Below are 127391 nucleotides of genomic sequence, written 5' to 3'. Positions count from 1 at the left end.
CAGACCCTGTCCCCCAGGTGTGACCATCTACCCTCCCCACAGACCCTGTCCCCAGGTGTAACCATCTTCCCCTCCCCACAGACCGTGTCCCCAGGTGTGACCATCTACCCTCCCCACAGACCCTGTCCCCCAGGTGTGACCATCTACCCTCCCCACAGACCCTGTCCCCCAGGTGTAACCATCTACCCCTCCCCACAGACCCTGTCCCCAGGTGTGACCATCTACCCTCCCCACAGACCCTGTTCCTCAGATGTGACCATCTACCCTCCCCACAGACCCTGTTCCTCAGGTGTGACCATCTACCCTCCCCACAGACCCTGTCCCCCAGGTGTGACCATCTACCCCTCCCCACAGACCCTGTCCCCAGGTGTGACCATCTACCCCTCCCCACAGACCCTGTCCCCAGGTGTGACCATCTACCCCTCCCCACAGACCCTGTCCCCAGGTGTGACCATCTACCCTCCCCACACACCCTGTCCCCAGGTGTGACCATCTACCCTCCCCACAGACCCTGTCCCCAGGTGTGACCATCTACCCCTCCCCACAGACCCTGTCCCCAGGTGTGACCATCTACCCTCCCCACACACCCTGTCCCCAGGTGTGACCATCTACCCTCCCCACAAACCCTGTCCCCAGGTGTGACCATCTACCCTCCCCACACACCCTGTCCCCAGGTGTGACCATCTACCCTCCCCACAGACCCTGTCCCCAGGTGTGACCATCTACCCCTCCCCACAGACCCTGTCCCCAGGTGTGACCATCTACCCCTCCCCACAGACCCTGTCCCCAGGTGTGACCATCTACCCTCCCCACAGACCCTGTCCCTCAGGTGTAACCATCTACCCCTCCCCACAGACCCTGTCCCCAGGTGTGACCATCTACCCTCCCCACAGACCCTGTCCCCAGGTGTGACCATCTACCCCTCCCCACAGACCCTGTCCCTCAGGTGTGACCATCTACCCTCCCCACAGACCCTGTCCCCAGGTGTGACCATCTACCCTCCCCACAGACCCTGTCCCCAGGTGTAACCATCTTCCCCTCCCCACAGACCGTGTCCCCAGGTGTGACCATCTACCCTCCCCACAGACCCTGTCCCCCAGGTGTGACCATCTACCCTCCCCACAGACCCTGTCCCCCAGGTGTAACCATCTACCCCTCCCCACAGACCCTGTCCCCAGGTGTGACCATCTACCCTCCCCACAGACCCTGTTCCTCAGGTGTGACCATCTACCCTCCCCACAGACCCTGTTCCTCAGGTGTGACCATCTACCCTCCCCACACACCCTGTCCCCCAGGTGTGACCATCTACCCCTCCCCACAGACCCTGTCCCCAGGTGTGACCATCTACCCCTCCCCACAGACCCTGTCCCCAGGTGTGACCATCTACCCCTCCCCACAGACCCTGTCCCCAGGTGTGACCATCTACCCTCCCCACACACCCTGTCCCCAGGTGTGACCATCTACCCTCCCCACAGACCCTGTCCCCAGGTGTGACCATCTACCCCTCCCCACAGACCCTGTCCCCAGGTGTGACCATCTACCCTCCCCACACACCCTGTCCCCAGGTGTGACCATCTACCCTCCCCACAGACCCTGTCCCCAGGTGTGACCATCTACCCTCCCCACACACCCTGTCCCCAGGTGTGACCATCTACCCTCCCCACAGACCCTGTCCCCAGGTGTGACCATCTACCCCTCCCCACAGACCCTGTCCCCAGGTGTGACCATCTACCCCTCCCCACAGACCCTGTCCCCAGGTGTGACCATCTACCCTCCCCACAGACCCTGTCCCTCAGGTGTAACCATCTACCCCTCCCCACAGACCCTGTCCCCAGGTGTGACCATCTACCCTCCCCACAGACCCTGTCCCCAGGTGTGACCATCTACCCCTCCCCACAGACCCTGTCCCTCAGGTGTGACCATCTACCCTCCCCACAGACCCTGTCCCCAGGTGTGACCATCTACCCCTCCCCACAGACCCTGTCCCCAGGTGTGACCATCTACCCCTCCCCACAGACCCTGTCCCCAGGTGTGACCATCTACCCTCCCCACAGACCCTGTCCCCAGGTGTGACCATCTACCCCTCCCCACAGACCCTGTCCCTCAGGTGTGACCATCTACCCTCCCCACAGACCCTGTCCCCAGGTGTGACCCTCTTGAGCCTCTTCCTGCTACTACTTCCTTATTGTGTTCTCCCAGGACCCACTGCGATAGTCACAGGGTTAGGGGAGCAATCAGGAGGAGGGATCAGGGATTCAAGAGCGAGTAGATTCTTCAGACAAAGCTCCAGGGGTGGTCATGGGGAAGGGAGGCAGGAAAGACCACACCAGATGTTTGTCTGCAGTCAAATGGGCAGAGAGATGACTGGAGAGTGAGTTAAGATTACCCTCTTTGGCTTCATGTCAGTCCATATGAAAAATGGCAGCTGGTTTATTGTAGCACATGAGCAGTGTCCTTTGTTAACTTCTGTCCTTTGGGTATAGCCCTTTTCCTTTACAAAGTGGAATAGAAAACCTGAGAAAAGGTTTGCCTTTCCTGCATGAACCCCCCCGCCCCATGTGGCAGGTCCTTGTGGAGCCCTATGTCCACCTTTCAGCCAGTTTGCTCCAGACAGTGGTTTGAAATAACATCCATTGGCTGCAGGGCCATACCCAGTTCTGGCTGAAGGAATGTCACCAAAGTCACGCTTAAAACTGATGCCAAGACTTGAGTAGAATTTGTCGTGTGAAAGGGAACCCATTCCGTGTTATCAGAAAATCTTTCAGAGGAAAACTGACCTAATTGTTCCAATTCTCAGTGTTAAGAAAAAATGGCTGTTTTGAATGAGAGGGGCCATCACCAAACTGATCTGGAACCTTTAAAAAATTTATTTTTTATCTCCTCTTAGATGCAAATGCCTATGGAATGGAATAGGCCAAATTAGAACCAGTGGGTCACCAGCCTCCTGTTATCTAAAGGAAAAAAAAGAGATTCGAAGTACAAATAGTTTCTGCTTTTTCTTCCTTCTCAGCTTTAAAAACTGATCGCCGGCCCCACCCTTTCTTGCATCATTTCACATAGGGGATCCTTTTCTGCAAGGGTTTAATTCCCACCTACCCCTCACCTCCGTGGGCTTGTCTTAGGTAAGATGGTTTAGTGTTAGACAACTTTTAGGCACATACAGTAGACTTAATACCAGGTGAATTATTCAATAACAAAATTTTGCATGAGAAAGCTTTGTCGTGGACTGAGTCCAAAATGGCTTTTTCTCAAGACCTGTCCATCCTAAAATAGGCAAGCCTTATCTCGGACCCAGAAGATAGAGTGATAGAGCGAGGCTCCAGGCGATGCCGGTGGCAGTAATGGGGTAAGTATGTGTGTGGGGGGGTGGCATGGAGAGCAGCCGCTGTTCTATATTAGTTCTCTAACCCTATGTAACAAAGTACCCCCAAACTCAGTGCCTTCACAGAACAAACACGGATTCTCTTGCACAGCTCCCGTAGGCCGGGACCCCACGAGGGGCTCAGCTGGTCTGGCTGGAGGGCTCTCAGAGGCTACCGGCATCTCAAGGCTTGACTGGGGCCGGAGGACCTGCTCCCAAGCTCGCTCACATGTTTGCCAGTGCCAGGGGCCTCAGCTCCTTGCTAGCTGGTGGTCAGAGGACACCACTACTTGCCACGTGGTGTAGCAGTCCCTCCATAGACCTTTTGAATATCCTCATAACATAGCTTCCCCCGCAGCAAGTGATCCAAGAAAGTGCCCACCCCAAAGCAGAAGCCTGCCTTTTCATAACGTAATCTCAGAAGCGGCAGCCCGTCACTTTTGTGGTATTCTGCTCATAAGCGGGTCCAGGCCACATGTGAGGGGAGAAAAATTAAGCTCTACCTCTCGAAGGGAGGCAGATCGAAGAACTTGAGCACATATTTCCCAGACAACATGTTCGATACAAGTTACCTTCGCCTAGAATTCTTGGGTTTTTGCAGAAGTCAGCAAATTTGCTTCTGTAAAAAGACAGTAAATATTTTAGGCATTGTGGGTCAGACTGTCTCTGTTGCAACTACTTAACAGAGCCATTGTAGTGCAAAACAGCCAGGGGCAGTGGAGTTGGTCCTTGAACAAGGTGGGGGTTAGGGGCTGAGACCCCTGCACAGCCAAAAATCTGCATATAACTTATATAACTTTTGACTTCCCCCAAACTTTCCTACTTAACTACAGAAGCAAATGAGTGTGGCTTTGCTCCAGTCAGTTTAATTTACAAAACTAGGCGTGGGTTAGATTGGGCCCATCTGCCGTCATTGGCTGACATCTGGCCTACAGTGCTGAGAGGTATTGGAAGTCTAGCATACTTAGTTTTGTCTCCTTGCCATCAGAATCCTATTTCAAAAGAAATCCTTCGGCCTGGACTAGCCATCTGATCTGACACCATCGTGCCTCTGCAGCTTGGAATCCAGGGCTGAGATAAGAGGGAGACGGAAGTGCTAATCTGAGATCCGGGTGGAGAGAACTCCTGGACTTGGACCTCCAGTCTGTCTCCTGGGAAACAGGAATAGGGGTATAAAAAGGGGGAGTGCTGACTCAGTACATCCCGGGACAACAGTGTTCATTCCGTGCAACCATGGGAGCTGAGATGAGGCAATGAGTCTGAGGAGAGACTTTAGATCAGGGGTCGGGAACCTATGGCTCGTGAGCCAGATGTGCCTCTTTTGATGGCTGCATCTGGCTCGCAGACAAATCTTTAATTAAAAAATTAATAACGTTAAAAATATAAAACATTCTCGTGTATTACAATCCATTCATTTCCTACCGTTGATGTTCATGGTTGTGGGTGGCTAGAGCCAATCACAGCTGTCCTCCGGGACACCACCAAATTTTTATTGGATAATGTGTAACATACACGGGTCATTGTATGGCTCTCACAGAATTATATTTTAAAATATGTGGTGTTCATGGCTCTCAGCCAAAAAGGTTCCCGACCCCTGCTTTAGATGGCCGGAACTGCGGGGCGGGACTACGGCATTCAGATTTTGACTCAAGATGAGAATGAAGATTTCCATCCTCACAAAGCTCCTGCAGCTCCAAAGAGTCTGAAGTTCACCAAGGAGCATCCAGGGGGAAAAAGTTTGAGTACCAAAGATGGAGTATAAGGCAGGAGCTGCCTGTACAGCACAGGAGGGGCCATGTGGGGGGACTGTGGAACCTCAGACCTGGAAGGGGGGGGATGAAGGAACGGGAATAAGCACTTATTTGGCAATATAAACTTTCAGTGGCGATTTCTAGCTAGCATAAGATTAAACAGACATAAGTTCTGAGGGCTAGTTTCCCCCCTCATTTCTTCAGACTTGATTTTGCAAATACTGATATACTGACTTGTTTCTCAGGGCTGTTTATATTAAGCTTATTATTATCTATGCTTGATTGAGTCAAACATAGATAAGGCTGAAAATCCTTTTCCTTTGAATTCACTTGGAATGGATTTTTTTTTTAATTCAGTGAGAGGAGAGGAGGCAGAGACTTCCTCATGCCCCCAGAAAGGGATACACCTGGCAAGCCCACTAGGGGGCAATGTTCTGCCCATCTGGGGAGTTGCTCCAGTGCTTAGCAACTGAGCTCTTCTTTAACATCTGAAGGGGAGGCCGTGGAGCCATCCTCAGTGCCTGGGGCCAACTGGCTCCAAGCCATGGCTGCAGGAGGGGGAAGGAGAGAGAGAGAGAGAGAGAGAGAGAGAGAGAGAGAGAGAGAAGTGAGAAGGGGAGGGGCAGAGAAGCAGATGGACACTTCTCCTGTGCGCCCTGACTGGGAATCGAACCCAGGACATCCACACATCAGGCTGATACTCTAACCACTGAGCAAAATGGCCAGGGCCTGCAATGGAATTTTTAAGTTGTAAAAGGTACATAATTTCCTGCCTAAATTAAATATCATCCTCAAAAAGATAGTTGATACACTTTACCATTAAAATGTTATATTTTATATATATTTTTTTCGGCCCAAAACAAAACACAGATACTGAATAGTCATTTTTAAATTCTAGTTAAAGGCGAAATTTTCCCTCGTTGATGAGATGAGCTTGGGCAATGAACACTCCGCTGGTAAATTATTTCTGAGGGCTCTGTGCTCTCGGACACCACACGATCTACCATGGCCCTATTCGGCAGCTGGGCAGAACACCAGCACATCACTGTTCTCTGAGGCTTTTCTCCCTCTGTTTCTGAATTTAAATATAAATAAAAAGAGTAAAATATATATATATTATATATATATATCTTTTGCTGTAGCTTTCATTGCAAGAAATATGCAACTTTCTTTGAGGGGGTTTTACCAAACTTAACAAAAATCATGCTTCCACAAATAGTCCTTAGGCAAAAACGATGATGGGGGAACAATGTGTTCTCTATTTAAGGTGCTCATAGCTGGGAGTATTACAAAGACTTGGAACTTTAGACATCTAGCTTCTTACCTTGTGATGGAAAGTGTGTAAATTAAATGTCAGGAGGAAACCAGGCTGTGGAAACCCGATCCAGTTCGAGTCCTGAGAGCCCTGGAGACGCAGGTCGGGAACTCGGCGCGCCCTGAATGCTGCCATTGCCCCGAACTGAATTCATCTCTGTCAGGCGAGATGCTAGCCACCCAGTCTTTCCACAAACACGTGTCAACTATTCCACTTTTACTAATAACTTTATTTAAATAAGACACAGGAACTTCTATACTGAAAAAATACAAAACAAAAGCCACACATTTCCTTGTGTAAAGCCATATCGATGGTAACTCGAATACTGTTCAGCGCAGTGGCTAGAATTAAAACAGTACAACTATATACAAAATTTAAACAGTTTCTGACAAATTTCTACAGCTGGATGGATGTAGGATACATTTGAGCTCAACTTCTGGGAAATTTACATGGCAAAGCATAAGCTTTAACACATTTGGTTCAAAACTTTAATATATGCTAAGAACAAATGTACAACACAATATTCAGTTTCTCATGAGAAAATAAAAGCACATTATCACTATAAATATCGTACATCAGATTTCATCACCAAAAAAGCATATTCAGTCCATCTCTCAGAAACTGATATGGATACTATTGCATCTTATTTGGACAAAAGCAGAGCATAAGATCAACGCATTATGTAATGCTAAACCAGATATCAGAAGTTAATGGAGCTCATATTTATCTTACAGAGCTAATAATTTTCTCCCTTTAACCATAATCTACAAAATATAGTATTTTCATCAAGGCCTGAGATTATTCGGGTTAAAGGTGTCTGCTGCTGAAGAGATTGTTTTAAAAGGTTCCCCTGTGAAAATGGCAAAAGTAAACTGAGTCCATTCCCATGACAGCCTCCTACAATATAACACTGACTAATTTAAAGGAGCCAGAATGCACCTTCAGGAGAGAATATTACCGCAAACTTTGGTGGAAAGAAGAGAATTGGGATTATGACAAAATAATACACAGAATACACACACACACACATACACGCACACACACACAAACATAACATATATGCCATCTAAAAAACAAATATCAATGGTGTTGCTTTTACCTTTATCACCTCCTCCTTCTTCAACCTCCTTAGAAAAAAGAAACCCAGGAATGACTGCAGGGAACTGAAATGTTCCCGGAGCCGCAGGCACCTCGTTCCCCTAATTTGTAAGAAGACTATGCCACGCACTTCAGTGCAGGTGGAAACAACTCTATTTTATGGAACTGAAAGCAATGGAATAAAAATACAAAAAAACTTCCCTTTGCTCTTGGATCCTCTCTTTGTGTGTCAGAAAATAGTGTCTGGAAGTCGGGCTCTTCCACAGACCAATCAGGGGTATCGAGGGCCCTCTTCAACTTCGTTGAGAAGTTAGGTCAAGTCTGCAAGGTCAAGGCTACTCACTCGGGTTTTTGTTGTACTTTGCATGACTGAAACATTAACAGGACTATTCATGATACTTGTGGGGGGCTTAAATGAGACAGCTTCAAACTACTGCTTTTGTGAGTCACCAAAGAACCTGCTTGCCGACGGTGCATTAATTCTGAGATCTACAATATGCCCTTTCTACATGAATGTAACTCATGCACCCAAACTGCTTGAGGAAAACAATAACCAAAAGTGTGTCATTTAGAAACTTTCATATTAGAGAATTTCCAAAAGGGAAACTAAACATGAATATGCTGTTAGATAAAACAGGAGCATTTCATGACCTTGACGGCCAATAGAAACAAAAAAATCTCAACCATCCTTGTGAAACTTCATTTGTTTTGAATTTAAACCTCGGCATCTTTATCCTTAAATTCCATCACACACAATGTGGAATGTTTGCGCACAGCCTCGTACTGGACACTTTATATGTGACATTGAACAGTCATGAACTGAGCAACACCTGAACTTAAAAAAAAAAGCCACATTTACACGTTGAGACAGTGAATGCAACAGCTGCTTTACTAGTAACCACATGACAAAAATGATGTCAGACACCACAGATCTGCTGGTTCTTCTCATGTTCACCCATGTCCAGGATTATCGTTCTCCTAGGGTTGAATGCACTTCTTATTCTAAGAATGTGGAATGTAATGAGGAAAAGGAAATGCATAAACTAAGGAAAGGCAAAGAGTGATGTTCGCTCTTTAGCTTTTTAGCTGTGAAATATTTAATATCCCAATATGATATACATTCCAAGTTACCTGAGTTTAGACTTCAACTGAAGTACCTGAAGCTAGGCCAGAGGGTGGGCACTGTGCGACTGCCGTGGCTGTCTGTGTATTGTGTTCTTTGCATTGTATGTATTACAGAAGTTAGAAACGAACACCTGGATCCATTGTAAACATAATCCTGAAGTACAGTATTTTCCATAGGACAAAACACAGCAAGACATTTTCTATTTAGACAGGCAACGTTTTGATACAGAGCTTATTTATACTGAAGAATTTGGAACAAAACACAGGACACAGTACTTACTAATCTGTCAAACATACTATGAAATGCATAGTCTCCACTTAGAATGCTCAATGACACACGCGTTTTGCAAGCATTACTGCTTTCCACAAGAACTGCCGACAGGAGTTCCATCCCTGCCAAGATCCGTGTTAAGAGATACTTTGCGACGCTGCTGAGTACTTTGTTGTGGGTGGTGGCGCTCAGAAAGTTGTGTCACTCCGTGCAGATAGACGTCTGAGATCTAGTTCCTAATCCATGGAAGGTCAGGCAGAGGCCAGCTCCCCCTCGCTTTAGATGATCACGTAGTTCTGAGCAGAGATGTGCTCCTCCTCCTGCAGGTCCTGCAGGGGCTGTGGTGGCTGCTGGGATGGCTGTGGGACAGCGGCCTCGCCGGGGCCCGCCATGCTGGTGTCCTCGGAGAGGGAGGCCAAGGAGACCCGCGAGGAGAGGTGCTCCACGGTCAGGGTGGCCAGGGCCGCGCTCTGGCCGGAGCTGGGCGAGTTCTTGAGCATCAGGTCGGAGGCAGGTAAGAGAGGGCCTAGGAGTTTCACAGGACAGAAAGCTGATCCGGTGGGGATGAAATTAACCTTGTTTTTGTCAGGACATGAAAAGAGAGGGGCTGAGATAGGCTGACGAGACCTAAAACCATAAAACAGAAGGAGGTTTACAATCACGAACCAGGTGAGCACTTTCTGCATTAATGGGAGTTCTCTCAAAGAGCTGCAATGGGCATGGCGGGGAATGAGTTCAGGGACACAGAGGGTAAACATCTTCCATAGCACAGTCAGCCGGCAGACTACGCATGTGCACAGCACTGAAGTGATGTCTGAGACAAAAGCGTTCTCAAGAGGACCGGGCGGACAAACTTTCTCAGGGGTCATTAGTTTGCTTTCAAGCATTTAGGAATGTGGAAACACCTCCTACATTATCGCTGAAGATTGTGCAAAGTAAGAATGACCTTTTCTGTTAAGAAGAAGTATCCCAGGAGAGGGATTACCCCATCGTGTACTTGGTTTTAAGCATTTCCTCCTCTTTCTGCATCTCTATACATACTTCTACTAACACGGATCAGAAAACAAAGAGTTCCAGTCGTTCCTCGAAGAGCCAGTCAGTCCAGAGCCCCTCCTCCCTCCCGTGCCCAGGAACTGGCCCTCAGCTCCCACGGGACCCTCTCCGTCCCCTTCAGTCTCTGTCCCTCACAGGCAAGAGCACAGCAGCCTCCGTCAGGCGCCCGCACTGGGGCAGAGGGATGAGTGAGCCCGAGAGCCACACAGGGTTTTTCGGTTTGCTTTGGTTTTTGAGCCATTCTGTCAAGTATTTACAGTATGAACCTCTTCACTTCAAATTCTAAATTTATACATATTGAAATTTTAGAAAGAAAAATCTGTTAATAAAGTCTGAATTCAGTGACTCTTCATGCCAGACGTATCTGCAGGGCAGGAGACTGGCTTCCCCCTGGCGTGGGGATAACTGTCATTAGGCTAGCTACACTGGGGTATTAGCTTTGCTACGAAACGTCTGTGTTCGCCACCTGCATAACAGAGCCTTTGAAGGGAAAATCCTTAATGAATAAAAATAGATCTTTTAGCTAGTAAGGATGAATTTCCAAGTTTCTTTCGTATTAGCTTACATATTGCCAGCAGACAGGCTCCAAGTCTCCTTTAATAAGCCCTCTTTTGCCTATTCAGTTCTCTTTCCGTAACTCTGAAACACAGGATCAGCTGGACGGAGTAGTTGATTCACCCGTAATCAACCGGGCTCGGTAACACGCCTTACGGCGCTGCAGGTCCCAGCTGACAGAAAAGACATTACTTACGCCATTTCCTCAAAGACCTTCACCCGCTCACATCCCTCTGGGGGCTCCCGTTTGAACATGTAGCTGTTGTTTGGTTTGGGAGATGAAGCGTACTTGGGTAACGGTGAGCTACTCCCACTGTCTGTAAATTTAAAGCAGTTATATTAACTAGTGGTTGAAAGCTCTTTTGAATTAAATTTGATTTCCAAACAAGCAGCCTTTTGCACAATTTAGCCACTATTGCCCCTTTGCTTCCACCACAGAGCTTCCTTTATTGCAAAGCTATTTCTAACACCCCTGTGTAGTACATTTCTTATCAATAAAAGCTTCAATGCAATAGTAACCTGCCACACCACAGAACACAAAAGGATGATATTTGGGTCCAGAAAAAACTGCATTCTGAAGAGCTGTAGTCCTGAAAACAAATACATTATTATGTATTTCAAAATGTAAATGAATGGTGTAATATGTATAAGTCATACAGAAGAAAGACAAGAGTACAATACAGGGTTTTCTGTGCCTTCTCACTGTCCACCAATGTAATTGGAAATTTCAGTATGTGGAATAATCTTCACTAGCTCCAGGCAGAAATGTTACTTTTACAAAACATCATGAATAATATGTATGCAGGGAAAAAAACAGGTTTATAACACAACGTCTTTTTCCCTCAGCCCACCATGAAAAACTAATTTTGCCTTGAAAATGTCTGTATAAAAGCACTTTTTATTTTCTTTCTTTTTTTTTTAAGCACAATTTTTATTTTTGCTACTGGAAGCATGAGAATCTAAAAGCATCTTTACGTAACATGTTTTCTTCATATTTTTGACCAAAAAGAAAATGGTCTATTCATGAAAAGCCATAAAACCTATATGTAATTTCTCCCTTTCCTACCTGGCAAATGATTTTGGAAATTCAAATCCACTGAAATGTGTGATTATCTCTGTGAGATGCCAAGCTGTAAAGTCAGTAACATACTTGTATAAATACAAGAGTCCTATTTAAAAAAATTCTGACTTAATGCAACCAATTCCCACTACTAAAATACCAAGCACATGATCTATTAAAATGTATTATTTTCATACATACTTTGAAAGATGGCATTTGCACCATAATTACATTTGTCACAATTTTGATAAGTTGCTTTAGTTTAGGACAGAGAACACAGTCTAACATTCAGAATCAGGTTAACAGGGATGTTTTCATTATTATTGATGAAGTATATAGTACATGCTTAGAAAGCAGGCCCTTCAGGCACACTCAGAGTGTATCTGGTGAATGATTCAAAGAGCTTCTATGTTAGTCCTGGGAACAAAGACATGTACTTATATATTTGAATATGGCTGTATCTCTGGCTGGGAAATCATTGCCTGAAAAATAACAAAGCCACACTATTGAGAAACCTAGAAAGCCACAAAGTTTCTCCATTACTACTGTTATGCTTGTTGCTGCAAATTATACATAGGCTCTTGGAAATAATTAAGTCTTTGAATTAAGTTGACTTTCTTCATATATCACGCAGATTTGAGCTTGTCTTAGATTCAACACTTTTGCTATATTGCTTAAACAACTCTCCTAGGGAGGAAGGAGGAGAAATACAGATTTCTCTCTAAGGTAGATGCAGAGCACTGGTGAGAATGAGCCCTTGAACTCAGCATAATACCAAAAATACAGCTTGACCTTGCTCTGCTATACAAACAGCAACAAGCCATGAAGAGGAAATACATAAAAATGTAGATAGGGCATGTGATACCCATGGAGATCAGTGCTGGTAACCACACAGCCCTCCGGGTGTGCAGGAGGGCCCTAAAACCAGGGTCCCCAGGCCTTTAACAAGCCTTCCTGCCATCAGCAGCGGGGTGATCATGTCAGTAGCAATAAAGGATTCACCCTATTATCATGCAAGAAAAATCATCTTAGCCAGTTACAAACTTCTGTGTTCTATTTCTTTTGACATCATTAGACCTACCCATGTGATTGCTCTCATAATTTAACTGATCGATTTCAAGGGACTTTCCCAGAATTGAAAGTTAGATGTGACTTGAATTGGATTACCTCCCCATTACCAATCTTAAATAAATTAAATGGCTTTTCTTCTTGAAACTTTTCAGATTTCCAAGTTCTAAAATTTCTAAAACACACACACACACACATTTATTTATTTACGTTTAATGTTTGGTGGTCTGAAAAAACAAAGCTTGGAAGAACAGAATTTGGAGCCATAAACAGGTTTTTAAGATCTGAAGCTCTTTCCTCAGGTAAGTTTACAATCGGACAGAGTGCAAAGAAACAGAACGCAGACCCCACGCCTGTGGTTTTAGCTCCGTCACTAGCGGTGCAGTCTTACACACAGCTGCCTCTCCGAGTTTCTAGGTAACTGAGAATGGCCACTTCTAACTCTAAACTTCTATAATTTTTTAATGGTTCTAACACACAAATAAGGAACACTGTACTAACCCTTTTTTGCTTTACAAAATGGCATGCTTCAACACAGCCCATGTGAACAATCTACTCTGCTCATTACAGACTGGGATTTCTAACTTGCTCATTCAGAACTCATTACTGAATTTAAGAACCCATTTCAGTAAGAGAACATTATAAATATGAGGCAAGCAGCCCTGCTCAAAAGGTTCAAGATGAAAAGTCTTGTGGTGATCTTAATTTAATCCCTTTTGTTCACAAGCATAAATTTTCTCATCCATTCTGTTATCCCACAGTAGGAAATAACTAGACATGTAGATGACAATTTATTGTTACTCTATGTTCTTATAACATAGTCAATGTCAATAAAGTTAAATGCAATGAATATGATTATTTATATAGCTGTCTGTATTCATAAGATTCTCATCTATACTTACGACAGGATAACCCAAGTCTGAAAATCAAGAGTATGAGAACATTTTATTGGTTATTTTATTTTAATAGATTATACTTATGAATGTGTGCCATATTTGCCAAATAAAATACAAGTACTTGTCAAGTATTTTTAAACACATGATAATGAATTAAAGCTTGGAATTCCGCGTAGAAACAATATTCATTATTAAACGACGTGTACCTTTATAAGAGTTCCTGAATTTCTCCTTACAAATGGCTTTCATTATTTCTGATATGTAAGTCGTATGACTCACAATTCCAGTGTAAAAACATAATATACATTAGTTGACTCATTTATGTGGCTAGGTATTATAAAATCTTTGCCATGATTCTATTGTAGCCGTTAAGTCTTTAGATGTGCTTTATCTCCTACTATCAGATTCCTTTGCTAAAGTAAGTCAGATTACGATAATTCTAAAACTAGCAATATAATTACAGAGCCGTGGTTCTTAACTCTGGTTTCACATTATACTCATCAGATGTTTTAAAAACACCAGTAAATGCCAATGTCCAGACCTCATCTCTGAGAGATTCGGACTGATTGGTCTGGGGCTCTGCCCAGGCATGTGTGCTCCGTTCTTTTTAAATAAAGCTCCCAAATACTTTTAAAGTATAGCCAAATTTGAGAACCAATCACAAAAAAAGTTAAAACACAGGTTTTAGGCCACCTGACTACCTAACCACCCAACTGCATGATCTCTGTTTCCTGGTTTGTAAACTGGAAGTAACTACCGAGATCAGCTATGAAAATGTGGGTAAAAGGGTGAGAACAGTGCCCGAAACATAGGAAGGTCTCCAAAAATATTGCTCTAATAGTAGATGCATCATTCCTAATTTGCAAGTTAAACAAGGTAAACTGTTCAGACAATTCAGTGTCTATTTCACTCTCTCTTGGCAGAGACACGTCACTTTTAGTAGATCTGCACACTCGAACTTTACTTAGGTGCGCAGAGATAAGAGTTGGAGTCTGGTGGGAAAGCAGAGTAATGCTTGGAGGACCTGACTCTCCAGTGTATGTCTGCTTCTCATGCACGATGCCAGTTCACAACGGCACCCTTCCACCTACAGCGATCATCCCCAAATGAAAATCACTGCCTACAGCATGCAGATTCTACAGATTCCTCTACAAAAGAAATATTTTTATAATAAATGCAACAATATCCAGTAGAATGCGATTCTTATTATACCTGTAGCAGCTAGAATAGTAGGCTAGAAGAGTGAGCAGAGTTAACCAACACTATTCTCAATGATATTCAAAGAGCATAATTAAAAGTTAGCCAATAGAGTTAGATTAGAAATATGGTTGACTAAATAGGATCTAAACAGAATTACTACTCTACTATTAAAATTATTTCTTTTCTTTCAGGAAATAAAATCATCATCTGCAGTGTGGTTTGATGGCCTAATGAAATCAAGAGAAACACACAATTGTACAGCATTCCTTGGCAACAAACTTCTGGAACCAGTTGGCATTACCAAGCTATTGAAAATCCTACATTTTTAGTTAACTCCAAGACCAAATTGTGAACAGGCAAAGAGGACATTTGGTTTTTACAAGTAGTCTCTAAGGTTTCTATAAAATTTCAAAGTCCACCCTTTATGAGAAGGTGATAGAATTTTAATAAAATAAGACATCATATATAGCTAAGATTTCCACTAAACCAGCATTCCACAAAGGGTAGGAAGGGAAAGAGCGTAACCTTTGCTACTTATGTTTTGCTTCTTCCACAACATGACCCTACTTTTGTATATGTGCTGCCGGAGCGAGCACCCAAAACATACTCCCGACTGTGGAAAAACACCATGCTCATTCCTGTCTCCAGATGTGACTGTGCTAACTACTCATTCTGAATCTGACACGTACGTGAACAACTCAGTCTGACATGGCAGTTCAAACTGAAAGTAAATCATTTTATTGAAGAAAGTCCTCAACCCAATATATAGACTAAAATCATGACTATTACAAATGTAAATCACAATGGTAAAACTAAACTGAAAATAAATTTCAGGTTACACAGAATATTTTATATCTTGAAGCAATGTAAGTAGGGATCTCAGGAAAATCATTCTGATACCATCTTTTATAATCTTGAACTTTTTAAATGAAAAACTTTCCAGGGGCATCAGCTTTCAAAAAGCTGAAAAACACTGTTCATAATAAACTGTTCCTAAAGTGTCCTACTGAGGGGACAAAAACCCCCAATACTTCTAATAGAAGTTTCAGTATAATTTTAAATGCTCACTTAAATATTTACTGAGCACTTAACCATATGCAAATTAGAAGGCAAAGCAAAATGCTATAAAGGTGAAACTCAGTATTTCCTCTTTTTATTTCAATTCTTGCTATTATAACATCTTCAGGCAGAAAACTACACGGAACCTTAAGCTTATCAGTCCATTCACCTAAAAGCCTGTTGCTTCTCTGATATTCACTGCCTTATTAGCCATATTAGTGGTGGTAACCATTGTCCACAACTTCCAAGCTAGAACTTTGCCTTTCTCTCCCCCCATACGTTTCCCTTGCCGTGCATATCTGATCAGCCAACACGGCTGTTGATTCGTCTTCCCCTCTGTCCAATTCCTCTGCCCTTGCCACCCTCCTGTGTCTGCCCTGCACCTGGGCTTTCTTGCTGAGTGCACAAAACAAGCTGCTGACAAGCAGCAAGAAGATATTAGAACATAAATATATATATATTTATATATATATATATATTTACTTTCTATCTTTAAAAATAAGAAAGGAAGCTGTACTGGCAATATTTAGTTTGGCGGTTGAATTACACATATACTTAGTTTAGAAATATACAAATTTATATTAGGGATACAGATGAAGAATTCCCAGAAAAGGCGGCTAATAAATCAAGTTTGGAGACCACAGGACTAGACGGCTAAAACATCATCTTATCTTGTTCTCCTGCTGTCTCTCTCCAATTCTGCAGTTCCACCCGAGTTATGGTCCCACAAGATAAAGCTGGTCATGTCCCTTAGCTGACAAAAGATCTTTGCTTGGCTCTTCATTTCCCTTAGCAAGGCCTCGGGGGCCTTTTATAAAACAGCGGCCTCTCCCCGTCACCAGTCACACTGCCTTCTACTCCCCACCATCCACCTCGTGCTCCGGCACACGGCTCCGTGCTGTCCTCCACACACCAGGCCCTTCCACAGCCGAGTGCCTGTTCCACAGCCGAGTACCTGCATGAAGGCGAGTCCCCTGCAAAGGCAGCAAGCAGTAGTGCGAAGCAGAAGGTCTCTGTCAGCATCTGGACTGCAGAGACTTCGGGAAAGTTACTTCATTTCTCTAAGCCTCAGATTCCCCGTTCTTACAATAAGGACAACATCCCTACTAGTAGGACTACGGTAAGATTACAGGAGATAACAAAGGTAAACTCAACTGAGTACATTTAATCATCAAAACAATGCTATGAGGCAGGTATCATTATGATCCCTAATTTACAGGTGAGGAAACTGATACACAGAGAGGTTGAGTAACTTGCCCAAGGGCACACAGTTAGTAGATGGCAGAGCAGGGGTTCAACCAGGCTGCACCAGGGTCAGAGTTCATTATAATATCTGCCAAAGTTTTGATCGATCTCGACTCTAGTGTCCTCATTAGAGATATGACGTGACTAGAAGATCAAGGTCCTTCCAATCTAACAGTCTATGCTTATAATTAAAGTCTTACAGTTCGGGTAACAGCTTTATTGGGGCTGCCTTCTGTTAGACTTACAAAGAGAGACAGTGAAAGAAGTGGCCTCCACGTCTTATTTATTTTTAAAGGAAAACAAAAGATAATGGGACAAACAATTCAACGGGCCCCATTTTCTTTTAGCCTGGTTGATACCCTACTTTCTCTCCAGTCACAAAGTAGAAGACGCAATGAGTTTTAGCAACGTTACTTCCTCTCCCCTAACTTCAACAAATAACTTGCAACCTCACGTGTGTATTCTTTCTGACCAAGACCTATCACTGAATTAGCTTAATCTTAGTTTTGTTTTTTGTATGTGTGTGTGTGTTTTTGGTACGAAGGGGACGAAGAGAGATTATCACACTCTTCCTGAACATTCAAAAGCCAGACACATAAAATTTAACAACTTTTAAAAAAAGGACACCGGCCCTGGCCAGTTGGCTCAGCGGTAGAGTGTCGGCCTGGCGTGCGGGGGACCCGGGTTCGATTCCCGGCCAGGGCACACAGGAGAAGCGCCCATTTGCTTTTCCACTCCCTCCTCCTTCCTCTCTGTCTCTCTCTTCCCCTCCCGCAGCCGAGGCTCCATGGGAGCAAAGATGGCCCGGGCACTGGGGATGGCTCCTTGGCCTCTGCCCCAGGTGCTAGAGTGGCTCTGGTCACGGCAGAGCGACGCCCCTGGTGGGCGTGCCGGGTGGATCCCGGTCGGGCGCATGCGGGAGTCTGTCTGACTGTCTCTCCCTGTTCCCAGCTTCAGAAAAATACAAAAAAAAAAAAAAAAAAAAAAAGGACACCAATATTTTCCACACAGCTATAAAACTATATCCTTAAAAATGGCCATACCATGAAGAAAGGTCTTAAAGGTTACTACCCAAAAGCTCTCTGCTAAGCACCACTCCATGCCGGCCACTCCTCTCCCGGCTAAGGATAGAGCAACAAGCATAAGAAATGACCTGCTCTTGCTAGAGCTTCCATTCTGCTGAATACATGACAGGAGATCAGTGAAGGATACATGCAGGCATGATCACAAATTGTGGGTTGCTTCTATTGTAGACTCTGTTGTAACTGCTAGAACTGAGGGGTATAATTATTAATTAGATTGAAATTATAAACAGTAACTCATCCAGAGAGTTAGCACAGCTATGAACATTTTCTAAAAGTGGGGAAAAGAGCATTAATTTACTGGATGTTTCTTATGTGCTGTCAGAATAGAAATATATGTAGTTTTAGATGTTATCTCGAAGAAGAAAAATAGGAAAGATGACCTTAGAGACATAATTCTAAAACAGGTCAGTTGTTTTAAAACAGCAGCTAATATTTTTTTTTACAGTGAATTTATTGGGTGGCATTGGTTAATAACGTTATATATGTTTTAAGTATAAATCCTGTATATATCATCTGTATATAGTGTTGTGGCTCGCCACCCAAAGTCTAGTGTCCTTCTGTCACCATATCTGACCCCCTTTCTACCCTCTTTACGTCTCCCCCACCCTCTTCCTCTCTGGTAACCACCATACTGTTGTTTGTGTCTACTGAGTTTGTTTTGTTGCTTTAGAACAGACCTGTCTTAACCTTTGGGATGAGTCCTTTGTTAGAATTACACCTCTACACTCTTTGTAATTTCACCACCAAGAAGTCCTTCTAGGATGATAAGCATCCTGGAACCACATGGGAAGAATCAAGTCACAGAGAAACAGACTCAGGCTCAAAAGCAGTGAGTTGCAAGGTACGGTGGCTAAAAGAAGTATATCCAACATATCTCTTTTCACTATAGAAACCACAAAAAGAGAAGTTTTACAAAATCTTGGCTGGTCGGGCTATCCAGAAAATAAGAGGGTTAAGGTATGGTAAAGGTAAGAGTCAAAAAAGGTTAAGAAATAGAGCCCTAGTGATAAATCAAATAGAGTTAAAATGTATGTAGAAAGGAATTAGATCTCAAAAAAATCAAAGTCTGCCTAGGGTTAGCCCAAGACCCTGAAAAGACAAGAAATTTTTGTTTATCTCTTGCATCTAAGTTGGGTCCTAAGACCCAAAGTTTAGAGATATTAATATTTATGAGTTAAATCACAGTATAAGTTAAACAGGCTTTTATGCATTGGTTTTTGGGAAACTCCATCCACATAATCTACGTTGCTTCTGTGGGAAAATACAGAACCCACGTTGTTTCTGTGGGAAAATACAGTCTAAGTTCCCAGAAACCGATTTATGGACTCTTGGAACACAAGTCTCCGTAGCTGGACTGAGAAGAGTGGTTGAGTTGACTTCATGATTAGAATAATCGGTGTTTCCACTCTATCTTGCAAAATTGCAGAATTTTATAACAACTGCCTAAGTGAATTGTGCCAAAGATCAACTCTAAGTGGCAGGCTGAAGTCTAGATTTTGTGGCTTTCCCAGCTCCAATTTGGCTGCTAAAAGAACTAATATTTTGACGCTGCCATCTGTATTATATAAATGACTTTTTTTCTCCCTTGCACTTTGGGCATGATAATGTGGAAGAATTTAGCCTACTCATATATCCTGAGGCTGTCAAGATGAGAGCTCTTCTTCTGGATCGCTGAAGTCTCCACACAGACCATAGTGCAGGATCTGTGGCTGTTACTAGGCTAGTCAGCCTGGCAACTCTAACTTGTGACCAGGACGGATGCCTTCAGTCTTTCGGTCACTGAGAAAACCTGGCAAAAACAAAAACAAAAACACACAAAAAACTAAAACCTGAAAGCAGTCTCTTAATGGCTGGACAAAGTGTTTTTGTCCAAATGTGCAACTGCAATAGCCAAAGAAAAAATCCAATAGGCTAATTAATTAAAATGAATCAAAATTATTTTAGAGGTCTCAAATTATACATGATTCACAGATGTTAGGAACAGGCAGAAATAATGTGAGCACTCAGGAAAAAGATAAGTGTTTAACAGATGAGTACCAGAAGAACAATCAGCCACCAGTCGCCCTCTCATTAGAGCATCTACTCACAATGGCTCCCCCTCCCCTTCGGTGTACGCCTGTCCAGGCGCCCCAGGGTGTCTGAACCGGATGCTCTAGCACAGAACACGTTTCTCTAAAGCAGGGGTAGTCAACCTTTTTATACCTACCACCCACTTTTGTATCTCTGTTAGTAGTAAAATTTTCTAACCGCCCACCAGTTCTACAGTAATGGTGATTTATAAAGTAGGGAAGTAACTTTACTTTATAAAATTTATAAAGCAGAGTTACAGCAAGTTAAAGCATATAATAATAATTACTTACCAAGTACTTTATGTCTGATTTTTGCTGTTTGGCAGAATAAATCTTTATAAAACAACTTACTATAGTTAAATCTACCTTTTTATTTATACTTTGGTTGCTCCGCTACCGCCCACCATGAAAGCAGGAACGCCCACTAGTGGGCGGTAGGGACCAGGTTGACTACCACTGCTCTAAAGAAACTGAAGAACGTGCAGGTACTCCAAATCAATCCTACTTGACTACAAAATTATAGTATCAATTCTGTTTTCATAGTTAATGAGCAAACCTGTTAGAAATGTACAGCTTTCAGTTTTTTCTCTACTGGAAATATATGGAAACAAAAAATAATTTGTTTCATTGTGAAAAAATGCCAATTATAAGATAGAATTAGTGTCTTTAAAAACTCCCCAGAATTTAGACTGTACATAGAGAAGTAATGAGTCAGAGATTATATCCCATAATTTGGTTGTTTTTTTTTGTATTTTTCTGAAGCTGGAAACAGGGAGGCAGTCAGACAGACTCCCGCATACGCCCTACCGGGATCTACCCGGCATGCCCACCAGGGGGCAATTCTCTGCCCATCAGGGGCGTCACTCTGCCGACCAGAGCCACTCTAGCGCCTGGGGCAGAGGCCACGGAGCCATCCCCAGCGCCCGGGCCATCCTTTGCTCCAATGGAGCCTCAGCTGCGGGAGAGGAAGAGAGAGACAGAGAGGAAGGAGAGGGGGAGGGGTGGAGAAGCAAATGGGCGCTTCTCCTGTGTGCCCTGGCCGGGAATCGAACCCGGGACTTCGCATGCCAGGCCGTCGCTCTACCACTGAGCCAACCAGCAAGGGCCTCCCATAATTTGAATGATGTAACATTTCAGAACCATAAAACTGACAAGTCCCACATTTGTCCTTTAGGAATCAGAACATACTTGTGTAAATGTGTATTATTTACTTACGTTCCTATTTCTCCCTATTAGGCTAGAAATTCCTTATAAACAGATATTACATATTATCTATTTTTATTTCTCCATCTCTCTAAAAGAATACCTGACATATAGAAAATGCTCAACAAATGTTCCTTAAATAAAGTCGTAAGTATTAATGCAGCTGAAATACATAAACCACCACTCCTGACCCTAAAATACATATATATATATTGTGTGTGTGTGTGTATACATACACATCTACATACATATATAAATGTATTTTCTCTTCACAAAGATGGTAGCTGATTTGAGAACTAGAAACATCATATTTTAATAAAAGGTCACACATTTTTCCAGGGAAGAGTATCATCAACTTGATTTTAACAACAAAGTAATGCTTCAAAGCTCACTATGGTAGATACATTAAAAAACTCATGTCACAAGCTCTGAAATCCCAAACTGAGGTAGTCTTGTAGAATACAGAACAATGTCTTAAGTGATTCTAAGACTTCCATAATTTCTAAAAAGATTCTAAAAAAATCACTGTAGCCACACCCAACATCATATATTGAGTGTTGGTAACTGAGTACCAAGGTTGTGCTATAATTTCTCATCTAACCCCAAAAGGATATGTTATCATCCAATTTTACTAAGAAATACATTTTTAACTATTAAGAAGAAACTATTGGCCTTAGAGATAGTCTGAATCAATGTTTTCATTATATATATATATATATACATATAATACACACACATACACACACACACACACCCCAAGAACAGAAGAAAGAAAATAGATTTGTTATTCAGGTGAATATCTAGTAAGGAAGGGGATGGAGGAAAATATACAAAAACAGTCTAACAAAAAGGTCTAACTTGTCTAAGAAATGGTCAGAATTCAGATTAATCTTCTATCCCAAAAAGATACCTGCACTTTCATGTTTATTGTGGCATAGTCACAACAGCCAAGACATGGACACAACTCAAGTGTCCCATGACAGATGAACGGATAAGAGAAAATGTGGTGAAGACACACAGTGGCGAACTGTTCAGCCAGGAAGAGAAAACCTGACGTTGGCAACAACACGGATGGACCTGGAGGACAGCACGCTAACTGCCTGACTCGAGTTACAGGTGGAAACCTGAAAACATCGAACTCATATAAACAGAGAGTCGGACGATGACTGCAGGGGATGAGGAAATGGGGGATATTGGTGGAAAGGTACAAACTTTCGGTTATAAGATGAATAAGTTCTAGGGATGTAATGGACAGCATGGGGACTATACAATATTGTACTGTATATGTTGCTATGACAGTAGAGCTTGAATCTTCTCACTATAATAACAAAATGGTAATTATATAAGGTGATGGATGTGTTAACCTTACTGTGGTAAATAAACATTTTGTACTAGATACATGTATCAAATCATCACAATGCACACCTTAAGCTTACACGTTTTATGTCAAATCTAAATAAAAATGGAAAAAAATTCAGATTATTAGATATGTGACAGAAATTAGGAGAGACAGGAAGGCTTTGACTAAATTGTAGAGCAGTGATTTTCAACCTTTCTTACTTCATGGCACATATAAACCAATCACTAAAATTCTGTATCATACAAAAAAATATATTTTTTGCTCATCTGACAAAAAACATAGGTATAGGTATAATTAGGATTCATTCACACCAATGGCTATCGTTGTGTTGGATGCTGTCATTTTTTTATTTAACAATCTAAGGGAAAGGACGTCAGTGTTCCTAACTAAACATTGCATGTTTTAAAAATTCGTGTGGCACACCAGTTGAAAACCGCCATTGTAGAAAAAAAATTGCATTTTTCCTGAAGGCACTGGGGAAATAACAAGCAATAATAATGATAGTTATTTTTACAGCAACAGCTACCATTCATTGAATCCCTGAGAATTAATGCAAGTTTTATGCCTAAAACTTTTCGAGACTCAAATCCATTCCCATATCAAAGCCAGCGAGACTATTCCCTCAGTGTCACGGCGTCTCCGGCACACAGCCTTGCAGGGCAGGGACGTGAACATACCTCCTCACGGCAATGCAGGTTATAAGTCCTCAGGAAAGCAGACAATAAAGGACATACTTTGAAGTATATACTGTTTTAAACTTAGAATCTAAGTGAGCACTCTCTGAACTGAGAAGCCAGATTCGTCCTCCTCACGAACCCAGTCCCCCAGAGACCCTGAAGGCAACCTCCAGCCAGCTCACCAACCTGGACTCGGTCGGTCGTCTTCTCAACACGCCTCCTTTGCGGCCCAGTGTCTCTCCATTACCCAGTGTTCAACCTCAACAAACACACACCTCCAGAATTCATCGCTTTGCCCTACTATCACTATTATCTTTCCTTTTCATTTTAACCAACTATAAATCCTAATGAGCAGCAAAAGTGGTCAACCTGAAACGCACTTATCTTTTCTACCGGTGTAACAAAGAGTATGGGTTTTGGAAAAATCAAACAGACCTACTTGCCATTTATCACCTGGGTAGCCTAAAACAAGTTAATTTTTATTTAACATTCCCATTTCCTTTCAAAACAAATACTGCTCCTGGAAGCAAGCCGTCTTCCTGTGCTTTCCTGCAGCACCCCCACAGTGAAAACGCTGTGATGGGGTGACCACAGCGGTACGCGAGTTCCCCAGTCTTTCTACAAACTGGACACTTTCCCCTCGAGGCCGAGAGTTGCCTTCAATACAACCACAATGGACTAAGGGAGTTCACAAGCTTTCCACAGAGAAAGGGTAGAAAGAAACGGGAGTACCACGGAGATCCACCCACAGAAAAGCGAGCAGAGGATCAAGTCCAAAGCAAGTTCCATTTAACTCCTGAGCAGAGTCGGGCATACTGACGAGTGAGAGGAGCCAGACACAAAAGAAATCACACTACACCATTCCATGTCTATGAAACCCAGCAACAGAAACACTCGATCACGGGGATGGAAGTGAGGGCAGTGGTGACTTCCAGGCGGAAAGGGCAGGACCCCGTCTGGGAAGGGGCCGGCGAGCCTTGGGTGCTAAAGGTGTTTATGTCTTCATCTAGGCCGTGGTTTCACCTGTGCACACACATGTAAGAATTCACTGGGCTGAGCTTAAGATCTGGTCACTTTAAACGTAAGAATACCTCAAAATGGGCAGCCTCGGTCACCTGCCACGTCCCGGTCTGGGGGCCAGAAACCGTGAGAAGAGAGTGAGCAGAGTGGGAGCCAAGTGCCAGCTGCCAGGGGCCCGTGGGGAGACAGTCTGGGCCCGACAAGCAAGAGAAGAACCCCAGAGGTTCTGTCCTCCTACTGGTGGCATCAATAATTCGTGTATACACAATGATATAATTCCTCATGTCCTGTAGCTACTTATTAAACATTTATATACTCGGTTAAAAATATTCTCATTCTTCCAACACTATTGTTAGAAATTATTTCCTTCCAAAGCAATCTGATTATGAAATCGACCCAGAGGCATGAGAAGTATAAACTCCACCATCACCATCCCTAACCGGGCAATACCAAGGAAAAGCCTGTGTGTCACATGATATGAAGCTGTACACGCTCCATTTTGCAGCTCTCATTAGCTCTTAGATCACGTGCTGTGCTTCTCTGACACATTTATGGAAGATGTTTGTAAGAGTCACAAAGAAGGGGGTACGTGAAACCAATGAACAAACAAACCTAGGTTAACCAATCCTTCACAATCCCAGCATTCAACAAAGAAAAAAAATGATGTAATGGTCTCAGACAAAGAAAGCATAATGAGCAGGCCCCAAGGCAAGCCCCCTATCTAGGCGGATGACTTCATTCTCACCTTTATCACGATCGTAGAGTAAATCTTCTGTTGAGCAAGGGCTACCGTCCTGGGACTCCGGGGGACAGAAGGGGGACACACAGGGTGAATGGCTGCTGCAGCTGCTGCTGCGCTCCTGGACAGAGGGGGTCTGCGTGTCGATGCTGCGTGTGCTGCTGCTCCGGTAGTGGGCGGGGAGGGGCGCTCGTCGGCCGTCTGGGATATCCAAAGGCTGAGAGAGGAACCGCCATCAAACAGGTGAATGACAGCGCATGCTCTCGGTTCACAGAGAACACACACGGCATTTCCTCTGATGTCAGAGTCCATTACTACCATCAGCATAACTGATTCTTCTGAGAATAAAGATACCAATGTTGGGTCTTCATTTCTGCATGTTACAGTTATTAAATGAAAATTTTCTTTCAAGTCCCGAAGTAGTTAGGTTTAAAAGTACTAAGGACAAATTGTGTTTACAATGCCCCAGCTCTCTGGACGCACTGTAGGTTAGCACCTCCCCCAGTGTTGCTCCCGGGAAGAGGCCTCTTTCAGCACTGTGCCCCTAATGCCAGGTACCGGGCCTGGCACAAAGCAGACATTCAACAGGTACATGCTGAATGAATTCACCGAGCTGCTCAAGAAATCACTTTCGCTTGCTAGTAAGAAAAGTAAAATATAATATTCACAGGTATAAATCTATCTGTTTGTTCATTCTTTTTTATTTTTATTTTGGAGGTCAAGAAGAACAAAAGCATGTTTTCTATTTCCTTGCAAATCACCCAAAATTTCTTTAAAAAGAGGTATTTTTTCCATCAGTATTCAATGAAGGATATTAATACAACTCAGAACAATTCTACTAATTTGGTTTCCAACTGAGAAGGACTATTCATAATTTTGCTTGGTTCCAATGCATTGTTCTGAGTGGCAAAAATAGAACTGGAACTACAATCACAGAATCATATCTTTTGGACCCAATAAGACCTTAAAGTTCATTAGTCTGTCTTCACAAATAATAAACTTAGTCTCAAGCTCCTGGTGACAAGGCTAATGAAGTGGTCCCAGAGATCCTGCCTCAGTAATCTTTCCATTCCCCTTCCACTATAAAGAACTTACTCCATTTTCCTTGCCTGTGTGCTAAAAAAGGTCGACAAATAAAATTCTGCACATTGATTTAAATTTTTTTTTGTTATTATATAGGCAAGATTGTAATGCTAAGAAAATGAACCAATATACTCAATTTATTTTTACTATTTATCACTCTTACACTGAGCTTCATTTCTAAGTTTTTAGAAGAAATACTGTTAGAGACAAAAAGGACTAAGATAAAATTGCACAAGACTCAAATATCATTTTCTATAACAAAAATCAACTTAAGTGACTTTGCTGAAATGAAACTTTCATTTATCCATGCAATGCTACTTAGCTAAAGCTGCACCGTCTTCACAGCCTGACAATGACAATCCTACTGAAGAGATTATGTAAATATCAGTTCACTTTGTAAGTAAATTAAAAAAGTAAAACTTCTAATTTAGGAGAAAATATTCCTAAACATTAATTTATTTGGACAAAGGCTAAGACTTTAATTTTGTTTACAATTTTTTCTTTTATTTAACTAAATTTAGATTTTAATTATGACTCTGTCCTAGAATAAACAAAGAATAAATCACTGGTGCAGTTTTTTAGTTTGTTTTTTAGACAAGATTGTATGATGCTTAGTATAAGATGTGTGAGGTTCTCAGGGCAATCCATAAAGAAAGATCATTTTGGAAAATGTATTTGAGCTCTCATGACAGTTATTTCTTAAAACTTAGATATTTCAGTTCAGAAACATGTTCTTATACATGTTAAGACACAGGCTAACTTAAAAACTTAAAAACATTATGCTAGGTGAAAAAAGCCATTTAGAAAAGGACACGTATTACATGATTTCACTAACGTGAAATGTCTAGAACAGGCAAACCCACAGACAGAGAAGGTAGGTTTGTGGGTGCGTAGGGCTGGGGCCCCCGGAGGGAAGTGAGGGGTGACTGCTACAGGGTCCACGGCTGCTTCTTGGGGTGAAGACAGTGCTGCAACATCCATTGTGCTGACAGTTGCACACCTCCGTGAATATGCTATAACCACTATACACTTGAACTGTGAACTGTACAGTATGGGAGTTACATCTACTATAGCTGTTATCATAAAAGGATTTTTGAGACAGTTCACAATATTAAAGGGAAAAAAAAAGATTGCAACATTCCATGTAACCTTACCTTGGACACTTCCTCCTTCCCACTACTTTCTTTAATGAATACCTTTTCTAACTCAGGACTTATTCCTTCTACATTGCAGGGCACACGTGAAACTGACGATTTTGGCACTGATATGTTTGACAGTGGCATTGGGACTGATCTTGATCCAGTTGCCTACAAAACAGAAGATAAGGTGGGACCAAATTACCTGTGGTCAAAAGAAACCAAAACTAAAGAACAGGGCAAATCTGAAAATAGGAACTCAATGAGCAGAGTTATTTTGACTTTTCAGAGGCAATATAGATTCAGATACAGTACACGTACAGAAATTTAGGTTCTAAAATAAGGCAAGTAAAATCACAGAGTCAAAACAATCCTTTAATTAGCAATAATCATGCCCCAGAGAAACAAACCTCACTGGCTACGATACTGCCATGGCACAGAGCTCCAAATAATCTTTTATGCAAGTGTATATAGGGATAACTGAACAATGTGTACGCTCGTAAAGCAGAACGGCAGACAGAATCTCCTGCACCGTTGGATTCTGCCTGTTCTGTTTCCACTGGAAAAGCATAGCTGGCACCATGGAAGGGTATCAGGTGACTCTACTGTGCAGCTGTGTGTGTTTCCTGACAGACAATTGCCTGCGAGTACTTTTCATTTCCATTTTGTCAGTCATTTAGAAAACCTTTTGGGTTACTAAGTAATGTGGCAACAATGCTATATTAAGTTCAATGACATGCACTTTACTTTTAGGTTGTTTTCAAAAATCCTTTGGAGGAATTCTCAAAAATTAACCACTTCTCATAGTTGTGAGTGTGCCCAAAACTGTTAAGCCTTCAACTTATACAACAGAAAGAAAATAAGAAAAATAAAAATGAATGAGGTAAAAATAATTTCTCTAAATCTATGTACTCTGATTGACCAATGTCACCTTGTTAAATTTAATTGTCTAAATTAATTAATTAATTAAAACAACATATGATCTCTGTCTTATTCTGAGTGGTTCAGGTTGATATATATGATTCATAATGATATATAAAATTCATAATAATTTCCTTAGCTGGTAGCTGATTAAGAGCCTCTACTTTAGTTGCTGTAATTTTATAGTACATTTTGGTATTTGTAGGGAGAGTCTTTTCAAATATTCTTTTCTATTAATTGGCATTATTTTTCCATATGACCTCTGAAAACTTTTCAAGTAATAAAATAATTCCTTTTAAATTTCCAGTCAGCACTGCCGATCACTGACTGACACATGGATATCTCCCACACTCGGTGCTGTGCTCCTGCCATCTGTGAACTGCTGCCCACTAATGTCCTTTGTCTCTTATTGACACACAGCTTGTTTCATCAAGTTGTAACTTGGTCATACATTTGCTGTTTACTTTAGTATCATATATATTTCTTTTAGTACTCTGGTGGTTTTTCATATCTAAATACCCTATTATGATTTATTTTTATATATAGTATGAGTTAGTTTTTTTCCTCCTACGTAGTAATCAGACTTTCCCAACATTTCTTTAAGGAAATAAAATAATTTCCTTAGCTGGTAGCTGATTAAGAGCCTCTACTTTAGTTGCTGTAATTTTATAGTACATTTTGGTATTTGTAGGGAGAGTCTTTTCAAATATTCTTTTCTATTAATTGGCATTATTTTTCCATATGACCTCTGAAAACTTTTCAAGTAATAAAATAATTCCTTTTAAATTTCCATTGGAACTCAATTTGGACACTAATTTTGGGGACATTACTATTTAAAAAACATTGAGTTTCCCCATGCATGAATGTGTTAAGATTTCCCATTTATGTCTCTATTTTATATTTCATATTCTCAATCAAGTCTCATAGTTGGCATTTCTTTCAGGTTTAATTCTAGGAATTTTATATTTTTCATTATTTATACTAACATGCTATTGCCAGTTGTGACATAAGAAATATATATTTGGTTTCTGTCCCAGTTCCTGACACAAAATTCCTAAAATTCTTGTCCTGAGAAACAAGGGTGCTAGTTACATATTTTGTTCCAACATTTGCTTTCGACCCCTGGATCCTGACAGAGCTCCTAAATCCCTTGGAATCTTCTGGGTGATAGGAGCAGGAGTCTTGGGTTCTAATGAGGCTACTCTGGGTGGGCTCCTGAATGCTTCCGGACGGGAGCTAGGCACCAGGAAGACGAGCCGTGATCAGAAGCCTGGCACTCTCAGCACTGCTACCCCCCACCTTGTCCTCTGGGGAGAGCAGAGGGGCTAGAGATTGAGTTAACAGTGGATCACGTGTACGTGATGAAACCTCCATAAGAATCCCTAAACTACAGGTTAGAGACCTTCCAGGCTGGTGAACACACATCCGTGTCCAAGTGCCAGAAGGGTGGCACACCCCAACCTCATGGGGGCGTGAGTTCCTGCCCTCGGGACTCTTCCAGACCTTGCCCTATGTTCCTGTTCACCTGGTGGTTCATCTGTATCCTTTATTAGACCATTCAAAAAGGAACAATAAATGTGTTTCCTTCAGTTCTGTTGCCATTACAGCAAATCACTGAACTGAAGAAGGGGTTGTGGGAATCACTTCTTTCTAGGCAGGTGGTACAGATGACAACCTGGGCCTGGCACTGGCAGCCGCAGGCAGGGGCAGTCTGTGGGCCGAGCCCTTAACTGTGGGTCTGTGCAGCCAGTCAGAACCAAACTGTAGAACGCTCACTTGGTATTTGGAGAGCTGGAGAATTGGCTGGTGTAGAAAAAAAACCTCACTTGTTTGGTGTCAGGAACATCAGAAGGAGAGGGTACAGTAGTTTACATTTACTAGAAAAACAGAAGACTACTGATTTTTATATGTTTATATTTTAAGTAATCATCTCATTAAGTCCTGTTTTTCTATTATGAAAAATTATAATCACAAACATAATTAAACAGAATAGCATAGTGAATCCTCAGGTGCACATCATGCAGCCTCAGAAATGATCAACAATTGCCAATCTTGTTTTATCTAAACCGATTTTTTTCTCCTCTTGGAGTATTTTAAAGAACACTCTAGATTTCCTATTTCACCTCCACACAGTTCATATGTACATATAACCACAATGCCCAAAAGTTCTGTGCAAATTGGGAACAAGCAAAGGTCTTTACGTTAAGTCAACAAGTCAACAGATCTATAAATGCATTGTGGTCTTACAGAAAAGATGGTTGAAACAAAGTATGAAAAATATAATAATTCTATAAGGTTAAGAAGAAAAAAACAGACATATGTGACATTTAACTTGAAATGTTTCCGGCTTGCTTGCCAAATACATGTTTGTTTCACAGCTCTGATGAAGTATAACTGGTGTACAATAAAATCCTCCTGTTTAAGCATGCAGTTCAGTAAGCTTTGTGAACATACACAGTTATCCAGTTATGAGGATAATCACACTTTAGAACCTCCTATCACTCTGTAAAATTCCCCAGGGCCTCTCTACCGTCAATTCCTACCCCTAATACTTTCTGTCTCTGTAATTTTGACTTTCCAAGATTTTAATATAACAAATCATACAGTATGCAGTCTTTCCTGCTCTTTTTTCACTTAGCATGTTTTTGAGAGTCAATCATGTATCAGTTCTTTCCTTTCACTAATAAATAGTATTACATTGTATAGATGCATGAAATGCTGTTTATCCATTCACTAATACATGGATATTTGTTTCTGCTTTTTGACTCTTATGAATAATGCCCTCATGAACATTGATGTACAATAGTCATAGAGTGAACATATGTGTTTATTTCTTGTGGACAGGTATCAAAGAGTAGAATAGCTGTATGGTCAATATAGGCTGAACTTTTTTTTTTTTGTATTTTTCTGAAGTGAGAAGCAGGGAGGCAGAGAGACAGACTCCTGCATGCTCCCGACTGGGATCTACCCGGCATGCCCACTAGGGGGCGATGCTCTGCCCATCTGGGGCGTTGCTCGGCTGCAAACTGAGCCATTCTAGCGCCTGAGGTGGAGGTCATGTAGTCATCCTCAGCGCCCGGGCCAACTTTGCTCCAATGGAGCCATGGCTGCAGGAGGGGAAGAGAGAGACAGAGATAGAAAGGAGAAGGGGGAGGACGGAGAAACAGATGAGCGCTTCTCCTGTGTGCCCTGGCCAGGAATCGAACCTGGGACTTCCTCATGCCGGACTGACATTCTACCACTGAGGCAACCCGCCAGGGCCTAGGTTGAACTTTTGAAGCAGATGCCACACTGTTATTCCAAGTGGCCGTACCATTTTGTGTTCCCTCCAGCAAAGTGTGGCTGTTCTACTTGTTTCACATCCTCATCAATACTTGGTATTGTCAGTGTCTTCCATTTTAGCTATCCTATCATTAGTTTTTATAGTTTAGTTCATTTACTTTGGTTTTCTAAATATACGATATCATATGCAAATAGTGATAACAATTCTTTCTTTTTCTCAACTGCTCTGTCTAGAGTGTCTAAGTTACTAGCAAATAATATCAATAATTATGAACATCTATGACTTGATTCTTATAACAGAAAATCTTCCAATATTTTACTAGTAGGATCTTACTATATGTGCAGTTAGTCATATTAGAACATATCCTTATTTTTGAGTAAGTTTCATCACATACGAGTACTGAGTTTTTCTCAAGAATGTTTGCAGTATCTATTTTTGACCTTCTGATACAATGGGATAACCTAATACATTTCCTAGTGTTGAATCATCCTTACATTTATGAAACAACTCCTAATTGGGTTTGTTTTGATATATGACTTGGGTTTCTTCTGCCATACTACTATATTTTATTTACTAAAGTTTACATAAATATTTGCAAGTTAATTTGGTCTAGACCAGCCTTTCCCAAATACTGTTCCATGGAGTATGTTAGTATATGTTTCTAGGGGGGAAAACTCCCCAACAAAACTGTATTCCTCAATTTCTTCATGTATAAAATAGGGGTAAAATCTATAAAGAGATACAGAGATAGATGGGTTCCGTTAATGTACTATTTGGAAGAGTAAATGAGATAATGCCCATAGTTGCTTATAAATGAACGAGCTTGGATTTCAGCCCAGGCCAGTATCAATCATCCTTGAGACCACTCCACTCCACTATAACAGTTATTAAAAGAAGACCAGGCACATGGCTAAAAAAAGAACACCTTCTTATGCAATTTAGCAAACAGTAGTAATTCAGCAGGGCTAGCAATTTACATTTTTAATTTTTTGAATCCTAAAATGATAGACCCTCCTTTTCTAATGAGCCCTTTAAAAGCAATTATGCAAATCTGGACAAGAAGTTAGCCTACCTGAGTGTGACTGATGGCTATATGGTTGCCATGGAGAGGTGACTGCCGATCCTTCTCCTTGCTGTGCCGACTGCTCTGTTTACTACGTTGCAGTTGCTGCCTCAGTTTGGCGATCTGCTTTGGAGAGACAGAGGAGAAGCAAAAAGACAACAAAAGTGATTACCAATTTTTAAGCTCTTATTTCTTTAATTTTTGGATATAATACATGAATTTTTTTCTCAAAGATTTCAAAGAGGTATTTCACTAGAATGAAATAGTTTCATGATTAAAACTATTAAAAATAAGAAATACATATATGCTAAAAATGCTTCACTTGTACAATTTAAATGTTATCGGTAAATATAATGACTAAATTTCCCCAGATTATTTAACAACACCAGAAATATGTTCCTCTTAAAAACCTTATTAAGGTGAAAAACTAGTATTTCACATGCGTATTGATTGAAGTCAAACCCAATCTCTTAATATAGGGACAATATTAGTTTCTAAGTTCTGGCTGATATAAACAAAACCAATCTGGTTTGTTAATTACTAAGTACTTTAAAATTTTTAATTCCATAGTGGTTAGAAAAATCAAAGCATTTAGTATTAGTAATTTATTAGTACTTAGTATTCTACTGTATATTACTTTTTAGTTATATAACTATTATTCTCCAACTTTACTGAGATATAATTGACATAAACATTCTGTAAGTTACAGATATACATGTTGATTTGCTACATTTATATATTGCAAAATGATACCACATAGCATTAGCTAACAACTCCATCCCATCACATAATAGCCATTTTTTTTTGTAGTAATAACAGTTGCGATTTACACTCTTAGCAACTTCCAGGTATGCAAAACAGTGTTATTAACTATAATAAAAATGCTGTACATTAGATCCTCAGAACTTATTCATCTTATAACTGGAAGTATTTACCCTTAGACCAACCCCATTTCCTCTACCCTCCAGCCTCTGGTAATCACCACTCTACTTCTGTTTCTATGAGTTCGGCTTCTGTAGGTCCCACATACAATTAATGATACACAGCATCACTGTTTCTCTATCAAACTTATTTAACTTGCACAATGCCCTCATGCTTCATCCATGTTGCAAATGGCGGGATTTCTTTCATTCTCGTGGCTGAATAATATTCCATTGTTTATATACCACATCTTCTTTAGCCATTCATTCATTCATTGACAAAGACATGGCTATTATCACATAACTTTTAAAAACAAATATAACTTAGGGTTTATTCTCCTAAATAAAATGGTAACACTCCCAGGCTTAAAAGAAAAGTCATGTATTACAACATGGCTTGGAGTTCATTAAACTGCTAATATATTTTAGGTGAAGTATAATCTCCTTAAAATGCACTAGACCAGGAATAAAATATTTTGGAGCATTTTAAAGAGTATCATTAGCAATTTGAGGGAAGTTATTTAATATTAGTATTATCTATAGAAAAGATTTTTACCAATTAACAGCTATTCCTTAAAAAACCACTTTTATGTTACTCACCAGGCCAGATGTAAATACAAAGTAAAGACTATAAAAGATACTGATTTCCTCAAAGGGATAAAGAAAAAAATACAATGTATTTTAATATTAGCTAAATACTTACCTAGCATAACCATGGCAATAAAATCAGAACAGACAGTTGTTATTAAAGCTCAAGGGGAAAAGTATATAGGCTGCTGGGAAAATTTATTTTTATCTGTGGCAAACAGAAAAGAAATGGCATGGAAAGAAATAAAGCACCCAAACAAAAGAATGACTTATACCCTTTCTTTTATATGAAGATCTGTTTATTCCTTTAGTTTTTTGAAGCTCTTTGTAGCTTATCAATCTCTCATGCAATATCCTTGCAAAGATACACAAATAAGATTATGTTATTTGTGTTCTCTGTACTGTTATAATAACTTTCTTCTAAAGAACATTAATTTTCATGAGGAAAGGAATCAAAATTAGTAGGTAATTATTAAGATATTCTCTATGATAAAAAATAAATAGAATTTCAAACTGTGTAAGTCATTTAAATAGGACAGAGATATAAAATTAAGTGTTTTCTGAGTATTAATGATGTTGAGTGGTATTTTGAAACCAGCAAGGCTTGTATAGAAGAGGCCATAGTGCTTAGAGATTAATCAAGGCAACTTGTACTTTTTCCTTAAAAAGAAAAATCTTTAAAAATAAACAAACAAAAATAAAAACCTTTGAAAAATAAAAATAAGCCAGAAAACTTTTTGTTCTAAACAGCTTTAACAAACCCCTGAAAACAAAAGTTCTCACTATACATAAAAAAAAAATCTATGTAAGGTGATGATGTGTTAACTAACCTTCCTGTGGTAAGGATTTTGTAATATATACAAAAGTCAAATGATAACACTGTATACCTTAAACTTACACAATATTTTTATCAATTATATCTTAATAAAGCTTGAAGAAAAAAATCGAGAGAGGAGCTCTCTCTAAACATGGAAGGGATCCCAAACACATGAGCTTCAACATTTTAAAAAGTTAGGGAATAAGTGATCCTGGATCACAAAGAAGAAATAGCAATTGTAGAGAGAAGGATTAGCATCAACACTCACAAAGAAATGACCAAATCATCTGTGGAATCAGATCAAGAAAAATGAGGAACTGGCCCCATTTACTATATTCTGAGAACTAGGAACATATTTTATTGTAAATTTTTGAAAATTGGTACCATTTCCTTGTTTTTTTGCTATTTTTGTCTTGTTAGTTTCCCCCCATTATTGTTAACATTTAAAAACAAAATAAAGGCCCTGGCCGGTTGGCTCAGTGGTAGAGCGTCAGCCTGGCGTGCAGAAGTCCCAGGTTCGATTCCCGGCCAGGGCACACAGGAGAAGCGCCCATCTGCTTCTCCACCCCTCCCCTTCTCCTTCCTCTCTGTCTCTCTCTTCCCCTCCCGCAGCCAAGGCTCCACTGGAGCAAAAGATGGCCCGGGCGCTGGGGATGGCTCCTTGGCCTCCGCCCCAGGCGCTAGAGTGGCTCTGGTCGCAGCAGAGCGATGCCCCGGAGGGGCAGAGCATCGCCCCTTGGTGGGCAGAGCATCGCCCCTGGTGGGCGTGCCGGGTGGATCCAGGTCGGGCGCATGCGGGAGTCTGTCTGTCTCTCCCCATTTCCAGCTTCAGAAAAAAAAATAAAATAAAAAAATAAAACAGCTTCAAAAAACTGGTTGAGTATTTTTGCCTCAGGAACTAAAAGGAGGGAGATGTTTCTCAAAATGAATTCTATTCCACAGTATGCCAGGGAAATAAGGAATCTCAACTTAAAAGGTAGCAGTAGGAAGGGAAGCAGGGTCCTGGGGGTTTGGAAGAAACGGAAAAAAATGAAAAGAAAAATAGCTTAATACCAGGAAAAAGGCATATTGTCATTTGCTTTTTAAAAATTTATTGTATTTACATAGTTTCTAGTGTCCCCCCGAATCATTCCCCCTCCCCCGTGTTCCCTTCAACATCCCCCGCCCCCTCCCCCAAATGTCCTCTGCCCTTCCCTCCAGGATTTGCTGTCCTGCTCTCTATAACGCTGTGTAATGTGTATATAATTTCACAATCTCTTTCCCTTCTCTGATCCCATCCTATCATCCCCTTTCCCTCTGTTCCCTTTGATCCCACCTCTGCCTCTATTCCGCTCCTCAGTTCACATTGTCCATTGGATTCCTCAAATGGGTGAGGTCATATGATATTTTTCTTTCTTTGCCTGGCTTATTTCACTTAACATAATAGTTTCCAGGTCCCTCCATGTTGTCGCAAAAGGTAAGATTTCATTCTTTTTCATAGCCCCACAGTATTCCACTGTGTATATGTACCATAGTCCACTGGTCCACTGACGGACGCTTGGGCTGTTTCCAGATCTTGGCTAGTGTAAACAATGAGGACATGGGGGTGCATGACATTTGCTTTCATGTAAATTATCTCATTCATTTTTCAATAAAAGCTTATGAGATAGGTGCTACTATATTATTATTCCCACCTTATAGGTGAAGAAACCGAGAGGTAGAAAGATTACAGAGCTTGCTAAAAGTCACTCAGTTAAGTGGTGGTGAAACAAATATTTAAGTTCAGGAAGTGCAGTTCACAGGTTGCTCTCTTCACAACTATATTGTTTAAAGTATCAAGTTAATAACTCACAAGGAGATAAATCTTATAACAAGTGAAAACAGACATATGAATGGGAATGAAAATTTTGACAACTGAACTAATAAAAATAAACCCAAAGCAATTACTCAAGTATTTACCCAATAAGTTTTTCTGAAAATGAAGTATGAGAGGTCATGAATCTCAAGCTGTTATTCACTTTTATATGAAAAAAGGGAATATGTGACAAGCTTTAAGTGCCTACAAGGATCAAGTATCTCAAAACAAAGGTCCTGTACTTGAAAAACAAATTTTACATATCTTTTGGCAGTGTTCTAAGGAATTTAAAATACAACACCCAATCTAACACTAAAAATAAAAACAAAATTCTGTTTTTTAAAAATAGCAATAACAGTGTTGTCTTGTTTTTCTGGAATCCTGAATGAACTAATTGCTATTCACTCAGCCCAGGATAATCAAATGAAAACAGGCATTTGTATGCACCAACATGCACATATAAGGAGCACATATATGTGTGAGTACATGGACACACACAGGCGGTGCTAACTGCATGGACATCAACCCTTACACACCCACAGATACGCCTGTCATCGTGCAGACTCACACCAACCCGCTGTCCCAGGAACAGGCAGAGATACGCCCCCACACAGGTTCATCCCCACAGATACAGCCCGCTTTGGGGCAATTTTCATACACATAAGTTTTAATATGGAAGTGCCAATAAGGCACATTTTTAACCGAGGCATGCTAACAGTACCAGCCTAACATTGAAAATCCACTTGACCCCACAGATTTACTCTCTCTCTTTTACAGACTAGGAAACACTGTACAAAATAAAGTACCTTTCCCAATGTAACACAGCTACTAACTGGCATGCCCGGCCCATAGCCTCTTTCTATTACCTACCAACACTGCTGAAAGTAATACTAGGTTATGTTCAACTGCAATAGCTACCAGTCACTATGTATTGGCTCATAATCTCAACCACTTCGCAAAGTAACTTCCTTTCTTAATGCTGGAGATATTGCAAGATGTGAGCTGGAATAAAGATGAAAAAAATTTGATGAAGCAATTAACTGACTATATGCTAACCTACTGGTAAATTTCTATTTTTCAATAAGCAGTTTATACAACCTATACGCTGTGCCTATTGGATACAATTTTAAATAATGAAAAATTAGAAAACATTTTTATAATTTAATTTAATATGGATTGAGACTTTATTAAATATATGTATTTTTAAAAGGCTTTTCACATAATCCTTTTGACCTCAAAAGAATAATCAAAATTCTCCAGACTGTTGTCTTTTAGGTCCACAGAAAATATTATTAAAATTATAATATTTTCCCCTATTAGAGTATGATTAAAAAATAATTTTTAACTACTGAACAGTAAATAAGGTGAAATGTAAACTCTTAGTAAAACTATAAGAAGACTTTTATTTTTCTTACTTAAAAAGAGAAGTCCATATCAATAATACCTAATTATTATTTGATCAGCTATGAGAAACATCCCTGAGATAAAGAAGAAACCCATGATTTTTTCCTTTTTTCCACTGAAGGTTGTAAGAATAGTAAACTTCCCCTTTCAATTTATATTTATCAAAATCCAAAATAGTAAAAAAAGTCAAAGCAACAATATCATATGTATTATTTTTGTTCTCTCTGGGAATGTCACCTCTGGGATAAAAGGTTTCGCTTACTGCTTACTGTAAAAACAGTGGCTTCCCCAAGCTCTGTATTTCCCTCCTGCAATGTGGTCCGCTGCATGTGCAAGCACCCATCTGAGCCCTCCCCGTCATCCCCATGTGACTTGGGGTTCAGGGGGGCAAATGCAAACTTGATAGTCTTGATACTTGCTGTGCTAAAGTCCACTGTCTTTAAACCAGGAGTCTCATGACTGCCAGCATCCAGGAAACAGTACAACACAAACCTTTTAGGCTGTACGTAGGGAAAACATCCAATCTAAGACCTGGGAGGGTGTACCTCCTCCCTTGCCTCAACTGAAGAGGGAGGAGTTTTAATGGAACACCTTGAATGCTCGTGCATGTTCCCCACAGGTAAGGGGTCATGATGAACTGGTTTCTGAAACTCACGCCAGATCACTGAAAATGTTGAGCTAGGAAAAGAGCTGCATTAGGATCAACCAATGGAAAAGTACACTTGTACTCTTTTTTAGTTTGTAAAATCTAAATAATGGTTGGATCAACAACCCTTCAGTAAACATAATCTAAAGGAAGAAAAGTAATCATTCCATAAAGGAGAATGATGCCTCAATTAAACTCATTTCCTTAACACAGACACAACCGAACTGTATAATGGCATCAATTATGGTTTGTAATAATTGTATTGATAATCTTCCATTTCTTTCTAGGTAATCTGCCTTTTATCCAAATTGCAAGAAAGTGTGTGTGTGTGTTTGTCTTTCATCTACAGTTCCACTACACTATACCTAAAGGTTGGAATGTTTTCATCGTCCTGTTTTTCCTCCTTGGAACTTGTGGGCTTTCTTCAATATGAAGATGCACATGGCTCTTCAAATCTAGCAATCATCATGTATAAATTTCTCTTGCCTGATGCTTACTATTCTTACTTTCTGGAACTCTTAACTTGGTCTATTTTTCATCTTTCTTCTCTCCCATTTATCATTTTGTTCTACATTCTAGATAATTTGCTCATCCTGACTTTTAATTTTCAGTTGAGTCTTTTGATTCACTAATTCTCTCTTGTGCTATGTCAATTTAATCCCCCAGAGAGTTTATTTCACCAACTTTTGTTACTTACAAGATTTGCAAATGGATGTTTATCATTTTACCTGTTCTTATTCATTCTTATTATCATGTTAAGTTACCATTTCATTTGAAATTCTAAATATTAATTTTAGTTCTTTTTGGGTGTTGTGTCCTTATCCTCATTTCCTCAGATATAAATGATTCTGTTTAATGTATCTGCTGTCACTGTCGACAACAGATTTCCTTACCTTCCCTAAAACACTTGTTTGCAAGCTCACCTTATATGGGAATTTCATTTTTCCTCTTTGTGAGCTCTTTCCTGCCATGTTGTTTCATGGCTGCTCAGACCCGCTCTCTGGAGCTCCAGAGCAGGTTTTAAATTAGGATGACTGGGTGCTGGTCCCACACGGGTAGAGCTCTGTTCCACATGCTACACGCGCGTGCACGCACACACACATGCACGCATCATAGGGTTACTATTTCCATTTTTGCATAGCTGCCCCTGTGGCCCACAGGAAAGCACCAACAGTGACACATGGAGTTATTTCAGGTCTGGCATCAGTGCCTCGAAACACAGTCCCACTTCCCTGTTTATGCAGGCAGCTTAGTTCCAATCTCCTGCCACTTGCAAGATATATTTGGTGTTCTTAAAATGTGTAGGAACCTACACTCTCTTAAATTTGGCTTTACAATCCTCCCGTAAGCCCCAGCCAACATGACCCAGGTTCCTGTGAGCCAGACAGTATCCGCATCCATCATCACCAAGGATTTTCTCTCTAGTCAGGGCCTGCAGGGCTCTTCCTTGGCTTTAACGTAGCTAGATTATATTTACTTATTGCTCTCAAAAAACTTCACATTACATTTTTAAAAGCGTGGAGCTAAGTGGAGGCAGATTATACAGGTGCTTTTGCTGACATCTGAATCAGATATCCTGATGCAGATTATTTGAGGGGGGAGAGTATGTGACTCAGGAAGAATGGATGTGATAGATACAGTGGAATCTGATACTGTGATAAGAAAGCAGGTCAGTTATTTTTTAAAAAACACTGAAGTAGTATATAACTTTTTAAAATGTTACTATTTCAATAAGTTTTCACTTTTCATAATTTTCTCAAATGCCAATTCTTTTTACTTGTAGTCTTCACCCCTGTCCTCCTACCCTTCCCTTTTCCTGCCACTGTTAAATACAGCATGCCCAAGTTAATCCATCGTGACACTGCACGGAAAACTCACTACTCTTCTATCTACCGTATTCCTTTCCTTTCATCTTCACTGAGGTTTCATTTACAGTCTCTTTACTCCATCCATTGTAAGGGTAAAATTCAGTTAGTTTTAGTCACTTTTCACAGTTATACAGTAATCACAATGCCGTTTTAGAACTATTCCATCACCCCCCAAATTTGCTTTGAATCTATTTGTAGCCAATCACCACTCCCCCAGCCACACGTGCAACCACTAATGGGCTTTTCTTTTTCTTTATAAATTTGCCTTTTCTGGCATTTCAAGATAAACGGAACCATATCATATGTAGCTTATTCATCTGGCTTCTTTCACTTAGCAGGGATTGACAAACTACAACCTGCAGGCCAAATCTAGCCTGCCACATGTTTTTGTAAATAAAACTTATTAGAACATGACCACACCCACTCCACACTGTATGACTGCTTTCACACTACAACAGCAGGTTGAGTAGAGGCAACAAAGATAATATGGCCCACAAATCCTAACACGTTTACTATCTGGCCTTTTATTGAAAAAAAATTGCTGACCTTTAACTCAGTAAAACTCTTTTTGAGCTTCATTTACACTATAGCATGCATTAGTAGTCAGTATGTTTTTTCTTTTTCTTTGCTGAATAGTATGCTATTGCATTAATACACCACATTTTCTTTATCTTCTAGCATTTAGTTCTTCTGAATAACTCTGCTATAAACAATGGCACATGTGCCTCAATGTTTTCATTTTTATTATACAGATTCCCAGGAATGGATTTGCTGGGTTACATGCGAAGTTACTAATTTAACTTTTAAAGAAACTGGCTGTTCTCCAATGTGGCTGTCCCACTTTATATTCCCAACCATGCTTGAGGGCTCCAGATTCTCTCCATCCTGCCAACATTTAACGTTGTCTTTTAAATGAAAAGTCGTCAGTGTTGTTGGTATGTAGTTGTATGTCATGGTTTAATTAAAAAAATATTTTTAATTTATCCATTTTAGAGAGGAGATAGAGAGAGAAAGAGAAAGGGAGAAGGAGCAGAAAGCATCAACTCCCATACCTTGACCGGGAAGCCCAGGGTTTCGAACCAGCGACCTCAGCATTCCTGGCCAATGCTTTATCCATTGCGCCAGCACAAGTCACACTCATGGTTTAATTTTGCATTTATCTAATTACTAATGATGCTGCACATGTTTTGGCACTCAGAAATCTTTGGTGAAATACTTCTATTCAAGTGTCTTACCCATTTTTAAGTGGGTTGTCTAATTATTGATACATATGAATTCCTTTACACTATATTCTGTAAGTAAGTCCTATACCGGATATATGATTTGCTAATGTTTTTCCAGGATAGGATTTGCCTTTGCATTCTCTTGGTCATGTCTGTTGATGTGCAAATGTTCATTAATAAAGTTCAATTAATAGTTTATTCTTTTAAGGCCTTACTCTTGGTGTTGTATCTAAGAATGCCCCACCTAATCTAAGGTCTTCCTGCAGTTTTATAATTTTAGACCTTATATTTAGGGCTATGATCCATTTTGAGCTAACTTTTCTCTATTGCCAGAGTCAAGGATGTAAGTATTTCCCTTACATATGGATATACAATTAACCCAGCACCACTTGTTGGAAACACTGTCCTTTTCAAGTGAACTGTGTTGGCAGCTTTGTTGAAAATCAACTGACCACTAAGCATAAGGGTTTAAACCTGGATTCACAATTTTGATCCATTTATCTGGATGTTAATACTTTGCCAACTCCATTACTGTATATTTATAAGAAGTATTAAAATTGTGTAATGTAGGCTCTACAAATTTTTTCCTTTCTTTCAAAATTATTTTGGCCATTGTAGCTCCTTTGCATCCTCATAAATCTTAGGATTACCTTGTTAATTTCTGCCAAAAACAAGAAGTCCAGGATTTTAATAGCAATTACACTGAATTAATTTTGGGAGAATTACCATTTTACTAACACTGAATGTTACAATCCATTCACATTTAATGTATGTTCACTACATGGCTGGATTTTCTTCTGCCATTTTTCTATTCAGTTTCTATTTGTGTTATACCTTTTTAAATTCTTCTCTTCTTCCTTTATTGCTTTCTTTTGTGATAAATATAAATATTTAGTGTACCCTTTTAATCCCTCTACAATACTTTTGCTTTCTATTTTTTTAAGAGTTATTTTCTAAGTAAAGCAGAAAAAACCAAGAACTACGTTATTCCATACATTGGTGAGACATAAAAACAAGACTAAGAGGTATGGACAAGAGTGTAGTGGTTACGGGGGGGGGGGGGAGGGAAGGAGGGAGAGGGGGAGGGGGAGGGGAGGGGCACACAATGCATTTCAAAATAGTCTCAGTAAAATAGGATCTATAATATATGTCCTTTTCCTGCTCCTCTTTTGTGTTATTGTCGTATATATTTCATGTATATGTTATAAACCCAACATTACAGTATATAATTATTGTTTTATATGATTTTATGTGTTTGAAATATATGAAAAAATATAAGTAAAATATATTTATAAACTCATATTTACCATACCAAACATTCTTCAAATCTTATGGATTTGAATTAACACCTGGAGATTTCCTTTTACTATTTCTTGTTAAGACGATCAGGTTGCAGAAAATTTGCTTATCGGGGAATACTTTATTTCACCTTTATTGTAGGAGAGTAGATTTTCTGGATACAGAATACTTGGTTGACAGTTTTGAGTTTTTTTCTTTCTTTTTTTCAGTCTTTTTTTTAGTAATTTTGAATTTATTGTGTTTACATGGATTCAAGTGTCCCACTGAATATAACTCCCTCACCTCCCACCCCTGCGTCCCTTTTTATAACTCCTTTGCCCCCCTCCCTGTAAGTCCCTCCCCCCTTCCCTCTAGGATTTGCTGTCCTGTGATCAGTATCTCTGTGCCATGTATATATAGTTTCACTAATCCCTTTACCTTCTCTGGTCCCTTCCCCTCATCCCCCTTCTCTCTGACAGCCTTCCCTCTGCTCCCTGTGACCCTGCCTCTGCTGCTATTCCGTTCCTCAGTTCACTTTGTTCATTAGATTCCACATATATGTGAGATCATATGATATTTTTTGGTCTTTGCCTGGCTTATTTCACTTAGCATAATAATTTCCAGGTCCATCCATGCTGTCACAAAAGGTAAGACTTCCTTCTTTCACAGATTTCTCTCGCAGCAATATATTTGCTGATTTATCTTCACAGGCAAGTGAAATAAAGGACAGGATGAACAAATGGGACTATATCAAACTAAAAAGCTTTTGCACAGCAAAATACAATATGAAGAAAATAAAAAGACAATCCACACAATGGTTTTTTTTCTTTTAACGCTTTGAATAAATCATGCTTTATGGTCCCCACCATTTCTGATAAAAAGTCACCTGTTAAAGGTATATTTTGTCCCCTATGTGTAATGAGTCATTTTCTCCTTCCAGCTTTCAAGACTTTCTCCTTTTCTTTGGCTTTCAATAGCTTACCCAGTCCTAGGCTATGTCTATGCATGGCACGCTTTGTGTTTCCTACTTAGGACCTGATACGCTTCTTTATTCTATACATTGTTTTCCATCAAATCTGGACAGTTTCCTCCCATTATTTCTTCAAATATTTATTAACCCCCCTCTCTCTCTCTCTCTCTCTCTCTCTCTCTCTCTCGTCTCCTGGGTTTCCCTTTATGAGTATGTGTATATACTTATAATGTTTCTCACAGGCCTCTGAGGGTCTTTTGGTTTTTCTCCAATCTTTTTCTCTCTTACATTGGGGTATATAAATTCAATTAATATACATTCAAATTTACTGATTCTTCTGCCATCTTAAATCGGCTGTTGAACCTATTTAGTAAATTTTAAATTTTAGTTATAATGCTTTTTAATTCTGGATATTTATTTGTATCTCTTTAATGATAACTATCACTTTGTGAAAATCTTTCATTCACTGAGTCACTGTCGACCTACTTTTAATGATTTAAAAATGGTTTCCTTCTCTGAACACAGTTATAATAGCTGTTTTGATGTCTTTGTCAGTTAAATCCAACATATGGAGACATAGTTTCTATTACTGTATTTTTAAGTATGGGTCACACTATAATGGTTCTTTGCATATCTCTGAATTTTTTTATGAATATCAGACATTTTAGATAACATATTGTAGAAACTCTAGTTCTGATTTTCTTTGAGAGTTGTAGTCTTTATCTTCTTGTTGTTTTAGTAAGTTAATGGACTAAAAATTCTGTTTTTCCCATCACCTATGGCTCACTAATGTCTCTATTCCATTATTTTCCCCCTCATTTTTCTTTTTAAAACTGACTTTTTAAGGCCTTTTCAAGCCTGTCTCCAGTATTCACCTTGGTGTTAGCCAAAGACTGATCGAGGTTTTATCCAAATACCTCAATCCAGTAAGGCTTCCACTCCCAGGACGGGATCTGTATATGGAAAGAGTAGTGCGTGCATTCAAAGTCCCAGCCTTTTAAGCCTGGGCCCAGATTTTATTATCACTAGGCCTGCTTCAACCTCTTTTCTAGGAATTCTTAGGCTCTACTGACCAGTGATACTTGGGTGCCTTGGGGCCACTTGACTTTCTGCTGTGCAGACCCAGTCAAGCTGGGACATGTGGTAAACTCATGGAGCCTCTGTCTCCTAAAACTCCTAAAACTCTATAAAATCTCACTATTCTATGAGTCTGCTGTTTGCCACAAATGGGACTACAGCCTCAGACCAGCAGAGCCACCGGTCCTCCATGTCTGTTTGCAACCAAGATCATTATTTCATCTTCAACACCCTGTACCAAGTGCTCCTTCTCCAGCAAGGGCAGTAAAGCTTCTGGTTTTCAGAGCCTGCCCCCATCCTGGTTGAAGTGTCACAGCAACAAAGCTGGGGATGAGGAAGAGGGGGAAAAGGAGTAGCACCAGATAAGAACACCACACACATGTGTTGTTCTTACCCTGAACTCAGTACTTGTCATGAATAAGGCTTCTTAATTTGTTAGGTTGATTTCCAGAGCCCTGATTGGTTGTTTTATCCAGCTTTATGGTTGCTTTGTGGGGAGAGCAATCAAACCTCACTCGGTAATGAAGGTCAGCCATTCCTTTGCACTCACGCATGTCTTGTGTTGCTGTAGTCCAAAGTCCCATCATACCAAATCTTGGTTATTGCTTTGAGACTGTATTTACCTCTCAGATAAAATTCCAAGTTCACATTTTTGTTAATTCATATTTTATGCATAAACATGTAGCTACTTTAGATATATTAAACCAGCTTCATTTCTTTGTTGTTGTTGTTGCTGGGAAAAACTGATTTTGTGCACAGGCATTTGTATGTAGAGTAGATAGAAACTGAGGATTTCTCTACATTAATATTATAAAGAAACTACTAAAACTGTAATACAGTCATAGGTATAATCACGCTAACAGACTATATCTATTCAGTCTGGATTCCACAGTATATGCAAGATACTGAAAGGCCACTGTATATGAAAATGATACTTAAAGGTATGGAAACTATGGCATATATAAGAAATATACAAGAGAAATGAGAAATGTCAATGTTTAAACTAGAAAAATGATATATGGCTGGCCTATCAAATGTTTGAAGTAGACTTATACAAAGAGTCAAAACTAAGGGGTATAATTTTGAGTTTAATATACAAATTGAACTATTTAAAAATTTAAGCTAAAACAATTGAACTTCTTTGGTTCTATGGCAAAAGGATGAGCTTCACTCACCAACAATGATTAAAAATACACTAGATGACTATTTTTTAAAGGAGTATTTACATAAGAAATAGACTAGATGACCTTCAGCTTTAAATTTCTATTAAAAATAGATAAGATAGATAGCACTATCAGAAAAAATATTCCAAAATATACACAAAGATTACCATAATTTAGGTCCGTGATGGCGAACCTTATAAAAACCGCCCACTTTTGCAGTACTGATCAACCTGGTCCCTCCCGCTCACTAGTGGGCGGTCTAGCTTTCATGGTGGGCCAATCATGGCGCCCTTTGGTTGCTCCCCTACTGCCCACCATAAAAGCTGGAACGCCCACTAATGGGCAGGAGGAGCCAGGTTGACCAGCACTGCAAAAGTGGGCAGTTTTTATAAAAAGGCTCGCCATCATGGATTTAGGTTATTCATAACGAATAAGGGAAACGAACATAAAAACTATTTATAAAAGATATAAATTCCACTGTACTACTGGGTCTCAAAGGGCAACAATATGCTGGCTATCATAAAAAACTATTAGAAGCCGAAAACACTTTCCTACCATTGTACAAAACTATGATCTATAGTTCTGGCTGTCTTGACTCAAAACAAGAAAGCTGAGGTGGGAACAAAAGATAACCAAACTGAAAAACACAGCCATTTATTAAAATCAGAATTCACTCAGGAAAGGCAAAAGTTGAGAGGATGCATAACAAATCTTTATAAAGAATGTGGAAAGCACAAATAAGGTAAACTCAGACTTGTTGACCAAAATGTGAAGGCAACCCTTAAACTCTGCAAGAAGTAAGGTTAACACAAATAAGGGAAGTACCATTATATTCGGGAAATAGTAAGATAATTTGCTAGGACCAAAATAGGTTATAGACTAAAAACAGAAATAACTTACCTCCTTTAGTTGATCAGCACTCCCCCATGATGCAGAACGCTGATGCGACCTCTTTTCTCCTCCCTCTTCTGCCCAACAGCTGGGTGTCTTTTAAAGAAAAAAAAAAACAAAATAAAAAATAAGAAATTTTGTCTTTACTCCTTTTTCTCACACCAACTCAAATATATTTGACAATTTTCATGTAGAACAGTTAAATAGCTATACTAAGTACTAAATTCCCTGAAACTCTGATTTTCATGACCCTGTGTAATGTTTAAAACATTCTATAATATTCTGAGTTAGACATGACCAATTGAAGATGCCTCTCAACGAAGTTACTCAAAGCATTTTGTTTTTCAGTCAACAAATTAATGAAACATCCAATGTAATACCAATCACTAAATCCCAAATCATAAGACCATTTTGTAGCCATATTTTTAAAAGCAAATAATATTAAAGTGTCATTCTTCTTAAAACACGAAAGGACTCTTGGTGTAATGTAAATTAGGGAAGGCAAAAACCACAATTTAAAGACAAATAGTAATGATTATCACAGTAAATATATATGGCTTCAAAAATTATTTTTATGCACACTGAAAAAAATCATCACTTATATGTTGAGGCTACACCTGTGACTTTACATATATACAGCTTCTTATGAAAAAGCCATCAATTCTACTTTACACAATTCAGATCGTTAGTGAACAAGTTTTTAAATAATAACCACCTCTTAAAAGCAACAAAACTTCAAAGTGAAACCAATAACCACCTAATGCTAATTGAATAAAAATACAAATAAACTGCTTAACAGTTCAAATACAAAAGTGAAACTTTTTAGTCATAATTAAAAGAGTAAAATATTTTATTCAAGTTCAAATACTAAAGTAAAACTTTTTAGTCATAATTAAAAGAATAAAATATTTTATTCAATTGGCAAGTATAAGGATAAAAAGTATCTATATTATTATTATTATTTTTTTTTTTTTTTTTTTTTAAGTGAGACTAGGGAAGATACAGAGACAGACTCCCTCATGTGCCCCAACCAGGATCCACCCAGCAATTCCTGTTTGGGGCTGATGCTCTGCCCATCTGGGGCCATGCTTGCAACCAAGGTATTTTTAGAACCTGAGGTGGAGGCTCCATGGAGCCATCCTCAGCGCCCAGGGGTGATGTGCTTGAACCAATTGAGCAATGGCTGCAGGAGAGGAAGAGAGAGAGAGAAGAAGAATGAGGGAGATGGGTAGAGAAGCAGATGGTCACTTCTGCTGTGTGCCCTGACCAGGAATTGAACCCAGGACTTCCATATGCCTGGTTGACGCTCTACTGCTGAGCCAACCAGCCAGGACCAAAAGGTATCAATATATTAAATAAACTGCTTAAAAAGAATTATTTAGGTATTAAAATTTCCTAAGTTCTAGATAAGAGAAACTACTTTGAAAATAACTCAGTCCCCAAGTACTCATATCTTTTATAACCAATTTATTCTAAAATTATTCAATTTTAAGTTTCTTTAGTCAATGTTTTGACAATTCATATACTTTAGTACTTTTAAATTTCTACTAGTATAAACATTACTCTTGTCAAAAATCAAATGATTAAGGGTCACAATGCTCAAAACTCAAAAGTGCATTCACAGAAAATGAGTCAAATTTCTGGCATGTTCCGTAATTAATTAATAACTGCCTATATCACTATTTTTATTTTGTACAGCTCTAATGTTTTTAAGGGACATTTACATAAACTGTACCTACAACTTAGTGATAAATCAATACCACAAAATGTTTGCAAGTGCCTTAATACTGCTAAGCATGCCAATGGCAAATGGAACTAAATCTGAGGTCTCCTATCTCAAAGGATTTCCCCTCTCCTTATATATCACTTTTTTTCTTAAAACAGAATATGAAACCTATGTGATTATGCCAGAATAGAGTATAAGTTATACAAAAGAAATAAAAACTAACCGCAAAAAATATTTATGTTCTGGCAAGCTAGCTAACAAAACAGTTTAAAAGTGCAAAACGGCAGAAAGAGCGCTCTCAGTCACGGCCTACAGAGGTATGGGCATAGGAACAGTGTAAGCATATTCCTCGCAGTCTCAGCTTCTCTGAATAACCCCCAGAGAGTAATTTAATTATACTGACATCAGTTTAAAATAGTATAAAAATGCTCTAGTCTACAAATATATTCTACAGACTGCATTGAGCAAAACAACAGCTACTAGCCACATGCAATAATTTAAATTTAAATTAATGAAAATGAAATAAAACTAAAAACCCAGGTGCTCAGATGCACTAGGATATCTCAAATGCTCAATAATCGCACGAGGCGGGTGGCTGCCCTCTAGGACGGTACACATACGGAACATTACCATCATCGCATCAAGTTCCTCTGGGAAGAGTGCTCTTCACGTTTAATCGCTGGTTTTTAACAAGTTATTTTAGTCAAAGCAAAATCAAAAGATGGCTACTTGATTTATGAAATCTCTTTAAAGCTCATACTTTTGAAGTCACAGAAGATGAAATCATTTGTATCCAATTTGTTAAATATGAGTATTTGAGAAATGTTTTAGCATTTAAATTAGGAAACCACAACTCAGCAAAAGTTCATTCCTTTCATATCAGCAAGCAATTTTCTCCAACTAGCCTGTTATTCTGTCCATTAACCTCGAGTAGAATTTTATCAGCTGTACTCCTTCTGATATTGCTCATGGATGTAAGAATATATGACAAAAGGGTTGCATGGTCAAATAAATTTGGGAAATAATCTATATTATACCTTCCTCTATTCAATGTACAATGCAATTAGCATTTCAAAACTCCCAACATACAAATACACATACAGAGACATGCATTTTTTAGAAACCTCCTTACTCATATGACCTCAGAATACTTATTTAACAAGTACACTAATGAACATCCTCCACAAACAGCGCGGAAAGCAACAGAATCCTCAGTAACTTGTACTGTGCAACGGCTTGCTTTGCAGCCCCCACACTCTATGGGATTCTTCTGCCCTAGCTGCCTCCACTTAGACGACCAGGGAAGAGAAAATAAACCTTTTCTACACTTGGGCAATATAAAACACCAAAGACTGTCTAAGACTGTTGACAAAATGGTGGTTGATTTTTAAAAATCTCCTCTATGTAAAAAGAATACCTATATATGGAAGAGGTCATTTTTTATTTTCACCTCAGAATCTTCCAAAGTCCAGCCTATAAAGCTTTCTTTCCAACTCTCAAATTCAACTTCTGCTTTCCTGTGTGAGGACCATTCTTTTATGAGTGAAATACAGTACACAGAAAACAGTACTACTGTACAGGACACTTGTTTTTAAGATTATTATTATTTTTTCCTTCTTTTCCAAATAAGAAGAGGGGAGATATGTATGCTCCCCAATTGGAATCCACCCAGCATCCCTCTTTTGGGGCCAATACTCTGCCTATCTGGGGTCCATGCTCACCATGGAGCTACTTTTAGTGCCTGTGGCAGAGGCTCCACAGAGCCATCCACAGGGCTGACGTGCTCTAATCAATAGAGCCATGGCTGTGGGAGGAGAAGCATGAGAGTGGGAGGGAGAGAGAGAGAAGGAGAAGAAGGAGGGGTGGAGAAGCAGATGGTCGCTTTTCCTGTGTGCCCTGACTGGAATCGAACTCGGAACATCCACACACTGGGGTAACGCTCTACTGCTGAGCCAATCGGACAGGGCAAGATTATTTTTAAGAACAGTTTTAAAAAGTTCAGAGCAAAACTGAGAGGGAGTTAGAGATGTCCCATGTATATCCTGCCCCCAAACATACACAGTCATCTTCAACCAGAGTGGTACGTTTGTTACACTGACACGTCATTACTATCCACAGTCCATTGTTTACACTAGGGGTCTTCCTCGGTGTATAATCTATGGGTTGGATTGGTTTGGACAAATGTACAGTGACATGTACCCACTGTTACAGTATCATACAGAGAATTTTACCGCCCTAAAAATACTGTGTGCTCTGCCTATTCATTCTTCCCCACCCCCAATTCCTGGCAACCACTGATTGTTTTCACTGTGTCTTCAGTTTTGCCTTTTCCAGAACATCATATAGTTGAAATAATACAGTTGGTTCTTTTTCAGTGGTTCTTTCACTTAATTATATATGTTTAAGTTTCCTCCATGTCTTTCCATGGCTTGACAGCTCATTTCTTTTTAGTGCTGAATAATATACTATTGTCTGCATGTACCACACTTTATTCATCCAATCACCTATTGAAATACATTATGGTTGCTTCCAGGATTTGGCAGTTAAGAATAAGAATAAACATCCACATTCAGGTTTTTCTGCAGACACACAACTTCAAATCCTTTGAGTAAACACCAAGGAGCTTGAATGATGGATCATATGATAAGAGCATGTTTAGTTTTGTAAGAAGCTGCCAAGGTATCTTCTATTCTAAAGTGACTGTACCATTTTGCATACCCACCAGCAATGAATGAGAGTTCGTGTTGCTCCTCATCCTGTCAGCATTTGGTGGTGTTGGTGTCTGATTTGGGGCCTTCTAATAGGTAGTATCACATTGTTGTTTTACTTTGCATTTCCCTGATGACATATGATGTGGAGCATCTTTTCAGATGCTTATTTGCCATCTTCCTCAGTGATATCTATTAAGGTCTTTAGCCCATTTAAAAAAATCAGACTGTCTTCTTATGTTGACTTTTAAAAATTCTTTGTATATTTTGAATACCAGTCGTTTACCAGATATGAATATTGAGTACTTCTGTTATTTATATCTTTATTTATAAACTAGCAAGGGCAAGTATATGTTTTCCTGCATTATCAATTCCAAAACAAATCAAACTAACTCAGAGCAAGAAAAACTGTTTTTCAATATTGATTTCCAATAGATAAGAGCCAAAAACACTTATAAAAACAAAAGAACTAATAACTTTACAAATGTCTCTTAATAGTGTTTAAAACTTTAAAAAAATCTTATATAAAACTTTAAACTCTATTGTTTTTGTATAGTTCATTCTTGTCCTTAAAAGTTACTGTAGTTTATAATCTATTGTAGAAATATGCTCACTGACTGCTAATTATTGTACTATGCTTAAATAGGTGATACTTAGTACTAAAGTAATGTTAAACCTGACAAGCAATTAAGTGGAATTACTTGAAAATCAATGACATTCCACTAATAATTATGATTTTAGATTAATTTCACTTATAAAAGTTTTTAAATAGATAATGGCAAACCCTTCATTATTTATAAACATATCAACATATCATTTGACTAATAAAAATTTAAAAAACCTTAAACTTTTAATTTAAAACATTGTTTTGAAAAATCTATCCTGATGAAGCATTAAAAAGAACACAAAAACATTACGAGTCTAATATTATTATCCTTTGTTTTTCTAGCAATTGTATGTAAATAATCTTAAAACCAGATATAAATATAAATAGCCTCTTCTCTTGAAAACAGAGTGTAGAAAGCAGTTCAACTGAAAAAAGCATGAGGAATTCAGTGATAGTAGCAGTTACACACTCAAATTTTCTATCTCGCTCCAACTATATACCAAGTTAATGTGCTCATCATTAGACCCATTTCATCCAGTAGTCCCTGGATAAGCAGCATCATTGGTGTCATCTGGGAACATGTTAGAAATGCAAATTCTCAGGTTCAATCCTAGAATTATTAAATCGGGAATTCTTAGGTAAAGTCCAGCAGCTTGTGTTTTAACAAGCTTTCCAGGTGATTCTGATGCAAGCTAAGGTTTAAAAAGCACTGTTAGATTAAGGAAATAAAAATGAGTAAGAGATGTTTTTTGAGGAATCTCCATACTGTTTTCCACAGTGGCTGCACCAGTCTGCATTCCCACCAGCAGTGCAGGAGGGTCCCCTTTTCTCCACATCCTCGCCAGCACTTATTCTGTGTTGTTTTGTTGATGAGCACTATTCTGACTGGTGTGAGGTGATATCTCACTGTGGTTTTAACTTGCATTTCTCTAATGATTAGTGATGTTGAGCATTTTTTCATATGCCTATTGGCCATCTGTATGTCTTCATAGCCAAGATCTGGAAACAGCCCAAGTGTCCGTCAGTAGACCAGTGGATTAAAAAGCTGTGGTACATATACACAATGGAATACTATGGGGCCATGAAAAAGAACAAAATTTTACCTTTTGCGACAACATGATGGACCTGGAAACTATTATGTTAAGTGAAATAAGCCAGGCAGAGAAAGAAAAATATCATATGACCTCACTCATTTGAGGAATCCAATGAACAATGTGAACTGAGGAGCGGAATAAAGGCAGAGGCAGGGTCTAAGGAACCAGAGGGAAAGCAGACAGAGGGAAAGGGGATGAGAGGATGGGGTCAGAGAAGGGAAAGAGATTGGTGGAATTATATATACATAACACAGCGTTATAGAGAACAGAAGAGCAAACCCTGGAGGGAAGGAGGGAGGGCGTTGGTGGGAGGGGGGCAAGGGGGATGTTGGGGACACGGGGGAGGGGGATGCATTCAGGGGGACACTAGAATCTATGTAAACACAATAAATTTAAATCAATAAAAAATGAGTAAGAAATAGATTCTACACTCTTAGGGGACATGCTTACCAAATAAATAACCACTCATTTTTCTTGGAGGCTAATATCAATAACAAGTATAATATCAGTTTGCATATAATACATATTTAGAAATTAACAAAAGCTAACAAATATTGTTTGGGGACACACAGAAAGTTACATTGATAGGGAGAGATTTTTCTTTACTGAGAAACATTAATTAGTAGTCCTTAGGAAGGACTAACATGCCTGAGTATTTTTAAAATGTATAAATTTCATGTCTATTTAGCCCTCAAAGTGTTCCACACAACTGAATGATGGTCTGTGAAGTAATGACTTGAGATTTTCAACATTATTAACTAGGGAATTTATATAGAAGCTTTATTTCTGTTTCCAGACCTCATGGCAATGGGGAGGGAAGACGCATGGTAAATCTCAAGATTGTAATTTTTTGAAAATAGGAAGTAACACAGAAATCAATATTGTGTCAGTGCCAGACATGATAAAATGAAATAATTTGCCTTACTCAGTTAAGAAATGCTAATTTGAGAAAAAGTAATCATAAATGTGCCAACAGCCTCAAACATACTTACAGTAATTCTATTTTCAGGAATTAACCTGAGATGTACATCAAAAGAAGCACTGGAAATAAATTAAATGTCTACCAATAGGGAAATTAAAATTGTGGCACACTCTTGTAACAATATAAAAAAACCCACAGCACGTAGACTACAAGCCCACTTTACTAAGCAAATACATACAAAGAGAAAAAGACTAGAAAGAGATAGTTAAAAATATAAACAGTGGTGAGAATTCTAGATAATTTTATAGTAAATCCATAATTTTTTTTCCAAGTTGAATGGAAAAAAAATCAGAAAAAAAGACTTCATATCATATTTAGGAATATTTAATGACATGGGAAACACTAGGGTTCATTAAGTTAAGATTACAAAACACTACTGACAGTATCATCTGAATTGTTTTTAAAATGGTTTTTAATTTTTTCAAATGTAAATAATCAAAATATAAAATGATATACATCAAAATGTTAAAAATAGCTGTCTGGATATTAGGAATATAAGCAACTAAATTTTTATATCATGAAAAGGTTATAGTTAGGGGAAAATATTAATCAAGGTAAGGAGTATTCTCTAATAATAAACAATACCAACCATAAGAAAGATATAATATATATACATCTTTAAACATCTATAATATTATCGATATAAAGCAAAGACCACTGAAAACGAACAACAAACTTTAACGCAACAACTGCCAGCTTATGACAGAACACATTTTAGAAGGAGGCTATATGGAAACACAATGACATAATTAATAATATTGAGTCTGACCAAGTGGTTGCACAGTAGATAGAGCAGGGGTGCAGAGGACCCAGGTTCAAAACCCCAAGGTTGCCGGCTTGAGCACAGGCTCATCCGGCTTGAGGGCAGGATTGCTGGCTTGAGTGTGGGATCACAGACATGACCCCATGGTCGCTGGCTTGAGCCCAAGGTGGCTGGCTTGAGCAAGAAGTCACTCGCTCTGCTGTAGTCCTCCCTCACTTCAAGGCACTTATGTGAAAGCAATCAGTAAACAGCTAAGGAGCTGCAACAAAGAATTGATGCTTCTCATCTCTCTCCCTTCCTCTCTGTCCCTATCTGTCCCTCTCTCTGTCTCTCTGTCACAAAAAACAAAAAAGATTGAATTAATATGTAATAAATTCTATATCTAAAAGAAAAGATTCTACCCATTTTTAAATATAAAGCATTAAGAAAAAATGAATCACATATTAGGCCTCATATAAAATATCAATGAAATTTCAAAAGACTTATAATTCTATACTCTAGTTAAATAGCAAAAAAGTAGAAATTGAATTTTTACTAGGAAAAGAAACTTTAGCCACTTAGAAATGAAAAAGAAAACAAAAAGGTCTCACATGCTAAACAGGATTAAAAACTAAAATTGTATATCTTGAAAATATAAATAATGGAAATATTATGCACTAGCTAAAGCTGAGCTTAGAGACATAAAACACATGCATTACTAAACTAGAAATATCACAAACATAAAAACTGAGCATTCATTTCCAGAATCTAGAAACAGAACAATATAGACTCCAGGAAGGCAGAGAAAGGCAATGACAGAACAGAGTCAGAGAGCAGCGGCTAGAAAGCAAAAACAAAAACAACTGGACAATCACTTTAACACCTTAAAAAAATTAAACACCGTATAACCTAATAAATTAAATCACTCAAAACACAAATGTGCAATATTAAAAATGAGAAAAAATCTACGGACATACAAGAGATGACAATAATTATAAAAGAGTACTTTGTGAAACTATGCAAACACATGTGAAAATCTTGATGAAATGGATTATATTGTAGTAAAATAAATGAAAAATTTGAGCTACATAGTGAGAAACTAAGAGACCAAGAATCATCGAAGACATTGATATTTACTAGAAATCCCAAAACACACAAGTCTGGTCAAGTTTAAGGTAAATTTCTCTCAGACCCAAGTAACAGATAATTGAGATAATATTTACACCATGCCAGTGCACAGAGGAAGGAAATTTTGCAAAATCATTTTATGAAGCAAGTACAACACCAATCTAAGGATTACATTAGAAAAAAGAAAAAACTTCAGACCCCTTTTCTGATACTGAAACAAATACAGTAAATGTTAACACTTCATTTTACTAATTTTTAAATTTCATATTTAGAAAAGAACTCCATAAAGCAATAGCATTTATTCTATAAATATCATTATTACCAATTATAAAGTAATCTATTAAAGAATTTCACCCTATTTTAGATTAGAGTCAAAACAACATATTCATTTCAATGATGAAATGACATTTGGCCTATAAAGAAGCACACCTGATTTTTAAAATCTAGCAAAAGGATTACTAAAATAAGCGTGTATGTTTGTCAGAGTGAATGTACTACCTTTCTTTTTAAACTGAGGTATAATTGAAATACATTATATCAATTACATGCGTACATGCTATGAAATGATCACAATTAGTTAACATCCATCACCAGACATAGTTACAATTTTTTGAGATAAAAACTTAGATTTTCCCCGTACTAACTTTCAAATATGCAATATAGTATTTTTAAAAATATTTATTTATTTTAGATTTTATTTATTCAAGTTTTAGAAAGGAGAGAGAGAGAGAGAGAGAGAAGGGGGAGGAGCAGGAAGCATCAACTCCCATATGTGCCTTGACCAGGCAAGCCCAGGGTTTTGAACTGGTGACCTCAGCGTTCCAGGTCGACCCTTTATCTACTGCGCCACCACAGGTGGCAATATAGTACTATTATTAACTATAGTCGCCATGCCGTATAGTACTCATCCCTTAGACTTACATATGTCATAACTGAAAGTTGTACTTTTTGACACCTTTCCCCCTTTTCACCCATCTCTGGCAATCACCAATGTGTTCCCTGTGTGTACGAGCTTGGTGTTTTGGGTTTTGCTTTGTTTTAGATTACCCTTATAAGTGATATCATATGGTATCTTTCTCTGTCTAAATTATTACACTTACCATCGTGCCCTTAAGGTCTACCCACTGCTGCAAATGCGAATGACAAGATTTTATTGTTTTTATGAATAAATAATCCATTGTGAGATGTATAATATATATATATAATATATATATAAATGACATTTTCTTTATCCATTATTTGTCAATGGACACTTAGATTGTTTCCATATCTTGCCTATTGTAAATAATGCGGCAATGAACACGGAGGTGCGTATATCTTTATGAGTTAGTGTTTTGATTTTCTGCAGATAAATACCCAGAAGTGGTACTGCTGGCTCATATTGTAATTCTTTTTAAACTTTTTGAGGAACCTCTATACTATTTTCCATAGTAGCTGTAGCAATTTACATTCCTAACAGTGCACTAGGGTACTCTTTTCTCCACATCCTCACCAAAATTTATTGCTGTCTTTTTGATAACAGTCATTCTAATTAGTGTGAGGTAATATCACATATCCAACTGGATGCCTTTGATTCCTTTTCTTGCCTAATGGCTCTAGCTAAGATTTCCAATACTCTGTTAAATAAAAGTGGCAGGAGTGGGCACCCTTGTGTTGTTTCTGATCTTAAAGAAAAAGCTTTCAGCTTTCACCAGTTAGTATGATGTCAGCTGTAGGTTTGTAATATATGGCCTTTATTATGTTGTGGTACGTTCCCTCCACATCTTCTTTGTTTTTTTTTTTTGTTGTTGTTTTTGTGAGAGATGGACAGATAGGGACAGACAGACAGGAAGGGACAGAGATGAGAAGCATCAATTCTTTATTAAGTCTCCTTAGTTGTTTACTGATTGCTTTCTTATATATACATGCCTTGACAGGGGGCTACAGCAGAGTGAGTGACCCCTTGCTCAAGCCAGCAACCTTTGGGTGCATGCCAGCGACCATGAGGTCATGTCTATGATCCCACGCTCAAGCCAGTGAGCCTGTGCTCAAGCTGGATGAGCCTGCGCTGAAGCCAGGACCATGGGGTTTCACACCTGGGTCTTCTGTGTCCCAGTCTGACGCTCCATCCACTGCACCACTGCCTGGTCAGGCCCTCCATATCTTCTCTATTAAGAGTTTTTATCATAAATAGATGTTGAACTTAGTCAAATGCTATTTTGGCATCTACTGAAATGATCATATATCTTTATACCTCATTTTGCAAATGTGGTGCATCAAGTTGATTTACTTGTGGATGTTGAATGAACCTTATATCTTTGGAATAAATCCCATTTGATCATGGTGTATGATCCTTTTAACGTGTTGGTTGAATTTGGTTTGCTAACATTTTGTTGAGGATTTCTGCACATATGTGCATGAGAGATATTGGCCTTTAATGTTCTTTTCTTGTGGTGTCCTTGTCTGGTTTTGGTGTACCAACTCTTTAAAGCTGCTTTCCATGGCAAATCTTATGGCCACACTCAACTTCAAATGGGCAGAGAAGTATAATTCTACCATGTTCCAAGGAGAGAGAATGCAAATACGTAATAGCCCTCATCACTACTATACCTGGAAAATCAGAGAAAATGCCTTTGTTTATTGCTCTATAGTATTTTTATTGTTTGACCACTTTACAAAGAATATATGTTACTTTCTCATTTAATTTCAATTTATAGAAGAAGGAAACTGAAGTTTAGGTCATAGAGCGGTTGATTCAGTGGGCCATGACATATTTTCCCATTTTATTTTTAAAAATTCAAAAACACTGAACAGATGAAAAGTGCTCAGTAAGTAGTCATAAAGCCAACAACTTATATTCCATAGTCAACTTTCTGTTATATTTGCTTTATCATATATCTACCTGTCTATTCATCAACTGAGCTTATATTTTATTTATTTCAAAGTTAGTTGCAGACAGCAATATACTTCACTCCTAAATAACTTATTTGAGCTTAATATTTATGGTCTATATTTTTAAAGTTTTTTTTAATCAAAATACACAAGAGTATACTTCGATCTAAGTTCTGATAAATGCATTCACCCATGCAACCAAAAATTCTATCAAGATATGCACTTCCACCTGATCTGTGGTGGCGCAGTGGATAAAGCGTCAACCTGATATGCTGAGGTCGCCAGTTTGAAACCCTGGGCTTGCCTGGTCAAGGCACATATGGGAGTTGGTGCTTCCTGCTCCTCCCCCCATGCTCTCTCTCTCTCCTCTCTAAAAATGAATAAATTAAAAAAATTAAAAATAATAATAAAAGAGATATACACTTCCATCATCCCAGACATTTCCCTCACAATGGATTTGGATTTGAACACAGGCTCTGTCTCTAAAGTTCACAATCTTTTTCATAACACTATGCTATTTCCTTTTAAAAGGCCCAACGTGTAACCCTATGGCATTTAGGAATTCTTAACTCAAACCTGAATTTCAAGATCCATATGAAAATTTGTCAAATTAGAAGGATAAATATATTTTATGTAATAATTTGTAAGTTTAACTTACACATTTGCTCCAGACCCTGCAAATGGTCCTGTCTTTCTACTACTACTAACCTTACATGTATATTGTAGTCCTATAACATTAGCATGAGTTCAGTTGTATTAACCCCATCACACAAAGAAACAGACAGCTTTAAATCTACCACACACCCTTTCATTCTATCTCCATATCATTTTGCTTAATTCCCAAGGATCTGCGTTTCCTCTTCTACCTTATCAACACTAGACTCTCCAAGACAATCTGCCCCAATCTCTAAATCCAGCCCTCATTCTCCATGACCTCTCTCTAGCATCTGATACTGTTAAAAAATTTTCCTTTCTTAGAGCAGCCTTCCCTTTGGCTTCTAAGGCTCTGTAAAACTATTTCCATTCTTCTCTTAGCTTTTGTTCTTTCTCCGACTCCTCTCCTTTCTCAGAGTTTTTGTAAAGTATAAATAAGATAATGATTCTGATAGTGTCAGCATAAAGCATACTCAATAAAAGGTAGGATTTATTAAATCTAAACAGCATCACACCAAGTTTAAGTAAAGTGCCAGTTACTCTTCTGGGTGATACATTCACACACACAAATGACCTATGTTAAGAGCAGTGTAAAAGAGGAGCTCAGACTGGCTAACAAATTCATGTTTTAGAAACCTGGTTCCCACACTTTGTAGCTTCATGATCCTGAGTAAGTCACTTAACGTCCCCGAGTTTCTGCTTCCCCATTTGTGTAGTCTTGCAAAGTTCTTGTGAGAATTAAATGAAACACAGGATATAAAACACACAGCACAGGGTACAAAGTCAGTAACTGGTAACTCCTTCCTATTCTTATTGCTTCCAGGTGAATATATTAGTTTTCTCTCTTTCCCTGTGTGCTTTCCCAAAAATTAAGTCTTTGGTCTTTTGATCTTCTTTTTTTACATTCTACACCAACACATGATGACACTTGTGAACCCAATTCCTCCAGAAAGATGATTTTAAACTGTGTGTCCATTTCCAGGCCCACATCTCTACATTTTGCTAGTTATTTCTACTTGAGAATCCCACGGCCTACCATATCAAACTGATCCTTTCGCTCAGAAAACTAAGAATGAAAAGCAGAAGTCCGGGGGTGGCATAAAATATTACAAAAGCAGAATTGATAGGATGGATGATAAAGAAGCTAATTTCATGGTTTCAAGCTTGTCTGGGAAAATTAGAAAAATTGAGAAGATTCTCATAGATCATGTCCAAAATTTCCCACCCTTTTTCTCTTCCCTCATTCTTTAAACATGAAACACTAATCCTTCTATTTTCCTAACCTACAAAGCCCAAAATGTTCTCATTCCTTTGAATTCTCTCACATTTAAATACACCATTCTTTAATCAGAAAAAAAACACCCAAAACACCTTTAACATAAAGTTCCTTAGCCACGTATTAATACTTTTAAAATTCTTTCCAAGACTGTGCAAACTTTTCTTCAGCAATTACTTATATTTTCTAACATAGCTACTAGTCATTATATTAATTTATCTCAGAGAGTAAGTCTTAAAACTAAGTCTAAAAAACTGTATAATATAGATTGATATGCTATTTATTAAATATTAAATAATTTTAAAACTTTAAAAACTGAGGTGGCAAAATATAATTAGTCTAAAGTTTATTAAAAGAAATGGCTTCTTTGGTTGAATATATTCTATTTCAAATTTGGGACTATTTGATTAAATTACATATTTTTTACTATAATTGAAACAGAGTAACTGCAGGGTAGTAAAACTGATTTAGATTTGCTTAGCGTACCTGAGTAGCTTTGTCTTTCATGCATGAAGGGTAATGAACATGAGGATCCCGTGGCCACTGTCCTGTGAGATAAGGTCCTGTTATTGTGTCCAAAGAAGAGGTTCGCCTTATTGTATTAGAGGTTCGAACTTGCTGAGATTTTTGCCTGTCCACTAGAGAGAGAAAAGAAGAAATGAGATTAGTCACTAACAAAAAAGTAACATTTTAAATTTAAACTTTATAGTTTGTGGAATGTCATCTTATCAATTTTCCCTACGATATATTTATCCCAATAGTCTCCTCATACGACCTGATGAAGTATGCAGGCCCTCTCCAAAGAAAAATACATTCCCATATTAAATCTTAGATACACTTCCAAGGCTGACCCAGACCGCACGAAGCCCAATCATTTTAAAGACCTATTCTACAATCTATTATACATAGCATCTCCACTGCTATTACTTTATAAGATTATAAAGTCTCACCTCAACTGCCACTTTACTAACTGCTACCTCTGTAGCCATCTCAACTAGATCTTATAGTGCCCCCTCGTCCACTGTTAAGCAATATACTTCTATACTTATTCGTTCTTTAACTTAAAGCCTCTATTTGTCACTATTTGACCCATCAACTCAATGTTTAATGCCTCGTTACTCCTCATACACCCGTGTTAATTACTAAGTGCCACACAAACTGCCATTTCCTGATATAAACCACTCGCTTCTCTGCCTCTACACATTCTATAATTCCCTGGGCCCAGAACTCTCGCCTTTCCTGTTCACATGACAGACTTTTTTACTGGAATTTATTTAGGTGACATAGGTTCATAAAGCCATGCAGTTTTCAAGTGTACAACTCAACAAAACATCATCCGCACACGGCATTCTGCCCCCAGCGCCCCAAGCAAAGCCTCCTTCCAGCCCTTCCTATCTCTCATCCCTTTGCCCACCTCCAGTCCCCACCCCGTCCCTCTGGCTGTTATCACACTGCTGTCTGTGTCTTTGTGCTGTGTGTGTGTGTGTGTGTGTGTGTGTGTTTTGTTTAATCCCTTCACCTTCTTTCACCCAACTCCCAACCCTCTCCGGTCTGACAGCTGTCAGTCTGTTCCATACAGCCATGCCTTTGTTTCCATTTTGTTAGTCAGTTTTTTGATCATTAGATTCTACATGTGAGATCATATGGTACTTGTCTTTCTCTGACCACTTATTTCACTTAGCATAATACTCTCTAAGTACATCCATGCTCTCCCAAAAGGTAAGATTTCCTTCTTTTTTGCAGCCAAGTAATATTTCATTGCATAAATGTACCACAGCATTTTATGCACTGAGCTACTGATGGGCATTGGTGCCGTTTCTTGATCTTGGTATTGTATTGTAAATAACACTGCAATGAACACAGTGAGTGCATATATACACATATATATATATATATATATATATATATATTCTTTCAAATCAGAGTTTTGGGTTTCTTTGGATATATTCCCAAAAATGGATCACAGGGACAAAAGGCATTTCCATTTTTAATTTTTTGAGGAAACTCCATACTGCTTTCCACAGTAGCTGCACCAGTTTGCATTCCCACCAACAGTGAGGTGTTTCTTCTTTCATTTAGAAAACATTTCTTTGTCTCCCCATTTTGTCTCATATATTAGGTGATGTGCTATGACTCCCAATCTTGTTATGATGGCTTTATGATGTAGGTGTCTGGTTTGGCTCAGATCACCTGAGCTAGGAGCTCCTAGAATGTTTCCTGGGGGTTACGTGCATCCTCTTGTTCTAGTTGAGTCTTGAATGCTGTTGGCCCATTTGTGGGTGGAGTTAACCCTTCAGGATGGCTGACTATAAGGAAAACCCTCAATCATTATATATAAGTCGCTGTGTAGGGGCTGTCCCCCCAAGATAGAGCTGTTCCCAGCAGGGTCTGATGTTTGCTGGAATCCTCCTCTGAGTGTGCTGCTTGTGCGGCTAGTTGGGTTGAGCTCTGGTGTGGCCTGAAGCCCACCACTTGTGTTGGTTTGGGATCACTTGAACAGGATTCAGGTACAGGTCGATGTCAGAAGCTGTGTATAACTGAAGCTACCACACTATTCACTGTGGTTGCAATTACTGTGCCAGGGTGTACAAGGGTGACATTCCTCCTGCTAAGAGCTGGTGGCACATCTATAAATGGTCCTAGGCTCCCTGAAGTCCACCTCTCCCTGAAGTTGCTAAGCCTTCCCAAGGTGGCCAAGACCCACAGACCCTCCCACAGGCTGCAAGCTCTGTAGGGCAGGATAACTGGGATCAGGAGGATGGGGCCAGTGGGTCCCCTGCTTGGGGGTCATGCAGTCAAGCACTCAATGAGGGGATTGTGGTCCCTGCTCCAGTGCCAGACCACTCAGTCTGCGAGTCTCCAATTCGAACGCCCCCAGGAAGAGCGTGTCTCGAGGATGAGCACGCCCCGAGGATGAGCGTGCCCCCAGGAGGAGCGCGCCCCGAGGAGGAGCGCGCCCCGAGAATGAGCGTGCCCCGAGTTTGAGCGTGCCCCCAGGAGGAGCACGCCCCGAGGATGAGCGTGCCCCCAGAAGGAGCGCGCCCCAAGGAGGAGCACGCCCCGAGAATGAGCGTGCCCCGAGTTTGAGCGTGCCCCCAGGAGGAGCACGCCCCGAGGATGAGCGTGCCCCCAGGAGGAGCGTGCCCCGAGTTTGAGCGTGCCCCCAGGAGGAGCGCGCCCCGAAGATGAGCACGCCCCCAGGAGGAGCATGCCCCGAGGATGAGCGTGCCCCCAGGAGGAGCGTGCCCCCAGGAGGAGCGCGCCCCGAGGATGAGCGTGCCCCCAGGAGGAGCGCGCCCCGAGGAGGAGCGTGCCCCGAGGAGGAGCGTGCCCCCAGGAGGAGCGTGCCTTGAGGATGAGCGTGCCCCGAGGAGGAGCGTGCCTTGAGGATAAGCGTGCCCCGAGGATGAGCGTGCCCCCAGGAGGAGTGCATGCGCAGGTGCAGGTTGGGGGCAGCCAGCCGTGCCTCTGTGGGAGAACGCTCAGCAGGTCAGAGCTACTGGGGCTCAGGACATCAGATTAAAAGTCTCCCATTGGTGTGGTGCTGGCTGAGACTACAGAAAGGGCACTTCATTCCAGTGGCAGACAATAGCCTCCCAGGGAAACACGCTCTGAATGTCCGAGCTCCCACCCACACTCCCTCGCCCCATGGAGTTGAGCTCAGCCAGGCTGGGCAACTGAAACTTAAGAGGGCAGATCCAAACATCAGGGCTGGTGCCAGCAAGCTTGTGGGAGGGGGGTGGACACCTCTTCCCTTCCAGAGCAAGAGCCTCCAAGGGAAGTAAGACGGGTTCTGAAGGCCCCACCTCTGAGCAGCTCTCAAGCTCCTCATGGAACTGAACTCAACAGGGCAGGGCCCCTGGCTGCTGGAAAGGTGGATCGAATGAGTCTCCAGTGGGAGAATAGTGTGAGCTGAGTTTGCCGGAGAGAGAGGAATGGCGCCCCATGATGTAGTCACACAACCCGGCACACGCCTATCTGATTGCCAGACATAAGTCTCTTGGGAAGATGCACTCCAAAAGTGCCCCCTCTGTGTAGCACTCTGATCTCTCTGTAGGACTGAATTCAGCAGGGTGGGACCACAGGGAGTGGAAGGGCAGGCCAAGAGATTCAACGGGGGGAGGAGGGGGGCTGCCATCTATGAGATCGAGATGGGGAAGAATGATCCCCTTTGCAAAGCTACACAGTTCAATCACTGTCTGAGTCTCGGCCAAGAGCTTCTCCAGAAAGAGCACCACAAAGGTCCCGGCTGGTGCAGCCAGCAGACCCTGGGCAGGACCCGAGCACGGCAGAGTGGTGTCACCAGGTTGGAGGACTGGTGGTGCACTCCCCAGGCTGCTGCTCTAACCGCAGGAGTGCTCGTCCCTGGGAAGGTGGCACCTGGTCCCTAGCAGACTCCCTTCTCTCCCAGGCAGACTGAATCCCCACTGATTTTTACCCCCAGACGCATGCGGGCTCCTCTTCCCATCTCTGTTGCTCCGGATTAGGGATCTCTGTGTGGGGTTGAGGCTCCACTCTCTTGTGGGGTGGGAGTTTTGCAGCCAAGGTGTCCTTCCAGCTTCCCGGCTACCACATGCTGGGGGAGGGTTACCCTTTCAGCATCTCCACCCTTCTTATCAGTCTCTATATGGTTAATTCTGTTTTGTCGCGGATGTAATATTTCAGTTCAGCTGACCTTCGGTTGGTTATTCAGGTTGATTGCTCTATAATTTAGGTGTAAATTCAGTTTGGTGCTGGGGGCAGATGATGTAGCTTCCCTTACCCTGCAATCATGTTGGGATCTTGACAACCTCTTATTTAGATATATGTAATCTCTGCGTGCATAGGGCCCTAAGCTCATCTCTCCCCTCTACCAGAGCATACGTTTAGTCCTTACAAACTGAAAAGGAGATGATGCTCAATACTTAATCAATTTATTTATAGCTACATAAAAATAATATGTATAATGAAACTATACTCTAATTCAACTAATTCATTTATGAATGGAAAATCTGAAGTCCTGAGGAATAAAACTGAATTATCCAATGAAATAGAACTGCTAAGAGGTGACAGAGGTAAAAAGGAACCAAGCTCTTCAGACAGTCTACCCAGTTCAGTGAAAACACTAACAATCTGCTTCTCCTCTCCACATGGGTACCACAGGGACCATTATTGAAAATCAAAATGATCATACCGAGCTAAACAACAGAGGATTTTCATATAAATATATCCTAAATAATTTACTCTAATGTGTATTTTATAATAAAATTCAGTGCATTACAAACCCCAAGGTTTACAGTCTTATTCAAGATTATATAGCACATCAAACAAAATGCCTTGCACATTACAGGGGTTCAAGAAACATGTTATTGAACGCTGTCCTTCAACTATCTTTCTAAAATCAGAATACATAGTTTGTTTGGTTTTTAATCAGAAAATAAAAGAAAGTACAGGATACTCTGATGCAGTAAACTCTATTGTATTTTTAAATCTCTAACAAGTGCTGGTTTGACTTCTTTTTGACCCAAGAGTATTAGAAAAGATCTGAAGTTACCAAATTTCCTCCATATCTTTATTACTTAGCTCTAATTTTATTTCATCACAGGCAGACAATCTGGGATAATCTATTTCTACTTTTTGGAATTACCTGCAATTTTCTTTGTGAGCAAAAAACATGGTAAACTTTTATAAACATTTCATGAGTCACAGAGATCTATTTTCTGTTGCATATCTAGTTCTTTGTCTTTCTTGTAAATCAACAAAATTTAAAATACAGAACATAGGAATAATATAATTATCAGCTTGATCTGTCACAGATTTAAGAGAAGTATTCTAAAATGTCTAAACTACTATTGATACCTAATATTTTATTTCTTGCAATTTTCATCATTTGTATTTTAGTGCTATATAATTTGGTTCATATTAATCTATGAGATCAGCATTATGGCTTATTCATCATTTTATTCTGTTCCATTTATTACTTTTTACTTTTAAACTCTGTCAAATTAAACACTATGCCCCCCTCTAGCTTTCAGATATAATTTGCCCAGTATGCCTATTCTTTCATTTTCTATTTCTTTGAATCATTTTATGTGTGTCTCTTGTATACAGTATATAATGAGGCTTTGTGGGGGGGGCACTTCATAGTAAGCCTTCTTTTTGTAAAAGGTAAGTTTATCCCACTTATGTTCATAGTTATAGCAATTATGATTTAACTTGTCATGTAATCTTTTTCTTCCTATTTTGCAATGCTTTCTTGCTTTTTGTTTTCCATGTTTTACTATTTGTTTCTTCTTCTCTCTTCTTACCTCTTCCCATCATCACAGGTAATTGGAAGATATGTAGACTGTTTTTAGTTCTACTACTAGAAGTTATTTCTATTAATTCTTTCAAATGTTTTTTGGACATAAAAGCAATACCTACATATTTTAGCAACTTTGGGAAACATAGAAAATTAATATGTTGCTCAAAACATGATTTATAACAACTTGTTAAAAAATATAAGTTACTGTTCGTTCCCTCCACCAGGAAGAAACAAAAGATAAAAAACAAATTATCCCTTGAAAAAGAGCAAATGTTTATAGCAGTTTACCACCAAATAAAGGAAGGCCTGCATAAAGTTCAACTATGACCAGAAAATGAAAGGCCATTATATATGGAAAACTTATGCTTAAAAACTTAAATCAGTCCAAACTGTTTAAAAAGCTGTATGTAGTCTACTTACAGCTATTAAAACTCCTCCTAACTTGGTAAATAAACAATAGGGACCATTTTATATGTTTCATAATGAGTTAAGTATATGATTCTATAAATGAGCCCCTTGATCTGTACAATACGATATTCTAATCTACATTTACTAACTTTTATTAGACTTTTAATCACTGGACCTTTGCCCATCCCTCTCAGAAGACCACATGCTCTCCATTTAGTGTCCACTCTCTATGATTAGCTACTTTCTCAGGAATGTGGCCTTTAAGTTATTTCAACTAAGTATTCCCATGGTAAACATATAAGCTAGCAGCACATTTTTTATTTATAAATGGGATATGTACTATGTATATTACTAACGTGATATATATTATAAAACAAACAAAATAGAAATTTATATGTATGAAATAAAAACATTAAAATCTATCTATGAAAAAAATCAGGACTCATGATGTTTTCTTCCTTTATCTGAGTGGCTGGGCTTACTCGCTTCACTGTGAAGATCCCTGGATCCCTGAAATTGGGTGCTAATTTTTTTTATTTTTTTTTTGTATTTTTCTGAAGCTGGAAACAGGGAGGCAGTCAGACTCCCGCATGCGCCCGACCGGACCCGGCACGCCCACCAGGGGGCGATGCTCTGCCCATTCGGGGCGTCGCTCTGTTGCGATCAGAGCCACTCGAGCGCCTGGGGCAGAGGCCAAGGACCCTTCCCCAGCACCCGGGCCATCTTTTGCTCCAATGGGGCCTCGGCTGCGGAAAGGGAAGAGAGAGACAGAGAGGAAGGAGAGGGGGAGGGGTGGAGAAGCAGATGGGCGCTTCTCCTGTGTGCCCTGGCCGGGAATCGAACCCAGGACTTCTGCACGCCAGGCCGATGCTCTACCACTGAGCCAACCGGCCAGAGCCTTGGGTGCTAAATTTAATCTACAAATTGGCCAGTTAGCTTGGACTAATTCTTAGATAGCCTGACCAGGCAGCGGTGCAGTGAATAGAGTATCAGACTGGAAGGCAGAGGACCCAGACTCGAAACCATGAGGTCACCAGCTTGAGCGCAGGCTCATCCAGCTTGAGCCCTAAGGTTGCCAGCTTGAGCAAGGGGTCCTTGGCTCAGTTGTAGACACCAATTCCTGCCCCTCATCAAAGCACGTATGAGAAGGAAATCAATGAACAACTAAGGTGCCGCAACAAAGAATTGATGCTTCTCATCTCTCTCTTCTCCTGTCTGTCCCTCTGTCAGTCTCTTTCTCTGTCTCTCTCACTAAAAAAAAAAAAAAAAGAAAAAAGGAAAGAGAAGTTTGCCTTAAAAAATAAGATTGTTAGGACAACACAGTGTCCACATTTTGTTATAAAATTCACTCAATCAATCATCATTTAAAAAAATTGAAGTATATAAGGCAAAATACTTGAAAGATTACATTTCAAACCTATACATTAAAAGAATGATTCTCACCATTCCTCACACCAGAAAAATTTCAAAGATATGGAGTTATTAGTTATTTCCATGTAAATTGTTTAAAGGGTAAAATTGAGAGTAAGTTTAAAAAACTGGCAAGAATGATACTCTTCCAAGATATGATTAGCCATAATATACTACTTATCAAATATTATTAGGGCTTTAGATTTATCAAAAGATTATATCACACGGTGCAGTTTTATGTCAACAGAATGACTCATTCCTATTTTAACCCAACTATCATGGCAAGGAGTTAGTTTTTAACTGCCTCAACATCTAAGCCTTGATTCTCCCAATTTTTTATTTACTTAATTTGTGGTATCACTACTTACCAATTTAGGTTTTACAATTTAGTGCAATAAGGAAAATCAACTGAATTTGCATTATTATATATACTCATGGTAAATTTATTTTATAATTAAAATTGTGATCAGAATATATAGTTTTGAATCGAGTGATCACAGTATTTCTATACTAATTATTACATAATGACAATTCAAGCAGACTGAAAAAGAACATTTTATCAACTAGAAACATACATAAATATAGTCAGACAATCTTCATATTCATTTATAAGACCTTGATAAATAAAATTGCTAAAATGAACTTAATTATATATGTAAAGCATGAAAAAAAAATCAATAAAATAAATACTTGTTGTCATTACTTAAGCTAACCAGGCATAAGGAAAATAGTAAATGGTGAAACCTGGTAAACATTATCACTAAATAAAACTTGTTGAGTATCTACTATATGCAAAGCATTATTCCATGTACCAAGGGGAATCATAAAATAAGTTTTAGACTCCTATCAAGAAGATTACATTCTAGTTGGAGGAGATATATGTATAAACTATAACATAAAGCATTATGTATGGCACATGCACACCAATGAAGGATAGAGGAAGGCAAACAAGACAAAAATAAATCAGGCTGTAGGTAGCAAGAATGGTGCTCTCGCCTGACCAGGCGGTGGCACAGTGGATAGAGCAGGGGTCCCCAAAGTTTTTACACAGGGGGCCAGTTCACTGTCTCTCAGACCATTGGAGGGCTGGACTATAAAAAAAACTATAAACAAATCCCTAGGCACACTGCACATATCTTATTTTAAAGTAAAAAAACAAAACAGGAACAAATACAATATTTAAAATAAAGAACAAGTAAATTTAAATCAACAAACTGACCAGTATTTCAATGGGAACTATGGGCCTGCTTTTGGCTAATGAGATGGTCAATGTCCAAGTCCATATTTGTCACTGCTAGCCATAACAAGTGATATGATGTGCTTCTGGAGCCATGACGCGTGCATCCCCCGTCACCGGAAGTAGTACTGGACATGAGCAACACTGCGCTTTGCAGCACTTTGCTCTCACTGACCACCAATGAAGAGCCCCCTTCCGGAAATACAGCGAGGGCCAGATAAATGGCCTCAGGGGGCTGCATGCAGCCCGTGGGCTGTAGTTTGGGGACCCCTGGGATAGAGCATCGGACTGGAATGCAGAAGACCCAGGTTCCAGAACCCAAGGTCACCAGCTTGAGCACAGGCTCATCTGGTTTGAGCAAAGCTCACCAGCTTGGACCCAAGGTCACTGGCTCAAGCAAGGGGTTACTTGGTCTGCTGAAGGCCTGCGGTCAAGGCACATATAAGAAAGCAATCAATGAACAACTAAAGTGTCCCAACAAAAAACTGATGATTGATGCTCATCTCTCTCCATTCCTGTGTGTCTGTCCCTATCTGTCCCTCTCTCTGACTCTCTCTCATTCTCTCTCTCTCTGTCTCTTTTAAAAAATAAAAATAAAAAGAATGATGCTCTCTACACCAAGGGAAATGTTTAAGGAGGAGTAAGAGTCCTGCCATGCCACGTAGCAGTCCTGTTGCTAATATCTCTTATTTGAATACCTGAGAGTAAAATACAGAATGATTAAATTCAGCAAAATACGACAGTTAAAAATATCACATCTATTTCCAGTGCTATCCTTATTGTGAGCACCAGAAAATGACCGTTCATGGCAGCAGTATGTGGAAAGTGAAAAGGCCTCCTCACTGCACTCATCCACAGGCTGTGCTTCCCCTCTCCCTCACTCATCCACAGGCTGTGCTTCCCCTCTTCCTCACTCATCCACAGGCTGTGCTTCCCCTCTCCCTCACTCATCCACAGGCTGTGCTTTCCCTCTCCCTCCCCTTCCCTGAACAGAAAGCCACAGAGCAGCAGCAGTTGGTAGGCCTGGGGCTCCTCTGAGATACATCCTGAGGACTATACCAATTAATTCTTGTTCTCTAACAGCCAACTAGAAATTCAACTTTAAAGTAATAGTAAAATAGGTTTAAAAATAAGAAGCTGTATTAGTTAACTCTGAATCTGAATATCCAACCAGGTCTTGTTCTAAATAGGCAATAAATGCTTAATACCTAACTTGTCAGAGCAATGTAATATGATGTTAAATTAATGTGTTCCCAACAATTATTTTACTTTAGTGGTTATGATTGAAGATGACTAGTTAGTGAGTTTAGAAATCTGATGTCTTTAGGACAGGGGTCTCAAACTCGCGGCCCGCCGAACAATTTTGTGCAGCCTGCAGACTAATCCACGAAGTTCAAAATATTTTGGATAAAATTAAGTAAGCCTAGGGGCCTACTTGTATTTTTCATTTCTCTAGCATCCTAGCTAGATATTAGCTTACTTAACAGCAGTTGTGATGCGAACTACAGTTTCTGGTCATTTTGTGACACTGAGTAAACTGCATGTACGATTGTGCTTGTTGTACTGATTTTTTTTTGTTTTCAACTGCAGTGAGAAAAGTGTTGCGTTAACAGTTGCCTTTTGTAGACCTAGTGCGGCCCACCGAATGGCTGTGATCTTGCTCTGCAGCCCACAGGATGAGTTGAGTTTGAGACCCCTGCTTTAGGAAGTGGAAAATTAACAGTTAAATAAAATTTCTGCAATTAAAAAGAAAAGTTATTAACTATTGGAAACTTTAAGAACTTTAGCTACAGAGTCATATGAAACAAGCCACCACACCTTCAACACCAACCTTACCAACTGGAAAAGAGGATGCAATATATTTGAGTATCATAATGTATCCATACAGAATATAAACCGACACATATAATAAAAGTGTTCACATTCTTTTCTTGGACATTACACATGCCAGTCTTTTTATCTTATGTTCATAGGATGAAATAGCTAATTTAGTTTGCAAAAGCAAATAAAAATGGTCAGTTGTCTGTGTTTAGCTCTCAATTAATTATTACTAGGCAAAACCTCCCACTAATATTGATTATATAAGCAAGGTACATCTAAACTTAAAGAAAGCATTTAAACAAAAATTTATTTAAACCTTTTGAAAAAAGAGCTATTATTCCTTCAACTATTGTGTAAGGACTATAACTCCATGAAACTTAAATGTTGTTATACCACCACCAAGAATGAACTGCTTCATTCTTTATTCAAAATCCATCATTGATTACAATTGTAAAGACTCCATAAGCCATACAAATTCAGTAAAATGTTTAAGATAACTAAGTACTAATACGAATTTTTCCAGTACTTTACAACATGGAACTCACATGAAATAACTAGTTTGTATAAAAAACATCATATTGACAATGCTAGCCAAGAGTATCAGAACACACATGCAATAATATTTTGTCTTGAATTGAGTTCCTGAAGTGTTTAAAAACTTTTAATCTTTTAACTTTTAACATAGCAAGATCATGTTTATCTCCTAACTTTGTTAACATCCATAATGAAAACAGCTATTGAGATCCATAATGAAAACACACATACATGTATATATGTATATCTTAAATTACTTAGATTTAGAAGAATGTTAAAAAATGTTTTAAAAAATTGCCAATGCGGCCCTTGCCAGTTGGCTCAGCAGTAGAGCGTCGGCCCAGCGTGTGGAAGTCCCGGGTTTGATTCCCGGCCAGGACACACAGGGGAAGCGCCCATCTGCTTCTCCATACTTCCCCCTCTCCTTTCTCGCTCTCTCTCTCTCTATTCCCCTCCTACAGCCAAGGCTCCATTGGAGCAGAGTTGGCCTGGGCACTGAGGATGGCTCCATGGCCTCCACCTCAGGCACTAGAACTGCTCTGATTGCAGTGAAGCAACACCCCAGAGGGGCCAAGCATCGCCCCTAGTGGGCATGCCAGGTGGATCCCAGTCGAACACATGAGGGAGTCTGTCAGCCTCCTGCCTGCTTCTCACTTTGGGGAAAAAATGGCAAAATGGCAATGCTTTTTAGCCACAACGTCAATATCTGGGCATGTCTGATAAATAACAGAAACAGATTTTTAATATTTCATCAAAAAGTAAGATCTTGGGAGATCTAGAACATAAAGGCACAAGGCTCTCAGGCAGTTTGTCAGTGGACTAAGCAATGGACAGGAAGGATGAGACCCTGAGATGTGCTTTTCGTATTAGGAGCACAAGGAACCTTATTAAAGATGCAAGTTCATGGGCCACATTCCCAGAGAGTCTAATTAAGTAGCTAGGGTTGAACCAGGTAGCAACTTACTTTTTTAAAACAAACTAGATTGATTCAGATGCATTACCAGGTATGGGATCCACTGAGGTCTAAAAGCAATGTTTCTCATTTCAAAGTGGAGATGCTGTTAAATATGTGCATTTCTGGGCGCCAAGTTCTTAGCAACAGTGTGAGACTCTGGTAGTGTAACCAAGAAAAACAAATTTTAATAACCATCTCAGGTGACTCTAATGCTACATGCTACTACTACTAAAAGCTCAAAAACCCGTCTCAAAGATGGGAACTAGACCCTTTAGAATTGTAGGTGTTCAAAAATAAAATCCTTTTTGACAATAATCCTGTTTACAGGCAATATAAGTTTGACTACACATCCAAGAAAATGCTCCTGCCAAAAAGTCAACCGGTTCTTTACTATCTGTAACTAGTGGCTAAACTTCTAGGATCTAATAAATATAAGTATCTATCATCTCCTTCAAAAGGTCATGTTCTAAACCTAGTTCCAGCCAGGACAATAAGAACTTTCAAACCTAAACACTGAGCACTCTAGGCAGAAGACTTGGGAACCCTAGAAAAATGATATAACAAGGACAAAGTTCAATACAGCTGCTTTCGGAAAGAGACCCTCCCATCCAAATAGGGCATTCTGCAAGCAAATAAAAGGTAACTACAATAAAACTTACTTCCTGAAGAATATATAAGTCTGAAAAAATATCTGAAGTAGTTCCTAAATAAAATAAAAGTGCCAGAGGAAAATTAAATTAAAAATATGAGAAAAGTAAAAATTTAGATTTTAATAATTTGGTTAAAAACTTTAAACCGAAGGCCCTGGTTGGTTGGCTCAGTGGTAGAGCGTTGGCCCAGCGTGTGGATGTCCTGGGTTCAATTCTCAGTCAAGGCACACAGAAGCAGCACCCATTTGCTTCTCCACCCTTTCCCCTCTCCTTTCTCTCTATCTCCTTTCTCTCTATCTATCTCTTCCTCTCCCACAGCCAAGGCTCCGTTGGAGCAAAGTTGGCCTGGGCGCTGAGGATGGCTCCATGGCCTCTGCCTTAGGCACTAGAATGGCTCCGGTTGTCACAGAGCAACGCCCCAGATGGGCAGAGCATTCCAGGTGGATCCCAGGTGGGTGCATGCGGTAGTCTGTCTCTCTGCCTCTCCTCTTCTCACTTCAAAAAATATAATAAAAAAATAATAATAAAACAGCCCTGGCCGGTTGGCTCAGTGGTAGAGCGTCGGCCTGGCGTGCGGAAGTTCCGGGTTCAATTCCCGGCCAGGGCACACAGGAGAAGCACCCATCTGCTTCTCCACCCCTCCCCCTCTCCTTCCTCTCTGTCTCTTTCTTCCCCTCCTGCAGCCAAGGCTCCATTGGAGCAAAGATGGCCCAGGCGCTGGGGATGGCTCTATGGCCTCTGCCTCAGGCGCTAGAATGGCTCTGGTCACAACAGGGCGATGCCCCAGATGGGCAGAGCATCGCCCCCTGGTGGGCGTGCCAGGTGGATCCCGGTCAGGTGCATGCAGGAGTCTGTCTGACTGCCTCCCCATTTCCAGCTTCAGAAAAATACAAAAAATAATAATAATAATAATAATAAAACAAAAAAATTTTAAACACAAGTCTGAAAATATTGTTAGTTTATTAAACAACCTTATCTTACAAGAAAATCAATGAGTTATTCATGATGTCTAACAACTCATTCACATAATTTCAACCTTCATCATTGAAATAAAAATAAATTCACTGAGAAGAGACTGAATAAGACATGAAATTGCTTTTCTTCAGCTTCACTATATCCTGAAATGATACTGTTCCTAATCTAGATACGGATCAGGAAGAACTCTGAACAAGTAATAGGAAGGGCATTTTCCTGCTATTGGTTCACTGAGGTTCAGCATAAATTTGCTGAAGTTCTATTTTGTTTTTAAAAATTGAATCTACTGGGGTGACAGTGGTTAATAAAATTATATAGCTTTCAGGTGTATAATTCTATAGTACATCATCTGTGTATTGTATTGTGTGTTCACCACCCCAAGTCTCCATCTAAAGTTCTATTTTCTTAGTAGAGAATTGCCTCAGTATTTCTGTAATCAGAGCTACACTTCCTGAAAGCTATGGTATCATTGACAAAGCCTCCCCTTGACCAAATGTTAGGTTCCTCTGGGCTCTTCTCAACTAGGCCCTAACTCTTGAGTGTTCGTGTTTATCTCTGCACTGTCCAACTTTAACAAGAACCTTACTAAATCAGTTTAACCAGAACTCCGCACCCTCAATATCTGATCACCCTTGCTATCTGATCAGGATCTTCAGCCTCCATCATCCCCCCACGTGATGTCTGATCCCCTGGCCTGACTTCAGCAACAATCCCTGTCAGGAATGTCTGGCTAGAATCCCCCCTTATCCCAATGTTTCTCTCCTCTTAGCAATTTTCCATCCACTGACAACACCCCCCACACACACACACACAAACACGCACTCTGCTCCTTGACTACATACAATTCTCCACCTTTCCATGATGTATTCAGAGTTTGAGCCCAATCTCTCTCCTACACTACAAAACCCCATTGTAATGAACCCTTTCATGCTAGTCCTGAAGAAAGTCTGCCTTACAATTCTTTAACAAGTGTCATGACTAATTTGTATCTTAATGTCACTACCAAAATAAATCTTTTAAAAAAGTTAACTGTAAAACTAAGCATAAAACAAATGTAGAAAGGATACTGGTATATCTCTTAGTCAGTGTAATGAACATTGATATTGAACATCTAGTAGAACTGTTACTAGATCCCCGCTTTCCACAGTTGTTATAGTCTCGGGGCACTTCACCCATGATCTTTATGGGTCTTTCTTCCTTGACATATAAAAAGATGAAAAGTTAGCCAGAATACATGGGCCACAGAAAATCAAATGAACTTCAGATAAGAGACAGGAGGGATATTAGATATGAATATGCTACCTAAAATAAAACTAAAGGGCAAAAACTAAAGCCATTTTAGCGTGAGTAGATTCTGAAACACTAATCAACCAGACCTGGAATCCTGCCACAGAAGCAATCTACAAAACATGCAGAAATGACCATATGGCTGCCCTACAGAAATCTGGAAAGGAACCAATCAAGGAGCTGACACGAGAAACAAACATGCTTTTGACCAAATGAGGCCTGACAGAGCCTGTAACTTGAGGTCTGTAAAGAAAAACAATTAAAAAAATGTAGTCAAGCAGGCATTTAGGAATGATTCTTTAAGTTACAGCTCACTCAATTAAATCTGTGTCAAATGACACATAAGTTGAAATAAGACATTTAGAGAAAGGCCTTCAGCCTATTTTCAAAGAAAACCCAAGAGAGTATATTTTTGGATCAAGACTGTAAAGCAAACTTCAGTAAGATGGCCATGAAGCCTGGTGACAAGCACTGTAAGAATACACCACAAATTAAGATGGAGCTCTGACATTTGAAATACATCTACCAAAAATTACATATATGACAGATGAGATCCTAAAGGTTTCGTTTTGTTTTGTTTAAAAAGAGAGAGAGAGGGAGGGAGAGAGGGAGGGAGGGAGAGAGAGAGAGAGGGAGAGAGAGAGAGAGGGAGAGAGAGAAGGACAGACAGGAAGGGAGAAATATCAGCTCATACCTGTGGGACCATTAGTTGTTCATTGATTGTTTTATCATACATGCCTTGAGCAGGGGGGCTCCAGCCAAGCCGGTAACCCCTCACTCGAGCCAGCAACCTTGGGCTCAAGCCAGCGAGCCCATGCTCAAGCTGGCGATCTTGGTTTTTTGAACCTGGGTCCTCAGCTTCAAAGGCCAACACTCTATCCACTGTGCCACCACCTGGTCAGGTGAGATACTAAAAATTTTTAAGTTAATTTTTTTCTGGTTGCAATATGGTAGTTAGGAAGCTCAGCAAAGCTGTAATTACCAGAAGTTTCCATAAGCTTTATGAACTTCTAACCAATTAAATTAATAAAGATTAGAAACATCTAAAACCATTAGCACTAAAGGGCTCAATGTTCAAGAAAGAATCACAAAGTATTAGCAACCATAAAACCACCAAAACAAGAGGATCAAAGATGAAAACAATAGTACAAGCGAAAGGAAAGCAAATATTTCTTACTCAGAATAGCACAAAATTTTGTTTCACAGTACTTAAGTTTCAGTTAAAAAGTAATGGCAGAGTTTAGAAAATATCTTTACCCAAATGAGAATGATTCACTATTACATCCCAATTTAAAAAGAAAAACAAACAAAAAGGCTACAATAATGGCTACATAATAGAAAGATTCTTGATCAGAGTGTAACCACCAATATTACGGATGAAAGTTCTTGATTTTTAAAGTAGGGAATAATTTCCCCAAACTTGTGATTATAACAAGGCATTTTTCCTCAAAGTTTACCTTTTAATGAGAAAAAAGAGAGCTAAGAATAGAAACAAGTTTCTTCTAGTAGAGGGTATTAAAATTTTCAACTGCTTTTATTTGGTATATATGTCCACACACACAAAAATTCACACACTCACACTTACACACAAACACACACCTCTTTGTTCGTCCCCAGTTAAGTTTCACTTCATCATAACCTGTCTCTTAGTTTTTTTTTTTTATTTTAGCATTATGGCAAGTTTCTAATATATATGTAACATTGTTTATCCATTAAATAGAGCAGTAAGTGAATACTCAAGATAGATCCTTACAGAAAAGTTTTGTCAAAATATCCTAAAAGTGGGAAAGATGGTAGCAAAAAAGATTTTATAACTCCCCTTAACAACAGACAGAGTAATAAGGATAGTCAAACCAAAACTCAAGAACACTCTCTCTAACACAAGAATGTCACAAAGTAGCTCCACAAAAATTTCAAATAAAGTGAGTAGGGACAAAGCATCAAAAATTAGTGAGAGGCAGCAGAAGGAAAGTCCCAAGAAAAAAAGAACACCAATCACTAATGGGTAAATGTGAAGGGTGAGTCTGAGAACAGTAGCCAAAATTGGGAGGGAGTTCAACAGGATCCAGCTTTCAAGTGAGTGGAAGAGGACACCAACTGAATAAAGTCTGAAGTACTGTAACAATATGCTAATCTCAAATCTCACAAACCAAAGCTGCTTCCATTACAGAGTCCAACGCTGAGGAGAAATTACTGGGAGTTCAATCCGAACTGAACAGAGCAAGGACAATAAAAGCAAAGAGATAGTTGAGATTAAATCTGGGGAAGGGAGTCAAGGAGGTTAATCACAGAATCAAGAGACTTAAAAAAAAAGTCATATTACAAAAACAACAGAAGTGGGAGAACTGGAGCTCCGAAGCTAGAAAAGGTGTCCTAAATGTTCCCTCCCTCCTAAAGGTATAGGAAAATTCATTTCACTTAAAAAGTGAGCAGCAGAAAAGAATAGCAAATCAATCATACATAATTATATCGCAAAAAGTCACAAGGAATAAAGGCTGTCCCTATGGATAATGAAGGCATACCAGAGCTGGCAAACACGGAGCAAAGTTTCAGAGTGCATCCTCTGGAAGCCTGCAACAAGAACCAGGGAGGAGTCAAAGAATAATTCCTTCAATGAGGAAAGGTGGAGTTTACCACAGGAAAAGGCAATGAGGGGCTTGAAGTCAGAGTTATGTAAACAAAAAGAGATGGAAAGAGGGCCTTCATCTTGCAAGGAGCCAAATCTAAAAGGGCCTCCCTTTTGAAGGGACAAAAATAACCAGGCTCTTTCCACCTTGTGACATCATCTACTGGCATATCAGTAAAAAACAAAGAGTCTTGCCTGACCAGGCGGTGGCGCAGTGGATAGAGCATTGGACTAGGATACAGAGGACCCAGGTTTGAAACCCTGAGGTCGCCAGCTTGAGCGTGGGCTCATCCAGCTTGAGTGCAGGCTCACTGGCTTGAGCGCGGGATCATAGACATGACCCCATGGTTGCTTGAGCCCCCTGGTCAAAGCACATAGGAGAAAGCAATCAATGAACAACTAAGGAGCCTCAACGAAGAACTGATGCTTATCTCTCTCCCTTCCTGTCTGTCCCTCTGTTTCTCTGTCTCTGTCACACACACAAACACAAAAAGAACAAAGAGTCTTAAAATAATTTTCAAGGTCAAGAAAGAATTGATTATGACTGTTAACATTATAGATGAAAGGTCTGATCACTACTCGAAAAAGACAATTTATACTCGGTAAAATAAGATCTTCAGAAATCTGTATTACAACTACAGCTCCTGATTCTGAATAAGAATCTAAAAAAAATGATCAGCTTTATCTCTATTTGAATAAATAGTAATGACTTAATGTGACATAGAAACCACAACAGTATCCCTAACAAGTAAACAGCTCTTCTCATATCTATACTGAAAATCTGTAGGATTCTATATCCAAATATATTTTAACATACAATTTATGAACAAAAGATTCAAACTTAAGTCGAAGCTATAAACACTTTGATTAGGTAATAATAACTATAGGTTAGCTCATAATAACATAATTAATAGGTTAAGGAGTTACTTCCGCGGTTAAATGCAGAGGAGAGTAAGGGGAAAGGTCTAGGAAGAGTGAACTGCTTAACCTCAATAAGATATAACTGCCAGGCAAAGGATAAACAGACACCTGTACTGGAATACGCCGAGGGGCCGCTGATGTGCTTCATGCAAAAGAATCTAATAAAAGAAATCCAACCTATGAGCTGTATTTCCCTCACATTGTGTCCCTAAATCCAGCAATGGTGAACATGGTGACTAGGAAATACACAACTACACTTCTCTAAAATAAACCCAGAATCAAAAGGCTCAACAGAATGGAGGCTTCAGAAATAAGCACAGATGTTTATTCTAGCATTTACTTTCATAAATATTGACACCAAAGAATCAAATATGTAGCTGTGAAGCAGCAGTTTATCCAAAATTGAATGCTTCGTTAAAGACAGAAATGGCCAAAAGCTGCAGGAAACATCCTGAAGGAAAATGTCTTACACAGTGACACCTTTGTGGAGGCCACGGAGGGAAACAGAACACGGTAGAAAACAGTTCTCTATTTGCATACACAGAACACCTTCCACCCCAACAATTCTACAAATATTGTGCATAAAAGGTTGCCAGGAAATGTTTCCAGCAACTAAAAGCAATTTAACAAAAAATAAAATTACTAGTGGCATGACTAAGGGGAAAGGTGTCCTAAAGTCTTTTAGAATAGTATCGCACTTTATTCCTCTAGAACAGCCAGAGAAACTGGCCATTATAATCTTCAGCAAAAAAGAGTTTATTGATATTACTGATTGAACTGTACTGGAGTCAAAATGTCACTGCCCAGAAGCTATAAATGGACTAAAGCCACAAAGTTCCAGGATTTACTGTAATTGACATCTAAGTTAATGTTTTTTTCCTTATATGATAAAAGTGAACAAACATCAGATTAGTTTTGGATACAGCGTGTCTCATTAACAATACCTAGAATGGCTGGGACATTTGAAATAAAAAACTGAACACATCCAGATGTACTTGAAAAATTCAATGTAGGAAGAAAACAAAACCTACCAAGTATGCAAAAAGATAGGTAAATTGGCCCTGGCCGGTTGGCTCAGCGGTAGAGCGTCGGCCTAGCGTGCGGAGGACCCGGGTTCGATTCCCGGCCAGAGCACACAGGAGAAGCGCCCATTTGCTTCTCCACCCCTCCGCCGTGCTTTCCTCTCTGTCTCTCTCTTCCCCTCCCGCAGCCGAGGCTCCACTGGAGCAGGGATGGCCCGGGCGCTGGGGATGGCTCTGTGGCCTCTGCCCCAGGCGCTAGAGTGGCTCTGGTCGCAACATGGCGACGCCCCGGAGGGGCAGAGCATCGCCTGTCTGACTGTCTCTCCCTGTTTCCAGCTTCAGAGAAATGGGAAAAAAAAAAAAAAAAGATAGGTAAATTGGATTTTTCTCTCCTTTCTCTCCCTCTTCACCTGTGATTACAATTTTCTGAACCCTATCACGTAGGGTTAAGATAGAACAAGTACTGAACAATATGTGTTCAAACATTATAAATAAAGCAGTTAATTTATTTTTCATGAAGATGACAAACCACTCACTTATCTCTCTCTCTCCAACTACAGCAGTCCCCACTTATCCACAGGGTCCCTGGGAACGCCTGAAACCACTGTACTGAACCCTACGTATACCAAGCTTTTTGCTGTACATACATACCTGTGATAAACTTTAATGTGCAAATCAGGCACAGTGAGAGATTAATGGTAACTAATAAAATACAAATATCAAAATATTCTGCCAAAGTTTTGATAAAGAAACTCTTATGATGACATGAAATGATAAAATGCCAAATCTATTCCTAAATTTGTGCAACCATCCCTATTTGCTTGGTGGCATTCGTCTCAGGGAATCCCTCACTGTCATCGCACGGAACACACGTTCTGTTCACGCCTTCCACCCACAAATTTAGAGCCTCTTCTACCTTAACTAAGCACTTAACTGCTGTGGCCATACTTTTGTAGTTTGAGGTGTGACAGTAAAACGAGGAAAATTTCTCTTTCCTTCTTCACAATTTCAGAGACCATGCTTACTACAGATTTTAGCAAACTCGGTGATTTTTCTCTTTCCTTTTAAAGTCACAACTTTCACCCTCTCTTTTAAGGAGATCACTTTATGACTTCTCTTTGGCATGTCAGAATTGCCAGCATCACTGCTCTTGTGCTTTGGGGCCATTATTAAGTAAACTAAGGGTTCTCTGAACACAAGCGCCATGATACCATGCCAGTTGATCTGAGAACCAAGATGGCGACTCGCTGACTCCCGGGCAGGGGGCACGTACTGAGTGGATGCACAGGACAAAGATACGACTCGGGGCCTGGGCAGGATGCAGTGGGACAGAGCAAGATTTCATCATGCTACTCTGAGTGACATTCAATTTAAAACTTATGAATTTTTTATTCTGGAATTTTCCATCTTCTATTTTCGGACCACAGTTGGCCATTGGAAACAGTAGAAAGTGAAACTGTGGATATGGGGGAACTACTGTATACTAGCTATTTTACTGTCGTTGGAGCATGAAATAGTAAAGAAAACCCTACCACCATTCACTCATCTGTTTCATTTGTACATAAATGATTAATCGAAGACTGATGTACCCGAGGGTGGGCTCATTCCTAAAACTAAAGCTTTTGTCTTTTTGTTCGTTTGCTTCTCGAACACTTAGTAAAACTACTCAAGAAATACTTGTTAAACTTGTGGATATCGTCTATCTATCCTTTCCAAACATTCAACAACTAGAAGCCACCTGGCATGTATTCTAGACTTCTTTACCAAAGGACACTTTTTTGGAAGAGCCTCAAATAAAATAGATCCATCTTTCTTGTTAATATTCTGTAGGTGAGGCCTATCTAAAACCATTGTGAATAAAATGCAAAACAGTAACAAAAATAACTTGAATTCAGGTCCTACTGCAATCTTATTTTCCACACTTATATAAAAGCGTATGATTTCTATGCTCAGATATTTCATAAATAGGTAATTGAGATTGGTTCATATAACACAGAACTCTTCATATAGTGCATTTCCAAGAAACCTAACATGTTCATAACGAATAATAAGACCATTTAACAAATACACTAAGCTGCTTGTCCTGCCATGCATTCTGGAAGACCAGGAACTTATTTCCACAAGGCTACTTACCATTGATTAAAACAGCTCTGAACTTTTTTGAAAAAGCTCTTTTAAATTTTTAATCAAAGAGTAGTTATATTGCATTTTTAGTTAGACTAAATTGCAAATTATACAAAAATAAATAAATTCCAAGTTCATGCAATCAGCCTGATGAAGTGTCTCTTCCACCGAGGGAAGCACTGACGACAATGCAGCCCACTCGCCAGGGTGACGGATCAGACGAAGGAAGGGTGGGACTCCCGAAGTAAACTCAAAGTGGCTCTCATAGCAGCAGGTAACCACCTTTTCTAAAAAAACTCTGAGGTGGCCTGACCTGTGGTGGCGCAGTGGATAAAGCGTCGACCTGGAAATGCTGAGGTTGCCGGTTCGAAACCCTGGGCTTGCCTGGTCAAGGCACATATGGGAGTTGATGTTTCCTGCTCCTCCCCCCTTCTCTCTCTCTGTCTCTCTCTCCTCTCTCTCCCTCTCTGTCTCTCTCCTCTCTAAAAATGAATAAATAAAAATTAAAAAAAAACAAAACTCTGAGGTATGTGAAGTTGGTAATGTTAGTAGCTACAATTTTTAAAAATTAGTGCCTTATCACAATAAAAGCCCAATGAGTATCTTCATGGCCTTCCACAAGGTCATTCAGAGAGCTCAGACTTCCTTCATCTAGGACCCCACAAGCCCCCTCGGGCCATCACTGGGGTTCTCTGCTAGTCTCCACACATAGGTGGCAGAGGAGGGAGGAGAAAATAAAGCGGATCAAACTAGTGCTTTCTTTGTTTGTGTGACAGAGACAGAGAGAGAGACAGAGACAGAGACAGAGAGGGACAGACAAGAAGGGAGAGAGGTGAGAAGCATTACTTCTTTGTTGAGGCTCCTTAGTTGTTCATCGACTGCTTTCTCATACGTGCTTTGAGGGGGGGGCTACAGCAGAACAAGCGACCTCTTCCTCAAGCCAGCGACCATGGGCTCGTGTCTAGGATCCCATGCTCAAGCCAGTGACCCTGCACTCAAGCTGGTGAGCCTGTGCTCGAGCTGATAAGCCTGTGTGTACACTGGCGACCTTAGGTTTCAAATCTGTGTCCTCTCTGTCCCACTCTGATGCTCTAGCCACTGCACCAACACCTGGTCAGGCCAAACTAGTGCTTTCTTATCGTACAAGGATGGAAATTCTGTATATCATAGCTTTACCTAATTGCAAGGGTAAGAAATGTAGCCTAGATATGGGATCAGGAGGAGAGAAAACAGGATTTGGTGAATACGCAGACATCTCTATTACAGAAGAGCTTAACTTCATGTGTTGTTTGTCTGAATTACCCTTGGAGATAGTTTGAGCCAAATTATAGAGTAAGTCTCACTGAATTATCATAAATTGTCACCACAAATAAGATAATCTAACTTAATCCAATTTAAGTTCTATCTTCCTTTACCCAAAAAGGAACATGTATTCAAAGTATGGATCTATAAAAGAACAGCATTTTCAATAAAATGTTTAGTTTGCAAAAAAGCAAAAGGTACGCAAAGGAAGATGCTAGATGATTCTTTAATGTCATGCCAAGGATTTCAAATTTCAGAAACTTTCTTTTTCTTTTTATAAAGAAAGACTGTGCTTTTAGCAGTGCAAGAGCTATATTAAAGGGGGGGGGCTAACAGCATGAAAACCACCAAAGAGGTGTTGTTCCAACAGTCCAAGCAACAAGTAATAATTAAGACATGAAGGGAATGGAAAGAAGCCACCAGATTCAGAAGATAATTCTGAAGAGATGGGACTAGATACAGTGTTCTGTAGGACGGCAGAGATAAGAAAGGAGGGAAAGACAACAATTATACTGGCAGGAAATAAGAACCCAACCAAGGATGCTCTAGAGCTGAAAGTCTTAGCCCAGGCTGTGCTCCAAAGGACCAATAAGCAAAACCATTCAACTCCATTTCTGTACCAAGTCTCTGAGTTTAAACTTAAACCATCTGATACTCATCTTGATATCTGTACTTCTAATTATACCTTCTTACATATGAATAATTAAAACCCATGACCCAAATTTTGAAATATGTAGGGTAAAATTTATTAATACTATTTTTTTAGTCCACAGCACAGAAAACTAAACTAGGCCATTTTTTCAAAATATGTTAATTTAAGGAGTATGATATATTCTACTCTGAAACAGAGGCTGAATACACTTTAAAATAAAGCTTTTTATACAGATGATAACAAAACCAGTAAGAAGGTAAAGAGCATAAGCAAAATAGCCAAAGTCAGTTATAATATTTTTAAATATTTGGATACTTAAACATGGAGAATGTAAGAATCATGTCTGTTTTCATTTGCACCTATAAAATTACCACCTATAAAAATACCTACTTCAGTCTGACGAGGAGGTGGTGCAGTGGATAGAGCATCGGACTGGGATGCGGAGGACCCAGGTTCGAGACCCGGAGGTCGCCAGCTTGAGCGCAGGCTCATCTGGTTTGAGCAAAAGCTCACCAGCTTGGACCCAAGGTCGCTGCCTCAAGTGAAGGGTTACTTGGTCTGCTGAAGGCCCACGGTCAAGGCACACATGAGAAAGCAATCAATGAACAACTAAGGTGTCACAATGAAAAACTGATGATTGATGCTTCTCATCTCTCTCCGTTCCTGTCCGTCTGTCCCTATCTATTCGTCTCTCTGACTCTCTCTGTTTCTGTAAAAAAAAAAAAAAACCCTACTTCAGTCAATAGAAAAGCAATTACAACATTTTTCAGTGCTTGTCTCAACTCTGAACATAGTCCCCTGCTCAAAAAGCACAAAGCTAACGCCAGCAGAGAAAATTAGTATGCATTTGTAAGAAAACTAAACTGCAGATAACTGTCATTCTAAACTATGTTAGATGATTCAGAAAATAACATTTTTTAAATTTTTCTTTTTTTAATTTTATTTACTGATTTTGGAGAGAGGAGAATGAAAAAGAGAAAGGCGGGGGAAAGGAGGAACGGGACACACCAGCTCATTCTCATATGTGCCTTGACTGGGCAAGCCCAGCGAAGAACTGCAGCCTCAGCGTTCCTGATCGGTGCTTTATCCACAGATCGGTGCTTTATCCACAGATCGGTGCTTTATCCACTACATCAGAGGCCAGGCCAGAAAAGAAAATTTATATTTAAACTAAGTTGTTCCTCCAAACCCACCCAACAAACCTATTATTATTATTTTTTTTACCATATACAGGCAATATCAAAGTAAATGGCTTGATCAAAGAATTCAGCCTTAAACACGTTCCTCCAGGATGGAAATACATAATTGTAATGTTATAAATAGTAAATTTCTCCACAGTCACAGGTAAGATAGTCAGAATTTTATCTAGCTAGCTATTTATTGGCTTTATCTTAATGAGATAAGCAAAATTCCTAAGTCACTACTACTCAGCATATTAAAATCATTTCAAGTATTCTAAAAGGATGAGCACAAATCTCTGCTCTGTATGGAGAAAGCAGCAGCAGCCAGGGATGGTTGAGACAGGAATGTAAACTTGAAGGCCTTCTCTCTCTGATATACACACATACACACCCATATTGTATAGTCCTTGGAAATAAACATACTACTTGGCCAATTAATTCCTTGGTCCTTAGTATATTGAGAAACTTCAAGTTAAAACTAGATGGTAGGAATACACAATTATAAGGAAAACCATAATCTACAACACTAAGCATATTTCTAACCTAATTATGCTCACCTATTGCTTTGTCCTCCTGATGTCAATAACAGTAAAAGGTTTTGTGAAAGTTTTTCATGACGGAAGAGATACTTCCTCATGAAGCTTGCTAGAAACAGTATGCTAGAATATCACAATGACTTCTTTTTGTAAGGACAAAATAGTCCAGAAAAAGCCTTGGAATATTTATATAAAAAGCATACCTTTCCAAAGAGAAACATGAGAAATAAAATCATTAGTACATAAGAGTTTCTTCCTTTTTAGAAGTTCTTTCAATACCAAATTTCTTAGACTCATTAAACTCAAACTAGACGGGGAATGGGAAAGGTCCATTCATATTCATTTGTACAACTTATGGTATTAGTTAATTCTACTATATGTCAGTAAAACATTTTATGCAGCAATAAGAAATTACACTATTCAGTAATGTGTTTTTACAACCTCAGATAAACCTCAACCTTGTGTAACTGACTTCCTAAAACGTTTGTGTAAATAACACTTTGGTAAATTGAATGATTTTACTTGCACATAAGTTAGACATTCTCTGAAGCAAATAACCACTCCAAAATCTGCTCTACAGTTTAAAATTTTTACATTATTATAATGTAGAAGTAAAAATTAATACGTAATTTACATTGTCCTTTCCTGGAGCTTAGTATAATCATGATCTTTATGACAGACAATAAAAACACTAAGGTTTTTAATTGAAAAATCCACCACCAAGCTTTAAGCATGAGGGTTTGAGTTTCTCAAAATATTACAGCTTCAGAAGCTGACTCCATGGTGCCTCGCTAGACCAAATTCATTTAGAAGAATTCTAAATGCAATTTAGAAACTCACTCTGTATAACTCTTTATCTTCAAACTATGGACTGTTATGACATTACCCATCTTTGTCCCACCGATTTCTTTTTTTTTTTATTTTTTTATTTATTCATTTTAGAGAGGAGAGGGAGAGACAGAGAGAGAGAAGGAGGGGAGGAGCTGGAAGCATCAACTCCCATATGTGCCTTGACCAGGCAAGCCCAGGGTTTCGAACCGGCGACCTCAGCATTTCCAGGTCGACGCTTTATCCACTGCACCACCACAGGTCAGGCCTGTCCCACCGATTTCTACCAGAAAAAGTACCCAGCTCGCTTTTTATGTGAAGGTCTACATTAGTGCTTTTCTAAGCTTACACCTCACCAGTGAACAATAGGCCCCAATGAGGATGATGAAAGTCATCAGTTATTTAAACAATCAGGCATTTGAGAAAATGGGCCACACAAGTATAATCTATTAATTTCCATCTTCATCTGATATTTATAGGACAGCATACCATAATAACCACTTGTCAGTGATTTAAACTCATAGCTAAAATAAAAATTTATATGTAAATTCTATGTAAGGATTTAACAAATATTTATTGTAGGGTCATCTAAGCACCAGACACCATGCTGGATGCTGGAAGGCTAAAAATGACAAGGTGATATTTGGTGAAGTATGCATATCCAACAAAATTACCTTGAATACAAGAATTATAAAAACATTAGGATGAATTTAGACAAAAAAATCGTAACTATTAAAGCCTCAAGAATTGCCATATTAACTATTGGAATAATATAGCAAGTCTAATCCAAGATTCAGCTACTGTACTATGTATTTACTATCTTTTACATTATGAGGCACTTAATTCAATAATGAAATATTTTTAAATGATTTTAACAAATACTAACAATAATTTATTTCATTACTTTTCCTATGCCTTTCTATTTCTTAAAATATCTAAATGTAGTTTGAGATGGTTTATTATATGGTTATATTCATGGGCTATCAGCTCTTTTTCAGTGTTCCATATACAAGCTAAAAATAATAAACAAAAGACCCAACATAGAAAATATGACTCCCCGAACATGTTTTACCAGGAGAATAAGTGTACCCCACTTATTCCACTAAATAGGGACATCTGTATAAAGACATTAATTCTTGACCACATGGCTCAGTGCAAAGTAGAACAGGGAACCTGTTCTAAAGATTAACTAACAAAACTGAATAGTAATAATAAAGGCTGTAATGATAATTCTTTAAGGTAAAAACTACAGACAGATAAAAACTGAAAAGTAAATTCTGAATATAATAAAGACAAGTCACTGTGTACTCAACCAAGATATCAAATAATAGCCTAACCTGTGGTGGCGCAGTGGATAAAGCATTAACCTGGAATGCTGAAGACGCCTGTTCAAGACCCTGGGCTTGTGTGGTCAAGGCACAAATGGCCATTGATGCTTTCTGCTCCTCCCTCACCCATCTCTTTCTCTTTCTCTTTTTTTTCTCTTTCTCTTTCTCTCTCTCTCCCCTCTCTAAAATGAATAAAATCTTTAAAAAAAAGATATAAAATAATAAGAGATATTTAGTCAAAGCCAAGTCCTACTCATTTCAACAGCCACACAGAGCACCACTGTCTGGGTATTACTACATAACATTATTACTACATCGTATTACATTTCAACACAAGAAACCACATTCAATAATAAAATTTAGAATTCTGGAAGGGTCTGGCTGTGTATATGTGTGTGTAGAGAGAGAGTCAGTGACATCATCCTAAGCCAAACTATAGAAAAATATAATAATATGTTCAGGCAGCAAAATAGCTTAGACCTACATTTATTATAGAAGCTACATGATGAAGCTCTCCTAAGCTTCATCTAATGAAAGAAAAACACACAAAAACAGAATATTTGGTATTTAAAAAGGATACCAAAATGCTCAATCTAACTCAGGAAGGTAAACAAAGGAAAATAATTCATATATGAAGTCCAAACCTTAGAAAAAACAGTGGGTCAAATTCTTGGCAGACTTCACATGAACTGACCTTGCTGAGAAATACGAATGCAACACACCGATTACATCTGGAATATGTATTGTGCATGAGTCAGAGTTCCACAGACATAGTAGGGATTCTATATTTATTTTGTGAAAGAAAAAGACTCCATCCATTTTACTACCATACTGCCAACAACAGTTGTAATACCTGAAACAAACATTTCTTTCATGAAGGAACAGTTATCACTGAAATTAATTAAAGCTACACCAATCCTTGGTCATATATAAACCAAGAGGACACAGTGAACAAATGCAATGGTCTGAACCAGGTGTTTTATTTTAATAATGGGTCATGTTGGCATGTAAAGAATAAATAGGATTTAGGCCCTGGCCAGCTGGCTCAGTGGATAGAGCATCGGCCCCACATACGATGTCCCGGGTTCAGTTTCTGGTCAGGGAACACCAGAAGTGACCATCTGCTTTTCTTCCCCTCCCCTTTCTCTTTCTCCCCCTCTCACAGCGAGTGGCTTGAGTGGTTCAAGTGTTGGCCCCGGGAGCTGAGGATAGTTCAATTAGTGTGAGCATTGGCCCAGGTGCTGAGGGTAGCACAGTTGATATGAGCATCAGCTCCAGACAGGGGTTACCATATTGATCCTGGTCAGGGTGCATGCGAGAATCTATCTCCTCTCATTAAAAAAAAAAAAAAAAAAAAAAAAAGGAAGAGAGAGAATACTCATTGCTGATCACTTGGTAAAAAAAAAGAATAAATAGGATTTCAATATAAGCTTTGTAAAGGTATCTGATCAAAATCCTACAGATTTTTCAAAAACCTTATTTCTGGGTACAGTCCACTCACTAGCTTTACAATACTAATGAAACTGCACTTAGCAATGTTTGCTACCCTGTTTAGTAAATACGAGGCACTTAAATAACTTGACTTTAAACAGGAAAATAACAGTTGATTTTTTTAAAGGTGATACATCAGATCACCTCATACTTTAGCAGAAATGACACTACTGCAGAACTCTCAAAGATATTATGAGTGTATTTTAAAGACGTTAATATACTGCTCACAAAAATTAGGGGATATCTCAAAATGAATATGAAGCGATTAAAAAAGCATTTGATTTTTTTTTATTTAACAAGAACATCAGAAAAGCAAAAGACAAGTCAAAGAAAGTTTGATTATGCAAATGAGATGCAAAACCAACTTTTATTTCATTGGTGAAACTGCACTCTACAAAAGGCTGAAAGTGCTGGAGATCTGCACATTCCCTGATCCCCTAATTTTTGTGAGCAGTGTAGATAAATAAATCTACATTTTACTTGATGTTTTTGTACCTTTGTGGAAAGACCACATCACAGATTTACATGAGATAGTGAAGTGTTTTTTATGGGTAAGGCCTGATGTAATCCTGAGCAACTAAAGTCCTACTATTTTTTATTATCTTCTAAGGTACAACTGTTACTTTGCTAATTTAACTTATAAACCAATATATTCAACTAGAAAACTATAATTACAGAAAAAAGTCAAGAGAAATTTCCCTATCACACAGAACACTTTCAATATCTTAATAAGAAGGCCATTTCAATGTTATTTATGGAAGGACTCATGCTCCACATTGGCTATTAAAGAGAGCTTATAATAAGCACAAGTCACACTGAAAACGTGCCAAAACACTCTAGGAGAAATTATTAAAATGGATATCAAAATATCTTTTCTAGCAAACACATCAGCAAACCTAGAAAAAGTGAGAAAGTTCAAACAGTATAAATTGAGAAGACAGTGAACACGGTTTCCTTGCTATGAGTGATATATACAAAGATACTATTCTGGGCCTGGCCAGTTGGCTCAGCAATAGAGCGTCGGCCCAGCTTATGGAAGTCCAGGGTTCAATTCCCAGCCAAGGCACACAGGAGAAGTGCCCATCTGCTTCTCCACCCCTCCCCTTCCCTTTCCTCTCTCTCTCTTCCCCTCCCGCAGCCAAGACTCCATCGGAGCAAAGTTGGCCCTGGTGCTGAGGATGACTCCATGGCCTCTGCTTCAGGCACTAGAATGGCTCCGATTGCAGCAGAGCAACACCCCAGAGAGGCTGAGCATCGCTCCCTGGTGGGCGTGCCGGGTGGATCCCGGTCGGGCACATGCGGGAGTCTGACTGCCTCCTCGCTTCTAACTTCGGAAAAAAAAACAAAAACAAAACAAAACAAAAAATATACTATTCTGAATGCTGCTAAAATATCAAATGATGCTAAAAGTAAAGAATCAAGGTTAGGGTTAAATGAAGCCTTATGATGCTTTGTTATAAATGTCAAATGTGAAAATACAAAAGACCTTGCTCTACCCAGATTTTGAAATTTCATGGGAAAAGTAGTTTGTAAAAATTAAATCTACATTCTTATTAACAAAGTGGTAGGTCCTTTAAGGACCAAGGGAAAGGCCTACCAATAGCATAATAGTGTTGTGAAGTGCCATGACATTCTTATATGCATACATGAGGTCTGAATCACTGGGAATATTTGCAGTTATTTTAAGTTCTGTGGACCCTGGAGTCTAGTCCCATTTATCTTTCACTTTATCCCCCCCCCCCCCATAAAAGCTATTTTTGGCCTTTCCATGACTTAACCGAATAAGCGATGCTTTAACCCATTGTGCATGCTTTCCTGCCCCATAATTAACTGGGTTCCAAAAGTAACTTTCAGCTCACTTGAAGTCAGGACCTACCTAAAGAGTGACACGGGCCCTCTGAGCATACTGCAAATCACTTGACTTCTCAAGATGTCATTTCCTCGTCTGTGAAGAGAGGTTGCAACGTACTCTACATCGGATTCCAGTGAAGACAAGGGGCAGGCACTGAAGCTCCATAAATGATAACTTTATTAAAAATCATCTAGTTTATACAGTGTTATAGTAATTAACACAATATGGTACTGGCATAAAAAGACACATAGACCAATGGAAAAAAACACAGAGCTCAAAAATAAACCCATATACATACATTCAACTAATTTTTGACAAAGGTGTCCATAACACACAATGAGAGGATAGTCTCTTTTACAAATGGTGTTGGGAAAATGGGATATATAGATGCAAAAGAATGAAACTGGACCCTTATAACCTTACACAAAATTCATTTGAAATAGATTAAAGAATTAAATATATGACCTGAAAAAATAAAACTCCTACAACATAAGGAAAAGCTCTTTGGTCAGGGTCTTGGCAGTGCCATTTTGGGTAGAACACCAAAAGCACAAGCAGCAAAAGCAAAAATAAACAAATGGATTACATCACACCAAAATGTGCTGCACGGCAAAGGAAACCATCACTAAATGTAAAGGAAAACTATGGAATGGGAGAAAATATTTACACACCATATACCTAGTAAGGGATTAATATAAAAAATATGTGAGAAACTCATATAACTCAATAGCAATAAAGCAAATAACCCAAATAAAAGTGGAAAAAAGATCTAAATAGACATTTTCTAAAAAAAAAAAAGACACATAAATTGTCCACAGTACATTAAAAGGTGCTCAGAATCACCAACCATCAGGGCAATGCAAGTTAAAACCATAAAGAGATACCAACTCACACCTGTTGGAATGGCTATTATCAAAAGGACAACAGAAGTGTTGGCAAGGATGTGGGAAAAAGGTAATCCTATATACTGTCGTTGAAAATGTAAACTGGTAAGAATGAAAAACAGTATGGAGAAGGTTCCTCAGAAACTTAAAAACAGAACTATCATACAATCCAGCAAAACCACAGCTGGGTCTATACCCAAAGAGAATAAAACCAGTATCTTGAAGAGATGTATATACCCCAAGTTCACTGAAGCATTATCCACAATAGCCAAGATATAAGTGTCCATTGATGGCAGAATGGATCAAGATGAGATCAAATGCTTTCAGTGTATTATGGCTGTAGACCAGAATGGATAAAGAAATTGTGGGATACATATACAATGGAGTATTATACAGCCTTAACGAGGGAGATCCTGCCATTGGCAACAATATAATACAGATGAGCCTGGAAGACAATATGCTAAATGAAATAACCAGACACAGAAATACACATGCTATATGATCTCACTTATATGTAAAATCTAAAAAAAAGTCATATTCATAAAAGGAGAGACTAGAAAGGTCTGCCAGGGGCTGGCAGGTCAGGGGAATGGGGTCAGAGTACAAACTTTCAGTTACGAGAGAGTTCCAGGGAGGTAATGCACATCATGGTGACTACAGTTAAGAATACTGTACCGTATACTTGAAATTTGCTAAGTAAGAGCGGATCTTAATGGTTCTCATCACACACCATAAAAATGGTACCAGTGTGAAGTGACTGATATGTTAATTAGCTTGATTGTGGTAATCATTTCACAACTTATATGTATGTCAATCAAATCATCACGCTGTACACCGTAAATACACATTATTTTTGTTTGTTTGTTTGTTTGTTTTTTGTATTTTTCTGAAGTTGGAAATGGGGAGGCAGTCAGACAGACTCCCACATGTGCCCGACTGGGATCCACCTGGCACACCCACCAGGGGGCGATGCTCTGCCCATCCGGGGCATCACTCTGTTGCGACCAGAGCCAGTCTAGCGCCTGAGGCAGAGGCCATAGAGCCATCCCCAGCGCTCAGGCCAACTTTGCTCCAATGGAGCCTTGGCTGCGGGAGGGGAAGAGAGAGACAAAGAGGAAGGAGAGGGGGAGGGGTGGAGAAACAGATGGGCGCTTCTTCTGTGTGCCCTGGCCAGGAATTGAACCCGGGACTCCTGCACGCCAGGCCAACGCTCTACCACTGAGCGAACCGGCCAGGGCAAACAACATTATTTTTATTTGTTAATTATACCCCAGTAAAGCTGGGAGAGAAACATCAAAAAATAAAAAAAAAAGGATCATTATAAAAAGAATTACTGATTATAAAATAATACAATTGAGTAATAATTTTAGAAATAGTTTCATCAATTACTTAACTTTTTAGTACTGTAGAAGTTCAAATTAGCTACATACACTATTCAGAAAAGTCCTCCCTGTGGTCGTACCAGCTAAATAAGAGCTCTGACTGTCAATAGTTGAAAGTCATCTCATCTTGAGGAACATTAGGCAACATGCTGTAACAGTGTTGGCCTTCTTGATACTAAACACATTCAGATGTTTAGTGGATTTAATTCTAATAACTAGAAGACAATTTGAGGTTTCACTCATTTCATTCTTCTTCTTTCCCAAGTGCGAGGAGGGGAGACAGACTTTCACATGCATTTCAACCAGGATCCAACCGGCAACCCGTCTGGGGCCAATGCTCTGCCCATCTGGGGTCATGCTTTCAACTCAGTTATTTTTAGAGCCCGAGGCAGAGGCTCCAAGGAGCCATCCTCAGCACCCGGGGCCAATGTGCTCTAATGATGAGCTCAAACTGATTGAGTCATGGCTGCAAGGGGGGGGGGGGCAGGAGAGAGAGAGAGAGAAGGAGGAGAGAGAAGGGGATGGGTGGAGAAGCAGATGGTTGCTTCTCCTGTGTACCCTGACCAGGAATCAAACCTGGGACGTGAACACAACAGGCCAAAGCTCTACCACTGAGCCAACCAGCCAAGGCCTCACACATTTCTTTTAACTCATCCTTAATTATGGTGAGCCATCATTATTAAGGGGTACCATGGTGGCACTTCATTAAGTTACAAAGGGGCACCATGGTGGCACTTCATTAAGTTACAAACATATAGAGTTCAAACCCACAAACTCAATGATAACTGTTAGCTCTTGGGAGGGCTGGATTAACCTAGCACCCGTTGCTGGGACAATCATTTGAGACTGGAGTTTCTGCTTAATGAGTGATTCTTGAATCATTCATCACTTTATCATCATGTATACTATCTTTCAGTATTCACGGAGAAAAGAACTCTACTCAAATACTATGATCCAAGGACAGCACAGATTCTAATGTAAGAAAGGCCAAGCACAATCAATTTCAAATTCTTGACCCCACAGGAACAAGGATTACTCTTTCATTCTTTTTGCTCTCTCTCTCTCACCACACTCACACATGTATGTAGAAACAAATTTAGAAATGTGACCAATTCATCCATTTTCTATTTGTTACATTCAACATTCTAGGTCTACATTTTTGGACATTCTGGAAATGTCAAAGCATATCCCAGCACAGTATTACAGTGCTGTGGAAACAACAGAAAAACCTATCCTTGAAAGATTTGTTTAGCTCAGAACTCATGACTGTTCACCAACATTAGAGTTTCTGACATAGGAGCAAGAAGACAGTCTTGTGGAATAACAGCAGACCTGAAACAAGGTTTGCATTTCCAGTCCACCTTCCTGATGAATGAAAGTATACACTGTGTATAGTAAGCCCTCAAACGTTTTCTTTCCACCTACAACTAGAGACACACATAATACAGGCAAAGTTACTGAGGCATTCATGAACTTGCCCCCCAGAATTTGCCTCAATAACATTCACTAGAAGTAAACAACACTGCTTAAAATATCTGCCATGTTTGTTTCTACTAAAATGAAATACTAGAAAGTATTTTTCTACAATTTGTTTACAGTATAAGTAAAATTCGATTTTCTTTACAATTATTACATATCCGTTGTAATTTGTTTTGCAGAATAAACACAAATCTTACTCTTCTAGAAATAGCTGGATGATGGGTGGAGTCAGGGTCAGTTCTAGGGGTCCAGATGAGGGGTCGAGGAAAAGACAGGTGGCTTCATCAGTTCCTTAGGCTTTCTATATCAATAGATGAATACTGTTCTCTCTTTCCTCCACTTACTTTTGGCAAACCCAGCTTGAGACCATCATCAGATAGATAAGCTCAACCTATTGTTAAAATAAACCGTATACAGAATAGAAACAGTATAAGAGATTCGGTTTCTTTGACATACAAGAAAATTATGTATTGAAGACAAAAGACAACAGCACCAGGCCCAGGCCCAGGACAGGTGCCATGGAAAAGCCTATCCCAGTGGTATCTGGAAATTTTGAGCTCTCCAGAAAAGACTGAACTAAAATTATGAAGAACAGTCATTAGTATATATATTGATATTACTTAGCAGACATAAAAGCTTTAGCTACATGTGAAAGTTCTGATAAAACAGGCTTTTAAATTTTTTTAAATTTAAGAGTTAAGGAAAACCTTCTATTAGCCATTGGTGAACACTGCCATTTATTTCCATTGTTATTCATTGCCATGGAGACAAATTATTCCCTTCTTTCTAATTCGCATTTAGTCCACATTATCAGAAATAAAAATCACAAGGATGCCATTACCAGTAACTTCAAATCTTCTCCAATATATAAATCCTAACTTGCGTTAAATCCCTGAAGAAATGTACACTGCAGTGAATGAAATGTCCTTCTATAAAATGTACTTTAATGATAAAGTGATTGTTAGTTCAATATATACACACAAAATTTTACATATAGCTGAACCGACCTAGGTACTCTGGCCTTAGGTATATGCTAGTCAGTATGTTTAGAGTACTAGTTATTTGAAAGGAATATAGTCTTTGAACATAAAATAGTAGTTTAAGAATAAATAACTTCTATAAATTCATTATTTTGCTATTCACCCACTGATCTAGAAATTTTATGCACCATAACTGATGGGGAAAATTAGATACATAAATAACAAATGTTGTTGATACTAGTGTAGTTCTCAAAGGCTGAAAACCTTTCCCCAAAATCAGTATTTGAAACTTGTCATTTTAGAAAAAGAAAAAGCAAGCTTCAAAACAAGTTCCTCTAAGTACTTTAAGAAAATTAATTTTAAAAGGCTGGGGGGGGGGGGGATTTGCAGGAGGATAACATTAATTTCTAAGAATATCCACCCGAAAAGTAACTTTACAGGAAGAGGGTGTCTGAGTATCTGTTAAAAGAGCAAATTTAAAATGTTGGCACTCTACACATTAAGCACAGCATAAAATGACTCAAAAAGGGAAATTTAATGAAGAGATAAAAAAACTGAAAGCAAATTAATTGATTAGAACGCACAGACACACATTGCATGCTGTCATTCAACATTATATTCTGGCTGGCTTTGTTTTCTTTTAAAATATAATCATAATTCCTTAATATATAAGACAATAAGGCTCTCAAGACACTCATGAAAGATTCCAATCAAATTTCACTCAGAGTCAGTACTCTGTTAAGGTTACTAGGCCTAAACAAATCTGTTATGTTAAATCAGGAATCAATTCATGCCATTTCCATGGCACGAGTGATATAAATTACAAGCTCTTCCATGTTTTTGTTAACTAGATTTAGTACACTTAGAAATAAGCAATTGTCTCCACCCAGAGCACTCCAATCCAAATGTTTTTATATCTTTTAGAATTTATAATTCATTCTAACGCTCAATCTTCACAAAAAACCACCAAAGGATTTGTAATTGCTGCTTACTATCTTAAACAGTAAAAACTGTATTTGTTCTGTTTTTTAAGTCCACGGGTTTTGCTGTATGAAGTTTCAGAAAAAAACAACTTTAGTATAGTTTCTTTTGGTGGTCACTTCATGATTGTAGCTTAAAGATCATTAACACTAACATCCTATTATATTCTCATTTGAGTTGCTCTATTGATCTCAAAGGTAGACTTTATGTATTACCATTACAAAAAAATAACTATTTGCATAATACTTTATGATTTTACATCTACAACAAACACATCACAGGGAGCCTGAAGATGCATTCAGTGGCTTGTCATTCACCACTTTCAGACTCTTCAGAACCAAACAAGGGGGAGGGGGACATTTTACTAATGGCAGAAGAAATGAATATAAATAACAAATCTCAAAGTTGTAAAAATACAAAAGAAGTTAAAAAAATACAAAGATATGATCTACAATGCATAAACAACATAGCTTCAATCTATAGAATTCTGTCCTCTCTGTAGAAGCAAGGTGTGTCTGGGGATTTATGTATCTGTTATAATGCCCATTTAAAGTGTCTAAAACTGTGCTACAAAAATAAAGGGAATTAGCACCACCATGCTGGATTTTATAAAATAATACATGAAAATTAAAGGCATCTATTTAAAGAATTCACCTTTTCCTCAGCTTTTTGAAATAATCTAAATACCATTTCTTTATTACTCTAGGCTTAATCTTATAAATATGCATATTAAGAATGTTTAAGAGGAAGATAATTATCTAACATGTTTAGAAACTATGTTGTTTCATAATTTCTTCCTTGTAAAACAATTCCAAAGAATTATTTAAAGGTTCTCTATTTTCTTCCTCAACCATTAGTCCAGATAAAAAATATTGAATGCTCAGTTATCACCTCTAGTCCAAATGCTCATAGCACTTCAAAGTTTTTTGTAAACAATATGCCTCTAAACTAAATATATATCCCTTGAGCTACCATCTATTTAATTTAACATTTTTAAATGTAGTTTTGTACCCAGCATAACATCATCTAAAAGTCACACACATACACACACACACACAGAGCAGTGTGCAGAAAAGGAAGGAGGTGGAGAGCAAGAAATGGAGCACGTTGTTGTTTTTCATTCATGCAGTATAGTGATGTCAGTGTCTGCAGCAGCAGAGGCAGAGGCAGGAGCCTTGACCTGTGGAGACTAAAATCCTCTGAAGTCAGAACCTTGCAGAATTCAAAAGGAACTGAGTAGATAATCGTTTGAAAAATTGTTCCACTGTTCATAGTACGGATTTTTAAATGGCTAAGTAAACAGAATAGACTAGTTGTAACAGTTTTAATTTGCGTAGCTTTCTAGCCAGGCATGATGTGGAGAAGTAACATAAAGGTAATAAAATCAGGGGACTGAGGGCAAAAGTTTGTACTCAAAATCACTTCAATGTAAGAAACTGATAAAACCACCTGGTGTTACAAACAGCAGAAAAGCCTCTTCCATTCCCAGTACAAGCTCTCTGATGATGCAAATCTGTCTACCGCACAAGCAGACTCAGAAGTGTTTTCATCATGATTGCATTAAAATTGCATTAAACTCGATGTGCCGTACAACAAAGAGGAGATTTAAGCCTGATCACAAATTTCATTAAAACTGCTTGATGACGGACCATGTAATTCCTAAGCAATTAAGGCTTTTGAAGGATGCAGATAAACTAGTTGTACTATGATCTGTTGTAAGATGTTAGTGTTTATCAACAAAAGAGGAGGAGGTCCTAGATGGCCATTATATTGTTGTGGCAATTGCCGAAACTACTCTTACTCTGCCCACAAAACCCTCTGTACACAATCTGTCTGCAATGCTTATTTTATGGCTCTTCTTATATTAGTCCCTAAAAGAAAATCCCAAAACTCAATCTATGCACTGTTGAAGCTAAATCACTCAAAAATTTATGTAACCACTGCCTTCTTTTCTTTCTGTTACCTCTCATTGCATATAGCTCCGGAAAATGTGCAAAAGAGTTGCATATGGCATTAATCTGTTAGAAAATGGTGGCCTTTTCTATGAAATACAGCTAAAGATGTGTGTTCAGTGGTGGTCATTATTAGGGCGATCACGTTGTTTTCATTCATTCATTCATTCAGGATTTGCTGGAGGATGTCAGTTTCTGCAGCAGCTGGCTTGACCTGGGGGAGGAGTGGGGGAGCAAATTCCTCCTGGTGCATACAGATTACAAAATGTATTTCTTGGTGCTCAAGTACACATACCACTGCACTACATCCTTACCTTGCCTCACTATGAAGTGGTCTGGAAACAAGTGACTTAGCAACATGTTAATTACAGGTCAGAAATATTAAAAACAAACACACCAAACTGCAATCCATCATAACACAACCACTTTCTCCAAGTGTAAGACCCTCATCAAGAAAACACCGTTTAGAAAATTCCACATACCACATAAATATTGCACAGAGAGCTCCAGAGTGTTTCCCTTCCAAGCAGAGATTTTCCACTTAGTATGATTTGTTCTCTCCACAATGCAGTGGCGGCGGCGGCGGCGGCGGCGGCGGCGGCGGCGGCAGCAGCAGCATCTGTAGCTCTAGCCTGGTATCTAATACTAGCTACTCTCCTCTCCCGTATGAGCTTTAAGTCTCCGTTTCGGCTAATCTTCCTTTTCTCCCCCGAGGGCCAACTAGATCATGCACTGTGTCCCTAGACATAAAGCTAAACCAAACCAAACCAAAACACAAAACCTTAAGGGAAGCCGACAGCATCCACCAGCTAGCTCACCATTACCTTTGACACCTAACAAAAAAGAAACTTGAGATCCTTTAGCAGCTCAACTGAACTGTTAAGCGTACTTAAAAATGGAAGGAACGAGCAAGCACACTTCACAAACAGGTTTTAAAATTTACCATGAAAATGTTGAGTTGGGCATCAGCTGCTTCCAGTGTAATACTGCTCTGATGCATATGACTATATAAAGTAGAGACAAGAGGGAGAGCGGAAAAAAAAAAAGGCAAAACAAAACACTATACGTTTTAATTGCACATCTCAAATTGTTTCCTCCACACATACTTAACAACAAATATCCTCACATCACAACTAATGCCACCACCCCCCGAAAAGAAAAAAGAAAGAAGAAATGATCCCAGCAGTCCCACACGTTAGGAACTTTGAAGGAAAGCACAAAGGGGCTGCTGGAGAGTTTCTGTGCGTGTTTTTTAAGTGTTTCGCCCAGTTCCTCCTTCCCCGGTTACAAACGACAAATGCACGAGTGAGCTAATCAACTCCTAAATGGAAAGACCTTTCCACGCAGGTGAGTGATGTGAGATAAAAAGTGCGGGGCGGCAGGAGGGTCCTATAAAAGTTGCTCTGCAGTTCGCTCCTCCAAGCCCCGCAGCGAGCGCAGGGGGTGAGGTTCCCAAAGCCACTTTCACACCTTCGAGAATGCACTAGCATAGAGAAGCCCGGAGAGGCTGCCGTTTCCGCGGAGGGGGCCGTCGGGCAGACGCAGCCCGGGAGGACGGAAGGGTTGGGCTCGCTACCTCTGCACACGGGCGAGCCGGGGCTCCTTCGCTCAGGTGAGCTGCTCCTCCGGTGGCTCTCGGGGGACCGTCTCGGGCGGCCCTTGGCTCGCGGCGCCGGCTCGGTCGGGGCCCCGGCCGGCGGCGGCGTCGGGCTGGGCGGGCTGGGGCCGCGGGCCGCGCCGGGCCCCGAAAGGCTGCCCAGCGAGGCGGCAGCGGCGGCGGAGGCGGCGGGCGGGCGCGTGGGGCTGTGCTGGCTGCCCCGCAGGAGCTGATAGGGAACCGTGGCGCGGATGGGCTGCAGGAGCCGGCCGGCTCCCGCAGCCGGGGCGCAGCCCACGCCGCCGCCGCCTCCCGCACCGGTCCCGCTCCCGGCGGCGGTGGCGGCGGGCGGGGAGCCCGCGGCGCCGCGCCGCATCCTTTGCGGCGGGGGATGAGGGGTCTGGGAGGAACTGGAGGAGGACGAGGCAGTGGACATGGTGGCTCCCGCGGGCCCTGGACGACGCCCGCCGACACCGAGGCGCGGAGCGGGAGGCGCGCGAGCGTGTGGGAGCCGGCGCGGCGGTGCGTGCGAGTGTGTAGGGGGGAGGGGCGGGGGGATCGGAGGGGGCGGAGTCTCGGCTCCCCCTTCCCTTCCCTTCCCTTCCCTTCCCTTCCCTTCCCTGCCCTTCCCGGCCCGGCCCGACGCGCACCCCCGCCGCCGGGCGAGGGGGAGGGCGAGGGGGAGGGGAGGCTGCGAGAACAGACGTCCAACGGCCCGAACCGCCCGTTCGGACTCGGCGGGGCGGTCACGACCGGGGCCGCGAGAAGCCCGGAGCCGCCGCCGCCGCCCCCGGCATCGCTGACAGGGGAGAGGGGCGACCGTCCGAATCACGCAGCCCCGGGGGCGGCTCGCAGCCAGGCGGGGCTGCACGCTCGGAGAGCCCGGCAGCTGCAGGGAGGGCCGGGGCTCCTGCTTCTGGGGACCGGGTAGGGGGTAAGGGCCTTGAAGTATCTGGTTCTCCGGGGAGCCCACGCCACCGCCGCCACCTCTGCCCGTTCCTCACTCCAAATGGCAACTAATTCCCCCACCCGCACCCCGCCCCCGGCACCGCCTCCCGGTGCTCGGGACCCGGCAGCTGCCGCGACGAACATCCCCATTGGCCCCGCGGCTCTCCACCAGAATTCGAGTGATTGGTTCTAGAGTAGGAGTGAAAGGAGTATCAACCAACGAAAATGGTGAATTCTACTTTGGAGGTGGGGTGTGAAGGGTGGATGTGTAAGGAGGGGGCTGAACGCACAGGGAGGGGCGTGAGAGTTGACAACCTTTGAGGTGAGAGCTCGACTTTGATTGGGCTGCCCTGAAAATGGGTCTGTGTGTCTGCGCGTGCCCCGACACCCACAGACACGCGCACACCTAGGTAAGCAGGTTGCGAGGGCTACACCCTCCCAGGGCCGATTGTACAACTTGAGACAGAGGCCACTTGAGGCAAACTTTACTTTGCGAGTACACCTGTTCTGGTAGGATGTTTTGGAGTTGGAACCAGAAGAGTCCATCCTTTTCCCTCTTAATTTTAGTAATCTGAGTTTTCGTGCCAAATAGACTAATTGATCAAAAGAAGCAGTATCTGGATGCTGGGTTGAACAATGGGCTAATACCTTCACAGACTGTCCTAACGTGTAGTTATGCAGTGAAATGAGATAGTAATTAAATCTTATATTCCGAGACAACTGAATTGCAGGGGTCAAAAAGGAATTGTGCATCATTACACCATCAGTTAGCTATATTAATGGGAGGCACCCTATTTCCTTTCCCCAGAAGCAGATGGTCTCTTGGGAGAAATAAATAACAGACTTAATATAACAATCCACTGTGGTAAATCTAGTTTTTATTCTGCAGTGAAACTGAAGAGACACAGAGATTTTGGATGACTATCAAAAACCTAAGTTTACCCTACAATAAGCCAAGGTTTTAAACCTTAATTAAGCAGGAACAGTTCATTTAAAAAATCTATATTAGTACCCTCTATTAATTTCCTTGAGATAAAAAAAAAAAGTGGGAAGTCACACTGGTGTACTCTTGTGTCTGCCCATACTGACAAGCTTCCTCTAATTTCAGGCACTTTAGGCAAGGGTCAGTTTCGCATAGAGAAGCCATCCCTCTCTGCTTCCTTGAGCCCTCAGACCAGAAAGTATACTAGGTCTATAAAAAGCAGATGACACAAACCTAATATAAATACTAGAATTGCATCCAATACTTCATCCTATTAAGACTAGTGATAATTCTTCATTTTATCCCATACTAGAATAATTAACATCTATTGAACATGAACCATTTGCCAGTCACTGTCCTAGGAATGTTTAAGGTGTTAACTCATTCAGTCCTATTAGTATAATCCACAAGTAGACATTGTTATTAGCCCCATGGTGGTCTCTGCTGAGGCACATAAAAAGCTGAATGTCTTACCTGAGATTTCTCAGCTAGTAAGTGGAAAGCTAAGAATCTAACCGGTGGGGACAAACTTTTGAGTTTGTGAGTAAGCCCTCTATTCTTACACATCACAGTTTAAAGCTGTGGGGTACATGTTTGTAGAGTATTTTCAACAATCCACAAATCTCATCTGTGAGATCAGTTACCATTAGTTCAAAAGAAATTTTACAAGTGAATACAGACAGCCCACTCTATATATGCTTTCCAGAATAACATTTTTAAATTATAAATGGAGGAAAGACTTTTTACTCTTTCAAATTTGGTATAATTGACTTATTGTGTTACTGTTTCCATCTAAAATTAAAGATTCCTCATTAATTAGGAAATTACATTCTTTCCTGAGGAAGAAGAATGATAAATGGCCTGCTTTTTTCCAATGACTTTTCCAGTATATCATGACCAAAAATAATTTGACAGATTAAAATCTGTAAGGGTAAAATAAAAATGCTGGTACGTTTCTAAGTTGTTGATTTGATTACAGCATGGTTTCATTATAGAAATATCATCTCTGGCCACTCCTAAACATAAGTATGAAAGAACCTCAACACATTCAATTATAATAATTCTAAATTTATATCAAGCCACAGTCATAATTATCAATACTAGGTTTGGATTTAAAACGGCATATGTGGTCATATTTTAAGGGCTTTTTGTATTTGTTCAAACCTACCATAGCCAACTTAAATCAGCCATCTGAAGTGAATCTATACGACCCACACTGAGAACTACAGGGGTGGGCAAAAGTAGGTTTGCAGAGGTTCGTATGGAAAATAAGACAATAACTAATACGTAATAATACAAGAATAAACTCGGTTATGTGTACTCATAGCCATAAACCTACTCTTTCCTACCCCTGTAGTACAATCATAAAGTACTATTTTCAGTTACTGATAAGTCTTCATGACCTATTTGGGTTTTAAATCACCTTCTCTTTGCTAAAAAAATCTTGGTTGTCTCTTAACCTATATTTTCCTGAAGTTAAGTACTGGGTTGATTTTCATGTGTAAGGAATTCAGTCTCCAAACAAACTGAAGGTGAGAAGAAATACACTAACTCCAATGTCTGTTTTTAAATGTCCATTTGTTGAGTTCTTAACATGTTATTCTTATTAAGGGTCGCCAGGGGTATAATAGAAGCTTATGAAAATCTTCTCAGTAAATTGGAACCCTCAGGAGGCATGGATTCTTGGGTAGCATTGCTATACTATTATGAGGCTGTGAGATGAGGTAGCTGGGCCTCGTGCAGATTCTCTGTTTGTTACAACAATCTCTGGGAAGTCTACATAAGACATAATGTTAGTAATGACCTCTTTACTGTGTTGTCCCAACTGGAAGAAGACAACATCGAAAGCACAATTTGGTAGCATAGAAAATACCTTTGTTCTCGGTATCCCATGTCTTGTCTTTCTGTGGGACAAGAATCCACCATTAGCTAACGTAATGTTAGTAAATGTACGTAATTAGTACGTAGAATATTATACATACTTCTTAGTTTGTAAATGGTAAGGGACTATATTTTAGGTGTAAATGAAAGCTTGGAATCATGGGCTACGCATGATTAATATGCAGCCCCATATGGAGGGAGAATGAGATAAAGAACCATCAGTCCTCCGGAGCTACTAAAGCCTGTCTCTCCTAGTTTCATCCAGGTTTGCCAGGCTGTTCTTCCAAGGCCCATCCAAACCTAAGAGGCAGTGCAGGCTGTCAGTATTAGCAATGAGGTCATGGCTGACAGAGAACACTAAACAGAGCTGCACTGATGTTCATCTTAAGCTGATTAAGCTCTTATGTAGGTGCATTCTTTATAGCAACAACAGAAAAAGCCTTGCCTGCATTTTTGTCCCTGGCAGATGCTTACAGTAAACCTTCTTACTGCTTGTGACAGCCTACGTGCGCCTTTGCACTAGGTGTTCCCTCCGCCTGAGGAGCTCCTGCCCCAGGCAGCACATGGCGTTCTCTCTCCTTTCCATCAGGTCTTTACCCAGATGTCAACCCCTTTCAGATGACAGCTTTTCTGAAAACGCTTTTTACAATAAAATTGCAGGCACCCCTTAAGCATCCTCTCCTCTCGCCCTGATCCCTCACCGCCCCCCAGAGCACCTACCACCATGCAGTGTATTATATATTAGAATAACTTTTTTCTGCCCGTCTAGAATATAAGGTAAGACAATTTACCTGTTTTATAACTGTTCAGTCCTCACGACAGCGTTCAGTACGTGGTAGACAATCAACATTTGCTCGATGTTGTTGAAAGAGGAGCAAATTCTATCTAGTGCTTGTCTCATGAACTAAAACCATGCCTTTCGTCAGAAAAAAAAATACACTGCTCACAAAAATTAGGGGATATTTTATGGCTTCACATTCATTTTTAAATATCCCCTCATTTCTGTGTGCAATATAAATAACAGGTATATCTCTGCTGCAAATGCATAGCTTCATAGTAGGAGACTGTTCCACATGGCTACTGTAAATCATACAGAAATCTATCTGCATGGGGGCTGGCATCAAAGAGAAAGTATACCTTGTATTATGGGCCTTATATATAATATGTGCAAAGTGAAAAATACTAGTCTTCGGAGGCTCATGAGAGGTTGAGAATGGAAAATGAAATTGGTAAAGATGAAAAGGCAGTTGAAATTTGCAGGAAAAAAAATAACCAACTGAAATAGACAAAGGAGGGCAGTTGAGAAGGATCAGTTAGGGAGGGAGTGACATCTGCTAGTTTATCAGTGAGTTAGCTCCATCTAACCAGTAGGAACAGCTATTCTCAAGAGGCCTGTATAAAGGAACTGAAAAAAATTAAGTAGAAGGGAACATTTCATGTAAATAATAAAAACACTGCTTTCTCCCCCCCCCCCCACCGCTTTATCGAGATAAGGTTGTGTACGTTTAAGGTCAATACAGGTAATGTACTGTTATAAGTGATTGTGCAAAATGATTAACACAACATAAAGTTAGTTAACCAATCTATCACCTCGCATAATTAAAAATTGTTTTGTGGTGAGAACTTTTGAAACATTTTCTTAGCAACCTTCAAATATACAACATAGTATTTTTAACTACAGTCACCAAGATGTACATATAGCCCCAGATTTTATTTATCTTCTATCGGAAGTTTGTACCTTTTGACCACCTTCGCCCATTTACCCACTTTCCACCTGCCTGCCCCAGGCAACCACCAGTCTCTTCTCTGTTTCTCTGAGTTTGGGTTATTTTAGCTTCCACATAAAAGGGAGACCATATATTTGTCTTTTCTCCATCTGACATATTTCATTTAGCATGTTGTCTTCAAGATTCATCCTTGATATCACAAATGGCAGGATTTCCTTTTTATGGCTGAATAGTATCGCATTGTATATAGCTACCACATTTTCTTTAACCATTTATCCACTGCTGGACATTTAGGTTAAGATGCTTGGCTCTTGTAAAATGCTGCAGTGAACATGGGAGTGCTGATAGCTCTTCAAGATACTGATTTCATTTCCTTCGGACATAAACTTAAAGTAGAATTGTTGGATCATATGGTAGTTCCATTTTTAGTTTTTTGAAGATCCTCCATATTGTTTTCCACAGTGGCTGCACCAATTTACATTCCTACCAATGGTATATAAGGATTGCCTTTCCTCCATAATTCTCACAGCACGTCATATCTTTTTCTGATGATAGCCATGCTAACAGGTGTGAGGTGCTATCTCATTGTGGTTTTGATTTGCATTTCCCTGATAATTAGTGATGCTGAGAACTTCTCCATGTTCCTGCTGACTATATGAATATCTTCTTTGGAAAAAAATGTCTATCTGGATCCTTTAAAAATTTTTAAGATGGATTGTTTGTAGGGGTTTTTTTTTGCTATTGAGTAGTATAAGTTCCTTATATACTTTGGATATTGGCCCTTGATCAAGTATGCACTTTGCAAATATTTCTCCTGTTCTGTGGATTGCCTTTTCATTTTGTTATTCATTTGTTGTTGTTGTCGTGTGGAAGGCTTTTCAGTTTGCTGGATGGTGTATTTCTACTGTTTTATTGTTGCTTTTTGTTGCTTGTGCTTTGGGTGTCCTTTTTTTTTTTTTAATTTTTTTTTTTTTTGTATTTTTCTGAAGCTGGAAACGGGGAGAGACAGACAGACTCCCGCATGCGCCTGACTGGGATCCACCCGGCACGCCCACCAGGGGGGCGACGCTCTGCCCACCAGGGGGCGATGCTCTGCCCCTCTAGGGGGTCGCTCTGCTGCGATCAGAGCCACTCCAGCACCTGGGGCAGAGGCCAAGGAGCCATCCCCAGCGCCTGGGCTATCTTTGCTCCAATGGAGCCTCGCTGCGGGAGGGGAAGAGAGAGACAGAGAGGAAGGAGGAGGGGGGGGTGGAGAAGCAGATGGGCGCTTCCCCTGTGTGCCCTGGCTGGGAATCAAACCCGGGACCCCTGCACGCCAGGCCGACGCTCTACCACTGAGCCAACCGGCCAGGGCCAACTTTGGATGTCCTATCCACAAAGTTTTTGCTAAGACCAATGTGAAGGAGCTTTTCCCACAATTTGTTTCTAAAAGAAGTTCAGAAAAAGCAATAGAAAATAGGGTGTGCTTTATTTTTAACTGGTAAAATATTTTTTATTTTAATTTTAATTTCTTTTAACTGGTAAAAATTAAGAGAGTAAATATACAATTATTCTACAAGGATAGAAAACAGTGTGAAGACCACCAGTTTTTCAGCTTCCATCTTCACAGCAATTCCTGTTGCCAACCATGATGCCAAGGGCACATCCCCTAAGCTGGTGCATAAATAGACTTTCACCATTTAATAAAAGGCTATACTGTACAAAGGCAACACATGCAGAGGCTAAACATGTGGGAACTAAAGTACTGCAAATATTCTAAGTCTTTCCATGATGTGATATTCCACTTCTGTTAGTTCCAAGCATGTCAGTAATAATGAGAGCAGCAGTAGCCTCATGAAGAGAGTATGCTTGACTATCAGGGTGTTATTTTTTAAATGAGAGTTTTTTTAAATGAGGGTGATTAAATGTGTGATGGATTAATTTCTCCTATGTGGCTGAATTATACTTTTTACCATTAAATGTGTTCAGGGACTGCTGTTAAAGTGCCATCAATTCATCATCGGTGCTTGATGAGGGAAGTTTCTCTTTATTTTAAACTTTTTGTAGCACACAGTTTCCATGTTCTATTCAGCATTTTATTGAAAAGATCCATATTAATACATCTAATAGGCTTATGAGAGTTTAATAGAAACAATACTACTAGCATCCGGCCTCAGTTAATTCCACATTGAGTTACTTTTAAATGTCTTCGTAGTGTTGAACGCTGCTCTATACTTTGTAGAGCATACCTGTTCTCACACTTTTGTAAATTGTAGTCTATTAAGAGGCAACAAGATATGCCTAGAAATAAACATTAAAAGACCACATCTAAACATATATTGTTCATAGGAGAGAGGCAAATAAATATTAGTGGTGGGAAGAAAGGTAAGTTTTAAGGAAAGACTTCAGGAAGAAGAGAACGAACGAAGGTCATTAGGAATACACAGGATGTGTCAGGAAAGGCCTGAGGGGTCTGCCTGGACTGACGGTTGACGGAAGGTAAGTCTTGGTATGTGATGACAGGTCGTAGAGATTGCCGGGCAAGATTTGTACTTTGTTTTGCTTTGTTTGAAAAGTTATTTACTTATTGATTTGAGAGAGAGAGAGAAAGAAAGAAAAACATCAACTTACTGTTCCACTCATTTATGCACTCATTGGTTGATTCTTGTATGTGCCCTGATCAAGCCCACAACGTTGGCCTGCAGCGAAGACGCTCCAACCACTGTGCCACACGGGAGGATTTGCACTTTATCGAGTATGCAGTGAGAAGCTGTTGTAGATTCTTGAGTGGGTGGGGAGAACATGAGTGGAGCTGGGCTTTATGAGGATGAATGCAAGAATAATTTACAACCTGGATTGGAGACGGCAAAGAGGAAGATAGTTTATCAGACTTGGAGAATAGTCTGCGTGCGCTTTGGTAATGAGAGTAGGAGAATGACGTAGGACGTGGAGGGGAGTAAAAGATTCTCCTTTTCGGCTGATGGACCTTGAAAACAGAAGATCAGGCTACTGAGGCTCCAGGCTTTGAGAGGGTAGTGATGGTTTTAACAGGAACAGCCAAGAGAAAGAGTAGGTTTGGGGGGAAGATCATGAGTTAAGCTATAAGTAAGACAGCCAGGGTTTTTTCTTCTTCTTTATTTTATAGAGATATAATTGACATACAGCACAGTATATGTTTAAGGTATACAGCACGAAGACTTGACTATTATTTATTGCAAAATAATTATTACCATAGTAAGTTTAATTAACGTCCCTAATCTCACATAGATACAAGAAAAAGAGGAAAAAGTGTTTAGGAGGTAGTTTTAAAATGATAGTGAAGTTGTGAAGAGCAGAGATAGGGATTTGGGGGTTGTCCTCGTACATAGAGTAATTGAAGCCATGGGCACAGATGAAGTTGGGAAGGGAGAAAGGCATAGAAATAAAGGAGAAATAGTTGAGAAATTATCCATTAGTGGGGGAGGGGAGAGTTTTAAAACACAGGAAGGCTGAAGGGAAGCACTCCTTAATAAAATAGTTTGGCGTCTCAGAAGATAAGTTTGTAAATGCCTTTATTGGATACCTGGCTGCTCATGTCCCCCTCTCTTTAAGGATAAATCTTCCCTTGATACACAGAGGTCTTGGGCCTGACAGCAATGTTTATACCAAATAACCTTGCTCCTCCGACCATGGTTGGTTTTATCTGAGTTTGACAACTGACTAAAGCCGGATCAATCAAATTTCTTCCCTGGGAATTTGGAATTAAGAAATACAATATATTTCTATTAAGGGCATGACCTGGTGGACACAGAAACTTGTGCGTGGGGCCATCCTCTGCACAGGCATAGAAGCACAGGAAACCTGACTTCTGAAAGAAAAGAATGAAGTCACTTGCAGGAAATAGAAATAAGACTAGGTGATGAGGGAGGAGGGGATGGGAGAGGACATGAGCATATGTTCATTTTCCCATGATGACTTTTTTATGTCTTATCCTTTTTCTTCAATCCTCTAAAACCATCTCCATGTCTGCCTACCCCTAATACAACCTCGGTGTATTTATTCCTCCCAACAAATTTACACATCTTCCTCTCTTACTGTCTCAGGGACATCATTTCTTCAGTTATTCCCAAATTCCTCATGATTGCCAATGTGTATGATAGTATTCCATCCTAACATTAAAAGTAGCAAAACAAAGATTCTTATGCTGTCCCTTTCCATCTGCAGTTCTAAATCTCCATTCCGTTCACAGCAGCACTTTAAAGAATTTCCAATTACATCTGACTTCAGTATTATATTAATTTCAGGTGTATGGCATGGTGGTTAGATATTTATACAACTTATGAAGTGATCCTGCCAACAAACCTAGTACCCACCTGAAACTGTGTACAGTTATTACAGTACTGTTGACTCTAGTTCCCTATGCTGCACTTTACATCCCTGCGACTATTCTGTAACTGCCCATTTGTACTTCTTAGTCCCTTCACCCTTTTTGGCCACCCCTCCGCCATCCTCCCCGGTAACCATCAGTTTGCTCTCTGTCTCTCTGGTAGAGTTGCCTACAATTTAACTGACTGCCTATTCGGTCTACTCCAGTTAGGCTTCCACCCCAACGTGCTGCTGCAAAATGTTCCTCAGTGTTGCCAGCAGCCTCCACGTTGGCAGACCTCATCCTACCCCAACCTTTAATCATTTTCAAGAGAGTTGGTTAGGCTCAACTTCTTGAATAAAAAAAATATTTTTTCTGTTAGAGTCTGGGATACTGCATTACCTGATCGGTCTCCTACTTTAACAACTGCTGCTGAGTGACCTTCCGTGACTTATCTCCTTTGGTCCCCTCTAAAACTTGGGCTCTATTCTCTGCTTTCTTCATTATAAACTCCACTTCTGGGTAATCTCAGCCATTCTCATGACTTTCAATACATTCAATGCTGGCCACTCCTGAATTCATCTCTTCAGTCCAGGCATTTTCTTCAGATTCTCTAGTCAGAGAGCCAGTTTTCTGTTTGGCAAGGCATGGCAAATCTCCAAGAACATCTGAAATCCATGTTTCTGAAACAGAGCTAAATCCTTGGTTTCTATACTCCTGTGTTTTCCTCCATCAAAAAGAAATTCTGTATTTCCCCACTTCAGTAAATGGTATCACCATCCACTCAGTTATTCTAAACAAGACGACCTGAGCAATCTTCTTGATTTCTCACTCTTCTTGCCTCCTCAGCGCCATCCTATCATCTGGTCGTCTCATTTGTGCCCAATAAATAGATGTCTGATTCATTCACTTCTTTCCATCTCCTCTGCCGCTGTATTTACCCAAATGCCATCATGTGTTACCTGGGCTATTGCTATAGCTGCCAACTGCTCTTCTACCTTCGGCTCTTGTCTTCCTTAATCTAGTTTCTGCGTATTAGGATAAACTTGGAACTATGTTGGGTCATATTGTTCCCTGCTTAAATCAGTTCAGTGTCTTGCAATTACTTTGCAATAAAATCCAAATTCCTTAAAGTAGCTTAATAGACCTGGCCTGCTCTGGCTTTTGCCTTCTTCTCTGCCTCATCTTGCTCTGTGCTTCCTCCTTACCCATTAAGTTCCAGCCAACCACGGCCCCCTTTCACTTCCCCTGAGACACCCTTGTAGGGCCTTCACACAGGTGTATCCTCACCAGAAGCTCCTCAGTTTCTCTGAGTGCCCTCCTCACAATTCTTCAGGTCTCAGTTTAAATGTCATATCTTCAGAGTATCCTTAGAGTCCTCACTCATTACTAATCACCTACAATAATCTATCATTAAGTTAGTTTGTTTCAACTGTAGTGTTCATTGCAAGTTATAAATATACTGTACATTTGTTTATATGCCGATGGTAATCTTTTCCCAGTAAATTGTAAAGTCTCCAAAAGCAGGGACCTTGTTTCTTCTGTTCACTACTTGACCATGTAACACCTTGCCAGTGCCTAGAATAGAGCAGGTGCCATATAATTATTTGTTTAAATGGGTGGACCTGGAAACTATTATTATGCTAAGTGAAATAAGCCAGGTAGAGAAAGAAAAATACCATATGACTTCTTCACTCATTTGAGGACTCCAATGAACAATGTGAACTGAGCAATGGAACAGAGGCAGAGGTGGGATCAAAGGGACCAGAGGGAAAGTGGAAGAGAAGATGGGATCAGAGAAAGGAAAGAGCTTATGAAATTATATATACATAACACAGCGTTATAGAGAACAGGACAGCAAATCCTGGAGGGAAGGGGGGAAGGAATTGGGGGGAAAGGGCATGGGGGGCTGAGGGGCAATAAGGGGGTGGGAGGAGATATATCCAGTGGGACACTTGAATCTATGTAAACACAAATTAAAATCATAAATAAGAAAGAAAAACTGGATTGGTTACTGATTGCTTCTTAGGTCCTGATTCCAATCCTTGTATAGCCCTATTGCACTATTCTGGGGGAGTTTCTGTAGTCCAGGGGTTGGGAACCTTTTTGGCTGAGAGAGCCATGAACGCCACATGTTTTAAAATGTAACTCCGTGAGAGCCATACAATATGTTTAACACTAAATACAAGTAAATGTGTGCATTTTATGTAAGACCAACACTTTTTAAGTACAATGAGTCTCTAAATTCTTTTTAATAACATTGTTATGCTGTTGCTAACCAAAGATGAATGAAGTACTTCTTACCATTAATGCAACTTCTGATGCTGCATGGTTTTGCTGATGGCTTTGTAGTCTGGTTGATATGTGGTGAGGTTAAGCTTCATGCAGGCGTTGAGACTTCCATCCATTAAACGTGATCGTAGGTTGGTCTTAACGTTCTTTAGATGTTCTCACATGCATATGTAGAGCCAAACATTGTCAGTACAGCAATACTCACACACTGCAGTGTGTGGTATGTGACGGGAAGTGTGTTCCAAGTTTTGACAATCAGCTGGTCCGCGGGTTGAAGTTTTTTCATTTCTCCCCACTTGTGTTTGCTCGCCAACTCTGCTTGCTGTCATGCAAGTCTTTCCAGATCTTCATTCAGTGACTTGAACTTATTCACCCACATGTCTGAGGCCTTCATTCAGGTCAGCAGCTTGTAGCTCAAAATCTCTGATGGAGACACCGGGGATGTAACTCAGGTTGGCGCTGTCCACTGCACATTCGTGTGGATGGGTGATGAACTTAAAAAGACGAGTGCGCTCACAAAATTCTCCAAAGCGCGCTTTGAATGACTGCAGGAGATTAGATGTGAAGCCCGCTAGCTGCTGGAGATCAAGATGTTGAGCAGGGTCACTTGCTGTGCATGCATCTTTAAACTCGCCCAGTTTTTCAAAGTGTAGTAAAGGACCTATGTAAATGTTGGTAATGAAGAGTTCCAGCTTGTTTTCAGATGCAAACATTGCTTGTTGAAGGGATAAGACTGTATTTCCAACGCCTTGCATTTTCACACTGAGCTGGTTCAGATGTTCAGTCATGTCCACAAGATAGTAGATCTTCAGGAACCACTCAGTGTTAGCTAACTCAGGATGCTCGACATTTTTCATTTCAAGAAACGTCCGGATTTCGCTCAGACAAGCCGCGAAATGGCTGAGCACCTTCCCTCTTGACAACCAATGCACATTGCTGTGCAGAAGCAGACCAGGATAATTATTCCCAACTTCATCCAGCAGTGTTTTAAACTGGGATCATTTAAAGCTTGGACAACAATAAAGTTGACCACCTGAATGACGAGCAACATCACCTCACCAAGCTGCTCGCCACACATCTGAGCACAAAGCGCCTCCTGATGTAGGATGCAGTGAAAACTTAAGATGGGTCTCTTTTCATGTTCATGAAGAAGCACTACGAATCCTCTGTTTTTCCACACCATGCATGGAGCACCATCAGTACACACCAAAATAAGTTTATCCATTGGTAGATTTTTTTCTTTAGCGAACTCAATGAAAGACTTGAATAAAGCCTCCCCTCTTGTTGTCTCCTTCATAGGCAAAACAGCAAGACTTTCCTCACGTAGTGTGTCACCGACAGCATACCTTGCAATCATGCTGAACTGGGATAAATGGCTTACGTCTGTTGACTCACCCAAAGCGAGAGAAAAGAATGGTGCTGCATTTATGTCCTTCACTTGTGTTGCCTCTATTTGCTTTGCCATCATGATGGTACAATAGTGAACAGTTCATGCCGACAGAGGCATGTCTTTTATTCGTTTGATTATCTTGTCTTTATCCGAAAAGTCATCAGAAAGTTCATTGGCAACATCAAGCATGAATGTTTTGGCATACTCCCCATCTGTGAATGGCTTTCCGTTTCTCACAATTGCTAAAGCACCAGCAAAGCTAGCCGAATTCCAGTCACTTGGTGGGTCCAAACACGGAGTTGCTGCTGACTAGCTTGCACTCTGCACAGTAGCTCTTGACATGATTTCTTCCTGCTGTCCCCCACTGGATATTTCGATGCAAATGTAGTATGGCGTGTGTCGAAGTGCCGCTTTATATTTGACCGTTTCATGGATGCAATTTTATCATTGCATATTAGACACACTGCAGAACCTGCTCTCTCCACAAAGGCGAATTCCTCTGTCCATTCCTGCTGAAAAGTACAATACTCCTTATCTTTTTTTCTTTTAGCCATCTTCTTCGTTAAAAGAGTCTCTGCAATTAGCTAGCTGACTACTTGATTAAAAGGAGGGAAGTTTACTTCTTGACCTCACAACAACCCAATGCGTAACAACCCTTCGTGAACATGAAAAGAGACCCATCCTAAGTTTTCACTGTATCCTACATCAGGAGGCGCTTTGTGTTCAGCTGTGTGGTGAGCAGCTTGGTGAGGTATGTCGCTGGTCATTCAGGTGGTCATCTTTATTGTTGCCCAAGCTTTAAATGATCGCCAGTTTAATTATCCAATGCATATTGGATAATTATGCATTATCCAATAAAAATTTGGTGTTGCCCCAGAGGACAGCTGTGATTGGCTCCAGCCACCCACAACCATGAACATTAGCGGCTGGAAATGAATGGATTGTAATACATGAGAATGTTTTATATTTTTCATGTTATTATTTTTTTTATTAAAGATTTGTCTGCGAGCCAGATGCATCCATCAAAAGAGCCACATCTGGCTCGTGAGCCATAGGTTCCCGACCCCTGCTGTAGTCTCTTAAAATCCTCCTTATTGTTTCAGTTTCATTTATAGGTTTCTGTTCTTATAATTAAATGGTTAATTGATAAAGTGTTTAAAAGGATGAGATGGCCAGCAATGTTGAACATTGTTGAGTGGGCAAGAAGGTTAAGAGGTAAGCGAAAGTCATTAGATCTCATCACTGGTCTGTAAAATGTGGCTCTGTTGAAGCCAGATTATAGTTGAGTTGATGAGAAGGGTGTAAAGGTAGGTGCAACCAATGTAGGATATTCTCTTTGAGAAGTCTGGCATGAAGTAGAATAGGATCTTGGACTCCCTGCCCAGACTACAGATGCTGTTTTCTGCCACTACCATAGAGACCCACTGCTGCTGAAGGCCATATGGCTAATGGAATGTCCCTTATTTCTTAGGTGGGATGGAACAAAGAAGCCAGCAGTCACGGAGAAGTGTAGTGAGAAGAGAATATGGGGGTTTGAAGAGCTCCGACAGCATGAGGAATCTAAGGACACAGAATTGTGTTTTTCAAACATGCAGATCACCAGACATTCTTGGGGTCCTTGCTGAAAATACATATATCAGTCCTCTTCCCCAGAGAGGCTAATTTCAGCAGGTGTGAGAGTGGGAAGAGTAGGATTGCATAATTTTTAGCAAGTACCCCAAGTGACCTCTCTGATTGGGCAAATTTAGGAAATAATGAGTTCAAAATGAATAAAAGTTCACCAAATTTAATTACAGGCTCAAAATATTTTCTCAAATTTTAGCCAGATGCAAAGAAATGTTGATAACTGACATCAATTTATAGAAATTACCCAGAGAGAACAGTTTTCAGAAAATTGGTACCTAATTCTTTGGTTCCAGATAATCTACAATGATCTTTAAAATATAAGACTAGTTTATAGATACTTCTTTATTACAGAGAATTTCATTGAGGAAAAGGTAAATGGAACCAAGTGCCTAACAGTTATTATTTATAAAATAACGACTCAGGAATTTTAAAGCCTGTTCTGCTTCTAGTTTGCTTAGCTCCCAAATTAATAAACTAAACATAATAAAATCTAAGAATGTAATTTGATCTTATCCATTCCTAACATTCTTAAAGGAGATCTTGAGCACACTAGCAGCGGTGGAGCCACTAAGAGTAGATTCACTTTAAAGTATTTTTTCCATTCCCTCCCAGAAAGGGCGATTTGTATTGATATACAAGACCACTTTCTGTGACCACAGGGCCCACTAATTTGTACCAGTTTTTCTCTATTCTAGTAGCCCTGGCCATCAGGTATAAATTAGTGCTAAATCAATATTAGCTGATACTTCCCCAGGTGTGGAAAGTGTGGAAACCTGATCCCTTGAGCAAACACAGCCCTTCCTGGCTACATTTAAAATAAGGTAGTGGTTATTATACTGTGCCGGGAAAGAGGTTTTAAACAAATCTTATGCCATCTTAATTTGCATTAGCTGGATGTACTGATATCAATGGTGAGACCCCATTTCCAGTTGTTACAGTTTCCCTACCTCCCTTTACATTTTCTTCATTCTTCAGGGCAACTTCCTATTTATTCTCACCTCTAGCCCTGCCATCTGCCCTCCACCCCTTTTCCCTGATAGTTCTACTTACCTGGTTGAATAGATATGCCTAAGGGGCCTTAGTTTACATATGTGCTTTCATTGCTCGCCTTGGGTGGAGCACTGTCCTAAACAAACTTCAGTTTTGCCTCCCATTATTCAACAAGGCATTTATACAAACATCACTTAACACAAAAATAAAGAAGGCATAAACATGTTATTGAGGAAAGAAGATTTAGCTGTCCACTTTCCTCGCTCAAGGGCCAATCTCACTTCCACTTGTTCTTAGAAAATTCTTGGGAATTTTCTTTAAAGAAAATCAGGCAGAGCACAACTACTGTAAGTCAGGTCTGAGTGACATTCACCTTTGAAAGGACTGGTTCCTTTGTTAATTATCAATGACAAGGAATCTTGTCATTTCTCTCAACACTTCCAAGTCATAGCTACTCAAGGTGTAGGACATTTAACACATACATATTGAAAACATATGTTAAGTATTTAGCCATAGATGAAAACAGAAACAAATGTTCAAAATTCTAACAAAATAGTGTGACTCTACATGACTTTTCCTTCTATATCGTGAGTTTCATAAAAATTTCATAATATGTTTAAAGCAGCTCCCATACCTCTGAGCTTTCTGCATGCAACAATTCTATAAAGTAGTTAGAACACACAGACTGTTTCCATTTTACAGAGGGGGAAACTGAGGCCTGTGGCATTGGTTGGCATCACAGTTACCATGAGGGATTCAGAACTGGAAGCCATTCTCTTGACTCCAGGCACAGTGCTTTTCCCTCACTATAGAAATTGCCTTTATTGCAAGAGTCAGGCACATGCTCCCTCGGTATTAGAGAGCATGAGTCTCTTCCATCCTTAGTCATTGCAGGACCTATGAGCTAATAGCGTACGCGAGAGAGGACACTTGCTGCCAGAGAGATGAATTACCTACATTCAGGGCACCCGATGATGCACCCTGATAGAAGAAGGACCTGTCTAAAGGTCCTAATTTGCTTTAACCATCCAGAGTTCCTGATAGAAAGACAGGGTGTGGTAATTATACATCTTGCTTTTGGCTTATCTTCTCCATCCTCACCCTCACAGATGTCTTTCAAACATTGGTGATTACAGCTTCCAAAGCCAAAGTCTACAAACCCATAAGCCCCACAGATGACATACTGAAATCTATGCAGACATGTAAGGCTGAAGGAAATTTCAGTGCCACTGGACTCGCATTCAGAGAAAACTGCTTACAAAAGAGGCAGTCTTTATTTCTGTGTCACTGCCGTACTCTGCCGCATAGGTGTGCAGTTGTGTCTTGTTGATCTGTGGGGGTTTGTATTAACTCATTTGCCTCTAAATTTAATTACTGGCTTAAAAATAGAATATAGTGCATGTGTCAGTGACAAAACCATATGATTAGAACCAAATGCAATAGTCTGACGTTGGAGAATAAATCCAAGTTAATAAAACCAACCTGAAATAATGAAGGAACTGCTTCTAACAAGATGAAGAAATCAGTATCAAGAAATAAGAACAACACAAAGAAATGCTTGTCGTTGTCATATGGCCTATAGATGGAACCTGAGTTAATAACATCATAATTTCTTAATTCAGCAAGTTTTTGCTATAGTGGCAACAACATAACAATATATAACGTATGGTGGAATTTCCAACCATGTGTATCACTGGCCAGACCATTGGTAATATGCCCTGTCTAATTTAGGGTCCCACAGTTTAAGAGGGTCTGAATGTTTAAAGAATTATGAAGGCAGAGTCAAGAAAAAGTCTAATGAATTATGCCATTTTATTTGATTTGGATAAGCAGTTCAGAAGGCTTAGTAGTGGTCTTCAGGTTATTTATTGCCATATATATTGGTGTGTGGTATTTTTTCATTGTAGAAATAATGTAAGGAAATGTTACAGATTTGAGAAAGGGTAAATAGAAAGAAATAGCATATGTTCAGCACCTACACTATGCTGGGCACTCGGTGTACATTATCTCTTAGAATCTTCACAGAAACCCTGCAGTGGATCCTCCTAGAAACTGAGGAGAGAGAGAAATAAAGACAAAGGTCAGAGTCCTTGATTTGGTATTTGGTCCTAGGATCCCTTTACCTTCAAGTCCTATGCTCCTGACACAATGTCTCTGTAATACTTTGGTGGGGGCTATAGAATTCTCTTCCCTCATTAAACTCATGAATAGCTTCAAGAGACATATCTGGGATAGTGATATAGTATTCCTATATAGAATTAGGAAAATGAACTAAAATTTTCTGAGATTCCTTCAGCAGTTATTTTTGATTAAAATTCAGATCAATAGAGATTTAGTCCAAGACTTTTAGTGGGCACATTATTATTATTATTATTATTATTTTGTATTTTTCTGAAGCTGGAAACGGGGAGGCAGTCAGACAGACTCCCACATGCGCCCGACCGGGATCCACCCGGCACGCCCACCAGGGGGCGATGCTCTGCCCATCCGGGGCATCTCTCTGTCGCAACCAGAGCCACTCGAGCGCCTGGGGCAGAGGCCAAGGAGCCATCCCCAGCGCCCGGGCCATCTTTTTGCTCCAGTGGAGCCTCGGCTGCGGCTGCGGGAGGAGAAGAGAGAGACAGAGAGGAAGGAGAGGGGGAAGGAGAAAGCAGATGGGTGCCTCTCCTGTGTGCCCTGGCCGGGAATCAAACCTGGGACTTCCACACACCAGGCCGACGCTCTACCACTGAGTCAACTGGCCAGGTCCTATTTTTAATCATTAAAAATCTGAGACCAACAGCATGAGTAAAACTTTCGGTGTTTATATTTAAAGTTTTCTCCACTCCTTAAATGTCCAACAATAAAGAATTGGTTCAAAATTAGAGTATATCCATACAATGGAATTTTATGTTATGGTTAGAATTATTGTGCAAGGAAACATGTCCAAAAAGATATTGCTGAGAGTGATGTCAAGGAGTTAGTGGAAGAAATTTTTTGTGATATAAGAAAATGTTTTGCTGTATTATCAAATTAATTTTAAAAATCAGAAAGAAACAAACCAAGCTATAAGTTATGTTTCCAATTGAATTTAAATATATTTACATATACATGAATAAAAACAACTGGAAGAATATATACCAAAGTATTAACAGCAGTTGTTTTCCTGTGGGAACTGGGATAATCGATGATTTTTATTTTCATCTCTGGCCTTCTCTAAAGTAAAATACACACACTGCACAACTTTCTGCAAAAATCTTTAAATTTAGAAATAGGACAACAATGTATTATGAATGTGACTATGTATAGCATAGGGGGAATTTATTAAATAGCATCAAGCCCATTGATGGCAGCAAATTGTCAGTGTACTCATCAATGGAAATAAAGTTGGCCCTTCATGTAATTTCTTATGCTAAAATTATTATATATTATTACCAAAGTTCCTTTAGCCCCAGCCTAAAACCCAACAAGGCACACAGAAAGCACATAGGTAAGCATATGGCACTGTGTGTGTAAAATAGAGGTAATAATCACAGCTAGCTCACAGGGTTCTCAACAGATTTAAATAAAATAATACTTCTAAAACTCCTAGCACAGTGCTTGCCACAGAGTTAACAGTCACTTACTATGTTAGTGGCTGTATTCTTACTGATAAACTAAAGAGCAGCATAATTCTACAGAGGAAGATGGTTATTGATCTAAGACGGGTCCCCAAACTACGGCCCGCGGGCCGCATGCGGCCCCCTGAGGCCATTTATCCGGCACCCTCGGCACTTCCAGAAGGGGCACCTCTTTCATTGGTGGTCAGTGAGAGGAGCATAGTTCCCATTGAAATACTGGTCAGTTTGTTGATTTAAATTTACTTGTTCTTTATTTTAAATATTGTATTTGTTCCCATTTTGTTTTTTTACTTTAAAATATGTGCAGTGTGCATAGGGATTTGTTCATAGTTTTTTTTATAGTCTGGCCCTCCAATAGTCTGAGGGACAGTGAACTGGCCCCCTGTGTAAAAAGTTTGAGGACCCCTGAGAAGTTCCTATCAGCCATCTGGCACACATAGTTCATTTTAAATAGCCTTATAATTAATGTAGGTGGTGTCCAAAGGAATATCTGGCACATTATAATTATGTAGTACATTACATTCACTACCGAGTTCTAATGAGTAAAGAAAACAGGAAATGAATCCAGAATATAATTTAATTCTTCTTTAATTTGCTTATATTTATATTACCAAAATAATTTAAATATAAAAAGAATGAGCATGGCACTACATTGTTACTTGCCTGCATCTAAACATTTTTATTTGTGATTAAAAACAGCTTTAACTTTAGATATGTCCTTTACTATGTAATACAAACAAAAAGCACATCTAAAATTCTTTGAAAATACCATCATCCATTTGGAGACTGTCTTAGTTCATTCAGCTGCTATAACAAAAATACCATAGACTGAATGGCTAAAACAACATTTATCTCTCACAGTTATGGAGGTTAGGAAGTCCAAGAGCAAGGTGCTGACGGTTTTGGTGTCTGATGAAAATCTGCTTCCTGGTTCATTGATGGTTGTCTTCTTACTGTCCTCACGTGGTGAAAGGGGAGAGAGAGCTCTCTATAGTCTCTTTTGTAAAAGGGCACTGAGCCCATTCATGAGAGTTCCACACTCATGACATAATCACCTCCCAAAGGCCCTACCTCCTAATACCATTACATTGGAGGGGAGTAGGATTTCAACATATGAGGTGGGGGGGGGGGCGTGAACATTTGGTCTATAGCAGAGACATACACACATTTGTTTAAATGTGTTCTAATAATCTAGGTTACATATAATTGGGATGGTTAAATGTTCCCCACTTTTTTAAAGGAAATCATTTTAGTGCTCACATTTCTAGATGAAGACACTTTAACCCAGTTATTTCAAAAATACGGTTTGAGTCTATCACTTTTCAAGATCAAGAATAAAAACCTCAGTTACCTACTTAGTGAAAGATGCAACAATTATAACTGGTAAGGAGGTGGTTCAGAAGCATGAGTGGGTTTTAAACAAGTTGACTTGTCTCCCTCTCTGATTGAGACTAGAAGAATTTATTTAGAGAAGCAAACAAAAAAAAAATCTAGATGACTTGTTGACAAGTTTATTTGTTATTTGGAGAATAAGGAGGCCTTTCACCAAATGCAGCCATTTTCCAAAATGCAATTAAGAACTATACGTCACATATTCAATCCTGCCCCGTCTATCTCAGTCTTCATTCTCTGACCATCCACTTAGAAGCCCCTTGTGTGATTCAGGACCATTGCTAACTAATACCTTCTGGTGTCCACCTTCCTCACAGCCATTGTGGTGGTTTTGTTTGTTTTTCTTAAGATTTTTTAGAGAAAAGTTTGGCCTAGGTGATAATTTGTCAACCCTTGCCCAGCCTAATAACTTATTTTCCAGAGATTGGGTTTATTTTTGGTCCCAGGAAGCAGGATAATGGGAGAGAGGGGCTCAAAATACCCTAACTATTTAGTATAGAGCTGAGTAAATTCTGCCAAAGACTGCAACTTTCTGTATTTACTTATGTTATGCTCAGTGAAGTGTTTGAAATTTTATAAAAATTTCACACTTTGAAGCTTTTTAAGTTTCTGTTTCTATCATGTGCTTCAAAGGTAGTGAATTTTTAACACAAGAAAATTAGAATGCAGGTAAAACAGTCAAAGGGGAAAGGATGGGAACCTATGAGAAGTTTCCTACTTTTCCCCCTGGTAGCAAATTCATATTTGACTGAGTTGTGGTTCTATGTTTATATTCCAGGTAGCAAATTAGTCCTGTGGATAAGTAAGGAATGTCCTTTCCTATCCCCAAGGGGAAACTACATGACTACATTTGGATACTACACAGCAGCTGTCAATAAAGGGCAGAGCATTAAAGATGATGGGAATATTTATTTTAATATCAGTAGGTTTCGAAAAGAATAGACATCCCAGGCAACAGAAAGAACGTTTTTGGCTCTGTAAAATTAAAAGAGTTCGGAGAAGACTGCTTTGTGTTGAACAGACCTCCCTAGACAGGAAAGAACCCATCTGAATGCTGAGGGGCAAATCAGTTAAGTGGCCTGAGTCTCACTTTCTTCAACTGTAAAATCTGGCCTTGACTAAACAGGCCAAGCGGAAAGAGATAATAAACATAGATGGGAATAAATCTGCATTTTCAAGCCTGATGAATTTTAAAAACTGAATTAAGTGATCTACTGGAATCATGACGATGAAAGGAAAGACCGCAGTCATGCTTCCTGAAGTGAAGGGTGGTCTAACTAAAAATTCTGTTGTCTCGGAGGAAAAATTACAAAGAGATACAGACTCCAAACCACCTGGATGGCCAGTGACCCCACCCGAGACTGTAAGGGAAGGACCTGAGAAGGAATACTCTGTATAGGAACATACATGTTGAAATATAAACATTTAACTTTGATTTCAATCCCAAAATAAATGAATTAAATGTCAAAAATGTTTTTTCTAAATTGAACTTCTCTGTACAAAACCTAGTATATACATACTGGGTGCTAAAAATCTGTTCATGGTACGTCACTAAATATTCTCTATATACAATGTGTAGGTGTTAAATGCCATAGATCATTATAAGATTTTTTTTTCCATACTTTAACATCTCTGAAATGCGGACAAAATCTGAAACTAATAGCATGCCATAGTTTAATTGGCAGCATCATCTTTTTTCCATAGCACCACTTGAATCAGTGTCACAATTTGCATGTATGGTGTATTAAATCTGATGAAATATAATATGCATTCAATACAGTTTAAAAACCAAAACTGTATAGAGTCCTAAGGACCTCATAGATATTTTAGCATTTGTGAGTTATCTTAAGAGTAAGCTGGAAAATACTAAAGTAATGCCTCTGAGAAAGTCTATTCTTGGAAGCAAAAATGACATAAACGGTTAAACGGAGGTTGGTGGGCAAAGAAAATGAGCCTAATGACGACATCGATGATTAAGGTCTGGCATCAAATTCAGCGAGGTCTCTCTTGCCTCGTTCCCTAATCTGCTACAGCTGGCTCTAGTCAGTTTCAGTCCTTTCACATTGAATTGGAGATCACTGATCTCCAATAAAGCTGGAAACCATAGAAAAGATTCATAGACCATAATACTAGCAGAGGAGTAGATATAACTTTCAGTGTATTGTATTTATCCAAGGTTGGGTTGTAGAAGATGTTTTAGGCTTTTAAAAGATTTAGATCTTCATAAGTCTCATAAAGTAAATGTGTGTTTCTTTAAACTTTTCATTAAAGCATTTTTGTCACCCTATTTAGTTCAGCTCAAAACAGCATTCATTCTTCCATAAGGGCTTCAGAGATCTTAAAGGAAGAAAGTAGTAAAGCAGTCAGTATTACTGATTAAAACCAACAACTTGTTCTTTTAAAAAGATGAATATACACACATATCATATACAGATATATAGATAATACTGTGGAAGGGTGTGTCAAAAGTGGTTACTTCTGAATGAAAATGAGTGTTTTTTTCCTTATCTGTATTTTTAAACTTTGCCACAGCAAACATATATTGCATTCACAATAATATTAAAAAGCAGTAAGCATTTTACTTTTTTTTTCTTAAAATTAAACAATGGGGATTATAAAGTATAGTTAGAATCTCCAAGGATGCATTTGCTTACTAATTTCTTCCCCAAAAGTTACCACCCAGTTCTGCCACAAAGTCGAATTTAAAGTTTGTCCTACAGAGACAGGGAGAGCCCACAGCTGATGTAGAAGGAAAAGGTCTGCCCTCCATCTTGATAGGGATGGAGACTTCTGCGTGTTTCTGTGTATTGACAGCATAGTGTACACTTGCAATCTGCTTTCTCTGGCCAGGCCACAGCAGGGAGCGATTCACTTAAAAGCATACATTTCTTGATCTAGATTTTCTTCAAAATGCTTGAGCTGCAAGGGTCTTTTATTTGGATGTCACTTGAGTCCCTTAAAGCATAAAACCCTTCAGTTCAGGTCTTTCTCCTACTGTAACTACATCTGTGCCAAATTAAAAATATTGATAAGCACTATCTGGACAGAAGTGATACAATACTAAACAAAATGCCCTCTTTTCCTTAGCCGTTAGCCCCATTTTAGAATGCTGTGCCTCCTTCACCATGGACTGGGTAGAAAATTGTATTTCTGGTTATTAGATTACTCAAAAAAGGGTCAGTATTATTCATGTTCTTTGTTTCCTCAAGTTGTATTATTAACATTTACTGACATATAGCTCCTTCTTCTTTTATTTTAGCTATATATAATTTTATCAGCTTTGCAGAGAAAACAGATACCCTTAGGGTCTGAAATGGTATTTGAGTGGATAAGCTCACTTTTAGCTCACACCTAATAAGGACACATTATTGATTTAAAAAGGATGGCAGGCTATGTCTTACACATTTTTTTAATAATTTTATTTTTTTAATGGGGTGACATCAATAAATTAAGATACATATATTCAAAGATAACAAGTCCAGGTTATCTTGTCGTTCAATTATGTTGCATACCCATCACCCAAAGTCAGTCTTACACATTTTAATATATTCTTTCTGTCATCAAATAACAAGTGAATTGTCCTACTGATAAACATTAGGGCTCATATCAAACTGTGAACGATGTCTAGTAACTCTATTTTTGCTAACTAAGGGCAGAGAAAAACATCAGAAATAGGCAGCATTTCAGTGACTTTTGAAACTTATATGTATTTAGCACCTCTTCACATATTGCTCAGAGAACATCCTTTCCGATGATTTCAGAGGGAGAACGAAGGGGGGTGGAAAGGAGAACTGACTGAATACTGGTGAAATTGGGCGGCGGAACCTCTCCAAGCCTCAATTTCCTCCCTGGTAAAACCAAGAAGATCATTTCTTCCTCATAAGGTGGTTGTGACTATTAAGAAGGATGATATAGTAATAGGAAAACACTTTTTAAAGCGCTATGTTGGTTATTATTATTGCACAAATAGGAGCATTGAGCATATTAGGAAAGACTATAAAATTTTGTGCTTTAGCACTGAGGGTAGCCATTAACTGGAGAGGTCGAGAGGGGACACGCTGACCACTGTTGACCCTGGCATTACAAAGCCTACTCCCAGAATTTTTTTGATTTAATGCCATTCATGCATGGTCAAGGTAAAGGGTCCATTCTGCCTCTCAGAGCAAAGAAAGTCCTCCTCTACCCAACGTGTCTGGTTGGCTGATGGTATCCACTTTAATATCAGTAAATGTGGGAGTATTAATAGAAAGGACAAGGTTACTTCAGGGAAGCTTTTCCAACTGGGAATTGCAATGGGCAGGAACTAGGATTTAAACAGCTAATGGGTGTTAACTAAATACACCATGAGGAGAGCTGGACAAATGAAATACAGATCAACTCTGTCTCTGCAAATACACTG

At 39.7% G+C, this 127391-nt stretch overlaps 1 protein-coding gene and 1 pseudogene across 2 annotated transcripts; both read right to left on the bottom strand.

The window, feature by feature from the left end:
- Positions 1–6635: 6635 nt before the first annotated feature.
- Positions 6636–102421, bottom strand: GLCCI1 (glucocorticoid induced 1). 2 transcript variants are annotated; one of them, XM_066240205.1, is made up of 8 exons: positions 101821–102421; positions 61650–61801; positions 47385–47471; positions 32706–32822; positions 27448–27600; positions 25217–25427; positions 10726–10846; positions 6636–9548 (listed from the first exon to the last, which is right to left on the bottom strand). In XM_066240205.1, exons 1-8 carry the CDS (start codon positions 102275–102277, stop codon positions 9200–9202), a joined length of 1647 nt encoding a protein of 548 aa, XP_066096302.1. In that variant the 5' UTR covers positions 102278–102421; the 3' UTR covers positions 6636–9199. The 2 variants fall into 2 exon arrangements, with proteins under 2 accessions (XP_066096302.1, XP_066096304.1); XM_066240207.1 differs by having other exon boundaries at positions 32706–32819.
- Positions 27725–27873, bottom strand: LOC136311307 (U4 spliceosomal RNA; annotated as a pseudogene).
- Positions 102422–127391: the final 24970 nt, after the last annotated feature.

Source organism: Saccopteryx bilineata, chromosome 7 (assembly GCF_036850765.1).
Source record: "Saccopteryx bilineata isolate mSacBil1 chromosome 7, mSacBil1_pri_phased_curated, whole genome shotgun sequence".
Lineage (NCBI taxonomy): Eukaryota > Metazoa > Chordata > Mammalia > Chiroptera > Emballonuridae > Saccopteryx > Saccopteryx bilineata.
Note: the sequence above shows the minus strand (reverse complement) of the source record. Positions and strands in the feature narration are given on the sequence as shown.

Excerpts from the sequence above, each read along its gene's own strand:
- GLCCI1 (XM_066240205.1), bottom strand. The coding sequence starts at position 102,277 with ATGTCCACTGCCTCGTCCTCCTCCAGTTCCTCCCAGACCCCTCATCCC. Across the intron at positions 47,472-61,649 it reads TGAAAGACAAAGCTACTCAG|ACACCCAGCTGTTGGGCAGA; the intron begins GTACGCTAAGCA and ends TTTCTTTAAAAG. Across the intron at positions 27,601-32,705 it reads TAGCCATCAGTCACACTCAG|GCAACTGGATCAAGATCAGT; the intron begins GTAGGCTAACTT and ends TCTGTTTTGTAG.